The sequence below is a fragment of the Rhineura floridana genome, chromosome 1, assembly GCF_030035675.1.
Source record: "Rhineura floridana isolate rRhiFlo1 chromosome 1, rRhiFlo1.hap2, whole genome shotgun sequence".
NCBI classification, from domain to species: Eukaryota; Metazoa; Chordata; class Lepidosauria; order Squamata; family Rhineuridae; genus Rhineura; species Rhineura floridana.
The window spans coordinates 274,947,429-275,091,607 of record NC_084480.1 but is presented as its reverse complement, the minus strand read 5'-3'; the positions used below and the strand labels follow the sequence as shown (position 1 = coordinate 275,091,607).

At 42.5% G+C, this 144,179-nt stretch overlaps 1 long non-coding RNA gene across 1 annotated transcript; it reads right to left on the bottom strand.

The window, feature by feature from the left end:
• Positions 1-78,222: 78,222 nt before the first annotated feature.
• Positions 78,223-121,800, bottom strand: LOC133372855 (uncharacterized). Its single transcript, XR_009759565.1, has 3 exons — positions 121,634-121,800; positions 119,340-119,432; positions 78,223-78,346 (listed from the first exon to the last, which is right to left on the bottom strand). It is a non-coding gene; the product is annotated as an uncharacterized LOC133372855 (long non-coding RNA).
• Between the last annotated feature and the right edge of the window lie 22,379 nt (positions 121,801-144,179).

Below are 144,179 nucleotides of genomic sequence, written 5' to 3'. Positions count from 1 at the left end.
CTCTGTGAGGAGTAAACTACAGTCCCCAAGATTCTTGGGGAAAAGCCATGTGCTTACATGTATGGTGTCTACTGGGAGACTCTTACGGATTGATTCTATACTCCCAGAAGTAAACCCTATTTACTGCTATGGGAATTACTTCCAAGAAAGTATGCTTGGAATTGCAGCTTTTAGGTCATGCTTAATAGCCACCTTGTATCAAATTGAACAGTTTCCAATCAGATTTAAATACTAACCACTTAAACTGGTCAGAGTGTCATTCCCTCTATTTCTGAAGCTCAGGCTGGAAGTGTTGTTGCTTATGTAGCCATGGTATCACCATCCATACCACACATAATAAGGAGTATTAGTGGGCAAGAGGGAACCCCAAGTGTTGCAGAATACAAAAAAGTGAGAGAGAAAACAGAAAGGGGATGACTCCCAAAACAGCCCAAATGAGTACTGAGCATGCTCTGTTATGGAATGCTCAGTGGCTGTGTGAGTGAGTGAGTGAGTGAGTGAGTGAGTGAGTGAGTGAGTGAGTGAGAGAGAGAGAGAGAGAGAGAGAGAGAGAGAGATGTCTCAGCTAACAGAAAATTATAGAACAGTAAAGTTGGAAGGAACCTTTAAGGTCATCGAGTCCACACCCCTGCTCAATGCAGGAATCCAGGTTAAAGCACACCTGACAGGTGGCTGTCCAGCTGCCTCTTGAATGCTTCCAATGTTGGAGAGCCCACCACTTCCCTAGGTAATTGGTTCCATTGTCATACTGCTCTAATGACTGACAGTCCTGTTTTGAGTGTTGAAAGGTGTTTCAAATAAAATTCTAACTTTTATAATAGTCCAGATTTTTTTTAATGTCCATATGATTGATGGGCAGGCTGGAAAGAAAAATGACTCATTAAGGCTACATCCACACCAGACATTTATTCCACTTTAAACAGTCATGATCTCAGAATCCTGGGAAGTGTAATTTGTGAAGGGTCCTGAGAGTTGTTAGGAGACCCCAATTCCCCCCACAGAACTCCAGTCACAAAATTGTCTGAGAAGAGGGGCTGACTGTTAAACCACTCTGGACATTGGAGCTCTGTCGGGAGAATAGGAGTCTCCTAATAACACTCAGCACCCGTCACAAACTACACTTGCCAGGATTCTTTGGGGGAAGTCATGACTGTTTAAAGTGGCATAAATGTCTGGCGTGGGTGTGGCCAGAAGGTCATCCAGCAAGTTCATGGCTGTGGTAAGATATGAACTCAGAACGTCCCAGCTGCACCCAGCATAGAACTACACTTTCAGCAGCAAATACCAGAAAACCAACTAAATGTGTGCTGTTAATGTGCAAAGCATTTGCTGGGGTGCATTTGGGTAGGTGAAGCAGGAGATAGATGGAAGGGGCTGTTTTCCATGTCTGCCACTTTACCAGTGCAATGCCCCATATTTTTCCTTATTGACCTCCATCAGCTAGGGGAAAGTGGCCAGGGAAGGGGTTGCAGATAAAACGTTTCAGCAGCAAATTACCCCCTCTCATCACTTCTCCCTAACAAAATGCCCCCCACATCAGTAGCAGACACCAGCAGGGAAGTTCTTTTTTGAGTTGTAATTCAGCTCTCATTCTGTTAATTCCCAAACTATACCAGTTGTCATTTTGACCTACATGCATAGGGAGAAAGACAGTGTAAAGGGTTTGCACAAGGGGGAGGGGATGACAAAGGATTTAGGACTTAAAGATTTAATATTCCATGAGTAGAAAAAAATACCCTATGCAAATGTCTATATTATTGCAAAAAAGTTCAGTTCTACATATGTTTGCCATCTTTTCCTCAAGCACAACTGTTTTTGAGATAACAGTCTTATTCTCCCTTGCCCTTCACCAAAAAGCCATGTTAGTTGTCCAGTATGTGAAATGACTGCAAGCAGGTGCAGCCCAAGACATTTTGCTACTTGAAGCAGAAGAGCAAATGGTGCCCTGCCCCCAAGTCAAGGTCATAGTACCATAGCTTGAAAAGTTATGTTGGCATTTGAGGCAGAAAATCTCACAAGTACCTCTTCCTGACAGTAAATATACAACAACCAAAAATTAAAATAGCTAATAATTTGTTGCGTGCCCCAAATTAATTGCTTGGGGTAGTCATCTCTTGCTGCCTAGTGAGAGTTGCTCTATGAGAGTCACATAACTGAAGCAAAACACACAAACAGAAGTATGAGACTGAACCTACCTCCTAGTCTCTTGGCAGTTCCCAATTTTCACCCTCTCTGGAGGGGTGCAAGGACAAGCGAAGGGGATGCAAAGAGGGTGCAAGGACAAGCGGAAGGGATGCAAAGAGGGTGCAAGGACAAGCTGAGGGGATGCAGAGAGGGTGCAAGGACAAGCAGAGGGGATGCAAAGATGGTGCAAGGACAAGCGGAGGAGATGCAAAGAGGGTGCAAGGACAAGCGGAGGGGATGCAAAGAGGGTGCAAGGACAAGTGGAGGGGATGCAAAGAGGGTGCAAGGACAAGCGGAAGGGATGCAAAGAGGGTGCAAGGACAAGCTGAGGGGATGCAGAGAGGGTGCAAGGACAAGCAGAGTGGATGCAAAGAGGGTGCAAGGGCAAGCGGAGGAGATGCAAAGAGAGTGCAAGGGCAAGTGGAGGAGATGCAAAGAGGGTGCAAGGACAAGCGGAGGGGATGCAAAGAGGGTGCAAGGACAAGCGGAGGGGATGCAAAGAGGGTGCAAGGACAAGCAGAGGGGATGCAGAGAGGGTGCAAGGACAAGCGGAGGGGATGCAGAGAGGGTGCAAGGACAAGCGGAGGGGATGCAAAGAGGGTGCAAGGACAAGCGGAGGGGATGCAAAGAGGGTGCAAGGACAAGCGGAGGGGATGCAAAGAGGGTGCAAGGACAAGCGGATGGGGTGCAAAGAGGGTGCAAGGAGAAGCGGACGGGGTGCAAAGAGGGTGCAAGGACAAGCGGAGGGGGTGCAAGGACAAGCAGAGGAGATGTGAGGACAAGCAGGGGGTGCCAGGAAGAGCAGAGGGGACGGGCGAGCAGGCTGAGGGAGGCAGGACGAGCGGGGGGGCAGGGAGAGTAGGCTGGAAAGGGTAACACATACACTCACCTCCACAGCTCTTCACTTCCATTCTGCTGCTTCTGCCTTCTACTCCTCCTTGCCCTCCAGCGCTGTCTGACTCTCCACTTCCTCCCTCGTGCCTCCATAGAGCACGTGGGAAGAGCTAAACAGTGCAGAAGCCCAGTTTGAGGCACATATCTTTCCTCCACCATTCCACCAATCACAGCAGCAGATGATTTCCCCTGCTTCCCCCCCAGTAACGTCCAAATGTAACGCAAAAAAGTTACATTTGCAGCTCAAAAGTAATGAAATTACCTCTCGTTCTGTTACATACAAAATGTAACGAAGTTACCCACTCGTTATGCAAAATAGTAACAAATTACAAGTAACTCGTTATTTCTAACGAGTTACTTCCAAGCTCTGTTCAGAACTTTGACAAGAGCAATCTTGTCCCTCTCCCAGCATCCTGCTGGCCTGGGGAGGGGGGGAGAGGAAAAGGACAAAGAAAAATAAGGGTGGCAGAAAGAGAGTAAACGCATGAACCCACCCACTTTTTGTTCTGTCCCTGTTCACCAATGGCTTTGGCCCTGCCTATAGTTAGCCTGACAGATTACCCATGTAGGATGGGGCCCTTGAAATAGAAAAAGACTGTCCAGCCTTGTCCTACATCTAGATAATGCATGGAGGAGGGGAAAGGACTGTAGTATTAGCCTCACCCCAATATCAAAGTGACTACTAGCAATGCCCCTGCGACCATGTGTTCAGCATTAGTGTGAAGGGTGTATATGGCCAATCATAGTAAAATACAACAACAATGTAAAAGAATAAGAAAACTAAAAGCAATTACAACACATATTAAAACTAAATTAAGTTAGATTAAAATGCCTTAGAAAAGAGGAAGGTTTTGACTTGGCGCCGGAAAGACAGTAACGTCGGCGCCAAGCAGACCTCATCAGGGAGACTGTTCCAGAGTTCGGGGGCCACCACTGAGAAGGCCCTAGTTCTAGTTATCACCCTCCGAGCTTCTCTATGAGTTGGAACTCGGAGGAGGACCTTCGATGTAGAACATAGTGTACGGGCAGGTTCATATCGGGAGAGGCGTTCCAGCAGGTATTGTGGTCCCGCGCCGTATAAGGCTTTATAGGTTAAAACCAGCACTTTGAATCTGGCCCGGAAGCATATTGGAAGCCAGTGCAAGCGGGCCAGAACAGGTGTTATGTGTTCGGACCGCTTGGTCCACGTTATCAGTCTGGCCGCCGCGTTTTGCACAAGCTGTAGCTTCCGGACTGTCTTCAGAGGCAGCCCTACGTAGAGCGCATTGCCGTAATCCAATCGCGAGGTTACAAGAGCATGTACCACTGATGTGAGGTCCTCCCTGCTCAGGTAGGGACGTAGTTGGGCTACCAACCGAAGTTGGTAGAATGCATTCCGTGCCACCGAGGCTACTTGAGCCTCAAGTGACAGGGAAGGATCTAAAAAGACTCCCAGACTACGAACCCGCTCCTTTAGGGGGAGTGTAACCCTGTCCAGGACAGGGTGTATATCCACCACCTGATCAGAGAAACCACGCACCAACAGCATCTCAGTCTTGTCTGGACTGAGCCTCAGTTTGTTAGCTCTCATCCAGTCCATTATCGTGGCTACGCAACGGTTCAGCACATTGACAGCCTCACCTGAAGAAGATGAAAAGGAGAAGTAGAGTTGCGTGTCATCAGCGTACTGATGACAACGCACTCCAAAACTCCTGATGACGGCACCCAACGGCTTCATGTAGATGTTGAAAAGCATGGGAGACAGAACTGACCCCTGTGGGACTCCACATTGGAGAACCCACGGTGTCGAGCAGTGTTCCCCAAGCACTACCTTCTGGAGACGACCCGCCAAGTAGGAGCGGAACCACTGCCAAGCAGTACCACCAACTCCCAACTCCGCGAGCCTCTCCAGAAGGATACCATGGTCGATGGTATCAAAAGCCGCTGAGAGATCAAGGAGAATCAACAGAGTTACACTCCCTCCGTCCCTCTCCCGACATAGGTCATCATACAGGGCGACCAAGGCTGGCTTGGTGCCAAAACCGGGCCTAAAACCCGATTGAAATGGGTCTAGATAATCAGTTTCATCCAACAGCGCCTGGAGCTGGCCAGCAACCACTCGTTCCAAGATCTTGTCCAGGAATGGAACGTTCGCTACTGGTCTGTAGCTGTTGAAATTTTCAGGGTCCAAGGAAGGTTTTTTCAGAAGTGGTCTCACTGCCGCCTCTTTCAGACGGCCAGGGACCGCTCCCTCTCGTAAAGAGGCATTTATCACTTCCCTGGCCCAACCTGCTGTTCCATCTCTGCTAGTTTTTATAAGCCAAGAGGGGCAAGGATCTAGTACCGAAGTGGTTGCACGCACCTGTCCAAGCACCTTGTCCACGTCCTCGAGCTGAACCAACTGAAACTCATCCAATAAAACATGACAAGACTGTGCTCCGGACACCTCACTAGGATCAGCTGATATAAACTGGGAGTCTAAGTCCCGGCGGATGCATAAGATCTTATTCTGGAAGTGTCCAGCAAACTCATCACAACGGGTCACCGATGACTCTACTATGTCCTGAGGGCCAGAGTGCAGTAGCCCTCGGACAACTCTAAAAAGCTCCGCTGGGCGGCAAAGAAATGACTTGATGGTGGCAGCAAAATGTTGTTTTTTTGCCACCCTCACCGCTCTTGAGTACAGCTTAGTGAAAGCACTTACCAGCTCATAACTGCATCCATTGGGAGTTCGCCTCCACTTCTGATCAAGCTGCCTCCTATCTTGTTTCATCGCTCTCAGGTCTGGAGTATACCAAGGAGCTGTATGAGCTCTACAGAGGAGAGGGCGCGCAGGAGCGATCGTGTCAACAGCCCGGGTCATCTCCGCATTCCACAGTTCAACCAGGGCTTCGACAGGAGCGCCAGTCTTATCAGCCGGAAAATCCCCCAGAACCCTTTGAAAACCTTCAGGATCCATTAGTCCATTATGGATTTGGCCTCTATTGTCATAGCCATATTTGTATGGTTCTAATTTTCTACTGTTCATAGGGTTTTCGTGGTAAGAGATATTCAGAGGTATTTACTATTGCCTTCCTCTGAGTTTGGATGCATCTTAGCCTGGTGTTTCAGCTTTTACCATTCCATACCTCTTGGTCTAGACTCCTGATGGCATTGCTCTTAGCTTCTTCAACACTCTCAAACCCCCTCACCACGTTAAGGTGTGCATCCTAGAGAGGGATGATGATGATGATGATTGGGTTGTCTTCAATGCTAGCCTTACTCAGAGTAGGCCCATTGGAATTAATGGAAATGGCTAACTTTGTTCCATTAATTTCCATGGGTCTGTTCTGAGTAGGACTTAGTTGAATACAACCCATTCTTATTTATATTTTTAAGCCACCCTTTCGCTATTCAGATCTATTCAGAGGAAGGCCAAACAAGAAATGGATTGATTCCATAAAGGAAGCCACAGACCTGAACTTACAAGATCTGAACAGGGTGGTTCACGACAGATGCTCTTGGAGGTCTCTGATTCATAGGGTCGCCATAAGTCGTAGTCAACTTGGAGCCACATAACAACAACAACAAATTTTCTGCTGATTAGCCTAGCATTAGATTCCATGCATGTAACTAGGAAATAATGAAGCCGTGTTCTTCTGAATAGCAAAAGATTCCCCAGAAGCAAAAGTGATGTGAAAATGTTAATTCTCCAGGTGAGAAATGGTCTCTTTCATACACCAACGGACAAGAAAATAAAAAATCAGAGAAAACACACAAGCATAAAATGCAGAGCATAGCTCAGGTCAGATGTTCTAGATATGCTTACCAGGCTGTTCAGTGAGGAGGGGATGTTTCCAGTACAACCATTATGTTGGTTTAGGATAGAGGTGGAAAACCGCAGGCCCAGAGGCCAAACATAGCTCTCCAGGCCTCTGTGTCTAGTCCTTGAGATGCTCCACAGACCACACCACCTTGTCAGCAACATCTTTCACTGGCCTTGCTTCATAGTTGAGTGTTTTTGCCTGACTGAAGTACATCTTTGAACTCTGATGATAACTCATGCTTACCTGGGTGAAGGACAGAGAGGAATGTGTGTGTGCGTGTAGCAACTAGCCTACTGTACAAAGGTAACATTTCCATTAATTGCTCTGCCCACTTTTGCCTCTGGCCTCACTCACCACTGGCATATGGCCTCTGGAAGGTTGTCTAGAAAGGAATGCAGTCGTAAGGCTAAGAGAAGTTCTGCACTCTTGTGTCATAGTGAGAAATTAAAATGTAGCAAGACTCAGACACATAGTGCTATTTGCAATGTTGGCTAGAACCATGCTGCCACCAGTTAAGCCTAAAGAGATCCCCTAAAAGATGAGAAGCCCACCACAGGTTTACCTTGCCTAGAGATTCCCTCCATCTCTAAACTGGCCTTTCCCATATATATGCTCATGAACATTTAACATGGATTAGTTATGCTTTATACAATCATCCTTTGCCCCTATAATTCTCCTTTGCACTTTGGATTAATTACTGCCAACAAAATAGCCAACCTTTTGTGGACATTGTAGGCTAAATGTTTGCCAAAAGAGAATGCCATGTAAACCTCTCAATGAAAATTCATGTGCACAGTGGTGATTCTTGACCTCAGAGGCAGACTGCTAGAGGAAGGATAGGGGAGCTTAGTTTAGGATCTGGGTTTTTCCCCTTTCACTGAAATATCACAGGTGGCTGCATGTAGAATGTTACAACATTTTGTGTTCTGAATATTCAGAAGAAATTTTACAGGCAATCATCTCCCACTTCTACACTCATTTTGCAAAGCCTTAAATATTAATCAATCAGGTCCACCTCTGACATCACTTTAACTTATTTGTGGTGATCAACGATAGCTCATTTTACTGGTGCCAATTAAGATTTCAATAAAGCTCAAATAATTCCAAACCAATGACAATCACTTTGCAAGGATTCTAACGTATATTTTGCTGTTTTCTATCAAAGCGATTAAAGTTTCACTATGATTTTTATTGTGTAATGTGAACTAATAGTAATGCAGTGTTTTATGTTTTCAACTGGCAATTAATGATAATCCTTAAACGCGTACCATGGCCTTTATGAGCACACTACTCAGAAACTTTTACTGTTGTGGACACATCTTGCACATGCTGAAAATCAAATTTGGAAACACTCTACCAAGAGAGTAATAGAATCTATTCTTCCCAAGGCTGACCTAAAAGTCTAAACCAGCCCATCAAAATTTTGTTCACAGAGCAATCTGTTTCCATAAGCATGATTGCCATTCTAATAAAACATCTGGTGAACCATATGCTGTACGGAGGCAAAAGGATCTATCAGCATCTCTCTCTCTCTCTCTCTCTCTCTCTCTCTCTCTCTCTCCCCATTTCTGACACACACGTGTATACACACACACAGAGCAACAAATTTCAACTCCTGTGCAGAAAAATATAGATCCCACAAAAGGGCAGAGCTGATCAATCAGTCAGTCAATCAATCAGTCATATATAGCTAGTAATGGATAAAGCCTGTAGGAAGATTTCTGTTTTCTAAGCACCAAGTGGTGAATTGCTACTGATAATCTATCTTCCTATCAGAATTTTGATGTTCCATTTATACTGCCATTCTTTCAATATTGCCAATTGCTTGATTAAATTACAGGCCAAATATTTTTTTTTGCTCATGTGGATTTTCTTTTTAAGAGTAATGAGATGTTAACATCACAGGTGGCTGCATCTAGAATGCTACAAAATGTGTGTTTTCAGTTTATTCAGAAGAAATTTCAGGGTCAATCATCTCCTCTTTCTACCCTCATTATATAATGCCTTAAAGATTAATCAATCAGGCTTTGTAAAATTCTCTGAACACATTTTGTAGTATTCTAGATGCAGCCACCTGTGATATTAATGACAAAAAGCTCCTGAGTAATTATCATAATGCTGAATAAACTTAGTGGTTCTGATCCAATTCCAGGTACATGTGGGAGCTTGGTTGGCATGTATATAGCTCAGGTCAGATGTTCTAGATATGCTTACCAGGCTGTTCAGTGAGGAGGGGAAAACAAGGACAACTAAATCCAATCCCAAACTGCCTCAGACAGCTGTTCAGTATTATTCAGAGTGCTGAATGGGGCCACATATATACAATCTTGGCTGGTGGGTTGGACTGGGGAACCTATCCAGCTAGAGATGCCCCCACAGGTACCTGCATCCATGGCCTCTAGCTAGATCAGGGCATTACGTTTGTGTATACAAAATTCACTTGAAGACAGGGGAGGATGTGGGGAACCTGGCTGTTGATTGTCTATAGCCCCTTTCACATGGGTTGCAAGATGGGGAAAATGAGTAGAAAGGGGATGGTAGAGAGAGAGGGAGGGAGAAAGAGACAGAGAGGGTGCCCTGACCACTTTTCATAATTATTCATAATGCCAAAATTAACCATCATACAAATCACAGGTAAAGTGTAAAAAATCCACTACAGGATTCATACATACATTCAAAGAGTTTCATCAAATGGCAGTATTCAAGTAAATCACTGTGCTAGTGCAAGGGTTAGCACTATCACAACATTCCCCCCCCTCTCCTTCCCTTGCATATGCCTTGCACATCAACATATCTGTTCCAGGAGTTGGTGGAATCCCCAGAATAGATTTAGGGGGTGTGCAGGGGGAAGAGAGCGGGAGAATGTTCCATTGCCCAAGGAGAAACTTTGTGCTGACAGATCCGGTGACTAAGCAGTATGTTGAATATAACCCACTGTGTCCAATTTTTCTTCAACTATCTGAACAACAGTCTTCTTCAAAACAAGGCATTTTATAAAAAGTGCATTGGACCCCAAAACCCTTAGTTTAGAGACTTAAGATAAGTTACAAGGTACTAATTAGAAACTTCACAGATCACTCTCAGTTGCAACTTAACTATCCATACTATCCATCTTTCTGGGTCGTATTCAACATTCCTGTTCTGCTAGTGCAAGAGACTTCCATTTGTGGAATGAAACTTTCCCACCTTTCCTCTCCCCTGCATCCCCCTCCCAGTGGCCCTCAAAATCAGCTCTGGGGGGTTGAGGGATCTTCCAGAGCAGATCTGTGGGTGGGCAGGAGAAGGAGAGGAAAGGGAAGTTGCCTTTGAGGGGAGAACCACTCATAGATCACTGGATACAAGCCTCTGTTTCAATATTACTCTCTTTTAACCAATGTAGCAGCTTCTGTGCAACAGACTCATCATGTTTGCTGTGCTAATATTGTTTTCTGTGCTTCTGCTAGCCATTTTTGCCTCCCACAATAGATGAAACACACCTGAAACCCTGGAGAACTGCTGCTAGTCAGTGTTAACAGAATACTGAATTAGGTGAACCAATGGTCAAACTCAGTATCAGGCAGGTTTCTATGTTCCTATGTGTGATTCTACTGCTGCTATCCTATACACACTTGCTTGGGAGTAAGCTCCACTGAACTCAATGGAATTTCTGAGCAGATGTGCATAGGATTGCACTGTATGCTCAATGTTAAGTGGCTACCGAAAGTGGTTACCTGCATTTCAGATTTTTTTCCCTAAAGAAAAGAACATTTTGTTAAGTCTGAGTATGTTGCAACCTATATAACTTTCTACTAGCCAAATTCGGTTCCCCATGTTTCTGCAGCTGTTTGCAATTCTTTTTTTAGAAATCCTCATGAAAATTCTTCAGCATTTTTGTGAGAATTTCTCCTACTAAACACATTTTGTATGCAGTTTTGAGTAATGTACACATTTTTGCAAGCAATTCCTCCTACTGTAATGCATTTTTGTATGTTATTTTCACTAATATATTCACTTTTATGCACACTTTCCCCTAAAATATGCATTTTTGTAAATGTTGCTTATTTGGAGAACTGCATCACAAAATTCAGATCAGAATTTCAAAGGGTGGCTGTGTTTTGATTCTCATGTCGTTTTGGAAAGTGCAGATTTGACCAGCAGTACAAAGATAAGGGAAAAGGTGAAGCGATTCATAAATATTTTACTTTCTGATAGTATAATGTAAAATGCTTCAGTAAAGGTTGATGTAACTTTGTTTGATTACATGAGGGTTTGTGGCCTCATGTAAAATGCTTCAGGTTCACAGGAAATTACAGCAGTACAAAGTCGGTGGAAACATTACTCCCTTGATCATGAGACTGAGCCAATTAAAAGCAAAGCTCATTTGTGCCACCTGTGCTGAACGTATTGAAAGGGTGGTTACACAATTAATGCCTGCTTAGATAATAGAAAACAGACCACTAAACAAATGGAACAATGGACATTAAGAACATGAGAAAAGCCCTGCTGGATCAAACCAAAGGCCTGTCTAGTCCAGCATCCTATCTCCCACACTGACCAACCAGAGGCCTCTTCGGATTCGGAAGCCCACAAGTAGTCATGGGCTTAATAGCCCTTCCCTGATGTTGCTTCCCATCGACTATTATTCAGAGGTGTGCTGCTTCTGCTCCTGGAGGTAGCCCGCTATACACCATCCCGATATTTTGTGAGAAGGTGGTATATAAATACTTTTATATATAAATAATCTATAGCCATCATGCCTAGTAACCACCAATACCCTTTCTCTCCATGAAGTTTTGGAGACGGTATGCCTCTGAATACCAGTTGCTGGGAATTGCAGATAGGGAGAGTGCTCTTGTGCTCATGTCCTGCTTGTGGATTTCCCAAAGGCATCTGGCTGGCCACTGAGAACAGGGCGCTGGACTAAATGAGCCTTTGGCCTGATCCAGCAGGGCTCTTTTTATGTTCTCGTACTCTTAGTTTGTGTATTCCAGATTTTAAAGCTATGTAAATTGGTGGCCATCAAACGTCTTGTGGTAGCAAATTCCACAGCAGAACCATGTGCTGACAAAATAAATCTTTTGTTTGTCTTGAATCTCATACCATTAGCTTCATTTGTATTATGAGAGGAAAATCATCTCTTTATTGACTCTGTATTGACTTCACGCTATATCATGTCCCTTCTCTAACTCATTGTTTTTCTAACATAAAAATCCACACACATTTTTCACTTTTCCTTTTGGGGGAAATTTCTCCATTCCCTCTAGAGTACTTTTCGGCACCTTTTCCAGGACCACAGCGTCCCTTTTTGTATATTATTTATTTTATTTATTATTAAACTTCTGTCCCGCCCTTCCTCCAGAAGGAGCCCAGGGTGGTAAACAAAGGACAAAATGCCAAAAACATCTTAAAACATCTCAAAAACAAAACATCTTAAAAACATTTCCAAAAAAATCTTTAAAAACATCTTTTTAAAAACCTTTAAAAATGTATTTTAAAGCATATATGCAGCAACCATAAATATGCACAGGAGTTCAAATGTAGATTTGCATAACTGTATTATGATATTGGCAGCTTTTTATCCCTTTCCTAATGATCCCTAGTATGGAATTTGCCTTTTTCACATCTGCCACACACTTCATTCAGCTGTCTACTACAACTCCAAGGACTCTTTCCTGGTTTTGATCCTACTTAATTCGATTGGAGCTGTTTATCTAACCTCTGAAAATCAAGTCAAGATTAAAAATCAATCAATCAATCAGACTACCTGAGTACAGGACTGCAAACTGAAGTCTTTTTAATTTATTTCTAAAGCCATGAGTCTTATTAAGCTAGAGACCTTATTGATCAAATAAAAAAGGTACATTATTTTGTGGGCAGGAACATAAAGAATCATTGGCATTTGTATGCATTATTTATATGTGTAGGATAAAAGAAATGTCCGGAAAATCGCAGTAAACACAAGGTTGCCTATTTGTTTTGAGTTTATGGTGCACATGGGTAGCTTTTTCATTTTGGCTTTATATACATTCAGGTTCTCGGGGGGGTGACATGGCACACATGGATGTCCAGCTCACTTCCAGGATGAAAATGTAAACTCTTTATCTTTTCCTTGGCATTTGACTGCTCAAAGAAGCACAGAATATGTGGGGGTGACTTTTTTGGTATTTGCTCCCCCAACTTCTGCAACTATGTTCTTCCTCTTCCATAAGCTATTCTTAGACTATCCAGAGACTAACATTTTTCTTTATCCATGCCAATTGTTTCCGCATGTGGGAGTTAGTAGCAAGCTTTTCATTATGTCCTACTCACCACAAAATAATTTTGATGCCTTTCACCCTAACTTGTTTATGCACTGATTTTCTAACTACAGATTTTCTACTGTGAAATTGTGTATCAGCACTGCTAGCGTTGCATTTATGGGTCTTTTCTTCCTTGTGCCATATCAACCTGATCCACAAGCTTGTTATGCAGAAACATGTCCATTTAAACCAATTAATATCCATGCCCTTCCATGGGATTAATGATGTCACCCTGGGGAATGGAGTTGTTGCACCCAGTCTTAAAGCCAGCTGGTATTATTGCTTTTACCATTAGATGTTGAAGAGCTGGTGTAGAATAGTAGCTAAAAATATGAATTGAATAGTCCCTGGTTCACGTCTTACTCTGACATTCATCTTACTAGTTAGACTTAGGTAAGCCATTGTTCTCTCAGCCTCCCCTAAACCTGCAAAATGGGTCTAATAACGGTGCCTGCTTAGGAGTGGTCAGACTTTAGGCTTGTGGAATTTATTTACTTGAACCCCAAGATCCACCAGCTGGAGCAAAGTGCAAAAGACATTGGCTGCATTCAGACATGGGGTTTATCGCATAAATTTTACTGATTATAAAGGTAGTGCTTCTGTCCCAATTTCTAAAATTCCTTTCACATTCCTTTCACCTGTTGCATTTATGGAACCGTGGCTTTTTGACCAATATACCACCATGTTGTGCTAAATTTTATTCACACCAGTGCGTATGGTGTAACACAACAATGAATGTCATTGGATGTGTTGCTACTCCCCTATGCTTTATGCATATGTGCACTTCTGTTAACCCATAGAAACAGCAGGAAAGAACTGTATGCTAATACACTGTCCCAAATGTTGTCACTTCACTCCCCCAATTTCCTGGGCTAATGTGGTTGCAAAAGGATTTTTTCAAGAAGCACACAGAAAAAGTGCTAAACTTCCACTATATTCTGCTAGATTTCCCGAAGTGGCTGTTACATTGTGTGAAACATCAAATAAAATGTGGAAATTATCAGGTAATTTCATAAAGTCAGGAAAACAGAATAAACTGTTGTCTAAATGCAGCCATGGATTATTTGCTAGCAGCAGGTCATGGGACTGGGTCATTGCAGGGCTGGCCCAAGACATTTTGCTGCCTAAGATCAAGGACAACATGGCACCCATCATTCCATATGCAGAATCTGACTGGGCTGGATGTTGAATATTATTTTGACAGCGATGATGGGACAATATCATCACTGGGGACTCAAAAGTAACGGTTGAAGATTGTTGCTGCCCCCTCCAACATTTGCCACGTGATGTAGCTTCCTCACTTTGCCTAATGATAGGGCTGGCTCTGGTCACAGGGCTCATTTGTGACAGCATTTATGTATGGCCTTCAGTATATTTTTCTATAAGACAGTCCTCATTTTCTGACGCATATTTTACAAGTCCCTTTGTACTGCTCATAGATGCTTCCAGAATGGGGTCAGTCTAGAGCAGCCTTTCCCAACCAATGTGCTTCCAGATGTTGTTGGACCACACTCCCATCAGCCTCAGCCAGCATTGCCAATGGCTGAGGCTGATGGGAGTTGTGGTCCAACAACATCTGGAGGCACACTGGTTGGAAAAGGCTGGTCTAGAGTGCCAAATGCTGATATTTTGTTCAGAGTATCTGAATGCTTTGGAATTCATTGGGGTTTTATTGGAGCAGTACCAAATACTTTTTTCTCCCCAACATTCATCAGCATGTCATAAGAATCACCATGGGAATTATTACACATTTATTTGCATTAATAAGGAGGTGATGTGTATGAAATGTGGCTTAGTAATGTGCTCTGTATTAGAAGTCAGAGTTACATTAATAACCGAGTTACTATGCAGGCTCCTCTATCATTTATTTTATTCATAACCATGGATAACCCATATTCGTTCTTTCACAGTTGTAGTTCTAATGTAAATGCAAAGGCACAGCATGCTCAAACCCAGCATGCTCATATCAAAAAGTGACATTTTGTCTTTCATTCTTTAATTTGTTTTTGGACTTGTTTATTTTTTTGCTTGCTGGTGAAATTCTAGCCCAAACTAGAATCAAGCATATCTTGCAATGTTGAACTATACAGGTGCCAATAATGGTAATAATAATATGGTAATAATAGTATTTATTTATTTTTGATTAATTTATGAATCACTTTTTCCATATATCTCAAGGCAATGTACAAACATACCATAAAAACAACTAAAATAGTTTTTAAAAGAGTACAAGAAACAAATGAAGATAGGTTTAGAAATAATACAAAATAAAACCTAAGTCAGAGACTTTTTCATCCAGCTGGAAAGGCTTGTTGAAACAAAAATGTTTTCAGTTGTTTCCAGAAAGTGGGCATGCCATATCTCATCAGGAACGCTGTTCCACAGAACAGGGGCAGCTGCACTGACAGCTCTACTGCAAGTTACTGTGGGGTGGGCTTCTGATATTTTGGGGACTTCAAGGAGAAACTCTTCTGCAGAATACTGTGGCCTTCTGGGTATATAAGGGATAAGGCAGTCTCTCAACTAACCTGGTCCTGAACTGTAAAGGGCCTTATATGTTAGTACCAAAACCTTGAACATGACAGATTGGTGGCCAGTGCAAATCCTGCAAACAAAGTATAATATGCTGGTAGTAGTTTGCTCCCACAAGCAACGTAGTTGCTGCATTCTACACTAGCTGCAGCCTACCTCAAGGATAGCCCCAATCAGAACACATTACAGTGTTCCAAACATGAGATTGCCAATGCATAGACAGCTGTAGTCAAGCTGTTCCAATCCAGAAATGGCTAGAACTCTCTTACTAGCCGGAACTGATAGAAGGCACTCCTAGCCACCAAGGACACCTGAGGCTCCAGTGACAGAGTGGATCTGGGAGCATGCCTAGACTATGTACCTGCTTCTTCATGTACAACACAACCCTATCGAAGGAGGCAACATATTGACTTCATGGACCCAGGAATCATTCAGCAGTTCACCCCCAGAGCCTCTGTCTTGCCAGGATTCAGACTCAGTTTATTAGTCCTCATCCAGCCAGCACTGCATCTAGACACTGGTCCAGGGGCTGCTCAGCCATTCCTAGTTCAGATGCTACAGAGAAATATAATTGGGGATCATCAGTGTATTGTTGACACCTTACTACAATTTTCCTAATGACAGCTCCCAATGACTTCATACAGATGTTGAACAGCACTGGTGACAATAAAGTGCTCCACAGCACCCTTTATCTCAAGAGCCAGGGTACCAAGAAGTATTCATCCTGTGCTATCTATCAATAGTCCTAGGTTTATTCAGGACCATACCAGAGATAGTTGTGCTTCTGCACAGCATTTCAGCATCTGCATCACACAAACCAGCCTCTGCCACTTTGATTGTCACTTCATACAGTCCCTCTCCAACACAGGTTACTATAGTATAATCACACAGAACCTGATCCAAAGTCTGGGCTGGCTTGACATTTTGCTGCCTGAGACAAAGGACGAGATGGCATCTCCCCTTTCCCATTTCACATATAGAAGCTGGCCATGTAGGCAGTTAGGAACATAGAAAGCTGCCTTATAGAAACTCCTTTGATCCATCTAGCTCAGTTTTGTACAATGACTGGCACAACACTCCAGGATTTCATACAAGGGTCTCTCCCAGCCCTACCTAGAGATGCCAGGGACTGAAACCTTCTGCAGCACAAACATCAAGGCCTATGCACACTTCTGACCTTCTTCAGTTGAACCTTACTTCAACACTTGTGGCAGGTCAGCATCTTCCACTACACCCGAGGGCTGAGGCACCCCCTAAGCATACATAGCTCCCTCCTCTAGCCCCTCATTGCCTCCCCCATCATCTGTTGCCTGAGATAACCCACCTCACTTGGTCTAATGATAGAGATGGCCCTGTCCAATATCCATGAATGCTTTTGGAAATAGTTCCATTTCATAGTCCAGAGCTGTTTCCTCTCTGAAGACATCTATCCACACCATGTAGAAATGGATGACAAATGTTTTGTGTGACTGAAATGGCAGTATGCATTTATAGTACCATTGTAATGAGAGACTGTGATGCTGTTAATGCATTTGACTCTGTTTTAGCATGGCTGGTGGATGTAATTTATTTCCAGCTGACTTAATGGTGTGGGGTATAAAATTATCATGTCATCACTGTGCAATTGTGATAATGCTGGTCTGAGTGCTGGAAGCAATTTAGCAGGAGCAGCTCCTACAAAGATAATTAATATTGGGTGAAACAGAAATAAAAAGGATTATGACACCATTGCTATTCATAATGGGGAAAAGAAAAATCACATATTCTTCGTAAAGTTATGAATAAGAAGAATAAAAAGTTCAGGTAGGTCTTTTGTGATTGGGTCCCAAGTGCTAAATTTTAAATGTTAAAAAGGAGGGTCCCCTGATATGTTATTAAAGATAAAGTTGAAAATTAACTGTAATGAATAGAAAAGATGAAATTGAGAAAATCTATATTATATTGGTTGAAATGTAATAAGTGAATTAGGGGCTTTGTTTCTAGGGTACCAATACCGCATGGATACAATCTTTAGAAAGAATGAGCATGAAGTTCTTGGAGAAAGAAAAACCAAACCAAACCAAACCAAAAATCCTGCTTGAAGTCTAAGGCTGTGAGCACACTAGTCTCTTCAAAAGCAGCGAGAATGACTTTTTTGGCTGCGTTTTGAAGCGACTCTGCCCTCTGCTGGCCACACCTCCCTTCCATTATGTTGACTTCAAGCCTTTCAGGACTGCCCACAGTAAAGTGTTGGGCCTGAGCCCACAGCAAAGCATTTCCATTGGCCACACCTAGAAGGGCAATGGATCAATCTGCCAATCTGTTGTGGAATCTGTCTGAAGCTGAATTTTTTTTAAAATTATTTATTATTTATTAATTATATTTCTATACCGCCCCATAGCCGAAGCTCTCTGGGTGGTTCACAACATATAACATCCAATATACAATTTAAAAACATATATTAAACTTAAAAATTATACCAAAAATACCTAAACATAATTAAACATATAAACAACTACAAAACTCAGTACTAAAATATTAAATGTAAAATGCATTAAATCGATTGAATATTAAGATGTTAAGATGTAAATATTAAATTGCTAAAATATTTAAAATTATATATATTAAAATGCCTGGGAGAACAGGAAGGTTTTTACCTGGCGCCGAAAAGATAACAATGTTGGCGCCAGGCGTACCTCATCAGAGAGAGAATTCCATAATTCGGGGGCCACCACAGAGAAAGCCCGTTTTCTGGTTGTCACCTTCCGGACTTCTCTCTGGGTAGGCCCCCGAAGGAGGGCCTTTGATGTTGAACGCAGTGTATGGGTAGGTTCATATCGGGAGAGGCGTTCCATCAGGTATTGTGGTCCCAAGCCATGTAAGGCTTTATAAGTCAAAACCAGCACCTTGAATTGAGCTCGGAAGCATATAGGCAGCCAGTGCAAGCGGGCCAGAATCGGTGTTATATGCTCGAATCTCCGAGTCCCTGTTAACAGTCTGGCCGCTGCATTTTGCACAAGCTGCAGCTTCTGAACCGTCTTCAAAGGCAGCCCCATGTAGAGTGCATTGCAGTAGTCCAATTTAGAGGTTACCAGTGCATGGACAACCGAAGCAAGGTTTTCCCTGTCCAGATAGGAACGTAGTTGGGCCACCAACCGAAGTTGATAGAATGCATTCAGTGCCACCGAGGCTACCTGTGCCTATAGTGACAGGGATGGTTCTAAAAGAACTCCCAAACTACAAACCTGCTCCTTCAGGGGGAGTGCAACCCCGTCCAGGACAGGATGAACATCTACCATCTGGTCAGGAGAACCACCCACTAACAGCATCTCAGTCTTATCTGGATTGAGCCTCAATTTATTCGCTCTCATCCAGTCCATTACCGCAGCCAGGCATCGGTTCAGCACCTTGACAGCCTCACCTGAAAAAGATGAACAGGAGAAGTAGAGCTGCGTGTCATCAGCATACTGGTGGCAACGCACTCCAAAACTCCTGATGACCGCACCCAGTGGCTTCATGTAGATGTTAAAAAGCATGGGGGATAGTACTGACCCCTGTGGAACTCCATATTGGATGGCCCAGGGCGCCGAGCAAAACTCCCCAAGCACTACCTTCTGGAGGCGACCCGCCAAGTAGGAGTAGAACCACTGCCACGCAGTACCTCCAACTCCCAGATCAGTGAGTCTCCCCAGAAAGATACCATGGTCGATGGTATCAAAAGCCGCTGAGAGATCAAGGAGAATCAACAGAGTTACACTCCTCCTGTCTTTCTCCCGACAAAGGTCATCATACAGGGCGACCAAGGCCGTCTCCATGCCAAAACCGGGCCTGAAACCCGACTGAAATTGATCTAGATAATCGGTCTCATCCAAGAGTGCCTGGAGCTGGTCCGCAACTACTCTTTCTAGGACCTTGCCCAAGAATGGAACATTCACTACCGGCCTATAATTGTTAAGAGTTTCTGGGTCCAAGGAAGATTTCTTCAGGAGTGGTCTCACCACCGCCACCTTCAGGCAGCTGGGGACCACTCCCTCTCGCAATGAGGCATTAATCACTTCCCTGGCCCAGCCGGCAGTTCCAACCCTGCTAGCTTTTATCAGCCAAGAGGGGCAAGGGTCCAGTACAGAAGTGGTTGCACGGACCTGTCCAAGCACCTTGTCCACGTCCTCAAGCTGTACCAATTGAAACTCATCCAACAAACCATGACCAGGCTGTGCTCCGGATACCTCACTTAAATCCACTGCTATAACATTGGAGTCCAAGTCCTGACAGATGCAAGAGATTTTATCTTGGAAGTGCCTAGCAAAGTCATTGCAGCGTGCTTCCGATGGATCTATCATGTCCTTAGAGCCAGAATGTAACAGCCCTCGGACAATCTTAAAAAGCTCTGCCAGCCGGCAGATAGAAGATTGAATAGTAGCAGCAAAATACTGTTTTTTTGCTGCCCGCACTGCCCCTAAATACAACTTAGTATAGGCACTTACCAATGCGAAATTGCATCCATCAGGAGTTCGTCTCCATCTGCACTCAAGCCGTCTCCTATGCTGTTTCATCACTCTCAGCTCTGGAGTATACCATGCAGCTGTATGAGCTCTACCCAGGAGAGGGCGCTCAGGAGCGATCATGTCAACTGCCCGGGTCATTTCAGTATGCCACAATTCGACCAGGGTTTCGACAGGAGTGCCAGCCTTATCAGCCGGAAAACTCCCCAGAGCCTTCTGAAAACCATCCAGATTCATTAGTCTCCGGGGGCGGACCATCTTAACAGGCCCCCACCCCTGCAGAGGGGGAAAGTCGCTGTAAGTCTAAACTTCAACAAGCGGTGGTCTGTCCATGACAAAGGGGCTGATGTAAGACCCCCTACCTTCAGATCACCTTCGTCCTGTCCAGATGCAAAAATCAGGTCTAGAGTATGCCCTGCCACATGCGTTGGACCAATAGCGTATTGGGACAGCCCCATGGTTGTCATGGAGACCATGAAGTCCTGAGCCGCCCCAGATAAAGCGGCGTCAGCATGGATGTTGACATCCCCCAGCACCAAAAGTCTAGGGGATCTCAACAACACATCCGAGACCAATTCCGTCAGCTCAGTTAAATGTACTCGAGCTGATCGGATCAGGCTTAGAGTAAAAATTCATGTGCCTCTGTTTTCAGAAAAGAGAGGTGGAGATGCACTGGAACTGGCAAAACAGTAACTGTGTCTCTGCCCTAAGTACGTGTCATGCTAACAACATAATTAGCAATAGCATCATTGATTTTTTAAAATTAAATACCAGGTGTGGTGTGAGGTGATGGTCATAGGCAGTGCAATACATGGGGGAGTGAGGTTTAAGCTCCCCTCCCCATCCACATTCTCAATAAAAAACCCCATTCCTGAGGGGCAATAAGCATTAGGAAAACAATCTATTGACACTAGTGGACTTTTTCTGATGCTAATTGCCACACTGGATGGGGAAGAATTTTTACTGATATTTTACTGAGATTATGTTGTGGTGCCAATGACTATTGGCACTCCCACACCTGATATTTAATTTTTAGAAACCAATGACATGATTGCCAATCATGCCATTAACATCTTCTGTACTACTAGTTAGGCTGTGGGTCTTGGATTTCAGCAGTAAGCTGATTTCATGCCAGTGGAGATGCTTCTCAGGAACAGCAAACTCACCACCTCACTAGTTGAATATTTCCTCTCTACTGAAAAAAAAAATCCATCTGGACTTCAGGAATGCTCCCTGTAGGAGGCTGAGACAGTCCCACAATGCCCATCTAACATTGCAAAAGCTCAGCCTTTCACCAGCACAGCTTTCAAGTCCCTGGTGATGATCTCATGGATGAATCAGCAGTCCAAGGAAAACAATACTTTGGGAGATAGTCCAGTAGCCAAGCCCTGAGTGAATCTTTTGGAAAAAAAACCACAATGGTTCCTGAAACTCACAAGGTGCCCATTCCTACTTAAAGGCATACTGAACTGTTCAAACTGTTTAACTACATCCTATGTAAAAGAGATTTCATACAGCCAATGGAATTTGACTTAACAATATAAGACCTTCACCAATTACCTTGTGACTAACAGGGGCTGTCCACAGCCACAGTCAGGGGGCACCTTCCCATCCTCTTCTGTTGCCCACCCATCCCCACCAGCCTCCACTCTCCCAAATCTGTTCTAGATTTCTGCTTCAACCCTCCAAGGCAGATTTGGAGGGCATACAGGGGCTTGCAGCAGTGATGGGAAATCACTTCTGTCAATGGTGTTCATTGGTGGACAGACACTGTTGGATTTCATTCTATATGAGTAAATATATTAATGAGATGGAGCCACTGTCCACATTGAAATTGATATGAACAGTGAGCCATGGCTAACTTATACTGCAATCCTATACCTACTTACTTGGAATAAAATTCCATTGAACTCAGCAAGACTTACTTCTGAGTAGATGTGTAGAACTGTGAGGTCAGTTCCACTGATTTCAATGGGAATTAAGGGTGATGGTAATTTCATCTAGATTGAACCAAACAGTTATATGTGAAGTCATGTAGGTACTCTCTTCTGCCCAGAATGAGCAAGACGACATTTCACTTATCCTTACTGGCTCCCTTTTGTGTGCAGAGGAATATGCATTAAAAATTCATTGCATTGCCATCAAGTATTTTTTGTCATAATGGTATATGTCTTGAAGCTATTGAAACACATATAGATTTTTGAAATCTTTCCTGTATCAGCAAATGGAGCTACCTTTAATTATAATTTCCCATTTAATGAAGCAATTAATGCTTTTTAAAAAATGTAATACAAGAGGAAAAATAAGCATAGGTCAGAAACAGAAACATAATGAATACTGAAACATCGTGGGTGGTAGATAACTTTCCTTTTCTTTTTTTTTCTTGTTGCAGTAAAATGAATAGAATCCCAGGAGCCTGCTAAGCAGTAAGTGTCCCCCTGCTTTCTATGTTGTTTCAGAACAAAGGAAAGGGGCAGTATTTGTACAGATTCAGTACTAGTCTTTATTCTGGATTCATTAATCCAGAACACTTTTGTCTCTGGCTCTGCCAATAATCAGCTCTGGCTCTGCCCATTGCCAGCCTGCTGCCCCTGACATATTGCCCCCAAGGGAATTTAGCCTCTACTAGAAAAATGCTGCCCATCTCTGCCATAAGGGTAGCACATAGGATAAGCATGTGATACAAAGCACTGTGGACAACTTAACAGTTAAGTGCTTTGCCTCTGGTGGTTTATCATTTAAATTAGGGGTGTGCACCGACCACAAGATTTGGTTTAGACCCCATTTTGATGCTTTGTAAAATAGCCCAAATCAGCTTAGAACAATTTGGACCCCCTAATTTGGTTTGGGGGTCTGATTCCTCTTCATAGAGAAAGGAAGGGATAAAAATACTGAACGGGGGAGGCCACACCCACACAGTTACAACAGCAACATCCAACCTACTCTGGCTTTTATACTGTGTTTATGTATATGGATATTGTTCATGTGGTTTGCTTTGTAAATTAATTTGATATGTTTTTTTAATTGTACCTTGTGTATTCTATTGTAAACCACTTTGAGATCTTTCAGATAGTAAGCGGTCTATAAATGGAAATATAAATAAATAAAATAATTTCCCCCACCTTCATTCACTATTGTAAATATTAAGAAATGGTTGTAATCTTTTCCTTATTTGAGAAGAGTGGATGAAATTTGCAGGTATAGTAGCCCCTCCAGAGTGGATAAATCTGCTAAATTACAGGCAAAGTGAAGGCTTTTATGCTAGACACCTCTAAAATGTGATTTCCTCTTCCCCCCCAAAGGAGCCATTTATGTATTATTAAACATTTTGGCCAGAATCAGATGAAATTTTCAGGCAAGGCAGCCCCTTTTGAGGGAAGGAATTCTATAAAATTTCAGAAGCATACCTGGCGGCAGTGGTTTTTCCAAGAGCAGTCTTGAAAAACGGGTTGTTAAAAAATAAAGGATGGATTTGTCTCCCCTAGTGTTTTACAGGCAATTTGTATAAAAATAGCTTAAATCAGGGAGGTGCCTCCAAGTAAGAAATCTGCCAAATTATAGTTTTGTGGGCATTGATTTTATTGTGAAGCTAACATACATCATAGAGGCGACACTAGGGAAGTATCCTACTAAATTTCTGAAGAATGGGAGCAGGGTCCAGGACATTGTGATGAATGGGGGTGGGACCACTCCAGACTCAGTCGGCACCAAATGTCACAGAAGCTAAGTGCAAAGCAGATTTGACAGTAGTAAATGTGGGGACATGTGGCATAGAGGTGGAAGGATTTTCCATGCAAGCACCGCTAGCAGAACTCACAAAGAACACAGAACAGACAAGAAGAGGTTGATACATTACTTTAACATCTTTTGTCAACACACTGTGTTTAGAGAGCCCTAGTAAAATTATTTCCTCTGATTATAAGCTAGATCTATCAATCATAAACGAGCTCTCTGTTATTCCTTTTCCTATGCTGATGTTTTTTCTTACAGCAAGCTTGGTGTGAAATGTTTCAGTTTTTGCAGGCACATTGTCTGCAGCTTTTTAAAAAAAGTCTGAATCTCTGAAGTGTCCTGAAGCGCATTGGAGGTCCCCACTTTGGTTCAGGGCACTTTGAAGAGATCTTGTTTCAGCTTGGATAAGCCCTGAAATTGCCCAAAGTGGCCCTGCTTTGGGTCTTGATTAGGATTCATCCAAAGAAATAAAAGAGTGAAGCATTTTGCCTATTACTGCCTCCAGTTTCAGGTAATGGTAACCAATTTGGCACCCCTGCACCAAATATGGCCCATTGAGGGATGTCATTCTACCCTCACCCCCACACCCAGTTATCAATGACAATGGGGAAAGGGTGTGTGAATTGGCACCAGCTCATTCTCACAGAATGAGGTTTTGACCTACCACCCCCAGTCTCTTCTGGCTGGTCAGTGGCTCTGAGAAATATATCCTACCAGCTGGCAGTAGGAACCTAACAAGGAAGCTTACCAAGATAGGTTACTATTGTAAAAATTAATGAAAGAAAATATCAGATAATATTCTACGTTAACCTCAAATGGTTAAACATTTACTTCATAAATATTAAAGCCAAGTATCTAACTACTGCCTTGCTGTGAATGATGGCGTTCAAGAGCAGATGAGATTGTTTGAGAAGATGCTGGAGAGGATCAATATGGTTGCCTAGCAACAGACCTGCATGCCTGTGGTTCTTGTGTCCACAGGGACCATCCATTCTCCGATCTGACCCACTAATCAAGGCAGAATCTTCTCTATTTCCATACTGTTTGGGCAGACATTTCCATGGATAGCATCTCTCTCTGTCTTACAGATTTGATTGATAACCAAATAAGGGAAAGAGATGGTGCTAATTAAATTATTCCCTTTAAAGATGATTATTGCTGAAAGGATATTACTGAAGTGAAAATGGAGGTTCATAAGGAATACATTTTACAAGATGAATTTTAAGGTTAGGCAGAATATAGAATTAACCTTTTTTAAAACCACCAAATCAAACCAATTTGAGCAGAGGTTAAATTAGCAAGACTTCTCTAGGTGCACCATTATAAAATGCTGATGTAAAAGATAACCTTTTAAAAATGTATGTGCTTATCATCCTTCTTGATCTCATCTTTCTAATGCGGAGTTGAACTTTATAATTTAATTCTCAAGGACTCAAGAACCTATTTTTGTATGTAACTAGGATCAACAAAAGGGTACATTTTGCTTCATGGCTTTATTCTTCACCGGGTCTATTTATCTCCTTTTTGTTTTCACTAGTAATTAGTTTCAAGTAATGTTTAAATTGGTCTGAACCCCAGTTTTTAATTCTACTAACTTAGCTGACCTGGAAAATTATTTGAATTTAATTGGCGCTGTGCAGCATTGTCATGGCTCAGGACTCAGAAAAAGGATGTTCCAGTTTGGAGGAAGTCATGAGGGGGCCCACATGCCCCAATGTTTTTGAGGATATGATCTCTGGGCCATGAAGGAAGGAGTCACCTGAGAACCCATATCCATGGATTTTTGCACTTGAAGAGGAAGTAGATTCACCCCAAAGTCTCTGCTCCTTTCAACACATCACCATCTATCAGTATTGCCTGCCAGCATCTTCAAATATGAACGACTTCTTTCCAAAACTCCCCAGTGGACCCACATCTGGCCTTTGCTAAAGTGCAATAACAAGAGACAGTACTGAATTTCACAACTCAGGGTCGTAAGAACAGAAGAAGAGTCCTGCTGGATCAGGCTAGTGCCCCATCTTGTCCAGCATCCTGTTCCCACAGTGGCCAGCCAGATGCCTATGGGAAACCTAACAAGCAGGCCCTGAGTGCAAGAGCACTCTCCCCCTTGTGATTTCCAGCAACGGGTATTCAGATATATATCTCCAACAGTGGACGTATGACACTCATTGACTATATAGTGATATGTGCTCAGAACATCCACCTTGCTTTGGGTGTGTGGTGGCAGATCTCTGGAGGTTTATCATTTTATAGCTTTTCATTTTTTAATTTAGTGTTTTTGTATTATATTGTTTAATTTTTACTGATTTCTTAATTATACAGCCACAAGAGTGGCTGTATAGTGTAGTCAGCATGGATTTTTCACATTCTGCAATGTTACATTGAAAATACCCCCCATGCCATTCTGACCAGTCCCATAAGCTCATTTCAAAACAAAACCTTACAAAACTTATAGTCCTGAACTCAGAAACGCTTGCTTAACAACCCTCTAAATTTTCATGACGAAACACAAAGCAGTCAGAGAGAATCGAGAGTTCAAAGTCTAAAAAGAGAGAAAAAAACCCCAGAGCCCTTTTGGACTTTTTTCTGTCAGAGTTCTCATAGTCTGTTGAAATTAATTAAAAATCAGCCATGTTCACAGAGTACCTGTAATCCTATTACTGACCTTGCCCCATACTCTGACTTCTGCAGTTTAAAGGTTTAAAAAATGCCTGGCTGATTTTTAATTAATTTAAGAAATTTAGCATTGAACTCAATGAAAGTGTCGGGCATGATCAATAAGAACCAACTTTCAGTGTTCTAAAAGCCAGACTCACAGCTGCTGGGCTTGGCTAATCGGGGGGGGGCACATCCACACCAGACCTTTATTTCACGTGAGACAGTCAGGGCTTTCCCCAGAGAATCCTCGGAAGTGTAGTTTGTGAAGGGTGCTGAGAGGAGACTCCTATTCCACTGAGAGTGCTCCAGTGGCCAGACTGATTTAACAGTCAGCCACTCTGATTGAAGGTCTGTGAGGGGAACAGGGTGTCTCCTAGCAACTCTCAGCATCCTTCACTAACTACACTTCCCAGGATTCTTTCAGATAAGCCATGACTGTCCAAAGTGAAATAAAGTCCTGGCGTGGATGTGGCCAGGGACAGCTTTGGTTTAAATTTGGGTGGGTGGCTACATGTGCCTGCTGTAGAATAAAAAGGTGGGGAAACACTGAAAACCAATGATACTGTTCACAATGTTTTCCTTTTGGAAAGGAAAGGGGCTTCCTCTCTGTGCAGTGCCCACCAACCCACCCAATCTCCTCCCCTCCCCTTCCTCCTCCCCACACCTCCCCCGGGTCAGTGTTGTACTACAGCCTGGGAGACCAGGGTTTGAATCCCCACATAGCCATGACATTCACTGAGTGATCTTGGGCCAGTCACTGCCTCTCAGCCTCAGAGGGAGGCAATGGTAAAACCACCTCTGAATACCGCTTACCATGAAAACCCTATTCATAGGGTTGCTATAAGTCAGGATCGACTTGAAGACAGTCCATTTCCATTTCCAAACATGATTGCACAGAACTCAAGAAGTATACAAATGATCAAACCCACCCTTCGTTCTCTTCCCTCCTATCCCCTCCCTCTTGCCCCTTCCTTGCCCCTTCCTTTGCCCGTCCCTTCCCATCCCCTTCCCATCCCCTCCTTCCCCTTCCCCCTCCTCCCCTTCCTCCTCCCCATGGTCAGTTTTACCTAAAGCATGATTGCATGGGAGTAAATACCATTGAACTCTATAAGCATACAAATGATCAAACCTGTCCTCCACTCCCCCTTCATTTGCCCCCTGTCAGCTCTGCACTGCATCAGCAGTGTCAGGGGGGGCTGGAAATTCCTGGGTCTTTGGCAGGGAAGGAAAGTCCTTAGCCAGCAGTCGGGTTGTAAATCTGCCAGGCCTATCCAAAGCGTACTTGCCGAGTCAGAAGTCCAGAAGCGAGGTCAGTGGAGGTCCGGGATCAATTGCCAAGGAGGTCAGTCAAAGAGATGCTGTAGGGAAACTAGGTCTATACAAAGCCACACCTGACGTTGCAGTCAGCAACAAGCTGCAGCCAAGGTGTGCCTTATAAAAAGCAGGATGGACAGCAGGTGTGAGCCCTCAGCGTTTGGGCCTTAAGGAGACAGGCCTGCCTCTCTTCTGCCTGACCTTCTGCTGTCTACGTTCTGCAGGTGAGGGGGGAGTATCCTGTTCACTGTCTGTGTCTGGCTGCAGGGCCTCTACTGTCCCTGGGGTGCTCTGCAGCTGAGGGGCAGAAGGAGCTGGATTCTCAGGAGGCTCCTCCGTGTCTCCTGCTGCTCCTGGGTCTACTGATGTTACTCCCGAGTCATCCTCATCTGAGGAGTCCTCTGACGGGGCCATGACACCCCCTTCCAATCCACTCCTTCCCCTTCCCCTTCCCCCCCCTCCTCCTCCTCCTCCTTCTCCATGGCCAGTTTTACCTATCCTAACCATGATTGTATAGGAGTAAATCCCATTGAACTCAATAAGCATGCAGATGATCAGACCTGCCTTTTTTCCTACTTCCCCTCCCCTCTCCCTTCCTCCTCCCCTGCCCTCTTCCTTCTTCCTCCTCCCCTGCCCACTCCAGCCGTCCTTACCTCCCCCTAGTCAGTTTTACCTATCCTAAGCATGATTGCACAGGAGTAAATCCCACTGAACTCAATAAACATGCAAATGATCAAACCTGTCCTTCTCCTCCCCTCCCGCCTGCTCCCATCCTTCCCCTCCCCTCTGCCTTTCCTCCCCTCCCTCCTCCTCTTCCTCCCCTCCAGATTCCCTGTGGTCAGTTTTACCTATCCTAAGCATGATTGCAGGGAAGTAAATCCCACTGAACTCAATAAGCATGCAAATAATCAATCCATTCTCAGCAAATTTGCACAGGATCCCATTTCTTGCCTCCCAGATTAAAAACCAGAGAAATTCACTAATAGGCAAAAAACCTTGTGGTTTAAGTACATATCTATAGCCCACAGACCTTTCTATCAAACTTTAAAAATCAGGGAAATTGGGCAACTATAGTGAATGCACCAGGAGAGCAGGAGGCCTGACCTTCTCTCTGAGATATTGTACTGCCCTACAAATTTGTCAAAATGCAAACACCATTTGGGTTGGTCTTTCACAGTCCAATCCACTTCCTGTGTAGCTTACAAGAATTTGGTAACATGCCTCTGAGCATATGGTGAATGGTGGCAACACCTGCAATCAGCCGAAATAGTAGAAAAAAGATATGTGCTGTGCTGATCTTGTTTTGTAAGGTTTTGTTTTGAAATGAGCTTATGGGAATGGTCAGAATGGCATGGGGGTATTTTCAATTTAACATTGCGGAATGTGAAAAATCCATGCTGACTACACTATACAGCCACTCTTGTGGCTATATAATTATTGTGTTTGAAAACTGGTGTAGCCTCATTCAGAATGTAGAGTATTCAAGTCATCTTCTCAGTCCAACTCCCTTAATTTTTTTAAAAAATATCTAAAAGTGTAAAGAAGCTATTAATGAACTGCTTCAAAAATAAATTAAGGGACTGATGTGTCAAGGGATCTAGTAGATCTAACAGATCTTCTGATATAGAATCATTCCTTTAACCTGCTCAGTTTTAGGACCTATAACTGGAAACAGGAAATGCAAGCTAGCACAAAAGACACAAAGGACCTTTAGTTTTATTCAATGTGTTAATTTTTAGTGATTTTAAGGCTGCACTGAATAAAGTTAGCTAAGTATTCAGCAGAATCCCCCAACCTCTTCAAGTAAGACAAATAAATATATTTCAACCCTTTTATTTTATTTATTTATTTATTTATTGGATTTCTTAGTTACCCATCTGGCTGGCTAACCAGTCACAACATCAGGTCCCCTGCTTCTCACAGCATCCTCAAAATGTTAAATGTGTAATTCTAAAAAGAACCGTGCTGCTCTCTTTAAAAAGAGAGAAAATCACTGAGGGGCAGTGGAGAATAAAATATGCTTTCTTTCCATATCAATTGTTTATTAAAGCCCATTGTGATTCCTGGTGCTTCTTTGCATGAAGCTCTGCTATTAATTATTACTTTCCTTATGAAGGAGAGGGGTTACCTCTGAAAGCATCCTTGCACTCCCCATTGGCAGTGAAATGAAAGATAATGCCAGTAAATGACACTTTCTGCCTTTAAAAGCCACTAAGCATCAGCAAGCAATTAGGCACACTTGAGGACTGGTTAGCACTTGCCATTGCTGTCATTTTCCTACTGAGCACATACATACCTGAATCTGTTTTTACAGGAATTGAGCAGAGGGAAGAAACAGTGACATACTTTTAACGCATTATGTTTAAAAAAACAAAAAGTACTACTGTTATTCAGTGATGTGTCATCACTTAATTTCTAGCAAGATAGCGCATGCTGCAAAATGTGGTCCAACCAAAGAAAAATGCAAATGTTAAAAAAATGTGAGGCTTTCAGATTGCTGTTCATGAGCTCTTCATATCATCACATCATTTGGAGTCTGGAGACCTCAGTTTTGGATGTACTTAAATCTGTGACTTTGACCCAGAGCCAAGTTAAACATCACACTTAGCACTTTTAAAATTCAAATAGGAATCTGACAACCAGCTTGATTGTGCTTTTGACCTTTTTCATTAGATCAGGGTTTTTTTAATTTACTAGTGTCGTTTACATTTGTAACAGCAATAAATAATTATTTTTAATTCTTTCACTGATGGTGAGACACACATAGTGCTTCTGACATGGTTTTAATACATTAGAGAGGATATTTAAACATTGAATTCAGTTAATGGGGCAGGATGGTGAAATAGTGTGGAACTACACATTTCACAAGCCTTTCAAAAATAAAATCATGGTTTGCTTTTATTTAAGAATTTCACTCAATTGATTTTGTAATTCTAATGGATTTTAATATTTCCCACTTATTTAGCCAGCTGACAGAAGCTGATCCAATGCAATTTGTACAAAAAAAGAAAGAATACAAATAATCTCTACTTTCATATGTAATTTCTGTACAGATTCTGTTTCTCCCCCCAGGAAGCAGTGGCTTATTTCTGGTTTTTAAAACCAGTTGATTGTAAGCTCCTTTCTAAAATCATTGCTGATCTGGTTCTAATTTGTTATTAAGACTAAGGTTTTTAGCTCCACAAGTGAGAACATTTAAGACAATGTTTTTTAGCTCCACAAGTGAGAAATCTGGATGACTGTGAAACTTGAAAAATTGTCATGGGATTTGGTCAGACGACTGATGCCTTTGAACAAACTATATTCCAGTCACCCAACACAGAGAATCACAAATGCTGTCAGTTGTATTCTGTAATATCTTGTTGATATCTTAGCATTTTGTACATTGATTATACCATTTCTTGTCATTTTATATTTGCATATGAGATTTCAAATACACATAAAGCATCGCCCTGCAAAAAGCCGAGTAATTAAAATTGATCAGTACCTTTTATATACTTAAGATTAGCATGGATCAATCTTCAGTTATTCTAAAATTTGCTTTATCCTCATTAATGTAGTTAGTATATTACATGCCTCAACAGATCTATGCTTGTGCAGATTTACTCTGTTTCTTAATGGCTCTGTCCCAAATATAATGCTTCTTCTTTAGCATATACACCAAGCCAGTGAACAAAACAGCTGAAGTGAAGTACCTGGATTTAAGCACACAAACACCCAGTCTACAGAATTATGAAGTATTATATCAGTATTAGAGGCGAGGCAAAACTAGATGTGATATGGGAGATCCATAGTCAGACCTTCCAACATAATTTTGTTGTTGTTAAAGCAGCCATGGGAGAGAGGAAACAAACCAAGACCCATTGATAAGGGGATTTAATCCTTTGCCCTGTGCTGTTTCCTCTGTTTAAATCTCTTCCCTTCCACCCCAACGGTATGTAGCTGCACAGGAAAAAAAAAGAGACTAGTACAGATATCCACTCCCACTCACCCATTCCCACCATGGCTAATAGCACCTTTGAGGGCGCAATGTAAATCTGGAAATGGTGCAGGGGGACAGGGTTAGGCCCCCTTCCCCTAGCATCACAGCACTGATTCAAATTGCCCCCCTTCAATCAATGATTTTAAACCAAAGAAAAGATGTTAGAATATCTGGTCATGGTTCTATGATGTCATGTTTAATTTGGCTGATGGGTTGGTTAGCCCACACTTCTACAGATGTTACAAGTATAAGTGCAGCCACTGAATGTGTCTAGGAAGACATAAGGCACATTGATACAGCCAGTTTGGCTTTGGCTGTGTATGCTCAGGGTGATTTCTGAGCACACTTGCTACCTGGAGTAGTTATTCTCAGTGTTGCCAAGCCATTCCTCTGTCTTGCCAGACTTCTCATTGAGGGCCAAATTCCACATTATATTGAATGTATCTTTTCATCTAATAGGCAGGTTATAATTGCATCAGCTGGAGGGGTCTGATAATTAACAAAATCAGTTGACATCATCAGGTTTGACCTCCAGACTAGGTTAAAGAAAGAAAAAGGCAAGAATGCAAGGGTACTCTGTAGGGTTGCCAGGTTCAGGGCCTGAGACTGATCCTGTATCTTTAGGAGAAGAGAAAGTCAGCCAAGTGCAGGTGTTCTTGCAACCTTGTAATGGGAAAAACCACAATGTGGAATTCTCCCTTCCCCCTGCACAACTTTTAAAGATACAGAAGACCTCTTGGAGGCCAGCAACCTTTTGGTTTTTCCCATTACAGTGTTGCAAGAACACCTGCACTTGGCTGACTTTCTCTTCTCCTAACTATACAGGATCAGTCTCAGGCCCTGAGCCTGGCAACCCTAGTATGCTGGGAGGAGAAAGAGTCAAAACTGGCAGAAAATCTCAAATGTGTCCCAAATATTTCCATTGGCAAAAGATTTATCTAGGTATATTCTAGATTGCATCTTCCTGTGAAACATCCTTCATTAGCACATCTGTATTTTATGCAATAGTCAAACAAGTCACCCAGTTACTTGTAATTAGCAAGCTAATGAGCACAAAGGAAGGGACAACAGGTGAGATAAATAAAACCTGGAGGTTATCTATGAGGCTAGGAGTGAATAATGGGCAAACATAGCCTGTAATCCTTGTAATTATTTGTAAATTTCCTGCTAGTTATTACTGTTTACATCACTATTGATGTAAATCTTTCCAGGGGCAGAATATTGTTTCCATTAGATTTTGGGCTCATTTTGCCACAGTCCTGTCTCCATAAATATATGTAAGATGAAGAACTGGTTGTTAATTTGCTTCTTGGTCAAGAACAGGGAGAAGCAAGAACCACAAAAATAAATGTGCTTTGGCCAGTTTGGCCATGCCAGTATTTCATATTTGATTGCAACATGAGATTAAAGAAGTTGCAGACAGTTAAGAACAAAACTGTGACCAAACACAGTTAGAGCACATTATCATGCCTAGGTACTCAGGACCTGCTTATGGGCTTCCCACAGGCATCTAGCTGGCCACTGTGAAAACAGGATGCTACTGGACTAGATTGGCCTTGGGCCTGATCCATCAGGACTCTTCTTTCATTCTTTATATAGCAATGAGGGAATCAGAAAATGAGTCCTCCATTGTCTCTTCCAGGAGTCATCCAGCTGTGCTTTTATGTGTGGTGACTGCCCTGCCCTGCCTTGCTAAAACAGCATTTGAACCCTCAGTGGCCTGCTGTGACAAATTTACAAGACACTTTGAAGATAAAATTGCATGGCAAATAGCCAGCAACATCTGGAAGACCACAGGTTCCCCACCCTTGGCTTAAACTGAAGGGCTTTAGCAATGATCCAAGACTCCATGGCATAACCACTTTGAATTATGTTCGCAGCCCACCAGGAGCACAATCCAGGAGGAACTCCTGCTCAAACCCTTTGAAATAAATGGGAACTGCACAGGACTGCAACCCTGTCTTTTGTCTCCTTCTCCTATGCCTTCTTGCTTTCTGTGCACCAAAGTCGCTCACTCCTAGAAAAAAATAACATTTTGTTTGCATTTACACTATTCAAACCAATTTGTGTACTGAGCCACAATTATCCTTCAAAATTCACACTTCTCCAAATTTTGAAATGCAGTTCTCCAACTAAACAATGTGCGCAAAAGTTATATATATTAAGTGAAGGGGTTATAAAAATGCATACATTAGTGAAAATAACATACAAAATGCATTCTTTACTGGGGAAATTGCAGAAAATGTCTATATGAGTCAAAACTGCGTACAAAAATGTGCTTATTATGACAAATTTGCATGAAAATATTGATCAATATTCTTGAGGTGTTTTTTTTTTTAAAAACCACATTGCTGTAGAAATGTGGAGAACTGAATTTAAGACTGGAAAAAAGAGAAACTGAGAAAAACCAAAATTAATGGAGCCAACCATTCCTGCTCACACCAAAATCTTCAAATACCCCTTATGATCTGATTCCCCCCCCAACCTTTCCTGAGTCACTCTAACCTCTCTTTACTTTCTCCTTTAGCACTCACTGACTATCCTTATCCTTCTTCACGATGGCCATATAAAAACACATTTATTGCAGTTTGTGGTGTTTGGATCTCCATATCCAAAAATCATGTACCCTTGTCTATGTATACAAAAACCTATGACTGTATATACAAAGAGGTAAAGAGAAATGTATAACAGAGAGGAGGTTTGCAAAACTATATTATCAATCAATAGTAATGCATAGAAGACTAATCTTGCATCAGGATTTAATGTATTAAAATAGTTTTATCAAAGGAGTGTGCAGCCTTAAGATTATTCAAGGGGGAAAAAACTAATTTGAAGGGGAGGGAACTCCCAGTCATTGAATTATACTAAAATTAAATGTGCATTACTAGAGAATATCCTGTTTTATAGAGGGTTCACTTGATATATATTATGATATATCATGGTGCTGAATGATTGGTTCCCATGGTAATCATCATTACTTTGCCCTCAGGGTCACAGTTTCAGATTCTCCCAGCCAATGCAGTTTGACATGTGACCCTCCTTCCTTTCTTAGTATATCCATTATCACAGGTTTCTTTTATCCTTCAGTGCTGCAGTCATATAATTACAACTGAAAAGTTGCATAGCTACCTCTAAGGTTGTATCAAACAATTCCTCGCAGATAAGGAGTAGTATCTCAGGTACCACAGAAGCAAGATGAAAATGGCACTGGAAAGTTCAGAGGAAGCTTAACTTTATTTGCATAAAAGGCTAAGTTATGGCCTTTAAATCAGTCTCCTGCTCTGTAAAAACATTTGACAGTTATGTAAAGCAATTTACATAATGGTACATGCATGGAACTGTGGGAAAGCAGCAGAGTAGCCAGTGAAAGGATTAATTCATTATTTTAGCAAAACTGAACTTTGAGCATGGCAGCATCTACACTCTGGAACTCCCTGCCCATTGGCATTAGGCAGGCATCAATTGGTGTACTGTTTTGGGCTAAAACCTTTTTTGTATTTTATTTAGGCAAGCCTAGCCAGATATGTAAAGCTGGCATGCTGTGTAATATTTTAAATATAATCATATTTTTAACTGCTGATTTTATGTATATTTTAAATTATTTTTAGGTCTATTTGTTTTTAACTTCTTTTTATTGATAATTTTAATGTATATTTTATGTAAACCGCTTAGAGGGTTGCTTTTTAAAAAAGGTTTATAGAATTGGAAGGGTTTGGAAGGAATGGGTTGTATTCAGTGGTTCCATGAACAGAAGATGGTTCACACAACCAATCTTTGACTTTTACTTCTTTCCTTCTGGATCCCATGCACCTCCACATAAATCTCTCCAGAGGGCTGAGCTCTTCTAAATGATGTGTGCTCTGTTGTAGAGGCCTCCAATGTGAGGCAGGAAGCAATCCGAAAAAGCTATAAAATCCTTGCTCAGATGAAGGTCCAGTGTTGCAAGATTCCTCCACCTGATTGCAGATTGATTTTGACTCTAGGTACAGGCTTTTCCTCCAGGCTTTTGATAGACTGGGGTGACGCTCTTTATTAGCCATGATTCTGCGTTAAGAATTATTGTTATTGTTATTATTTCCAATTACTAACCACAGTGAATATTATTAACATTAAATAGTATTTTTATTCTTCCCTCACTCACTACTTCAATTGGCAATCTGCCCCCTATACAACAGAGTCTTTTTTAAAAAAACAAACCTTTCTTGGAAAAAGAGAACTTTAAAGGTGGCTAGCATGAAATCCCTTGGAGCTACCCACCTGAAATTTGGCAGAGTTGATTCCCTCTGTAGGGGCTACTATGTCACTAAATTCCATGTACCTGTATGAAAAAATCAAACCATTATGTTCGTTTTAATTTCAAAACATTTTAAAATTTAAAGGTGGCTCGCATGAAAATTCCTGGAGCTATCCATGTGCAACTTGGCAGGTTTAATCCCCTGTATTGTAGTTACCATGTGTCTATATTCCATGTCTCTGGGTCATAAAACAAGAAAATTATGGCTGTTTTGGTCTTGCAATGTAAGTCAATGGGATTTTCAGATAATTGTAATATACATGTTGTTGTTGTTGTTGTTGTTGTTTATTTCCCACCCTTCCTTCCAGTAGAAGCCCAGGGAGGGTTGTGACTGTGATCCAGATTTCGATGCGGATCCAGATTGGGTCTGAATCCATCCAGACCAGACTGGTCCTGATCTGTATTTACAAATTGGAGCTGCAAATCAGATTGGGAGGGGGCTGTGAACAGCCTTAGTAATGCCCATTTTAATGATATCATCACAGCTAGACGTAAACTTTTCTGGAGTTTCTCCTGGCTAATTTTCAAAGTAAAATACATATAAAACTATAATCTGCAATATAGCACAGTAGGGAGGAGAGCCGGGCTAAGAGTCCGGAGTCTGTGAGTTCAAATCCCTGCTCGTGTCTCCTGGGTGTCCAGGGCCAGCTAAAGATCCCCCCCACAGTGAGTGGCTCAGGGATTACGTGCCTTGCCACCTGTGCAGCCGTGGGCAAGCTGCAGTGTCCCAAGGAGCCCAGTTGCTCCCCAGCTGGTAGTTGCGGACAAGGAAGGGGCTGGCTTGTGCAGCTGTGGCAAGCTGAGCAGGCCCTAGCCAGCTGGGGAGGACTAGCTTCAGAGGGAGGCAATGGTAAACCCCCTCTGAATACCACTTACCATGAAAACCCTATTCATAGGGTTGCCATAAGTCGGGATCAACTTGAAGGCAGTCCATTTCCATTTCCAGCCAGAAATGATTTTTTTAATCACTATTTGCTGCTAAGACTATGTGCTATTTATATTTAGTGTGCTGGCAAAGCTTCCTGTGGCTGTTGGTGGGGGACAGTGTATTTAATTGAGTGTATACATTTTAATGAATGGTAGGTGTTTTATGTGATTGTTTTTAATGGTATAATATATCTACATTTTTAAATGTGTTGTACATGGCATGGAGACCTTTGGGTAACAAGTGACTAACAAGTCTAATAAATAACAACTACAATTACAACATATTGAGGGCATCATGTTGGCTATCCCTGATCTAAGTAGTAAAATAGCCCATCTTGGTTACTGTTGGTTGTGGTCTGTACAATATGCTGAATTAAGAGCTACATTCCCCCAACAGCTGTTATTTTACACAATAGATGCTGGTGGTTCTGAAGTCAGTGGTGCAGTGGAATCAACTCTGGGTTTTAGTCTGAACTTTCAAGGAGCTGTCCAAGATGCTTTCAGTGGATTCTCTGTCCCACTGACATGGGAGCCGCTGGCCTCCACTAGTTTTACAGGCTGTTTCCCATTAGCATTACATCTTCAAACGAAATGTCCTATCTGCAGAGGCCAACTCTGTTTCTGTTCATTAGGCACTGTAAATATACTGGGTTAAAAAAAAAGACCAAAAACCCACAATTAACCCAGTCCTGTGAGGAAAATATTAGCACCTACCAATGACACTTAAAGTCAAGGGTGATATCATAAAATTGTAACTGGCTTAAATAGCGTAATGATTCTTGTCTTGTTATTTTGCAATATTCACCACATATGTGGAACTGAGTTTGCACTTGTTTCAATAATTCAGTTCGTGATTTACAGCTACCCATTCTTTCCTGATCATTAATTTTTATGGGCCTTCATTTTCTGAATTACTAACACATGGCATATCTCACTTGCATTCTATTAACATCGTACCATTTAAACATATAAATGGGGCACAGCCCTGAATTATCCCCATGGACACTTTAAAACACCATCTAATGGAAAAGTTTACTGTGGAAGGCTTTTCTGTTTGGGAGAAGTTATATACAATATAATGATCTGCCTGTCCCCTAGTGGCTCCTGTCATGGAACTGAATCTGACCTCTTTGTAGTTCAATTTGTTCTTCATTTTTCATTTCTCTTCATTTTGTTTCATTGGTCTCCAGGGAGTACGGATGCAACCCTCCTAGAAACTTCACGTTAGCTTGTATTAATTATATATTATTATTGCTTCTTATCCCTTTATGCGGACAGGTTGATTTGAAGAAGGCAGGTTCCTTTGAAGAAGAGAGCATTGTATATTCATTAAAAGCACTGGTAGTCTTGTTGGTTCATAAGGTGGGGGGAGGACTCAAAACAACTGTTGGCAATTCTTTTATTTGCAGTTGTGGCAGGTGCCCATTGGGACTGACTGCTTTTAAGTATGGCAGACTGCCTCATTCACCTTAATGGACCAGCCTCCACTGCTGTATTGGGACCAACAAAAAGTATCAGAAAAATGTGGCAAGCGTTCAGATTCTCCAGGGGTGGTATTCAGTGCTACTGCTACTCAGAGTAAACCCAGTGAGGTTAATAGACACAATTAATTTAGGTTCATTAATTTCAGTGGATCTAAGCTGAGTAGAACTTAGCTGAATATTACCCCAGAGCTCTTCATCAGGTAAGATGTTACACAAAGTGGAGGCGAGAGGGACAAGGAAAAATGAAACAAACGAACAAACCAGCAGAAAAGGTCCAAAGATTAGGCTGATGTATTAGCTATGGGGTCAGCATGTCTCTCCAGACTGAAAAAGTCCTTTGCAGATGCTACAGATATCAGGTTACACATCTAGGATTCTGGGATAAAGAAGCAATGACTGCTCCTCACCTTCAATAAAATATTGTGGCTTGTCTTTTTAACAATTTCTTTATATAAACGTGCAGGTTGAGCTAGTATTGCAGGGATACCAACACAAAGGCCCAGTCACATGTCATCTGAATGGCACAGTTAGTACATCTGTGGTACTTTGTTTCTCCCACCCTGCTCTGGTAAGATCAGCCCATGTGCACATAATACAGTCCTGCTCTCCCATGAGTTCTAACCATGCTGCAGCTGCATTCTTGAAAGCAGGGATGGAAAATCTGTGGCACTCCAGAGGTTGTTGGGCTATAGCTCTCATCATCCCTGACTATTGCCCATGCTGGCTGAGGTTGATGGGAGTTGAGATCCCACAACATCTGAAGGGCCACATGTTCCCTATATCTGGTTGTAAGGCAGGGCTGATGCAGCACTCTTTGTCATGGGGGAGCATGGAATTCCATGTAAAGCTACACTCAGGCAGGACCATCCACATTTTTGCTGGCTTTTTAATGTTACAGCCATGCTGTATGATGAACTATGCAAAAGCGGTTTCCATAGCAGGGTTGTAATGTCTCAAGGGCAGGGGTTGGTGTAGGTTGAGTAGTTATGTACTACGCATTCCACCCTAACCATATGGGAGGGAAGTTTACACATGATCAGGAACATGAGAGTAACCTCAGGAGTGACAGAAATCAGGCTTTTTATTGAATATGTAAAGCAGTCAAAGAGACAGCCAAGACCAAATTCATGGCAATATTAATACTTTCTATTCGTATCTATCTGAGACTCAAACCCTATTCATGTGTTAGCCATGTATCCATATTATGCCCATTTACAACAGCTGCACAGGTTACCAACACTTTCCAGGTGCAAATCAAAATGCCAGAAATGGCTTATGTCCAGGATACCTGATGGAGTACTTCCTCCCATGCCATGCCATCCTGCCTGCATCCAGCATCTGATGGAGAGGCCCTTCTGTGCATCTTATTTGATTTAAAATGAAATAGAAACAGTTCAGCAGTTCTATTTCTTAGCAGAATATATATTTTGCAAAGCGGAATGAGAATTAACCAGCCCACCTTCCCCTCATACAGATTAGGTGAATAAAAACAACAGACAGGCTTCTTTGATAAAAAGTATTAAGAATGTTTACTCACAACCTTTCATATGTTCAGGAAACGTAGGCTCTAGCTTGCAGAGAAAAGATAGAAGTAGGTAGTAGATTTAGTCCATGATTGGGATAATCTGGCAGAGAAGCCTGTAGAGAAGTGTTTCTCAATGGGTGTGCCTCCCGATGTTGTTGGACCACAATTCCCATCTTTCCTGACCATTGGCAATGCTGGCTGAGGCTGATGGGAGTTGTGGTCCAACAACATCGGGAGGCACACCGGTTGAGAAACACTGCTGTAGAGGCTTCTCTCCCTTGTGGCTTAATGGAGAATTATGCTAATAAGAGAACAACATCTCTTAACAAAGAAGAGGAAGAGAAGAAGGGAAATAACACCTATCAATAGGAAGTTACATTACAGTAAACAAGCAAAGAGGTGTCTCCAAATTCTGGCTAGAGGGACATTTCCCTATTAAAAGCATGCAAGCTTGCTTATCCCAACACATCTCAACATGAGCTGAAGCAAGGCAGGTTCTTGTGAAAGCCTTTTCTGTGGAACTGTTTTCAATACATTTGGTCCCTGCATTTTTAAGCTTACATCAGTTAGTAGTTAAGACCAGTGGCAGCTGGTGGCTGGATTTTAGTCCAAACTTTGAAGCACCTTACACAGCTCCTTGAAAGTTTGGACTAAACCCCAGAGCAGATGCCACTGCCCCACTGACATGGAGCCACCAGCTGCCACTGATTAAGGCAGTTTCATTAAGTGAATTTTGTTGAAGCCTGTGTAGTTTTAGGCTGACTCTGATATTTTTAATTTGCTGCTGACTTGCCCCTTTGTTTTTGTTTTCCTTATTGGTTTTATTGTCATTCATGTATTATATTTTGATTTTTTAAAAAAACAAACATTATTTTCAAAGTAAGCTGCCCTGGACAAATAACTGGAAGTCAAGGTGTTACGTATAAAATAAAATAATAAATACAAGTGGGATCTGTACCAAAATGTTGCATTGTGATGTTTTGCTGTTCAGGATTTCATAAAATCATAGAATCATAGAATAGTAGAGTTGGAAGGGGCCTATAAGGCCATCAAGTCCAACCCCCTGCTCAATGCAGGAATCCAAATCAAAGCATTCCCAACAGATGGCTGTCCAGCTGCCTCTTGAATGCCTCCAGTGTCAGAGAGCCCACTACCTCTCTAGGTAATTGGTTCCATTGTCGTATGGCTCTAACAGTTAGGAAGTTTTTCTTGATGTCCAGTCGAAATCTGGCTTCCTGCAACTTGAGCCCATTATTCCATGTCCTGCACTCTGGGACGATCGAGAAGAGATCCTGGCCCGCCTCTGTGTGGCAACCTTTCATGTACTTAAAGAGTGCTATCATATCTCCCCTTAGTTTTCTCTTCTCCAGGCTAAACATGCCCAGTTCTTTCAGTCTCTCCTCATAGGGCTTTGTTTCCAGTCCCCTGATCATCCTTGTTGCCCTCCTCTGAACCTGTTCCAGTTTGTCTGCATCCTTCTTGAAGTGCAGAGACCAGAACTGCTTTCAGCTACTGCTTTCCACCCCTCCCATGTTTTCCATTTTTCCATCAGCATTCTGTGGCCACTGAACATGCTAAGTCTTCATTGGGCTATTTGGGGGGGGGGTTGCCTTTTCTTTTTTGTATTTCTGCAAATCTTAGGGTTCTTCCAAGCCTGATATCTCTCTCTTGCAGATGGGTGGTGCCTTTTTGGCTACATAAACAAAGGCACTCATAGCCTGACCATCAGAAATAGAATTAAAATGAAATAATAAATAAGAATCTACCCAGCTCCACTTAACCCTTACCATGCAGTGCAAAATTCTTCCTCAAATATTTGTCCCATGACAGTGACCTACTTTTCCATGTCTGCCCTTCACAGATTGGAATAATATGTGTGGTGAGAGCCTCTGCTAAATGGTTTAACCCAAGGACTGGCCCTTTCCTTTTACAAACAAAGACCCAGTTGGCAAATAGAATTGCTTTTGAAATTAAGGATTATGCAGCAGGTCAGACTATTTAACTCCAGAAATGCTCAACATGCTGATCATAGAGCTAAAGACGAAGAGAAAACAGGACAGAAGATTAAGTTTTGCTATGTGGAAGGATCTCTCTCTCTCTCTCTCTCTCTCTCTCTCTCTCTCTCTCTCTCTCACACACACACACACACACACACACACACACACACACACACCCCTCCATCTGGAAGGAAGGGCAGGATATCATAGAATCATAGAATCATAGAATAGTAGAGTTGGAAGGGGCCTATAAGGCCATCGAGTCCAACCCCCTGCTCAATGCAGGAATCCAAATCAAAGCATTCCTGACAGATGGCTGTCCAGCTGCCTCTTGAATGCCTCCAGTGTCGGAGAGCCCACTACCTCTCTATAAATTTAATAAATAAAATAAAATAATGATATGCATACATACATACTATTTAAACATAATGTTATTCTAGAAATTGCAGAACATACATTATAATGAATGTTAAGAAACCAGAAGGAAATGTTGGCATTATAGGTATGTGGAGTGTGTCCAGCTAAACTTATACATGGCTAGGAACACTCTGCTGCATTTAGTGAGTAATCCATCATGTTCTCAGTGTTTAACTTAAGCAGAGCCACACTTACAGACCAATTCTGTCCCCCCCCCACTTTCATAGGAATGTAGAAGCTGCCTTAGAATGAGTCTGACCATTGGTCCATTTAGCTCAGTATTGTCTGCTTTGACTAGTGATTCTCCAGAGTTTCAAGCAGGAGAGTCTCTCTTCCCTAACTGGAGATGTCGGGGAGTGAACCTGAGACCTTCTGCATGCAAAGCCAAAGCTCTACCACTGAGCTATTGCCCTTTGTTGAGAGATGGTGGCCCAGGATTATCCAGTGGTCATTATGGCTGAGAAGAGGAGACTTGAACTCCCTGATTTTCTGTTCCAAGACCAACACATCACATTGTCTCTATTTCAACATTGCCCTTTGATCATCCACATTCTGCAACTTTAATTATTATATTTAGTCCTTTCTAAATTGAATCCTCTTTGTTAGCAACAGCAGTGGCTCTTTAAAAAGTGTAGAAACAAGACTGAAATTAGCAAAGTTAAAATGAAGATGCGCACTGCCAAGCTTACTGCTCAAATCAGCCTTTCCCAACTGGTGTGCCTCCAGATGTTGTTGGACCATCTTTCGTGACCATTGGCAATGCTGGCTGAGGCTGATGAGAGTTGTGGTCCAACAACATCTGGAGGCACACTGGTTGGGAAAGGCTGGCTCAAATGCTTATCTCAGTAGTAATAGGAACATTATAATACAGCCTGTAATCCCTTAAAATTTGTGGAGAAAGGTAGCTGTGACCACACTTTTGGGTTAGTGAGAAGGGTCTCCAGTTTAGAAGATATTAATTTCTGGCAGGATTGAGAGCCAGCACCTTTAATTTTAGTAGTCAAATGCTGATCTTTTTTCTTTTTCTTTTTCAAAGGGCCAATGTAATGTAGTGGATAGCGTGGCTGCATTCAGACATGGGGTTTATTGTGTTAGTTTTACTGACTATAATGGTAGAACTTCTCTCCCAATTTCTAATGTTCCTTTCAGACTGTTGCATTATGGAACTGTGGCTTTTTGACCGATACACCGCCATGTCACACTAAATTTCATTCACATCAGTGGACGTGGTATGACACAACAAAGAATGACATTGGACATGTTGCTACTTCTCTGCCCTTTCTGCACATGCACACTTCTGTTCCCCCATGGAAATGGTGGGAAAGAACTGCAAGCTGGTATACCACCCCAGATTTTGTCTCTGTACTCCTTTAAATTTCTGGGTTAATGGGGTTGTAAATGGATTTATCTGGAAGCAATTAACATGGAAATGAATGCTAAACTTCCACTATATTCTGCTAGATTTCCAGAAATGGCTTTTGCATAATGTGAAAGAACAAATAAAATATGGAAATTATTAGGTAAGGAAATATCAGGAAAATGGAATAAGGAATTAAGGTTGATGTAGCAGTGCAAATTTTCAATACAAATTTAATATAATGAAATATGAATAATATGAATGATAAAAATATATAAAAATATAATATCAAAGGTAAAACTTAAGAGGTATAACAGATATGATGCTGTAATCTACAAAGATATATAGCAGGAACAGTAGAGAACATAGAAGTTGTTTCTGATGTAGAACAGATTTGGTTCAAATGATCAATTTCTTATGTAGAGAAAACATTTTCAAAGGAATCCAGCCAGACGCATTTCAACAATGAATGTCTTTTTCAATGGCCTTAAAAGTAAAACAAATATATAATGCAAAATATTTTATGTCCATATACAAAAATATAAAATATTTTTCTCCCCCCCAATTTTTTTTTTTTTTTTTAAAAATAAGATATACATACTACAAATCTGGCTCTCAACATAAGTTGAATATAATACAATATCCAATGAAATCTGTAAAGTATATACACACAAAGTTAAGCACAAGTAATAATACAAGGAAATCAAACAAAATTACTTATACATGAAGAGAAAAAAGAAATAAATTTTCTTATATCTTATTTTTTTAAAAAAATATATTTTATATTTTTGTATATGGACATAAAATATTTTGCATTATATATTTGTTTTACTTCCAGGGGCTTGGACTAACTCAGCCTTTAACAGCCTGGTGCCCTCCAGTGGCTAATGGGAGTCTGAATGCAGCCGGTGTTGGTTCTCTATCCAGCTGGGGACCTCATTGGGGGACCATGGCACAACCACCATCTCTCAGCCTAACCTAAACACAGTTGCTTTGAAAATGGGAGGATCATGTACACCACTCTGAGCTCCTCACTGAAAGAATGAGTCAAACATGTCACATATAATTCTTGCAGTGTATGCAGCTGTTGATATTATGTCTTATTACACAGCCACAAGAGTGGCTGTATACTATAGTCAACATGGATTTTTCGCATTCCACAAAGTTAAATTGAAAATACTCCCCATGCCATTGTGATCCTTCCCATAAGCTCATCTCAAAACAAAATCTTACAAAACTTTTAGACCTGAACTCAGAAACTCTTGCTTAACAACACTCTAAATTTTCATGGTGATACACAAAACAGTCAGAGAGAATCAAGAATTCAAAGTGTAAAAAGAGAGAGAAAAACATCAAACCCCTTTTGGACTTTTTTCTGCCAGAGTTCTCCTAATTTGTTGAAATTAATTTAAAATCAGCCATGTTCACAGAGTACCTGTAATCCTATTACTGACCTTGTCCCATACTCTGACCTTCATCTTCTGCAGTTTAAAAGTTTAAAAAATGCCTAACTGGTTTTTAATTAATTTAAGAAATTTAGCATTGAACTCAATGATAAGGCCGGGCATGCTCAGTAAGAACCAACTGTCAGTGTTCTAAAAGCCAGACTTACAGCTGCTTGGCTTGCCTAATCAGGGGCCACACCCACACCAGACCTTTATTTCACTTTAGACAATCATGGCTTCCCCCAAAGAATCCTGGGAAGTGTAGCTTATGAAGGGTGCTGAGGAGACTCCTATTCCCCAGACAGAGCTCCAGAAGCCAGAGTGGTTTAACAGTCAGCCATTCTGATTGAAGGACTATGAGGGGAACAGGGTATCTCTCAGCACCCTACACTAACTACACTTCCCAGGATTCTTTGGGGGAAGCCATGACTGTTTAAACTAAAAGAAAGGTCTGGTGTGGATGTGGCCAGGGACAGCTTTGGCTTAAATTTGGGTGGAAGGTTACATGTGCTTGCTGTAGACTAAAAAGGTGGGGGAAACCCTGAAAAAGAATGATACTGTTCACAGTCTTTTCCTTTTGGAAAGGAAAAGGGCTTCCCCTCTTCCCAGTGCCCACCTATCCAATCTCCTCCCTTTCCCCTCCCCTCCCCTCCCCCTTCCTCCCTCCCCATCCCCTTTCTGCCCTTCTCCTCCCCTCCCTGCCCCTCCCCCATGGTCAATTTTACCTATCCTAAGCATGATTGCATGGGAGTAAAACCCACTGAACTCAATAAGCATGCAAATGATCAAACCTGCACTCCCCTCCTTCTCCCTTTGCCTCTTCCCTTCCTTAACCCCTCACCCTCCCCTTTCAATCCCCTCCTTCCTGCTTCCGCTCCTTCTGCTTCCCTTGCCCCTCTTCCTCCTTCCCTCTGCTTTCCTCTCCCCTTCCACAGTACAATATCTCAGAGCGGAGGTCAGGACTCCTGCTCCACTGGTGCATTCACTAGAGCTGCCCAATTTCCCTGCTTTTTAAAGTTTGATAGAAATACCTGTTGGCTATAGGTACATTCTTAAATCTCAAGGTTTTTTGCCTATTAGCAAATTTTATGTTTAAATTGTTTTCATGTTTATTTATTGAAAGCACCCTGAGAACTTTATGTTATGGGATGACATACAAATGCCAATAGCAGCAGCAGCAGTAGCAGCAGCAGCAGTAGCAGCAGCAGCCGCAGCAGCCGCAGCAGCCGCAGCAGCCGCAGCAGCCGCAGCAACTATTTCCTTGGGGAAGTGCTGTAGGTCAGTGGTAGAGCATCTGCTTTACATGCCAAAGGTCCCAGGGTCAATCCCTGGCATCTCCAAGTAGGGCTGAGAGAGACATCTGTCTGAATCCTGGAGAGCCGCTACCAGTCAGTGGAGACCATACTGAGTGAGATGGACCATTGGTCTGACTCAGTATATGGCAGCTTCCTGTGTTCCCTACAGCAATTTAGAGTTCCTAAAGAGGTTGAAAACCACTGTAAGAAGGTGTTGCAATGTACTTTCAAAACATTATTAACAGGCACAGCTGGACATACACATCTAGGTGCACTTGAGAAGTATAAAAAGTAGGGTACTTGGTCCAAAACTGAGGGCTGTTTCCTGTTAAGTCCTAATCAGAGTAAGCTCATCTTTACTGAACACTGTCAGGTTTTTCACTCATCAGCTACCCTTGTCTGAATCTGATCAAGTCCTTTTTTTTAAGTCTGTCTAAAACAAACTTTTCCACCTGTAATAACAAATGTGGGATGACATGTCAGTGTTGGAATGTAATTATGTGAGAGGAGATTTAGTCTGCCACGGCCAGTGCAATATCACACGATGACATATATTCGATCCTTCACTGCCGCTGAGGAACATTCATACTGGACGTTTAGATTTTAACTGAGATAGCATGCTGAGTGAATAGTGGAGATAGCTGCGTAAACTGGCTCTGTATATTGTATGGTGGCTGTATATATCAGGTGGCTGTATGGTGATCTGCTATATCAAGGACTTGCTAGTTTTGCTCTTTTTGAAAACTATTGTCTGGGTAGCAGAGGACAGCTATTTCTCAGGGTCAGACTTAATTTACTTCCTCTGCCCTTTTTTCTCTCTCAAAACCCCCTGTCAGCTGCAGGCAGTGATGTTGGATAGTATCTGATAGTTTCATGATGTAGTATATCCCTCAAGACAGATCTGAAAACTACCTCATGAATGTACTGGATAAAAGACAAGATTTCTTTATTTGAGATTCCACCTGTTTTAAAGATTATAAGCCCTTGGCTACAATTCAAAGAAAGTTAGGTGTACCTTGAGAGCAATGGGTTCTAACAGATCATGAATGGCCTTCAGCCTATTCAGACATAGAACATAGGGAGATGCCTTATAACAAGCAGAACATCATCTATCTACTTCAGTATTGTTAACACTGACTAGCAGTGGCACTCCAGAGTTTCAGACAGGAATCTCTCCTAGTCCTACCTGGAGATGCCAGGGATTGAAAACAGGACCTTCTGCATGCAAAGCAGATGTTCTGTGACTGAACTACAGCCCTTCCTCCAAATCCCTCATAGGATGAGGGAGAGTGAGGACAAGTGTTCCCCCGCTCACCATCACCACTGAAGGGATAACTTCTACAGAGGGGAGCCTTTTTTACTCATGTAGACTCCCCATGTGATTTAGTTACTTGAACTCCCAAGGTTCTAAAATGTGCAGGGAGCCTACATTGCAAATGGTTGAATCTGTCAATTTTGGTTTCTCTCATTTTCTCATGTTTACAAATGAGAAGTGAGTTCACCACATTTCCCCATCAGTTTGCAATTTCTTTTAAGGTGATCCTGAAAATGTGTCAGCATTTCTCCTAAAGCACACCTTTGTATGCCATTTTGGCTAATATAAGTAGTTCTGCAGCAATTTCCCCTAACAGAATGCATTAGTGTGTGTTATTTCTCAGAGCTTGGAAAAGTTACTTTTTTGAACTACAACTCCCATCAGCCCCAGCCAGCGCATGCTGGGTGGGGCTGATGGGAGTTGTAGTTCAAAAAAGTAACTTTTCCAAGCTCTGTTTTCCACTGATGTATGCAATTTATGCACACTTCCCCCTCCTCCCCATATATGTACTTCTGTACCCATATTATTTTAGTGGGGGAACTGCATCTGCTTTGCACAAAATTAAAAAAGTGCAAATTTCAAAGGATAGGTGCGCTTTGGTTCACATATTGTTTTGTGAAGTGTGATTTAGGTAGGTTTAAAATGTGAACCAAACTGATTTTTTTACCCATTTTACCTACCATGTTGAGCAGGTTCCATGCTTCTGAAGTTACCCCTTCAACCCAAGGTAAGCAGTGAGGATGGCAATGGTAGGAACAGAGCTACCAAACACACACACCCAAAATCTCGTGAATAACAATGAAAACTGGGATCCATACAGGAAAGTTAAGAAGACAAAAGGCCCCATCTGCACAATACATTTAAATTTATTCATTTATCTAATAAATAAATTTATTCATTAAGTCATTTTTCTTCACAAAAGTGAACCTGAAGTGACTTACAATCAATAAAAAACTTAAAAGTTAAAAACACATAAATATAACAGTGGTGGAACAACCCACCCCTTAAAGAAGCTACAACATCAAGAGCCTTCCAAAAGTCCTCCAAAATTAGGAACCAAATGTCTGGGAGAAGAGAAATGTTTTGGCCTGTTGCCAAAAAGTAGATAATGATGGCACCAGGCGTGCCTTCCTGGGGAAAACATTCCATCAGTAGGGAGTCACCACTGAGAAGGCCCAATTTTGTAGTGGGTAGGATCTTAGACATGAGGCTGAAAAATCTAAATTTTCAGTCTCAGCTCATCTATGGACTTACTCTGATGAGTTGTTGGGCAAATATTTATTTTTTATCCTCAGTTTTCCACTTGAAATATGGGGCTAATGACCTAACTATGTTGGGATGGTGATAGGAAATTGTAAGACACATTGGTATATTAAAATGCCTTTGTAATAATGTCTGAGGAACTGTTGTTGTTTTTCACAGATAAAATATTTTCCTCCCCAAGAATATACAACAGCTGTGTAGGAACCTTGCAGGGAATATCAACTGAAAGCAGACAAGCTATACAAAATGAATGTAGCCTAGGGAGAAATTAAAGTTTAAAGGAGCAGAAAATGCAAAGAGTATGAGACAAAGGTTTTATTTATCTGTTTGTTTATTTAAAAATATTTACAACCCACCCAAGATCAATACAGATTCCAGGGCAAAGTACAGAACATAAAACAAAAACTGCCAACCAAATAATAAAATAAACAACAGTACATATTAAAACACACCATCAAACAATTAAAGCAGCTAAAAACAACAGAGCAGGCTGAACGTTAATCAGCTTGCAAAACTGGAAATGTCTGGGCAAAGCAGTAAGTCTTACCCTGGCACCACAATAGTGACAACACTGGCAGCAATTGTACCTGTAAGGAGAGATGGGTCATCTCCATGAAGAAGGCTCTATTCCACATCACCACTTAATGAGATTCTTCCAATGGCAGACTCTGAAGAAGCGCCTCTAGTGAAGATCTGAAGACGTGGGCAGGGGTGCTCCTTCAGCTATTTGAATCCCAATCCATTCAATACCAGCTACTTGAATTGGACTTAGAAGTGACTAAGGAGACAATAGTGCTGTTGTGCTTGGATTCTGCTTGCGGGCTTTCCATGGGTTGACTAGTTTGAGAACAGAGTGGTGGATTAGGTGGACCATTGGCCTGATCCAGCAGGACTCTGCTTCTGTTCTTCTGTTCATCTGGCTGTGCTGGTTATAATTTGGGCAGCCACATTCTGCACTAATTGAAGCTTCTGAGGTGTCTAAGGATAGTCCCATGTACAATGCATTACAGTAATCCAGCTGGGGAGTTACCTGAGCATAGGTCACTGTCACCTGACTATCCCTGTTCAGGAATGGCCATTCTTCAGAGAATGAGGTTTATATAGGTGAAAAAGTGAAATAAAAAAAAATAGGGGGAAGTCAAACTAATCTAGTCTAGGGATTCTACATATGCTATGGGTAATGATTTAGCAGTGTATTTGGTTACCTCTGTTTCTTCCCAACCAAAAAGGCACTGTGATGTATTCTTTCAGATTAATTATTGAAACTATGTACCCCATGTTGCATTGTGATTTAGGCAGAAGGTAATTAGGTTTGTATTTTAACTTCCTTCTATTAACTTGAGGTACTTTTTTTTGCTGTTAAAAGAATTCATCTTGGTAAAATATGATGTATTTGGCTTCCCACACTTCCACTTGAGAAGCCAATAGTATAGTGTGCACTTCATTTAGCTAGTAAACCCCTTCGTTTTATATTAAATCAGCAGGATAGCTGCTGGTGGTCCCTCAGCACATGTTTCCTGTCAGCAAATCCAACAGAAGATAGATAGGAAAAGTATGTGAAATGTTTAGAGAGACAATATTTACAGTCTCGATGGCTTAAATCTATTCCAATCCATTGAGATGTATGACTTGACCTACACGTAGTTCGATTATAAGATCTGCATTTCCAAAGCCTGTCTAACCACTTCAGGGTTGGTTCTGTTATGTTCATTCACGTTTCTCATCTTTCCCCTTTCTGATAGTTAATGAGCTAATACATTCCAAAATGTAGCAGGCTGGTTTAAGCAGTATGTTAGGAAAACTGTAGAGTGGGACCCTTACGAAACAGGAGGCTATGGCAAAACTAGTGCTTCCCAACATGCTGTGAATACCTGTCTTTTCCCTTTTACTGAACTACATTAATTCCCTTCATCTCAAAAATGGTGCAGATATATTTACAAATGGAGTCAGGCTTCTTGCCAGTGTCTAAATCAGGGTTGGGGGGCCTTGTTCAGCAGGAGGACTGCATTCCTTATTTATTTATTATTTATTTATTAGATTTATATCCCACCCTTCCTTCCAGTAGGAGCTCAGGGTGGCAAACAAAAGCACTAAAAACATTCTAAAACATAATAAAAACAGACTTTAAAGTATATTACAACAAAACATCCTTAAAAACATCTTTAAAAAAAAGCTTTAAAAACATATTCTTTAAAAATGCATTAAAAAGCAATTCCAACACAGACACGGACTTGGATAAGGTCTTTGCTTAAAAAGCTTGTTGAAAGAGGAAGGTCGGAAGGTCTTCAGTAGGCACTGAAAATATAAGAGAGATAGTGCCTGTCAAGGGGAGGGAATTCCACTGGGTAGGTGCCGCTACACTAAAGGTCTGCTTCCCATGTTTTATGGAATGGACCTCCTGACAATATGGTATCTGCAGGAGGCCCTCACCTGCAGAGTGCAGTGATTGACTGGGTATATAAGGAATAAGACAGTCTTTCAGCTATCCTGGTCCCAAGCTGTATAGCGCATTGTACACCAAAAACAGCACCTTGAACTTAGCCCAATAGCTAAAAAGTAGCCAGTGCAATTCTTTCTGCAGTGGGATGACATGTTGGCGATACCCTGTCCCAGTGAGCAGTCATGCAGCCACATTTTGCACCAGCTGCAGCTTCTGGACTAACTTCAAGGGCAGCCCCACATACAGCGCATTACAGTAATCCAGCCTGGAGGTTACTAGTGCATGGACAAGAGTGGTCAGGCTATCCTGGTCCAGAAACGGCCGCAGCTCTCTTACCAGCTGAAGCTGGTAAAAGGCACTCCTAGCTGCTGAGGTCACCTGGGCTTCTAGCGACAAAGATGGATCCAGGAGCACTACTAGACTACAGACCTGCTCTTTCAGAGGAAGTACGACCCCATCCAAAGTAGGCAACTGACCAATTATTTGAACTTGGGAACCACCAACCCCGCAGCACCACCGTCTTGCTAGGATTCAGAGTCAGTGTACTGGCCCTCATCCAGCTGACCATCAAGTCCAGGCAGTGGTCCAGGGCTTGCACAGCCTTTCCTGATTCAGAAGTTACAGAGAAACAGATCTGGGTATCATCAGCATAGTGTTGACACCTCACCCCAAATCTCCTGATGACCACTCCCAAGGGCTTCATATAGATGTTAAACAGCATGGGGGACAAGATGCAGAGCTTGGAAAAGTTACTTTTTTGAACTACAACTCCCATCAGCCCAATTCAGTGGCCATGCTGTCTGGGGCTGATGGGAGTTGTAGTTCAAACAAGTAACTTTTCCAAGCTCTGACAAGATGGTACCCTCCGGCACCCCACAACACAACTGCCAGGGGGCCAAAAGACAGTCACCCAATGCTATTCTCTGAAAATGACCCTGGAGATAAGATTGGAACCACTGTAAAACAGTGCCTCTGATACCCATCTCACCAAGTTGGCTCAGAAGGATACCATGGTCAGTGGTATCAAAAGTCACCAAGAGATCAAGCAAGAATAGCAAGGTCGAACTCCCCCTGTACTTCTCCCAATAGAGGTCATCCATCAGGGTGACCAAGGTCGATTCAGTCCCATAACCAGGTCTGAACCCAGACTGGAATGGGCCGAGATAATCCGTTCCATCCAAGAGTACTTGCAGTTGCTGCACCACAGCTCTCTCGATCACCTTCCCTAAAAAGGGGATATTTGTGACTGGTGGTAGTTGTCACATTCCTTAATGGGCAACCTTGCAGGGACCACATGCCAATAGTGGATGTGGCAGCAGATGTGACTCTTGGCCTTTGTACAACAAGCTATGGTCCAGCCACACAAAAGCCAGAGGTTTCTACATGTATATCTTTCTGTCCAGGCAAGCAAGAGACATTTGCACAGTTCAAGGATGTATTCTAGCCATGCAAGAGGATGGTGTAGGGCAGGACCTGTGAGGGATATAGCTGTGGAGAGGTGTTGCATGGGGAGGTTACCAAGGACCAGACAGAGAGGATTGAAGAGTTGCATTTGACTTGAACTTCCCCATATGTGGTCTATAATTCCTGGTCAAATTGGAAGTGCTAAGCAGCTTGGGATCAAGGACGCTGAAAGACAGCCTTCTCCCAGATGTACCCACCTGAACCTTAAGGTCCTCTTCAAAGGCTCTGCTCTGAGTGTGCCCTTCAAATGAAGTGAGGCCAGGAATCACTAGGAATATGGTCTTTTTGTTAGTGGAATCCCAGTTATGGAATAGTCAGACTAATTTTATGGTCTTTTTGGCACCACGTGAAGAAGACCTGTCTTCTTTTGAGTAGGTTCTGTACAGGGCTGGCCCCAGGCATGCCGGGGCCCTTGGGCATCAGCCTGCCCTGGGCCCCTCTGCTCCCCTTCTGCGATCAGCGGAAGCAGCTGTGGCTTGCCACACAGGAGCTTCTGAGCCGCCTGCCATCCCCCTCTTCACCTACCTTTCTCTCCGCTGTTTTTTGTGGCTGTGCGCACTGTGTGCACAGGTTTGCCATGAATCAAGATGGCGGCCGAGGTTTCCCTAAGGGGCTGAAGCCTCTGCCACCATCTTGGTTGATGGCAGCAATGCGCGCATGTAGCGCGCATGCATGCCATCAACCAAGATGGCGGCAGAGGCTTCAGCCCCTTAGGGAAACCTTGGCCGCCATCTTGATTCATGGCAAACTGCAAAAAACAGAGAGAAAGGTAGGTGAACCAGGGGGATGGCAGGCGGCTCGGAAGCTCCTGTCCGGCGAGCCGCAGCCGCTTCCGTGGATCACTGAAGGGGAGCGAAGGGCCCCCTGTAGCTCCAGGGGCCATTGGGCCAGTGCCCCACCTGGCCGCCCTTTAGAACTGGCCCTGGTTCTGTGTATTGTCTAAAGAAACCCTGTTATATAAATGCAGTTGATAAATTAAGAAAATTAAGTGGCCTTCACCCCACCTGGTTAGGTCCTGGCTAGGGACAGACTGGGGATATTAGTGTTTCGACTAGTCCAGTAGCTATGTCCAGTGATGAGAGTTGTACATTGTTCATACCTGAAGCAAGTGTAGCTAAACTGCTGTTTATCTTGGTCTCTAACTCTTAATTTTTAATTTTTGTTTTGTTTTGTTTTATACACTGCTCAGTTTTATTTGTGATACACAGTTACATTTGTTTGTAACTCATTTTTTATTGAATGTCATTGTATTTTCATTGCTTTTATGTAAACCACTTGAGATATTTTATTATTATTATTATTATAAGTGGTATAATTTTTCAACAAATATTCTCACATTCATTTGTTGCCTAGTGAAGGGATAACCACAGCACACCCAAGCTCTCTATTGCTCTCTGGAGAGCTCTGAGAACCCAGTCTCTTCTGCAGATATTGCTTCTATAACCTGTTAGGGTTGTCTATCAAAATAAGAATCCTGTCTGTAAACATCTGTTAATGTGTGCCTTTGCTAAGAGCCAATTCTGGCTCAAATCCTGCTTTCCCCCTCAAGATGGGTTTATTCTCTGTGTCGATTTCACAGTATCCTCAATTTAAAAGGTTCCTGGTTTTTATTTATTGCACAGAAGCTTTTGGGAGCACCTTTCAGTTTTAAAATTAATTTTATATATGGCACACAGGAAGACTTAATACACATTTTAATGCTACAGCACACCTGTCAATTGCCTGAGATGTAAGCTAGCGCTCATAATCAGTTATACTGTAGCTGCTTTGATAGTCTGTATGCTCTAAAGCAGTGGTTCCTAAACTCTGCCTCCAACCAGCAGACCACTTGAAAATTGCTGAGGGTCTTGGTGGACCACTTATTGATTTTTCTGCCAGTTGTAGCAATTGCAGTTCCACAGAATTCAAATTGCAGTACAATAAAGCACAATATAAAAAAATAAAAGAAGCAATAAAAATGCAATTAAAAATCAATATTCAGTGCAATGGAGGTGCCTTCTCCTGTCTTCAACCACAAATCCACAGACACGCAGTGGGCCACCTGGATGAAGCTTGTGTACCACTGTTGGTCTATGGACCACAGTTCGGGAGCCCCTACTCTAAACTGAGGGAACAATAAGCACAGGCTCAGAAAAGTCCAAGAGCCAGAGATTGCAAATGCATGGAACTGATTGCATTTCAGTTCAGGAGCAGCTAGCATAGCAGGGTGCTGCTGCAAAGCCTCCATCCCAACAGTAGCACCACTACTGCCTACCTGGATGATGTAGCATCAGGGCAGGGTGGTGGTGGTGAGTGCATTGGTGGGAGCATCAGATTGGCATTGCTGGTGTGCTCACACAGACCCGACCTCACCTCTGCCGTGCCCCAACACTGCACTGGCCAGGCATGCTGGCTGCTCCTGAGCTGACATGGAACCTTTAGGTTTAATGACAAATGCAAGCAGCCATACAAAGAACTGCTACCATTCAAACTGCTAGTATGAACTAAGAACTGCATGAAAGAAAACAAGAGTATCCAGCCTTTGCTTGAGTATTTTTCTCGTCTCTGACTTCTTCTATGCTAATCTGTCACAAACAAGCCTGCAGGCCTCATTATCATCTCATCCACTTTTCAGAGCAAGGGAGGTCCCTCAGTCAGTAGTAGGGATTGGGGAGCAGTGAAATTCAGTTTGCATTTAAAGGCAAATTATCTAATTTGCACTTTCCAAAACAATATGAAAACTGAAACTCAGCCATCATTTGACATTTCCACTTATTCAAATTTTGTGATGCAGTTCTCCAACCAAGCAATGTTTAAAATTCATGTAATAGGTAACAGTGTGTATAAAAATGAATATATTAGTGAATATAACATACAAATGCATTATATTAGGAGAAATTGTTTGCAAAACCATGTAAGTCAAAACGATACAAAAATGTGTATATTAGGAGAAATTCGCACTAAAACGCTGAAGAATTTTCATGACGTAGTTGTTTGAAAATATTGCAAATTGTTGGAGAAATGCGGACAACTGATTTTAAGTCTGGAAAAATGAGAAATGGAGAGAACTGAATCTGATAGATCTTTCCATCCCTAATCAGTAGCAGCTGGTGGGGTGTGTGTGTGCAGCCAGCCTCTCTACACCAGCCTCCCTGAAGCTTACCTGGATGACAAGAGAATGTAAGAGGGTGGCAGTGAGGTTGGGACTCTGCAGAGGCACCAGTGGAACCAATCCAGTGCTTCTACTGATGTGTCCACACAGCCCCGATGTTGCTGCACCCTGTGCCAGTGCCATCCAGGAAGCTGCAGTGATACTGGTGTTGGGAGGCTGGCTCCATAGCTCTGCCCCACTGTATCAGCTGCTACTGCCCTCAATTACCTTGGTGCTCCAGCAGATCCAGACTGAAACATCCCTGGAGGTGCCCTCCTCTCCATTCCTCCTCCACAACACCACTGCAAACAAGGGAAGCCATTCAGAGTAGAGAGCCACATCAGAAAAACATAATGCATGCAGAAACTCATGCAGAGTCAATGTACAGAGAAAGTGTTTTCAGCATTTTTACAAGATTTTTTATATTCATATGTGAGCATCTGCACACAAAATACACAAGCAGAAAAACTGAAATGCTATATGCATGTATTGTAGCTCTGCTCTTCCTTAAATATACACATATGGTAGTGATAAAACCTTTGTATGCATACATTGTTTAGGAGTAATGGAGCACGCACACACACACATCTTACTTGATGTGCTGCCAATATATTTTGTATTTGGGTATTCCTACTCCCCCACAAAAAAATCTTGTAAGAGCCTGCCTTAAAGTACCTTGGACAGAAGCCATTTAAGTGTTAAAGGCAAATAATAGCAGCATCTGGAATTTAGCCCAGAAATTTATTGCCAAACAATGAAAACCTCCTAATGCTCTTGTTCATGAAGCTAGCAAATTGAAGTACCATATAAAAACAAAATAATCCACTAATAGGCAAAAAACTGCCCTACAAATTTGTCAAAATACAAACACAATTTGGGTTGGTCTTTCACAGTCCAATCCACTTGCTTTGTAGCTTAGAAGAATTTGGTAACATGTGCCTCTGAGCATCTGGTGAGTGGTCCTGCCATCTCCAAAGATAAATATATTTTTGTATATTTCTCTCATTCATCCTAGAAATCTGTGTCAAATTTATTTTTATTAATTTCAAAGCCTTTTTATTGGTCAGTGTCATATGATGGTGAAGACAGCCTTTTGTGTTTCAAACTGGAGGTTATATTTTATTTCTATTTTGGGTGCATTAACAGTTGAATCTGAAACTGCAGTTTGATGTAAATTCAAACTGAATAAAATATGTTCCTACTTAAGCAAGATGCCCAAGATGCATGTTTTCAGCCTGCTATGCTTAAACTGCTCCACTTAAGGAAAGGTGGGCCTGGGCAATTAAAACATTATTTATTATTTACCCTGTCCCTGTGAGCAATCTCGCCGCCGCATTTTGCACCAGTTGCAGCTTCTGGACCAACCTCAAGGGCAGCCCCACATAGAGGGCATTACAGTAATCCAGCCTAGAGGTTACCAGTGTGTGGATAGAGCACCCTAGAATTTTGCTAGAATATATTTCACCTCTCAATGTTTTATATTGTGCAAACTGAGACACTCCTCATGTCCAATGGAAACTATTCTGCAGAATAGTCAGTACCATTATTCCACAATTGTTTTTGGAGCTTTTTTAGTGTTGCAGTGTTGCTGTACTTCAAATATTCACAGAAACAGAAGCAAAAGAAAATGGTTTACTATAGGAAACCTCACTAAAATTGCAAAGGAAATCAAACATATTTAAAGTGACTATCTGAACTATATCAACTATCTCAACTGTCTTAATATTGTTGCTTCCTCCCTGCTCAAACAAGATCATCGCAGCACATGTCTTATTTCTGTTATTTGGGCTGATTGCAGGTGTTGCCATCACCATATGCTCAGAAACACAAATTACCAAATTCTTCCAAACTACACAGGAAGTGGATTGGACTGTGAAAGACCAACCCGAATTGTGTTTGCATTTTGACAAATTTGTAGGGCAGTACAATATCTCAGAGAGGAGTTCAGGTCTCCTGCTCTCCTGGTGCATTCACTATAGCTGCCCAATTTCCCTGCTTTTTAAAGTTTGATAGAAATATCTGTGAGCTATAGGTACATTCTTAAACGGCAAGATTTTTTTGCCTATTAGTGAATTATTTTGTTTTTATATGGTACTACTGCTTTTTAAAGATAGATAGATATATTTAGATAGAAATATCTGTTGGCTATAAGTATGTTCTTAAACTGCAAAGTTTTTTGCCTATTAGTGAATATAAATTAGTGCATTTTTCGCCATTTATGTCTCAGCATCTGGCCTGGCAGGGAGTATGTTTTTTACACAGAATTGCATTTTCATGTCAGAAACATAATTAATATTTCTGATTAATGTAACATAAGAGGAAGAGGAAGAACAATATTTTCCCACATTCTAAGGAGTATGTCCACCGTCAAGCAATCCAGAGTGGCCCTCTGCTCCACACTTTACATGGCAATTGTGTTTGCTACCAATAGTTGCACTGATGTTTCTGCAGATAATACATAAAATATGAAAGAATGTGTCCTTAAATAGAGTGTTAGTGGTCCTGGGTCCCTGATTCGGTTGCATCTCCATGACTTGTGTTTAGGGATGTGCATTCTATCATACTGCACTGGCCACATTCACACCATACATTTATTTCACTATTATTCCACTTTAAATAGTCATGGCTTCCCCCAAAGAATCCTGGGAAGGGTAGTTTGTGAAGGGTGCTGAGAGTTGTTATGAGACTCCTATTGTCCTCAAAGAGCTACAATTGTATGAATGGTTTGAAAGTGAACCCCTCTTCCCAGAGAATTCTGAGAATTGTAGCTCTGTAAGGGGAATAGGGGTTTCCTAACAACTCACACCACCGTTAACAAACTACAGTTCCCAGGATTCTTTGGGGAAAGACATGAATGTTTAAAATGGAATAATAGTGGAATAAATGCATTTTTACAGATTTGTAGTGCAGTACAATATCTCAGACAGGAGGTCAGGTCTTCAGCTCCTCTGGTGCATTCACTATAGGTGCCCAATCTCCCTGCTTTTTAAAGTTTGATAGAAATATCTGTTGGCTATAGGTACATTCTTAAACCGGAATATTTTTTGGCCTATTAGTGAATTTCTTTGCTTTTTAATCTGGGAGGCAAGAAATGGAATGCTGTGCAAGTTTGCTGAGAATGGATCAATCATTTGCATGCTTATTGAGTTCAATGGGATTTACTCCCCTGCAATCATGCTTAGGAAAACATTGTGAACGGTATCATTGCTTTACGGCGTTTTCCCCGCCTTTTTATTCTACAGCAGGCCCATGTGGTCTCCCACCCAAATTTAAACCAAAGCTGTCCCTGGCCACATTGACACCAGGCCTTTATTTCACTTTAGACAGTCATGGTTTCTGCCAAAGAATCCTGGAAAGTGTAGCTAGTGAAGGTGCTGAGAGCTGCTTGTTCTTGTCTTGTTCCCTTCACAGAGTTTCAATCAGAGCAGCTGACTGTTCAACCACTCTGGCCATTGGAGCTCTGTCAGGGGAATAGGTGTCTCCTCTCGGCACTCTTTACAACCTACACTTCCCAGGATTCTTTGGGGGAAGCCATGATGGTATAAAGTAAAATAAAGGTCTGGTGTGTGTGTGGCCCCCTGATTAGCATAGCGAAGCAGCTGTGAGTCTGGCTTTTAGAACACTAACAGTTGGTTCTTACTGAGCACACCCGGCCTAGTCATTGACTATTAATGCTAAATTACTTTAATTAATTAAAAACCAGTTAGGCATTTTTTAAACTTTTAAACTGCAGAAGATGAAGGTCAGAGTATGAGACAAGGTCAGTAATAGGATTACAGGTACTCTGTGAACATGGCTGATTTTAAATTAATTTCAACAAATTAGGAGAACTCTGACAGAAAAAAGTCCAAAAGGGGTTTGATGTTTTTCTCTCTCTTTTTACACGTTGAACTCTTGATTCTCTCTGACTGTTTTGTGTATCACCATGAAAATTTAGAGTGTTGTTAAGCAAGCGTTTCTGAGTTCAGGACTAAAAGTTTTGTAAGATTTTGTTTTGGGATGAGCATATGGGAAGGATCAGAATGGCATGGGGAGTATTTTCAATTTAACTTTGTGGAATGCGAAAAATCCATGTTGACTATAGTATACAGCCACTCTTGTGGCTGTGTAATAAGACATAATATCAACAGCTGCATACACTGCAAGAATTATATGTGACATGTTTGACTCATTCTTTCAGTGAGGAGCTCAGAGTGGTGTACATGATCCTCCCATTTTCAAAGCAACTGTGTTTAGGTTAGGCTGAGAGATGGTGGTTGTGCCATGGTCCCCCAATGAGGTCCGCAGCTGGATAGAGAACCAACACCGGCTGCATTCAGACTCCCATTAGCCACTGGAGGGCACCAGGCTGTTAAAGGCTGAGTTAGTCCAAGCCCCTGGAATTGGGACCATAGTTTGCAGTCCTATACCTAAATCAACATGCTTAAGTCTCTTGATTCATTTCCACCATTGCTGTAATCAAGAATATCTTTGCTTTTACAAGCACTGACGTTTGATGAAAGAGCTGTGGGTCTTTGCTATTTAATTTGTATTCATTCACCTTTTCACTGCACGAAAGTAATTTTTAAATTACTTTACACAACAGGATATCAAATGTAAGAACTTAAAAATCACCATCACCCACAGTGTAGGCTGTGCTGCTGTCCTAAGTATTCTGAATGCCAGACCTTCCCTGCATTGTAAATAACCTATTCTAATTGAGAAGATAATATTAGTGAGAGGCGCCAGATTCAATTTTGGTGTATTTTAACAAGAGCTAGCTCGTAATTGAGAAGGAATGCCTGGCAGGTTTTAGTTCCAACTTTTCATTCTCCAGCTGCTCCACAAATCATAACCTTGACGTGCTTGAAAAGGTTCTGATTCTTTTCTACTGCTGAAAGCCTCAATGTTCCTCATCATTTTTGGTGCATATTATTTTAAATACTGCAACAGAAATAGGCAAGGATTCAGCCAATGGATAATGTGCTGAACTACACAATGACCAGCACAATGACCCTCCAGAGCCTCCTGAACATCAGTAGACCAGAACATCATTAGGCCAGGTTGTGTGAAAGGGCGAGACATCTATTAAAATTTCAGGACAGGTCTGCTATTTGATATGAAAAACAAAAGGAGTTGATGTGCAGATGCTCTCTGCCCAGGCTTGGCTCACCTCTTCTTCATTTCATAAGTACATGCTGGATTAGACCAAAGGCCTACTGAGTCCAATCTTCTGCTCTCACTGCGGCCACCCAAATGTCTATGGGGAGCCCACAAGCAGGACATGAAGGCAGTAGCTCTCTCATGTCCAGAATATAAAAAAACTGGTATTTAGAGGCATGGATATATTACCTGGTGGTAATATATAGTAATTGTGCCTAGTAGCCATTCAAAGAGCCACCCTCCATGAATTTGTCTACACCTCCTTTAAAGCCATCTAAGCTGGTGGCCATCACAACTTCTTGTGGTAGTGAATTCTATACTTTTATGTGCAGCTAAGCACTAAGTCTTTCATTTTATTAGCACAAAGATTTATGCTTGCACAATGGGACTTTCCTCCCTCTCTACACACTCCAGATCTGTTATAGAACAGATTTGGGGAGAAAATGGGAGCATGCACAAGGGAGGAGAGAGGGAAAGTTCCATTGTGCAAGCATAAATACTTGCACTTACGGAATGAGGGCATTGGATACTGCCCTTCCTTTTGCCTGCTCTATAGTCAGCTTCATTGGATAACCTTGGGTTCTCATATTATGAGAGAAGGAATGTCTTTCTATTCACTTTCTCCACACTATACATAGTATTATACACCTCTATCATGCCTCTCCTTACTTTTCTAAACTCAAAAGCCCAAAACATTGTAATATTTCCTCATAGGGGAGTTGCTCCAGCCCCTGGATCAAACATCTGCCCACAGGACTGCTAGTACATTGGGGAGCTTTTGCCATGGCTATGGAGCCCCCACAGCTGCCACTGAATGCCTCCTCTTCCTCCATGACCTAGCCCAGCTCAGCAGAGCCAAGACCACTTCTCTTTCCTTCTCCTCTCCTGGCTTCCCCTCCTGCTCCTGCTTTTAATGTTGGAGTGGGGGTACAGCATTTAAGGATTACAATACTAGCGATTAAAAGGAAAGACTAAAGAGGCTCTTTAAGCTCCCCTGTTAATCTCTGTAGTATTAAACCCTGTAAATGTCCTTCCATCTTGTTCCCAATTCCTACTTTGGCTTCACTGTATTGATTCAAAGCCGATGAAGCCAAAGAGAGGAAAAAACAAAGATGGGTTGGGACTACATTCTAGTTCAAGGGAATGCTAGCAGACTGGGACCAGCAAATGGATCCTAACCCTGTGCCACATTATGGAGCCTGCCTTAATAATATTCTCAGTATTGCTTAAATCCCTGTGGAACAATAGGCATGGAGGCACCCTTTCCCCTTAACTTCTTATGATTCTTCTGAAGCAGGGCTAAGATCTTTGAAATGTGCTTAATATTTAAAACTTACTTTGATCAATAACCCTAGTGGATTTAATTCTCCAAAGGCAGGAAATCCTTTGATCATAATTCTCAAATTGTGTTAGTTTCCCAAATTAAACTCCACCTTTGGCCAGATGCGTCTGACCCCCTTGAGCACTATTTGTCACAATGAATATTAAACAAGTAAGCTATGTGCAGTGGGAAAGGGCCAACTAATTGAACTGACTATTGGATGCTTTATGCCTTGTTGCTTATGCTTGGCCACAGTTTTAACTTTAATTACTTAATGCATCATTTGGAAAAGTAGGACTATTGCTGTGATCGTAAGTATATTTCCAATGACAGAGCCCCCTGAAGTCAATGGGGTTTCACTGATCCATTAACATTTATAATCATGACCTACCTCTACACAGGGCTGATTACATTTTCATTATGTTTAAACATCATACCTGAGGTAGACATAAATGTGAGCAACAGGATGAGTCGAACTGAGAAAATGTATATAAAAAAAGAATATTGGAGACTGGTCTACCATTTTCCTAGGCCTTTGGGGCAGCACCAGTGATATAAATCTGTTTTTAATATTGTTTATGTGATTTTTAATTGTGTTTATTTATTTATTTACTTAGGTTAGACACTGCTTCAGGACTTTTTAGTGGGAAGCAATGTATACATTTAATAAGCCTAACCGAAAACATATCATACTGGAGTCTACTTTAGTAATGGCACTTATTTAAAAAAAGAAATTGATAGATGTTCAGACTAGATCAGGGCTGTGAGCAGACTCATCGGGACTGAAGGTGGACTGTAGCTCAGTAGAGAAGGTCTCAGGATCAATTCCAGGCATCTCCAATTCAAACAGGGTGGTTCATGACAGATGCTTTTGGAGGTCACTGATTCATAGGGTCGTCATAAATTGTAATCGACTTGAAGGCACATAACAACAACCAATTAAAAAGGATCAGGATGCCGCAGGTGATGGGGAAGACCATTCTCTGCTTGAGATCTTGCAGATTAGCTGTTGCCAGTCAGTGAAGGTAACACTGGGCTAGAAGGTCTGATCTGGTATAAGGCAGTTTCCTATAGCCCTTAGCAGTGACGGGGGGGGAAGTGTAGTTCAGGCAGCACACTTGGCTTTCCAATGCTGAGCACCACTGCCGCTTACCAGGAGGCAGTGGGCTGAGGTGCGTGGAGCTCTGCATGGTATGGGCATGGCAGAACCAATCTGATGCTCCTGCTCTGGCAGCATGCTGAGCTCTCGGCGCCTTGCCTGTCCATCTCGGTAAATGGCAGTGACACTCAGCATTGGGAAGCCAGACTCACAACAGCACCCTGCCTGAGCCACTCTGCTGGCCGCTGTTGGCCCTAAACCTGGAAGCTCAGTGTCTCTGGGGCACCTGTAATCTGGATCCTGAGAAGCAACTCACGGAAGCGACCTCCGCCCCCCAGCTCAATTCAGAATTAACTTGGTCTTTATATGCTTTCTTTGTGAACTTTAAACTGGTAAGATCATCACTCAAGAGCTCTAACTACACTATCAGATAGTCTCTAAAGGGAAGGGAGTCTGACTAAGCTTAACATTTGGCTTGGGAGACTTTCATGAGCTTTGTTAGACAAGGATTGCATGGAGGCCTGCTCATCAGCTGTCTTGAACTGGTCCTTGTGCAGTAAACCAGAGACTATCCAGTTTCCTGGAGCAGGGCCAGCATCATTGGGCACTACCAAAATCTTCACCTCAGCAGGGGACCCAGTGCTTACTACCAGAGCACCTTGGCCTTGTTGCTCTTCTTCCCATTGCCACCTGCTCATCCTTGCTGTCTGTCTGGTTTAGAGGGAGAGCACCACTATCTATTTATCTAACTATCTATCTCTGAGAGCCAATGTGGTATAGTGGTTAAGGTGTTAGACTATGACCTGGGAGACCAGGGTTCGAATCCCCACACAGCCATGAAGCGCACTGGGTGACCTTGGGCCAGTCACTGCCTCTAGCTACAGAGGGAGGCAATGGTAACCCCCTTCTGAATACCGCTTACCATGAAAACCCTATTCATAGGGTCGCCATAAGCTGGGATTGACTTGAAGGCATTTTCATAAAATCTCTCTCTCTCTCTCTCTCTCTCTCTCTCTCTCTGTCTGTCTCTCATCTTTTCACCTAGAAGGAGCCCAGGGCGGCAAATAAAACACAAAAAGCACTCTTAAACATCTCAAAAACAAAATACTTTAAAACATATTAAAACAAAACATCTTTAAGACTTTTTTTTAAAAAGGAATTCCAACACAGATGCAGACCAGGATAAAGCTTGTTGAAAGAGGAAGGTCTTCAATAGGTGCCAAAAAAGATAACAAAGATGGCTCCTGTCTAATATTTAAGGGGAGGAAATTCCAAAGGGTTAGTGTTACTACATTAAAGGTCTGGTTTTAAAGGTGGAAGCTGTCTTGAGAGGGTTTGATTCAGAAAGCCTGCCTTTACATCTTTTAAATATATAAATAAAAATAGAATGCCAGGCTCATTGTATGCTTATTAGGGATGGCCAATCTAGAGACTTGAAGAAGGCTTTCAGGTTTGAACAGGATCAAATCTCTCCCCTCAGTCCAATTGCAGCTTACTAGGCTACATCCAGCATCAGATGGTCAAGCCTCTTGCCAGTAAAGGGGAGGGCCGAATAGATCCACTGAAACAATTGAACATGACTAATTTAGGCCCATTAATATCAGTGGGTTGACTCTGAGTAAAACTTAGTTGGATTCAACCTCATGTATTTAACACTACCCTAAACTATTTTTTTTCTTATGCTGCTCCTATAAGCTGCTTCCAAATGCTGTTGTCCAATCTAACAGGAAGGACCTGGTGTGGAAGGAAGTCCTTAGGCTTGCCCTTCTGGCCAGGTAGAAGGATGTTGCACCCTTCAGTACTGAAACAGGACTAACATTATCCAAAGCAACCGTTGAGATATGTAGGGTATAGGATTCCATTCAGACATCTTTTTTTTCTTTTAAGATTTGAGATACCCTGAATGAAGATTCATTTGTGTTAAACCTAGTTTTATGTCCTAATGCAAATGCTGCAAGACAGATGTATTCTTCTCAAACTTGAGACATTTAACATCATTCCCAGCAGAAGATCTGACTTTGTCCTTGCAAGGTCAGGCACTGGACTTTACATTTGTCTTTTTTCCCCTAGCCTTTCTTATTGTTTAAGCACAGCTTATTAGGCTTTCTGGGAAAAGAAATGTATTCATACACAATTACATGTGAAATAGAGTGTGCACACAGTAAAATAGAACACTAACCTGGAAGCGAGGAAAAACAAGTTTGTTAATGAGAGGTTTGCATCAGAAGGAACAATCTACTGTAAATATTTACATTTTATATAATGGGTTTATACTACAGCAAGCCCTAAATGGAAATTTCATGATATTAATTTTTGCCTTGAAATATACTTCAATGGGTGAGAGTTGTTCTGTAAATGGTAAATCATTCTAAACCTTTATTTTAAAACAGTTTTGTGTCTTTATTCCAGTGCCCTTTCTTCAGCACTGACTTCCTCAGGTAAGATCACATAAGTAGATACCCAGGCATCCAGAAATTGTGCCTACAGTGTAGAATGTCTCTGAGTACTCTTTTTATTTATTACTAAAATTTCCTGAGCACTGTACAGAGAGGAACAGAAAAAACTGCGTCTGCCAACAGACTCACAATCTAAAAGATACATTATAAGAGGAAAAAGGGATGAGGAGGCAAGAGGAAAACCTGACCTCAACGAGGAGGGAATTCTAGAGCTGGGTTATCGCCAGTGAGAAGGCCCTGTTGTCAGTTGTCCCCCTCCCCATGTCATAGACATTGAGGGAACCATGAGGAGGCCCTCCCTCACCGATTGTGTCCAAGCAGATTGTTCCATCGGTGCAAGGATTTCCCCCTAAATATTTTCTGGGAGGTTCCCTCAGCAGTCTAGAGCATATTTGGGAATGGCACGGGACCTGCAGGAGGAGGAGAAGAAGGAGGGAAATCCTATTGCATGAGCACAACTTTTTAATTGAATACCACCCTTAATACCTAGGATGGCTGACAACAAGCCCTAGGATCCTGAGCCATACACATACACACTTCCCAGAAGTCCTCTGGCTAATAGCTAGGGAGTATTAGAATCACTTCCACACTCTTTGCGCACTCCCAAGGATGTAAGTAAGTTATTGGTTTCCCCCAGAAAGACATAAAAGCTTGCATTAGTGGCACTATGGTGAGCAGCAGCACAAGCAATACCCACAGCATAAGATCACCAGTGAAGCAGCAACATTGCTTCTGAGAAAGGCATCACACTGCACTCTTGGACACCATTGTTTTCTGACTGGGTGTGAAGATTCATGAGGTCAAAGACAACTGCTCCCGTAATTTGGATACTACAGGAAGCAACTTCTGTGCAAAAAAAAAAAAATCACAAAAAATGACAAACAGATCAATCCAATGCTACTGTGCCACTCATGCAGCAGACTTCCACTTGGGTAACAAAGCCTCCTCCTTCTCTCTTCTCTCTTGCAGCCTCCTGCAGACCCTCAAAATCTACTCCAAATCTAGTACACAGCCCTAATATTAAAGATAGTGCTAAGTTGCTGGTTCCATCAGTGCAAGGATTTCTCCTTGTGCAACAGAATGTTGTCTCCCTCTCCTCCCCCCGTGTGGCCCCTAAAACTGTCCTGGATTTCCCCCCAACCCTCTGGAGCAGATTTGAGGATGGCATGTGCGGAGAGAGGAAAGGGGGGAAGTCTTGTTGTACCAGTACTCATTCTTGCACTAGCACAATTTTTTAATTGAATAATGGCCATAGGTTTTTCTAAGTGAAAAGGAATCTGTGGAAAAGTGAGTTTGGTTCAGGCCTAGCTATAATGTAATTGCATAAAGCAGAGCTGGATAACCTGTGGACCTTCAGATATTTGTTGGACTCGAATTCTCATCATGCCCAGCCAGCATGACCGAGGATCTGGGATGATGGCAGTTGGAGTCCAACAACATCTGGAGGCCCACAGGTCACCCACCTCTCTGATTTACAAACAGGGCCCAGAATAATTTTTGAGACTGTACAGTAAGATTTGAATAAACACATTTACATCATTAATGCGATATGATATGAGAATATGCATGAAAAAATCACTTTACATTTTAAATCATTGTTATTAGTGGCTTCTAGATTCTCCTGACAATAATGATGGATGTTGCATTGGATCAGTCTTTGCTTCATGTTTTATGCCAATCCCTCTCGACGCCTAGTTTCAAATACAATGAGGAAGCTGACATTATTAGTTGTTCAGCTCTATCAAACTGGAAATTTCACATTATTACATTACAGTTACTATGGAAACCATGTTGTTCTGTGGTTTTGGTTTGGTTTGGTAGCAGTATGTGAGAAACTCAGCACCAGTTCATATACAAGAACATAGCATTTGACCACACTTCAGGTGAGGTGATCTCTCTCTCTCTCTCTCTCTCTGGATATTTATATATCATAATGAGGTTTCAAAAAACAAAGAACAACATATTTATGGTAGATTTTTATCCAGTATCTCCTAACTATCACCTACCAATCAGGAAGATCTACCCATTGATAGCAAAGCCTCCTGTTGGAAGCCTCCTGTTGTAGCATTTCACCAGCCTCCTGATTTATGCAAACTGTTAGTGAGAGCTATGCTCAAGCCACCTTTCAGTAATCCTGGGTCTCATCCTTGTCACTCCAAACTCTGTATCACCTATATGTTCATCATGGAGACAACTACTAGGACAGGCAGAACATATTACATGAAACAGAACATCACCTGAAGGTCCTGCAATATAATTTATGTCATCAAATGCCAACAGATCCATCAGCATTGACTAAGAGAGAGAACTTCTAGATATACACCCTGAACACATTGGCACCACATGGCCTTAACCTGGACGACAGTACAAACATCACTTAGCGTCTGCAAATGAAGCCCCTCTGAGCATTTCATCCTCAGAGCATTTGTATGTTATCAGCTGATGAAGCCAAAACGTTTGGAGAGTATAATAAAAACCTCTGTTTTGTTAATCACAATTATGTGTATATATTTTTAGGTGATTAACAGAATCCCTATAGGGATCCAGAGCAAGCTTGGGTGAAGTTCTGTTTGTTGCTTTCAAGACTGTATATATATATGTATGTGTGTATATATATGCATGTGTGAGTCAGTGAGTGAGTGAAAAGGAAGAGTAACCTATAGCTGAACGTATAATAACCTTGTTTTCAACTGTTGTTGTTGTTGTTGTGTGCCTTCAAGTCAATTACAACTTACAGCGACCTTATGAATCAGTGACCTCCAATAGCATCAGTTTCATCATTTTAGCTTCTAATGATAGTTCTAGTTTAATTTGTTCTAACACCTAATTATTTGTCTTTTTTGCAGTCCATGGTATGCGCAAAGCTCTCCTCTAACACCACATTTCAAATGAGTTGAATTTTCTCTTATCTGCTTTTTTCACTGTCCACCTTTCACATCCATACATAGAGATTGGAAATACCATGGTCTGAATGATCCTGACTTTATGATCCTGGCACCTCACACTCAGGTCTCCTTTTAATGTTACACTTGTGGGGTGGGATCTGCTACAACATGACTCCTTTTCCAATGGAAAGGTAATGCTAGATTCCCTGATCTTTGTAGGAGAAGCCCTAAATACAGCTCTAAGAAATGCCAGATGCAATGCTAAAAGTTTGATTTCCTGTGTTTGAAAGCACTGGAGATTCTCTCCAGAAGCGTGGATGAATCTTCCTTGGGCTTTATGTTACAGATTTTAGAGCAGGGTTGGGCAATACATGTCCATCCAGATATTGGTAGATTACAGCTCCTATTATCTCTGACCATTGTCCATGCTGGCTGGGGTTGATGGGAGTTGGAGTCCAACAACCAGTAGCGGCCAGTGGAGCTGTATTGCTCTCCTGGCTTCCCAACATGGCGGGTTGTCGTCACTGACTGAGGGTGAGGGGTGAGGGATGGGGGGCTTGTGCACTGCCTAGAAACAGGAGCATTGTATTGGCTGTGTCACTGAGTGCCACCATGTGCCATGTAGCCCCCATACTGGTCAGTGGTAGCGACTTGTGGCTGCTCCACTGGCTGCTACTGCCAACAACACTTGGAAGGAACCAGGTTCCCCACGCTTGCCACAGACTCAGTGCTGTGGGGAAAAGCACATGTTCCCTCCCCTTTCCTGATTTCCCATGAGACACTTGGAAATAAAAAAATTGGGACATTGGAGGACTCCAAATGCCTCGTTTCCACCTTGTAAACAAGATGAGATAATCTGTAATTACAAAATATAGGGGGAATGTCAGAAAGGTGGCAATTTTGGCAACATCCCAATATCCATGATGATATCTAGGATGACTAGAAAGTCAATTCTTCACTGGGGAAAAAAGTTGTTGGAATTCACTTTCCCCACCACTAATTTGACATGTTTTTGTAGTGTATGTGATTTGAAACCTGCACTTTAATGTAGTATTTTGCCTTCCAGTCATTTAGTAACATACTGTGCTATAAAGATGGCATCTCATTTATGTTGCAGATTTATGAACCTGGAACAGTTTGAGTTTTACTGTGTAAGAATGTCACTAGATCAAGTTTAAAAGTTGCCAGAAGCATTTGATACGCCCAAGGCAACCAGCAAAACAACAGAAACAGCTGCAAGCTCAGTAGGGGAACAAGACAAGCTGGTACTCAAATAGTATCAGATGCCTTGGGGGTTTCCATGGGAAGGAGTCACCTCACAGCAAGAGAAATGAGTTGTGCAAAGAGATGCTCACGGAAGCCAGCACGCAGCTATGGTAGTTGTGGTAGGCAGACTTGACAACTGAAGTTAAGAACACACCTAACAAATTTGAAGTTCTCCAACTTACATTTTGCACACACAAAAAAGCTTATATTAGTGAAAATAGTGTACAAAAAGCATTATTTTATACTATATTATATTGTATTATACTATACTGCATTATATGATATTATTTATTAACTTTCTGTCCCGTCCTTTCTCCCAAAGTAGCCCAGGGCAGCAAACTACAAAGTAGCAATAATATAATTAAAAAAAATTAAAACTTTTAACAACGTTATAAAAATATAAAAATAGTCAGTCATACACTGTTACAGCTAATCATTACAAGATTGCCAGGAACAGCATCTTTCAGCTATCAAATGCCTGGGTGAACAGAACTGTTTTTAAATTCCTACTGAATGTTAATTATGGGGGAGACAGACACATCTCACCAGGGATGATATTCTGACACCAAGAAGGCCCTGTCATGGGTCAAATGACTGATATTGGGGGAGGTGCTTTTTAAGGTATTTGAAGACCAAGCTGTTTAGAGCTTTGTAAGCAAGCACTAATGCACCTTGAATTGGGCCCATTAGCTCATTAGGAAAAATTGCTTACAAATTCATAATAGGCACAATTGACTATAAAAATGATTTTTAAAAGGTGAAAACTACACAAAAGTGTATATGAATTTTCATGCAGACTTCTTTTAAAAAATTGCAGATTGATGTAGAAATATGAGAAAGTGAACTTAAGATTGGGAAATGAGAAATGGAGAGAAACAGATTTATCCCTCCCTATTTCCTAGTGAGGTTGTAAGGCAGGAGCAGTCAGAAAGCCACCTTTAGTGTGGCAGCTTTTCTCCTACACATGGGTGGGAAGCTAATTAGCATGGTCTGTTGGTCAGTGAAGCAGGCTGTGAGACTCACAGACAGGGTTTTTTAGCAAAGAGAGTGAAACCTGAAGCAGAAGGGTTAAGCTGTGAGAACAGAGCGCCAGTTTGCCAAGGTCAGCAGCTGGCTGGGAAGCCTGATAAGGTGAGATGCTTGGAAAATCTCAGAGTGGGGGAAAAAGCTGTCTGTGAAGAGAACTGTGTCTAATGTCTTTGCCTAGTAAAGACTCTTACAAGAAACTTGCCTGGCCTGGCTTATTCCTGTTCTATGTGACTCTTGGATTCCATCCTTGTATGATCTATACACGCACATGCAACAGGGGTTATGGGCCCAGCTTATCATACAAGGTAGCGGGTTCGAGAGCGTTGACGTGACGTTGTTGCTGAGAAGAACCAAAGTGCAAGTAAGAGGCAAGTAAGAGTGGGCAACATGGCTGTAAACCTGTTATCCGGGATGCCGATGGAGAGGCTGAATGCTGTAAACTACTCCAGCTGGAAATGGAGAATGAGAGCAGTTCTGATTAAAGAAGATTTGAATGATGTAGTAGAAAACCCCCCTCCAGCAGCTCCTTCAGCAGCGTGGTTGAAGAAAGACGAGAAAGCGAAGGCTTTTATTACTCTGGGGCTGTCTGATTCTCAACTGTTGCTGGTGAGTAATGAGCCGACAGCTAATCAGATGTGGGAGAAGCTAAGAGCCGCTCATGTGCAGCAAACTGCTGGGAGCAGGCTGTGTTTAGCACGGAAACTTTATCAGATGCGTTTTACAGATGAAGTGACTATGACAGAGCATCTGGCTGAATTTCGTAGATTAAATGCTGAGCTGCAAGATAGAGGAGTGCATCATAGTGACATTCAGATGGTCTATATGCTGTTATCTTCATTTGATCAAAAATGGGACGTCCTGGTATCGAGTCTGGAAACTTTACCCGACGGACATCTGAATTTGGACTTTGTAGAACAGAAACTTCAACAAGAGTGGAATAGAAGACAAGAGAATAAGAAAACAGAGTTAAAAGAGACTGTGGCTGTACAACAACAAAATCAAAGAAGCAGGCAAGAGAATAAAATATGTTACTTTTGTGGGTCCCGTGGACATATACAGAGACATTGTTTAAAGAAGAGGAATAACAGGGACTTTGGAAGTCAGAGAACAAGCATGAACTTTGTTACTAAGGAGGACAATAAACTCATTAACTCTAAGTGGCTTCTCGACAGTGGAGCGTCTAATTGCCTAATCACAGACTCTAGTTTATTTTACACTTCAAAGCCGGCGCAGGAGAAGATTTATCTGGCTGACGGATCGACTCAGGATGCGATTGCAAAAGGCACGCTCAGGTTGAGTACTTTGGGAACTATATTGACAGATGTATTATTAGTTTCTGGTTTAAAATATAACATTCTATCAGTAAGAAAATTGGCTCAAATAGGTTGTAAAGTTACATTTGAAGGGGATAGATGTTTTGTGAGAAAAGATGGTGAAATATGCATGCAAGGGAAATTACAGAACCAAATGTTTATGGTTGAGTGCAATCTTGATAAACCCACGTGTGCTTGGATAGGAGTTAATAAAAATAAACATGATAATTGTTTACATGAATGGCACAGAAAATTAGCACACACACATTTTGAAATGGTACAAAACACCCCAAAGCATAGTCAAGATTTGAAATTAACACATTGTGAGCATGTGGATGAATGTGAGGTATGCTATAAAACAAAAATGACTGTGACTCCGGTAAATAAGAGCTGTGAAAGCATGACCACTGAACCCTATCAGCTCATACATGTGGATTTGGCTGGACCTTTCCAGTGCTCAAAAGGTGGAGCAAGGTTTTATTTAGTGATTGTGGATGATTTCTCCAGATTTACACATGTGTTCTTATTGAAAAAGAAAAGTGAAGCAGAAGAGAAATTGAAGGCATTTATACAGAGGACAGAGACACAATATGGGGTTGTTATCAAGAATATCAAATCAGATCAAGGTGGGGAATTTACCAGTAATTCATTTAAAACATATTTGGAAAAGAAGGGAATAATACAGAGTCTCACTGCTCCCTTCAGCCCATCCTCCAACGGAACTGCAGAGAGGAGGAACCGGTCATTGCAGGATTCAATGAGAGCCATGCTAGCAGATGCAGATATGAATAACACTTATTGGGGTGAATGTATTCTGTACACTGTTTATATTCAGAACTGCATTATGCACAGAACAATAGGCATGTCTCCCTATGAGAAACTGACTGGAAGAAAGCCCAGGGTGAAACACATAGAACGTTTTGGGGCAAAATGCTGGGTACATGTTGCAAAACAGAAAAAGCATGGTAAATTAGGCTCAAGAGCTCAGGCAGGACGCATTTTGGGATTTCAGAATTCATATTATAGAGTTTGGTTGCCTGAGAAACAACAAGTAGTGTTAAGCAGAAGCATAAAGGTGATAGATAAACCTTGGAGAGACAGTCAAACAGTTATCCTAGATAGTGCAAGCAAGCAGGAAGCAGCAGATGTTCCTTTTGGGCAGCAAATTCCATTAAGAACTGCATTGACTGATCTAATACACGGTGGCAAACGTACTGTAAAAAGGCTGAGAAGTGAAGACATGGCAATGCAAGATACAGAAATGCCAAGTACAAGTGCAGACACAGGTGCAGGTCCAAGTAAAATAGAGAGTGAGGAAGAAATGGAAATAGATAATGTTAGGAGATCAGAAAGAAAAATGAAAGGTCAACCACCTCAGAGATTCACATTTAATGTTACACAACAGAATAATGAAACAGATAAATATCCAGTAGAATGGGAAAAAGAAGGACCAATAGATAAAGAAACAATGGATCTCATGTGGAAGTTTTGTGTTGAGGAATGAAATATAAATGTATTATCAAATAAAAGTGAACAAAAATGACTCTGTAAAACCTGTGTGAATAAAGAAATAAAGAGACAAGAACTGAACTGAAAATGTAAATAGAAACTGTAAGAAAACAAACTATGTACTGATATGTATTGTAATGAAAAGTTAATATTGTAGAAATGTAATAATGAACAATGAAGTTTTGTAATCTGTGAGTCTCAGGTGGGGGCTGTTGGTCAGTGAAGCAGGCTGTGAGACTCACAGACAGGGTTTTTTAGCAAAGAGAGTGAAACCTGAAGCAGAAGGGTTAAGCTGTGAGAACAGAGCGCCAGTTTGCCAAGGTCAGCAGCTGGCTGGGAAGCCTGATAAGGTGAGATGCTTGGAAAATCTCAGAGTGGGGGAAAAAGCTGTCTGTGAAGAGAACTGTGTCTAATGTCTTTGCCTAGTAAAGACTCTTACAAGAAACTTGCCTGGCCTGGCTTATTCCTGTTCTATGCGACTCTTGGATTCCATCCTTGTATGATCTATACACGCACACGCAACATGGTCTACCCCAGAAGTTGATGGATTTGGATGAATTCCTGAGAGTTTGCTTGGGAGTTCTGGTTGGCGTGGCTAGCAGTCCTTCTATGCCAGGTAGGGTTGCCAGATCAGAAGCATACCAAACCCTGAGATTTCAGGGGGATGCCCTAGTGATGTCATGGGGTGGTCCCTAGTGATACATTAAGCATCAACCACAGGTGCTTCAAGTATACCACCAAACAAAAAAGTTTCTATGACTGGAAATTAAGATAGAAATCTTAGCTAAATGAGGGTCTTTCCAGGTCCAGCAGAAATGATCATTCCTTGTCAACTGCTTAGAGAGCCTGGGTAAGGAACATTTAACCTAGCCTACTTGCTTCTGGAAAAAAGGGTTTAAGTACCTTCAGGCCAGGCCAGTCACCAGAAGGCTATTGTAGGAAGAAAGCCTAGCATTGCAGAGATGTTAGATGGGAGCACCTAGGAGTAAAGATGGATGCCCCTGAAGGCTGCAATTTTAAACACACTTACTAAGGGACTAAGCCCCATAGAACTCAACAGGACTTCTGAGTAGATATTTTTAGGATTATGCTGTTGGTAAGGCTTGACTAGGGATCCTCTGCAATAATATCTACACCAAAACAGGATTGGCAAACCTCTGCCTGTCATGCCCTGCCTGCCTTTTAATGTGGCGGCTCCAAACTTTTTTACAGGCTTGATTTGACCCTTCACTGCAGAGACAAGTTTGAAAAATGAGCACGTTACCAAATTATTCCAAGCTACACAGCAAGTGGATTGGACTGTGAAAGACCAACCCAAATGGTGTTTGCATTTTGACCAATTTGTAGGGCAGTCCAATATCTCAGAGAGGAGGTCAGGTCTCCTGCTCCCCTGGTGCATTCACTTTAGCTGCCCAATTTCCCTGCTTTTTAAAGTTTGATAGAAATATCTGTTGGCTATAGGTACATTCTTAAACCGCAAGGTTTTTTTTGCCTATTAGTGAATTTCCCTGCTTTTTAATCCGGGAGGTAAGGAATGGGATCCTGTGCAAGCTTGCTGAGAAAAGATTGATCATTTGCATGTTTATTGAGTTCAGTAGGATTTACTCAGAGCTTGGAAAAGTTACTTTTTTTGAACTACAACTCCCATCAGCCCAATCCAGTGGCCATGCTGGCTGGGGCTGATGGGACTTGTAGTTTTAAAAAGTTACTTTTCCAAGCTCTGGATTTACTCCCCTGCAATCATGCTTAGGATAGGTGAAACTGACCACAGGGGATGGGGAGGGGGGAGGGGGAAGAGGAGGAGGGAGGGGAGGAAAGGCAGAGGGGAGGACTGGGATGGGAGCAGGCAGGAGGGGGAGGGGAGGAGAAGGACATGTTTGATAATTTGCATGTTTATTGAGTTCAGTGTGATTTACTCCCATGCAATCATGCTTAGGATAGGTAAAACTGACCATGGGGAGGAGGAAGGGGAGCAAGAGGAGGAGGAAGGGGAAGGAGGGGATTGGAAGGGGATGGGAATGGAGGGGCAAACGAAGGGCGAGGGAAGGGGCAAGAGGGAGGGGATGGGAGGGAGAAGGGAGGGTGTGTTTGATCTAGGGTTGCCAGGCTCAGGGCCTGAGAATGATTCTATATCTTTAAGAGAAGAGAAAATTCAGCCAAGTACAGGTTTTCTTGCAACACTGTAATGGGAAAAACCACAAGGTGAAATTCTTCCTTCCCCCTGCACAACTTTTAAAGATACAGAAGACCTCTTGGAGGCTGGGCTGGCAACCCTAGTTTGATCATTTGCATACTTTTTGAGTTCAATGGGACTTATTTCTGTGCAATCATGTTTGAAAATGGAAATGGACTGCCTTCAAGTAGACCGAACTTATGGCAACCCTTTGAATAGGGTTTTCATGGTAAATGGTATTCAGAGGTGGTTTTACCATTGCCCTCCTCTGAGGCTGAGAGGCAGTGACTGGCCCAAGGTCACCCAGTGAGCTTCATGGCTGTGTGGGGATTCGAACCCTGACCTCCTAGGTCCTAGTCCAACAATGACCCTGGAGAGGGGCAGGGAGGGGAGGAGGAGGGGGAGGGGGAGGGGAGGAGATTGGATGGGTGGGAACTGGGCAGAGGGGAAGCCCTTTCCCTTTCCAAAAGGAAGACACTGTGAACAGTATCATTATTTTTCAGGGTTTCCCCCACATTTTTATTCTAAGACAGCCTTCCACCCAAATTTAAACCAAAGCTGTTCCTGGCCACATCCACACCAGGCCTTTATTTCACTTTGGAGAGTCATGGCTTCTCTCAAAGAATCCTGGGAAGTGTAGTTAGTGAAGGGTGCTGAGAGTTGCTAGGAGACACCCTGTTCCCCTCACCAGAGCTTGGAAAACTTACTTTTTTTGAACTACAGCTCCCATCAGCCCAATCCAGTGGCCATGCTGGCTGGGGCTGATGGGAGTTGTAGTTCAAAAAAGTAACTTTTCCAAGCTCTGCCCCTCACAGACCTTCAATCAGAGTGGCTGACTGTTAAACCAGTCTGGCCCCTGGAGCTCTGTCAGGGGAATAGGAGCCTCCTCTCAGCACCCTTCACAAGCTACACTTCCCAAGATTCTCTGAGGGAAGCCATGACTGTCTCACATGAAATCAAAGTCTGGTGTGGGTGTGGCCCCTGATTAGCCAAGCCCAGCAGCTGTGAGGCTTTTAGAACACTGACAGTTGGTTCTTACTGAGCATGCCCCGCGTTATCATAGAGTTCCAGCCAAAATTTATTAAATTAATTAAAAATCAGCCAGGCATGTTTTAACTTTTAAACTGCAGAAGATGAAGGTCAGAGTATGGGGCAAGGTCAGTAGTAGGATTACAGGTACTCTGTGAACATGGCTGATTTTTAATGAATTTCAACAGATTACGAGAACTCAGAGAAAAAAGTGCAAAAGGGCTCTTTGGTTTTTTCTCTCTTTTTACACTTTGAACTCTCTATTCTCTCTGACTGTTTTGTGTATGGCCATGAAAATTGAGAGGGTTGTTAAACAAGCGTTTCTGAGTTCAGGACTATAAGTTTTGTAAGGTTTTGTTTTGAAATGAGTTTATGGGAAGCATCAGAATGGCATGAGGGATATTTTCAATTTAACATTGTGGAATGTCAAATATCCACGCTGGCTATAGTATACAGCCACTCTTGTGGCTGTATAAACTCTGGGAACACATTTGGATGAAAATGTAGTAGAAAAAAAAAGAAGCAAAAGCCATCAGGCACAATCCTGATCTCTCCTCTCCCACTCACTTTCCACATGTTCTTTCCCTCTGAGCCTGACAAGGGCCAACATGTTTATTTTTAGCAGCAACTTGCATATGCTATCTCTGGGCTATATACATATAGTAAAATATAATGCATGGGGCATTCCCTTAGAAGAAAAGTTTATTTCCTTGTTGACATTGTTCTGTTATTTATTCATGCCACATGAGGCCACAATGAAACCTATGGCTCAGTTATTGTTCAGTGAGCCCAGGGTTTTTGCTCGCCATAGCTTTCTTTAAACAAATATTTAGCTAATAAATCAAGAGTGATACATGTAATTATAGCAAATAGAGGCTCATCTATTTAGGCACGCAAGGTTAAATACTGGGAATGAGATCAGCAGGGAGACCTGGAAAGAGAAAACAACATAAGCAGAAGACAATTATATGCCATGAACCAAGAAAGGACCAGCAGAACAAGTAATAGAGCACATTCAACAACATAAATACATCACCCCCCATAAATCACCATCACTAAGAATATTTCACAGACTCAAGTATAGTTACAGTGGACTGAAAGAGAATGAGGAAGCAACATTTACAAGTCATTGCTATAAATTCCTGACACATAAACCCAAAGGCATTGAGTGTGCATCCACACAGCAATTTTCTTATTACCTTTAGTTTGACTTTGCCCAGATCTCCTAAGAATGAATAAGCATGCCTTCTATCTATTAAAATAATTACAGCAAGAGACTTCTGGCAAGAATCTCTCCATTATATTGAATCTGCAAGAGAAATTGGAGCGATATGTCTGACTTCACAAATCTAGATTTCAGTGAAAGTATTCTAGTTTTTTTTTGCAGGTGTAAGTGAGATCAAAATGCGATCAGAGTATTTCTTGTAGCCACACAAAAGTCAAGAAAAAAACATGTTATTCTTTGCATACTGAAATCTGTGTGACCCTTCTAAGCTGGTCATTGCAATTGACTTGTCTGAAGTCTAGGAAGAATTCTGGTTTAAGAGTTCCAGAGCCTTTAAGAGTAGTGTGGCAGGCAGAAATCCAACAGATCTAGCCTTTTCTTCTCAGACTGGCCTTTGCCCTCCCCCAGCCCTGCATCTGTGCATCTTTCCCTGTCTTATGAATCGATTCTTAGGGACAGTGAACAACACAGGCTGTGCATCTATCCTAAGCATTTCTTTCTTGGCCCAGTCTCATGAAAAGGAACAGCTAAACGTGGGCAAACATATTAGTATCCCAGTGTAGATGTGTGTGTCTGTTCCAGGCCAATGTTGAAGAGGACCAATTTTCTTTGTATTCAAAAGCCAGTGTACTGAAGGATCTTAATGATGGTTTCATATTTTATTTTATATGCAGCATATCCTCAGTGTTGCTTTTGGCAGATGATCGTTTTATTTGCACTCCTCAAACCTCTTCCTGGAGTTGTTTTCTTTTGCAATGGTCACACTTTATTTCTCCTGTATATATTTTATTATTTATTTACTTATTGTTTGATTTATATCCCGCCCTTCCTCCTAGCAGGAGCCCAGGGTGGCAAACAGAAGCGCTAAAAACACTTTAAAACATCATAAAAACAGACTTTAAAATACATTAAAAAAAACTCCAGACACTCTTGGATGAGACCGATTATCTGGATCCATTTCAGTCGGGTTTCAGGCCTGGTTTTGGCACAGAAACAGCCTTGGTCGCCCTGTATGATGACCTCTGTTAGGAAAGAGACGGGGGAGTGTGACTGTTGATTCTTCTTGATCTCTCAGAGGCTTTCGATACCATCGAACATGGTATCCTTCTGGGAAGACTGGCTGAGTTGGGAGTGGGAGGGACTGCATGGCGGTGGTTCTGCTTCTACTTGGCGGGTTGGCTCCAGAAGGTGGTGCTTGGGGAACATTGCTCAGCACCCTGGACTCTCCAGTATAGGGTTCCACAGGGGTCAGTTCTGTCCCTCATGCTGTTCAACATCACATGAAACCATTGGGTTCAGTCATCTGGAGCTTTGGAATGCGTTGCCATCAGTACGCTGATGACACGCAGCTCTATTTCTCCTTTTCATCTTCTTCAGGTGAGGCTGTCAATGTGCTGAACCAGTGCCTGGCTGTGACAATGGACTGGATGAGGGCTAATAAACTGAGGCTCAATCCAGACAAGACTGAGATGCTGCTAGTGGGTGGTAATTCTGACTGGATAGTGGATGTCCAACCTGTCCTGGATGGGGTTGCACTCCTCCTGAAGGAGCAGGTTCGTAGCTTGGGAGTTCTCCTAGAACCATCTCTGTCACTTGAGGCTCAGGTAGCCTCAGTGGCACGGAGTGCCTTCTATCAACTTCGGTTGGTGGCCCAGCTATGCCCCTATCTGGACAGGGATAACCTGGCTTCAACTGTCCATGCTCTGGTGACCTCCAAGCTAGATTACTGCAATGCGCTCTACGTGGGGCTGCCTTTGAAGATGGTTCAGGAGCTGCAGCTTGTGCAAAATGCAGTGGCCAGATTGGTAACAGGGACCAGACGGTTTGAACATATAAAATCGATTCTGGCCCACGTGCATTGGCTGCCTGTATGTTTCCGAGCTTGATTCAAGGTGCTGGTTTTAACCTATAAAGCCTTACACGGCTTAGGACCACAATGCCTAATGGACCACCTCTCCTGACATGAACCCACCCGTACACTACGCTCAACATCTAAGGCCCTCCTGTGGGTGCCTAGTCGGAGGGGAGCTGGGAGTCTGGCAACAAGGGAGAGGGCCTTCTCAGTGGTGGCCCCCAAATTATGGAATGATCTTCCTGACGAGGTCTGCCTGGCACCAACACTGTTATCTTTTCAGCGCCAGGACAAGACTTTCCTCTTCTCTCAGGCATTTTAGCATGTGTTTTTAAATTGTTTTAATTTTTTTTTAAATTGTGTTTTTAAATTGTTTTTTGTATTTTAAAAATTTATATATTTGTTTTTATTGTTTTTAATTTCTGTAAACCGCCCAGAGAGCTTCGGCTATGGGGTGGTATATAAATGTAATAAATAAATAAATAAATAAAACAACGTTAAAACATTTTTTTTAAAAAAGCACACACAAGGGAAACAGGCACTTGAAAAGGCTCCCACTCATCATGAATCCACAGTATGAGTACAGGCAGCAAAAAGGATCAAATAGCACACCAAGAAACTCTGTTTTTTTGTGTACCTGCTTTCACTTTAATGCAGCGTGGGGTGGGGGGAACCTGTGGCCTTTCAGAAGCTGCTGAACTCACATCAGCAACAATCATAAAAGGCCCTATGCAGCTCAGGACCATGTTACTTGAAACAGTGTCTTATCCCTTGTGGACTACCCAGGAGGTCACGGCAGTCTCTGGGACAGCTTCTCCTGCAAGTTCCAAAGATTGCAGAAGATTTGGAGGGAGCTCTTAGCGTGGCTGTCCATTTTGTTTCTGTCAAGATATGACCGATGCCCACTATCTGCACTTGCAGGAAAAAAATTGGCAACACTTTGTTCCAAAAAGCCTTCCCAGCTAGATGAATAGGTTTCTGCCATAGGTGTCTACTTGGTTTTCTTTTTATCTGTTCCTACTTTCTCTATTGTTTTTGACTGTTTTTAGTTGTTTTATTGCATTTTGGATATTGCCTTAAGACATGCATGTAAGGTGGTGATAAATAACAACAACCAGCCTGGCTGATAGCAAGGGATTATGGGAGTTGTAGTGCAGCAAAATATGGAGGGCCACAGGTTTTCTCACCCCTGCTTTAATGTATACCTTGAGTTGATCTTACCAAAATATGCCTCTACCTATGTAGATTTACAATGTAATTTAAAATCTAGATACAATTCCCAGAGTTCTATGAGAAGAGAGATTGATTATTAAACTTCTCTGGAAATTCTAGCTCTAGGAGGAGAATAGGGGCCTTCTAACAACTCTCAGCACCCTTAACAAACTACATTTCCCAGGATTCCTCCAGGGAAAACCATGCCTTCTTAAAATGTATGGTGCTGATGGGGCCTAAGGAGCAATTAAAACAATATACAGCCCAGGATAAAATAAACAAACAGTATAAAAACCGGAGATTAAAACTAATATTCAGAGCTTGGAAGTAACTAGTTACAAGTAATGAATTACTTGTAATTCATTACTTTTTCGAGTAACAAGTGGGTAATTCCTTTACATTTTGATTGTAATAGAACTAGGAGTAATTTTACTACTTTTGTGGAGTAATTGTAACGTTTCCAGAATTACTTTTGGGCATTACTTGAGGGGGGGCAGGGGAAGTCTTCTGCCCCTCTGATTTGTGGATGAAAATCATGTGTCTCAAATTGGGCTTCTGTGCAGTATTGCTCTTTCCTCATGCTCTGTGGATGAGTAGGAGGCGATGCAGGAGGTGGCGGAGAGTGAGACGGGGTGGAGTGGAGAAAACAATTATTTTACAAAATGGATAGTGGTGGTGAAGAATGGAGTGGAGGGAAAAAGGATCCGGAAGTCAAGAACATGGATAAAGGAGGAGGAGGAGGCAGCAGCAGAATGGAGATAAAGAACTGTGGAGGTGAAAGATGATAGTGTGTGTGTGTGTGTGTGTGTGTGTGTTGTGTGTGTGTGTGTGTGTGCGCGCGCGCGCGCGAGAGAGAGAGAGAGAGAGAGAGAGAGAGAGAGAGAGAATACTGTGCTTGCACTTGGCACACAAAGTGGCCTCCACCACCCTCTCTGGCTACTGTGCTGCATTTGCAGTATTTTAACTTTTTTGCATCTCAGGGGAAAATGTTTGCTTGAGTGAGTGTCCCTTAGTTGGTGGCAGGGCAGGGTCTGGGAGGTGGTTAAGTGAGAGGGATTATGCTGGCTGGCTGAGTGGGGGGGTTGCACTTGGTTTGACGGGAAAAGATCTGAGTAGTGGCCTCAGCCTCCCTCCCCACCACCCTTACCAGCGGAGAGACCACCATTTTATTTATTTATTTATTTATTAGACTTTTATACCGCCTGACTAGCAATAGTTATTCTACTACCTCTGTATGTGTGTGTTTATTTTTACTGTTGTTTTAGGCTACTTAGATGTGCAGCAGCCAAGGCCAGCACCTTGTAGGCTTTTTTTTTAAAGTAACTGAAATGTAATTATAGTGACTACTTTGGAGGAAAAGTAAAGTAATCAGTTACTTTCAGAGCAATTGTAATTGTAACGGTAATTACTACTTTTTTGGGCCATGTAACTGTAACTGTAATTTATTACTTTTTAAAAGTAATCTTCCAAGCTCTGCTAATATTCTAAAACAGCAGAAACCAAAACATGATTTCCATACTCACAAGTTCTTGGTTCATATCATTGCTATGCTTTTCACGCAAAAGCCATCAGGAACTAATTTACAGCGGATATGAGGTTGTGGCTCTCCTATGATACGGGTGTTTGCTTATTTTTTCAGCATATATTAGTCACCTTTCTGCAAACATTCATCATATAAAAATATATAAAAGTGATTACAAAAGAGTAACTAAATTATATTTATTTTATTATTATTTGTTTTGCAAAGCCAACAGAAGTAGTAAAAACAAATGAACAAAAACAATTTTTAACCCAGCAGATTCAATCAATAGTTCCAATCAATGAACCGCTGCTTGAATGACAAAAGCATTTTGCTTCCTCAATTTTCTTGAGGAACAAGGATTGTCCTGAGGTATATGGCTGTCCTGGCAATCTAGTGTATACAGAACCATAACATGCCAGCATTTTGAGAGGACAAATATGAAAGAAAAAAATGCACCCATTTGAAAATACTTCTGTTTTGTCGGGTGTAGAAAATGGATTTCTCAGTTCCTGAATAATATTTATATTTTCACATCTGCTGAGGCTCTGAATTTCTGTATATTTCATTTAGGACCCTTCCTTGATTCATTTTCCATCTAGATTCAAACATGCTTCCTGATGAACTGCCTCGCAGAAATTCATGCCATGGTTGTATCAATAAACCAGAGTTTATTCCTTGGTACATTGGTTTACCTGACCATTACGCTAGGCATTTCCAGTCATTTTGTTAGACATATGGTCAGAAAATGTGCCTGGTAAATCTTCAGAATGAGATATGTTTTATGTGACAGCTGAATTCCATTGGTGTTTTTTTGCAATAAACATGTCGGCCATAATTGAACACAGTGGCTTAAAATCAATGGCCTTATGCATGTTTAACCCTACACTGCTGTGTAGCAGACCTAATTTTCACAAGCAGCAAATTGATGTCCAGAGTGCACCACTTCATATGGACTGAATGTTCCACAACAAAATACAAATATTTTTGTACATAAAACTAGATGTCAGGGAGATAAGGCCTACTGAGCTTTCTCCCTGGATGAACATTCCACCGTGTCTGTCCCCACAATGGTTTCTGAAATTATATAGTCCAGATAGAGCATTGCCAACTCATCTGCTGTTTGTGAGAAACCGAGCAAAGTGTGAAGGGGAGATATGTATATCTACACATGCAGTTGACACTAGACTTCATCCAGTCTTATGGGGTCCATTTGGACCCAGGTGCACTCGTCATTTTAAATTTACACATGAGTAGACTACAGGGGTGTCCTTGTAGGACATTATCACAAATTTTAACCTGTCCCATATTTCAGCCAGGTACCATTTACTGTTTTCCTTCTGGAACCAAAAGAACCACTGGGGTCCAAAAATACCCCAGAAATCGTTGTTTACTCAATATGCATGGAGAAAGGGCAACGTATACTGCTCAGAATAAATCTACCTTCTCTGAATAAGTGTTCAGTTTATTTGGTTTTTTGCTTTGGCTTTGATGCTGTCAAGCACACTAGTGGTGACAACACAGAAAAAAATAGTCTCTGGGGTACAAAGTTACCCCGTCCTTCAATTAGAAATCTCATTGGGGTACAAATACACCCCAAAGATAGCTAGTGTGATTTTATTTGCCCGGGTTGGATGAAGGCTAGGGATGGGTAAATATGTGAAATTGGTTTGTCTCTGATTACTTATTTTTCCAATCTTAACTTTAGTTCTGCACATTTTCATATCAGTTTGCAATTTTTTAAAAAAATCCTCATGAAAATTCATCAGAATTTTTGTGTGAATTTCTTCTAATATTTATATGCAATTTTCCCTAATATACGCATTTTTGCAAAGCAATTTTCCCTAATGTAATGTATTTTGTATGTTATCTTCACTGATATATGCATTTATATGCACTCTTTAGCCTAGTATACTCATTTCGTACACATTACTTGGCCACAGAATAGCATTGCAAAATTCAGAGAAGTTTGAAGTGTGAATGTTGAAGGATGGCTGTGTTTCAGTTTGCGTATTGTTTCACAAAGCTCGGCTTTGGTATGTTGGTAATAATAGTTTGTTGTCCTGTGGTGGTCCTTCTAAAATGTTCTGCCTAAGATGGATCAGTTATCTGCTATATATTTTGTCTTTATCATTTGGACACTTCTTTTTTTTTTTTTTTTACAATAATTTTTATTCAAATTTTCATAAAACATACAAAACAAAATCATAAAACATTCAAAGACAAAAAACAAAACAAAACAAAAATGATTAAACAAAAAAATAAAATGTTGACTTCCCATTTGTCGCAGATCAAATCAGTTATAGGTCTACAATATATAACAATCCTGTCTCTTAAATTATATTATAAAATCACTTTCCTCCAGTAGTTATCTTAATTCATCATCAAATCTCATAAACATTACTTTATTCTTTCCACAAAAAGTCAAAGAGAGGTTTCAATTCTTTAAGAAATATATCTATCAATTTTTCTCCAAATAAACATATCGATTAATCCATCTCGTTAATAATAATAATAATCTTATTGTCATAACCATAGTCCAAATAAACATATCGATTAATCCATCTCATCAAAATCTGTTAGGTCCAATAATTTCAATAGCCATTATTCCATTATCCATATTAATTCCATCTTCCATCTTCAATAGTCCTGTTAAGTCCAGTAATTTCAGTGTCCAATCTTCCTTTATCAGTATTCCATAATAATCTTGCTGTCATAGCCATAGTCATATAATAAGAGTCTGATGGGAATTTCCTCTATCCCAAATATTTTCTTGCCATCAATTCTGAATAAGTTGCTGAAATATTGTTGTAAAGTCATATCTCTGTTCTTCTTATTTACAAAATGCACTGGCTCATCTCTTGAGAGTTTTTCCATTATCACATGGCTGCAGTTAATTCCATAGATTTTCTCTATATCAAGCTCCATCACGTCATTCCAGTCCAGAAGATTATCCAAGCCATTGATAACTTTATCTCTAATATCTTCATTAATTTCTTCAGAGATAACGTTAAATTCCAAACAGTAGATTTTATTGCTAATATCCATAAACTCCAGATCTTTTTCCAATTCCACATTTGTTCCAATCTCCAGGGCTTGTATCTTCCCTTTATTTTTTCTTTTCTCATCTCTGATCTCATTCTCCTCTCTCACAGGATCCCCTATTTCTTTAAGCTCCTGCGTCATTTTGCTCAGTTCAATTTTCAGCTCCTTACTGCCCTGTCGCAGGGTTTGTTTCGTTATCTCAATCTCATCCATTATTTTCTGAAACATAATTACTTCCAGATTCTCAGCCACTTTCTTGATTGCCATTTTTAAAACCACGAAAACAAAACAAAACAAAAATAAAGAAGAACCACTTCTTATTTCATCAACAATTGGGTTAATATTCCAGGCTTGATGACATCACAGTATAAACAGAGCAGCCTGCCTTATCTCTCTATGTTCAAGAATGCAAAACAAATTTAGTTCCCAGCATCAAAACAGTTAGTGGCGTCGTGAAGAAGCAGATTCGTCAAAATAAAATAGACCAAAAAGAGAATAGTCCCAGACAATATAATGTTCCTCGGAATAGAAATCCCTCTTCTGTTTATATCTTTAGAATGCACTTCCAGGACAGCTTTTTGCAATAAAAACAGAGATAAGCTGTTAATTTCGTGAATAACAGAGAAGAGTTATAGTTCACCCAGAAGTTCTTTAAAGCTGATTCATTTGACAAATCTCTTTTTGCTGCAACAATTTAAACCAAGTAAAAAAAATAATAGAAAGAAGGGTGCTTGCCTGTTAGTCCGTTTTCTCTTTGAAGAAAAGATAAACGTATCGCATTAATCAGATAGAGCTTGTTTGGAAGTCCGTCCGGCATTGCTGGCTGGACCTTTTCTCATAAATTAATGAAATCCAGTCCTCCCAACAAAAACAGGCTTTTGAGGTTGATCTCTACGTTTCTCCCTGCCCGGGAGAAATTTCATCAGTCAAAAAAAAAAATGTTCTGACTGATTTATATCTGAATAAGCTTCTTTTGAGGTGGGAGCCCGTCTCAAAAGCAGGCACAAGCGAAGTCACCCTTCCCGGAAGTCTCATCATTTGGACACTTCTTAAGATATTGTAACCAAATTTTGCATGATGGTTCCTGAAATCCAAAAGCTGGTTTTTGTCTGTTTGGATACTATTGGACCCCATTTTGAATCACAATGGTGGACTAAACCTTTCAAAACTGCACTAATTTTAAACACTTATTTCAAAGCTACATACTTTTTTTTGGTATCTTAAAATTCTCAAGCAATGCTGGGCACTGCCTGCTAGTATAACTGTTAGGACTAGCCCTAGGTGAAGATACTGTGCTGGCTGTGGCTGATTGAAATTATAGTCTAAAACGTCTGAAGGACACTAGGGTGAGGAAGAGTAGTGTAAAATGTGAAGCAGTAGGCTTGAAACTGGTTTTGATATGTTTTACTCCACTGTTGGAGGCAGTATGCCTCTGAATACTAGGTGATGTGAATCATAAGTGGGGAGAATGCTGCTGCACTCAGGTCCCCTTTGCAGACTTCCTACAGGTATCTGGTTGGCCACTGTGAGAACAGGATGCTGGACTAAATGTGTCTTTGGCCTAATCCCACAAGGCCCTTCTTATGTTCTTGCTTATGGAAAGTTGGTTAAAATCAACATAGTTTTGAAAGCTTCAGTCTGCCATCTTGATTCAAAATGTCACCCAATTGTATCCAAACATAAACAAAAACCTGCTCTTCAATCTCAGGAACCATCATGCAAAATTTGGTTGCAATATCGTAAAAGCTGTCCCAAGAATCAAGTGCCAAAGAGACAAACATTCCAAAGCATATTGTAGATGTGTATTTAAACTGAGTGAATTTCATTGCAATGATCCTGATGTCATGTGTCACAATTCCAGTCCATGAGGGAGCCGTAAGTGTAGCAAGGATTGCAGTTTCCTCTTGGCAGGAAATCAAGGAGAAGAATTTTCTGTTCAGATATGGGATAAAGGACAATTTATACCCAAGAGCGGCCCCTTGAATAGAGGGAAAATAAAAGTGGCAGAGAGACATGAGCAGAGGACTGTTTGTGTGTCCTTCAAAACAAGATGAAAAGTCTTTGGCTTGGCCATCAAGAAACATGTTAGAGACAATTTACAACCAAATAGCAGTCTGAGAACTAAGTCTGTCTTAGTTAATAACAAAATGTTCAGTTATTGCAACAATGATTTTATTCCTGGCCAGCCTGATCATGGGATCCATCCTGTGTTTCAGACAGAATCTCTGGCAAGTCTTCAGTCAGAGACTTTGGCAAGAGAACATCCACACAGAACATCACTTCCTAACTACTCAAAACCCATTCACTGCATTTCCAGTATGATGCAAGTTCTGATTATGTCTGGGAATGTAAGAGCTCTTGATGCCTTGTACAATAATTTGTAAATACATGAGACTGTAATTATCCCAAAAAGAAACAAACAAGGATGAGGAAGTTCATCACGTTAACACAAAAATCTAGCAGTGGAGAGGCATGTGGAGAGGGGGAGATCCAACAGAGATTACATACTTGACCTTCAAGAAGCTCTCAACAGAATACCCCACCAACAGTTCCTCAATATGGTTAACAGCCCTATGGGAGTTGGGACGATAGCTTGACTTATGGACTGCTTAAACACCAGGAAAAAGAGAGCCAGAGTAAGCAAACAATTGTCACAATGGAAGAAAGGAAGCAGTAGCGTCTCCAAGGATCAGTATTGAGAGTAGTGCTCTTAAATTCTTTCATAAGAGCCCTGCCAGATCAAAGCAAAGACCATCTAATCTACTAGCCTCGCAGATAGCTATCAGAAAGAGATGCCTATAGGAAGCCTACAAGCAGGATATGAAGCAAAGAGCTCTTTCCTACTGTTGTTCCCCAGTAGCTGGTATTCAGAGGCATACTGCTTCTAATCCTGGAAGGAGTATACAACTGATCATGCCTAGTAGTCATTGACAGCCTGTATGTTTCCAAGCTCGATTCAAAGTGCTGGTTTTAACCTATAAAGCCTTACACGGCTTGGGACCACAATACCTGATGGAACGCCTCTCCCAACACGAACCCACCTGTACACTACACTCAACATCAAAGGTCCTCCTCCAGGTGCCTCCTCCGAGGGAAGCTGGGAGTCTGGCAACAAGGGAGAGGGCCTTCTCAGTGGTGGCCCCCAAATAATGGAATGATTGTATTGACAAGGTGCGCCTGGCGCCAACACTGGTATCTTTTCGGCACCAGGTCAAGACTTTCCTCTTCTCCCAGGCATTTTAGCATGTGTTTTTGAATTGTTTTTAAAAATGTGTTTTTAAATTTGTATATCTGTATATTTGTTTTTAATGTTTTTAATTGTTGTAAACCGCTCAGAGAGCTTCGGCTATGGGGCGGTATACAAATGTAATTAATACTAATACTAATACTAATACTAATACTAATAATAATAATAATAATTTAATTTTTGTGTCGCCTATCTGGCCAAGGCCACTCTAGGTGACGTACACAATTAAATTCCAGTAAAATACAATTTAAAATACGATTTAAAATACATAGCAATACAATACAGTCGACAATAAAGGATTAAATTACAGCATAAAACAGTATGTAAACAACGGGCATTCAGTAATAGTGATAAAAGCTTAGCCCACCCCGGAGGTCCCGAAGGCCTGTCCAAAGAGCCAGGTTTTTAATGCTCGGCGGAATGCATCCAGGGAAGGGGCATGTCGAAGATCGAACGGGAGGGAGTTCCAGAGAGTGAGGGCCGCCACTGAAAATGCCCTCTCCCTAGTTTCCACCAACCTAGCTGTTTTCGTTGGTGGTACTGAGAGAAGGCCCTGCGTGGCTGATCTAGTCAGGCGGCTAAGTTGGTGGTACTGGAGGTGCTCCTTCAGGTAAACTGGGCCAAGACCGTATAGGGCTTTAAAGGTTAATACCAACACCTTGAATTGGGCCCGGAAAGCAACTGGAAGCCAGTGTAGATGAACTAACACCGGCGTAATGTGATCACGGCGGCGGCTATTTGTAAGTAAACGGGCCGCCGCATTTTGTACCAGCTGTAGTTTCCGGGTCATTTTCAAGGGTAGCCCCACGTAGAGCGCATTGCAGTAGTCCAGTCGAAAGGTGACCAGTGCATGCACTACCAGTGGGAGCTGATGAGCAGGGAGGTAGGGTTGCAGCCTCCGTATCAGGTGTAATACAATACTAATACTAATACTAATACTAATACTAGCCTTATCCTCCATGAATTTGTCAAATCCCCCTTAAAACCATCTGTGTTGGTGACCATCATTACATTTTGTAACAGCAAATTTCACAGTTTAACTACACACTGTGCTGCAGTTTCACTGGGCTGCCTTGAGTTCTAGTATTGTGATGAGAGAAGGAGAAAAACTTCTGTCTATCCACTTTCTCCACACTGTGCATAATCTTATAAACCTCTACTCTATCATGCCCTACCTAAAAAAGGATGTAGGAAGGCAGAGGAGCATTTCCACTGCAGGGGACTGAATAAGGTGATAGAACCAAAAGCAGATTGCTGGGTAGACCGGAGCTGCTATGCTAGTTTCCTAGCAGGTGGGGTGCCATTGCTTACCAGCACCACACTGACCTCCCCACCACCTCCCCACTCCTTCTCTTCCTCCCAGTAAGCAACAGCAACCCACCTGATGGGAATCTAGTGTAGTGGCTCTGGAGAAACATTTCTGCGAACTGCCCTCTTATTCCTCTCCCTTACCTAAGGATTGCAACATTAAGGTTTTTTTTAAAAAAAACACCAACCTGCTTTTTATCAATTATTATATCTTGATGAAATTTTACTGCTCATTTTAGGGATTGTAATATGGATTGTAACTTGATTTTTAATATTGTTATGCCTACTATGTAATTACTTTGTCCACTGCCTTGTGAAGGCAATTGCCTTGAAAGATGCTTTAGAAATATTTTAATTAATAAATGTAATCATAGCTTTAAATCTACACCTTAATTAAAGCTTAGATAATTTAACACCCCCCATATTTGGGATTGCTTAGAATCATAGAATTGTAGAGTTGGAAGGTGTTGACCATTGAACCGCACTGTCACTGAGTTTGTTTTCCATCAAGTCTGCAAAACTGTAACTAGGGGGGGAGTTATGTCTTTGCCCAGTCTGGGAACGGACTGCCAAGGCCGTTGTTATGGTAACCATCGCGATAGACTGGGAAAGTTCTAGCAGCTATCTGTGTTACTCCTTTGGAGTAAACTAGACAAAGCTGGCATAGATAAAAGACTTCTTTTTTTTTTTTTTACAATAATTTTTATTCAAATTTTCATAAAACATACAAAACAAAATCATAAAACATTCAAAAACAAAAAACAAAACAAAACAAAAATAATTAAACAAAAAAAATAAAATAAAATATTGACTTCCCATTTGTCACAGATCAAATCAGTTATAGGTCTACAATATATAACGATCCTGTCTCTTAAATCATATTATAAAATCACTTTCCTCCAATAGTTATCTTAATTAATCATCAAATCTCATAAACATTACTTTATTCTTTCCACAAAAAGTCAAAGAGAGGTTTCAATTCTTTAAGAAATATATCTATCAATTTTTCTCCAAATAAACATGTCGATTAATCCATCTCGTTAATAATTATAATAATCTTATTGTCATAACCATAGTCCAAATAAACATTTCGATTAATCCATCTCATCAAAATCTGTTAGGTTCAATAATTTCAATAGCCATTATTCCATTATCCCTATTAGTTCCATCTTCCATCTTCAATAGTCCTGTTAAGTCCAGTAATTTCAGTGTCCAATCTTCCATTATCAGTATTCCATAATAATCTTGCTGTCGTAGCCATAGTCATATAATAAGAGTCTGATGGGAATTTCCTCTATCCCAAATATTTTCTTGCCATCCATTCTGAATAAGTTGCTGAAATACTGTTGTAAAGTCATATCTCTGTTCTTCTTTTTTACAAAATGCACTGGCTCATCTCTTGAGAGTTTTTCCATTGTCACATGGCTGCAGTTAATTCCATAGATTTTCTCTATATCAAACTCCATCACGTCATTCCAGTCCAGAAGATTATCCAAGCCATTGATAACTTTATCTCTAATATCTTCATTAATTTCTTCAGAGATAATGTTAAATTCCAAACAGTAGATTTTATTTCTAAAATCCATAAACTCCAGATCTTTTTCCAATTCCACATTTGTTCCAATCTCCAGGGCTTGTATCTTCCCTTTATTTTTTCTTTTCTCATCTCTGATCTCATTCTCCTCTCTCACAGGATCCCCTATTTCTTTAAGCTCCTGCGTCATTTTGCTCAGTTCAATTTTCAGCTCCTTACTACCCTGTCGCAGGGTTTGTCTCGTTATCTCAATCTCATCCATTATTTTCTGAAACATAATTACTTCCAGATTCTCAGCCACTTTCTTGATTGCCATTTTTAAAACCACGAAAACAAAGCAAAACAAAAATAAAGAAGAACCACTTCTTATTTCATCAACAATTGGGTTAATATTCCAGGCTTGATGACATCACAGTATAAACAGAGCAGCCTGCCTTATCTCTCTATGTTCAAGAATGCAAAACAAATTTAGTTCCCAGCATCAAAACAGTTAGTGGCGTCGTGAAGAAGCAGATTCGTCAAAATAAAATAGACCAAAAAGAGAATAGTCCCAGACAATATAATATCCCTCGGAATAGAAATCAGGAATAGAAATCCCTCTTCTGTTTATATCTTTAGAATGCACTTCCAGGACAGCTTTTTGCGACAGAAACAGAGATAAGCTGTTAATTTCGTGAATAACAGAGAAGAGTTATAGCTCACCCAGAAGTTGTCCAAAGCCGATCAATCTGACAAATCTCCTTTTGCTGCAACAATTTAAACCAAGTAAAAAAAATAATAGAAAGAAGGGTGCTTGCCTGTTAGTCCGTTCTCTCTTTAAAGAAAAGATAAACGTATCGCTTAAACAGATAGAGCTTGTTCGGAAGTCCGTCCGGCATTGTTGGCTGGACCTTATCTCATAAATTAATGAAATCCAGTCCTCCCAACAAAAACAGGCTTTTGAGGTTGATCTCTACGTTTCTCCCTGCCCGGGAGAAATTTCATCAGTCAAAAAAAAAAAAATGTTCTGACTGATTTATATCTGAATAAGCTTCTTTTGAGGCGGGAGCCCGTCCCAAAAGCAGGCACAAGCGAAGTCACCCTTCCCGGAAGTCAATAAAAGACTTCTTTGGTTATTACAAACCTTACACCATGACAAGGTTATAAGAATTCACCTGGGTCTCAATGGTTTCCTATCCCAAGAAATTCCAATGAGAAATGTTGTCAAACAGGGATGTATATTGGCCCCTTTCCTGTTCAACTTTTTTATTAATGATATTGTTTTAGAAATGACTTCCTCTACGTTCTTTCCACCTTCAATCAAAGAGAGGAAAATCCCTGTATTGCTCTATGCCGATGATCTACTCTTGCTTTCACAAAACAAGATCGGTATAAAACGAATGCTATTGCATCTCCAAAATTATTGTGATTCCCAATTGTTACAAATTAATTATATAAAATCTAAAATAATGATTTGTGGAAAACACAGTAAAGCAAAATCCATCTGGCGTTTAAATGGCCACACTATAGAACAGGTTCATACTTTTAAATATTTGGGACTCCTTATCAATAATAAATTGTCGTGGTCACACCAATTGGCTCATATAAAATTCCAGGCGAGCAGGGCCCTCGGTATATTGAAGAAATTCTTTTATTCTAAGGGAGGCCAACTCATAAGACCCATGTCCAAGCTTTATTCAACAAAATTACTCTCGTTAATTATGTATGGGTGCGAGATTTGGGGTCCTTCGTTGCAGCTTGCCCTTGAACCAATTCAAAACACTTTCTTTAAACAAATTATGGGTCTACCCAAGGGCACCCCAGCTGCTCTCCTGAGAGCTGAACTCAGTCTTCCCTCTTTAACGGCTAGGATAGACCTAGTCTTTTTTCAACTATGGAAGAAACTCTCGGATACTGATTCATTCTCACTGGCCAAACTATGCTGGCAGGAGCAGTTGGATAAGGGGGGCTGGGCAGGGAATTTCCGTGTTCTTGGTATTCAATATTTGCTAACCCCTACCCACCTACTTAATCTTAATTCGAAGTCTCTCCGAAATCAGATCTTTGAGTTTGATGCACACCAAGATAGGGCAGTGATTGCCAACTCACAATTTTCCAAATGGTATTCCCACATTAACTCCACCCGAATGTGGCCTCACTATTTGGATATCTTGACAAGGGCTCCCCTTCAGAGAGCCTACACCGAGTTGCGATTCCAGGTGATGCCATCGATGTTCCTACAAGGTAGATACCTTGGCATCCCCTACGCTAAAAGGCTATGTATAGCCGGCTGTAATGTACCAGAAGATTTGACACATTACATACTTGATTGTCCTCTGTTTTCTCTACCAAGATCTAAATTCCTACTTCCAATAATTCATGCAAATCAAGACAATAACTGGTTTCAGATTGTGATTTTTTTATTGTCCTCCATCCAACCTCACATAATAATTGCCACTGCTAATTTTGCTTTGGCAGCAAAAAAGCTTAGAGCTATATATGTCATGAATAGTGGTTGTAAATGACATTTCACAGCTCGTGTTTTTATTTTGAATGTTTTAAACATAATTGTATCTTTGTGTTTGTAATCCTGTTGTAATAGCCAATAGCTGTATACAATTATTATTAATTAATAAAGGTATTAATAAAAGGTGTTAAGCTGTGTTCTTCTGTGTATTGCCTCTGAACTGAGAGGTTCTCTTCTGTGTTTACCTTTGGAGAGAGATGTACCAAAAGGGGGGTGACTGAAGAAACTCTACATGTATTTACTCTTAAGCCTCTGGCCGTAATGTCTTAATAAAGACTCTTAACATTATCCAATGCTCTGAAGAAGTTTCTTGCTCAACTTAACTCCAACATAATGTATGCTGTTTCACGCAACAATGCACACACGTCAACAGAAGGGGCCTATAAGGCCCGAGTCCAACCCCTTGCTCAATGAAGGAATCCAGTTTAAAGCATACCTAACAGGTGGCTGTCCAGCTGCCTCTTGAATGCCTCCAGTGTTGATTGACTTCAACATATTTTACAATTTGGTACATCATGTTGACCTTATGATGCAGATCTATATAACTTGTGATGCAGCCTTCCCCAACCTGGTGCCCTCCAGAAATTTTGGACTACAACTCTCATTAGCTCTTGCCAGAATGGCCAATGTTCAGGGATGATGGGAACTGTAGTCCAAAGCACCAGGACAGGTGAGGCTGGTGTGACCTGTGGAGCTGAATGCAATTCACTAGCAGTATTTGGCCACTCAACGGGGACTCAATAAGCCTCCTATATTTGATGTCTGTCTTGGGACTACAAAATTAAGCACTTGGCAGGCCACAATATATGGTTTATATACTGCATTTACCTTTGACTTCATAAATTGTGCAGGTGGCTCAGGGCTGTGGCTCAGTCATAGAACATCTGCTTTGCATGCTTAAGGCCCCAGGTTCAATCCATGGTATCTCCAGATATGACGGAGAGAGAATCCTGTCTAAAATCCTGGATAGCTGCTGCCAGCCAGTGTAGATAATATTGAGCTAAAGGGACCAATGGTCTGACTCAGTATAAGGCAGCTTCCTAGGTTCCTTCTTGATATACAAATAATGAAGTCCTGACCAACACATGTGCTCAAGATACAGGTGTCCAGAAGATTGCAGAATAGGCCTACCCCAAACAGCAGCAAGCAATAATTGCTGTAATGCAGGGAAGGGGAGTCTGTGGCCCTCCAAATTTGGTTGGACAGCAGCTCCCATCATCCCTAATTATTGGCCATGCTGGCTCGGGCTGATGGAATCCAACAACATCTGGCAAATCACCTCCTTTTTCCTTACTATGTTCATAGTCCTACAATCCCCTTTCCTATTCAATGATAAACACTAGCATAACAACTGTAGAAAACATGGATCATACTGAAGAGTGAGAATATATGTCATTTTCATCCCATTACATTCTTAGGTTCAGTGTTCTTCTCTTCCCACTGCTCAATTGGGAAAAAGTTATAGTTTGTTGACAGAGCTTTGCATATATAAGGTCTCTGATTCAGTCCTGGCTAAAGGGTTTCCTGTGGCAAGAAGACCATTGCTTGATATTTTGAAAAGTCACTCAAAGTACTGAGCCAAGTGAACTAGCCTGGCTAGACTGTTTCCTATCCTGGATGGGATCTGATGCCAAAACATTGCCAAATCCTGCACTGGTCAGACATGTGGAGTGGGCCTTCTCTGTAGAGGCTCTCACTCTTTGGAACCATCTCCCCCCTGCTGTAAGGGAGGCATCCACAGTAAGATGCTTCCCAAGACTAATAAAAAACACATTTGTTTGCTCAGGCTTCCCCTGAGTAGGTTATATTGACCCATTAATTGCATATATCCCTGACATTGCTTATTGCATGCTGTTGATTTTACTTAGATTTTATGTATATTTAATACTTATTTGATTTTATATGCTTTCAATATTTTAGTGTTGGAATTTTATTTTGGAAACCAATTTGGAAACTTTGGATGGGAAGTGATCTATAAATGATTTTAACTCATTAACAAAGAAATAATGGAGACACCGGGGCCCCATGTGATTATTTTATTTTATTTTGCAAAATGTGTGATATATCCATTTGTAAAATTGTGCATGCATAGCTCTGTGTCCTGTGTTAGGAATTCTTTGTGCATTTGTAGTAAGCATATGGGGGAAAATCAAGTTCTTTTAATGTCTGATATTTGATATGAATCTTACATTGGAAAATCCTCTGATGGTGCTATGAAGCATTATTAAAACTTTCACTCACTTATTATCACCCCCCTCTCATTTCCTTCATCACTTAAAATTTAAATCTTCTTAATCACAGAATTAATATAACCGGATTCCTCTTGGATAAAATGCAAAAGAGTCTGGTGATATTGGGACTTTGCATCCAGAAGGCTTAAAACACCTCTATATTAAATCCACTTTTGGTATCTCTGCCTATTACGCACAGCCTGTTCAAAGCTCTTTGAAGAATCATACTGAGCATACTGTGGTTGGTGAGAGAAATGGACACTCATGTGTGCAGTTAATTTTTTTTTTATCTTCCCAAGCTAACTCATTCTTCTGGTTATGGTCACATAATGAGGTACCGTGTGAACCTGAAGTACAGGTATATAACATATGAGTTTACTCCAGCATAGCTCTGGATTCAGAGAGAACAAAGTTTAAACCTCAGCAGGATCTCCTGCTGGAAGTATTCTTGGAAATATTCTCTGTCTTCCAAGTTAGGCAGGCAGTCCAATAGTGTAATCAAGAGTCAAGAGACCAAATGCTGAACAGTAGGGGAACTGTCTGGGAAGTTGCTAGGACTAGAAACCAGGCACTGGCTGATAGGGTTGTTGTCCCAGTCATTTGTAAGCATCAAGAGAAGGTTTTTGTAGTCATTCTGGTTTTCCCTCCTTAGTACATTTAGTAGCGCCCTGATACTGACTGTACTTAGGACGGGGATCCTTCTATCAGGGCCCAAAGTAGGGGTCCATAGGCCAGATTCAATTATGTCTGCTTAAAAAGAAGTGGGATGGTTATAGCTTTGCCTGAAAAGAAGTGAGACAATGTCATACCCCACTCCACTCCAGATGAACACTACATTCATTCCAGTAGAATTCTAAATTGGGATGTCTTGAGATTCTAGGTGATTGATATGCCTTCTGGCTTGGGGCTGGGTTGTTTTCTCTCTCTGCTATGGATATCCAAGAGGGGATCATGGTGCATTACCTTGGCCACAGGGCAAATCTAATTGGGATACATCAAGTGTCCCATTCCTATCAGCTCTGCCATGTCTGCCAGACCAGAGAAACCATGGAGCTGTCCAGTGGGTCAGAGATGAAGATGCTCAGGGTAGCAGGGGAGCTGTCCAGCAAGGAGAGACAAAGAACAAAGCAGGATGAGGTGCTGCTTCGGCATTGGTCAGGGCTCAACTTAGCAGCTTTATAGCTGGTGCAGTTGTCACATCCCTTACTGGCTTACCATGAGAACCCTGATCTGGTTCACATGAGGTATATGGCTACATCCTCATGAATATGGCTTAGGGATGGTCAACAAATACGGCTTCAACGTGGCCACTGCTTCTGCCTAGAGTGGAGCAGAGGATAGACCAGTCAGGGTATACTGTTTTTGCTGAATGTCTGACTTTAGCAATGAGGTATCTTGCAAGATGGTGGTCTGGGGGGCAGGGGTTATTATGGGTTATTGTCTCCCTTTGAACTCTGTAAGACAGGGCTGGGGAACCTAAGGCCTGGGGGCCAAATGGGGCTATCCAGGCACCTTCTTCCAGCCCAGGCCATACCCTCTCCCCAGGCTGTCCTCTCTGTACACATCGCTGGCCCTGCTCCATGCTTTTGCCTGGACAAAAGGTGTCCTTGAACTGTTATAATGCCTCTTGCTTGTCTGGTTGGAGGGTGGACAGGGGCCTGTGTGTCTGCATGTGCATAGAAACCTCAGACTTTTGCATGTCCAGAATGTAACTTCCTGTACAAAGGTAAGAGTCTCATCTGTTGCTCCGCCTATTTTTTCCCTCCAGTCTTGCCCACCACTGGCATGGGAGCCCCGCAAGGATGCCCACAAAGGAATGCAGCCCTCAGGCACAGCTTCCCACCGCTGCAGGATGCGGAGGGCCAGCAAAAGGCCCTCCTCTTCCTCTGAGGCCCTATCCAGTTCTGTCAGGTGATGGGGCATTTCACCAGAAGGTACCAGGTTCAATATCTGGCATTGCCAGTGAAAAGAGTCAGGTAGTAGGTGATGTGAAGGATGGATAGGTCTATGGGGGGTTGTGAGGATCCCACCTAAGACCTCCACCTGTCAGGTCCCTCCAGTCAGGATCCTGGGTTTTATTTGTTCTCTCACTGGCTCTAGCTCAGATCTCACAAGATCCCACTGCTAGGCAGCAGCACGAGCTACTCCCTGTTTCACAATATTGCCATAGGATTTTGCCTTAGTCCCCTTCTGGCTTATTGTTACTTTGTGTCTGGGTGCACCTGCAGGCCACAACCCCCCTGTATCTTTGTGCCTATCAAGCATACAGCCCTGGGTTGCCCTGGATACTCGATGATACACTATCTCTTCACCGCTGCCACCATTTGATACTGTTTCTGCACCTTGGTAATTACCCTGCCCTCCCTTCTGGTCTGTGTAAACCCCAGCCAAGGATCAGGCTTTTGGTAAACCAATAAAATATTTATTTATAAACACCAGGAAATAACAAGATTACTTATGGGATATTTAACAAACATATGGTTTCATATAGAGTCACTCTTTATGTTTCCAGTCATATATAATCTGCCTTAATACCAGCCAAATATAATGCAACCCACAACCAACTCCAACCCACAACAACCCACCAACCAACTCAAACAACAGAACTCTTTCTCAACTGTCATCCTCTCATTTATACCTTCAGCCACTCAAACGCTCAGCCAATCACAATACAGCATTCTCCAGCATTCTAGTCCATGTACTCCCCCCTCTCACTCACTCACCACATTTATCCTACAAAACCTGCACTTACCATATTTACAGTAATCAAAATACAGGGGCATCACAGTAACATCAAAGTAACCTACCATACAAAGGTGAAGAAGTGAAGTGAAGAAGTGAAGAAATCATTATTGTTCAAAGCCACAGGCCACCACAATTAAACAAATATAAGAAAATACAAAATACATATTACAATAAAACAGAATTCTTCAGCATAAAATAGAAGAGCAGCAGTACAATTCAAATAAAATTTCCATTTCTTTTACCATACAAAGGTAAAAGTCACATCAAGCACTCCACCCACTTTAGGCTGTGGTCCTCCCCATCACTGGCATGTGCAAGCCTCCCCCCACTGAAGATTGCTCATGATGGAATGCAGCCCTTGGAATGCTGAAAAAGGGTCCCTAACCCATGTCTTAAGGAGACCACTGGAATTTCAGTAATAACATGTGAGCTTGGAAAAGTTACTTTTTTGAACTACAACTCCCATCAGCCCAATCCAGTGGCCATGCTGGCTGGGGCTGATGGGAGTTGTAGTTTAAAAAAGTAACTTTTCCAAGCTCCGCATGATGTACCACTCTACATTTCTGTTATTTTAGGCTGCATTAACAGAAGTATAGTTTCCAAACTATGTGAAGTACTAGTTCCCCTCTATTTGGCATTGGTTAGGTTATCCTGAGTACTGCATCCAGTTCTGGACACTGCACTTTAAGAAGGATGCAGACAAACTGGAATGGGTTCAGAGCAAGGCAACAAGGATGATCAGGGGACTGGAAACAAAGCCCTGTAAGGAATGACTGAAAGAAATGGGCACAAATAGCCTTGAGAAGAGAAAACTGAGGAAATATATGATAGCACTCTTCAAGTACTTGAAAGGTTGTCACACAGATGAGGGCCAGGATCTCTTCTTGATCATCCCAGAGTGCAGGACACAGAATAATGGACTCAAGTTACAGGAAACCAGATTTTGGCTGAACATCAGGAAAAACTTCCTGTTAGAGCAGTACAACAACAGAACCAATTACTTAGGGAGATGGTGGGCTTGCCAACACTGGAGGCATTCAGGCGGCAGCTGGACAGGTACCTGTTGGGTATGCTTTAATTTGGATTCCTGCATTGAGCAGGGGGCTGGACTAGATGGCCTTATAGGCCCTTTCCAACTCTATGATTCTCTTATTCTAATTGTATTTATGTTTAACTTTTTATATATGTTATTATATTGCAAATCACTTAAGGATGCCTTATGGAAAGCGATTCATCATAAATTTGACGATGATGATGATGATGCTACCACCATTCTGTGAGTTATCTCAGTTATCAGAACAGTGATCTGCACCCTGTATGAGTGACCAATGCTCTGATTTAATGAATTAACATCCAGAAAAAAGTGCACCTGAAAGCCTCCTGGGTTAGTTTATGATTGGTTTTTTCCCTTCAAATTATTCCAGGATATCTGGAATGAATAATAAAACATATTTATTTTAAAATATATAATATAATAAAATATAATATATTTTAAAAGACAGAAGAAATATTGAATTATTTGTGCTGATCAGGGAATGCAATGTTAATCTCTTTCTGACATGTTTTCACACTTTTAATTAAGCTGACTTTGTTCTTAAGCTACTAATTCATCTTTCTGTTCTATTGTTGAATTAATGTTGTTATGTTTCTGACAACAGTAAAGGCAAACCAGTTTAAAAATGCAATTTTGATCGGCATATTAATAAAACCATTCATCTTAAGACTGGAAATGTCTCATTTACATAAAAATTATTGATATAATTGCACGATTAAGATAAGTAGAATTTTTTTCTATTTTCTTTAGTTCAAGAGGTTTTGTCCTTATATTTCGCCCCTAGCCACATCTAAAACATTTATGTATGTATGTGCATTATGCATTTTATGTATTTTAATTGTATTTTATGCATTTTAATTTACTGTAATGTTTTGTGTTTTTATTGTGTATTTTATTATATATGTGTGTGATTTTATTGTAGCCGCCCTGAGTGCCCTATTGTAGGGTAGAAGGGCGGGATAGAAATATTTTAAATAAATAAATAAATAAAAGCTTTCTAGGTTCCTAGTTCACAGAAAAGGTATGGGGATAGCACATATGTTTTCTAAGTGTATGTGCTCATAGCATCACCTTTAAAAATCATGTTATGTATTAGTTTGGAATTGACTCTGAAGGTACACAACATACATACACACATGAATGTACAAACACATTGGAGCCACTTCTGCATGGTGGTATCTGATTTAGCTGTTATGTACTATGAATATAGCAATACACAGGGTGGACCAATTGGATAAATGCTTCCCACCCAGCAACATGTGACATTCATATAGCTGCATGCAGTCCTTTGTCTAATTTTATGTGGGCCCCAGTCTAATTTCACATGGGTGGCAAGGAAGCAAAAATGGGGAAAGGAGTGGGGTGGGGGGGAGAGAGAAGGGGATGCCCCACCCACTTCTGCATTTGACCCCAGTCACTAAGGACTCCCATCCTTACCCACTGCCAGTATGCATCCCCTGACAGATTACCCCCAAAGGAATGTGGCTCTCACAAACAACAAAAAATGATCCCTGCTTCTGCTGTAAGAGCATAAGAAGAGCCTGCTGGATCAGGCCAATAGTCCCTTTAGTTAAGCATTCTCTTCTCACAGTGGCAAGCCAAATGCCTATGGGAAACTAGCAACTGGTATACAGAAGCATACTGCCTCCAATTATGGAGGAAGAACATAGGCATCGTGGCTAGTAGACATTGATAGCCTTACCCTCCCTGAATCCATGCAAGTTGGTGGCCATCACTGCCTCTTGTGGGAGCAAATTCCGTAGTTTAACTACGTGTTGTATGATGTACTTTCTTTTGCCTGTCCTGAAACTTTTAGAATTAAGCTTCATTAGTTGTCCCCAAGTTCCATGGTTGTGAATGAGGAAAAAAAAAAGTTTTTCTATCCTAATGGCTCAGTGTGTGCGTGTGCGTGTGTGCGCAACGCGGAGCAGGATGCCTTGATCAGGTGGACCTTGTTAGTGGGCCCAATGGGGTTGCCTGTTTTGGTGGCAGGCAAGGCAAGAGGAGAGCAGACATCAGAGAGGTCATTGTGGGACATCATGGGATCTGTCTTTGCATCCCTTCAGCCAGCAGCAGCGGGCAGAGCAGCAGTGGCGGTGTTGCGGGCAGGCTCTTAAGGGCCCGCACAGTTTGGAGTTGGGGGCTGAGGGCAGTTTTACCGGCCTGACAGGCCTGTGTGGAGGGCTGCAGGGCCCTGTGGGGGATCGTAGGGCCTCGTGTTTAGTGCCATTTTACACTGGTGTCAGCCATCTTGCAGTGGCCATTTTAGGTGGGCCTAGGTAGGCCCTTGTGTTTGGCACTATTTTACACTGGTGCCAGCCATCTTGTGGTGGCCATTTTAAGTGGGCCTAGGGTGGTGGTGGCCATTTTGCCTGGGCAGCAACTTTGTTTGCAGCCCATCAGGTGGCCATTTTGGGAAAGTCATTTGGGCCCGGCCTGCTCCTCACCTGGTTCCTGAGCAGTTCCAGGCCTGCTATGGTGGGCTGAAGTGTTGTTGTTGTTGTTGTTGTTGTACAGTTATTGCTAGTACTGTTGTGGCTATGCCTCCCAAGAAGGGCAGGGGAAGCCCTAAAGGGAAGAACAAGACCCCGAAGCAGACAACTCAAGAACTGTCATCATCTGAGGATGAGGGGCCTGATATTGCTTCAGTGTTGGCCTGTTTAGAGTCTCTAGAAAGGTTGAATAAGCAGCCTCAGGGGAGTACCCCAAAGAGGGCTAAAGTGGTTAGAGGTAAGCGGGATAGAAAGGGCTTGTCTCATAATGACAAATTCTGTCTTGGACTGTTTAGCTGCATTGGAGGGGTCATCGGGCCAGTTTGCACCAGTGTGTTCGGCACCTGAGGAGGCCTCTGTGGCTACAGGGATCCCTGAGGTGGAGGCTGCTGCAGTTCATCATGGTTTGGGTGAGTCTATTCCTCAAGGTAATGTGTTGGTTTTTCCTGGGTGGCCTGGGATGGGCTCCTGGGTGATGCCATGGGGCACTGCACATGGGTAGCCCTACTCTGCATATTCAAGAGGTATACCCCTATGTATGGAGGGGGTGTTGCACCTTCACCCCAGCAGCCTATGACTGGGGCTTGTAAGCAGGTTTGGAGCTCAGTGGGCCTCCAGCAGTGGCTTCAGCTACTGAGGTGGCTCAGTTAGCTGTGGAACCGTTGTTGTGTGTCTGGGCTGGAGCAGTGCCATTTGGGGAGACATCCACTCCTCTTGGGGCTCATTTTTTGTTGGCAACAAGGGAGCATATTTGGAAGTGAGAATACATAGATGTTTTCTCCTTACTGTACCATGAGCCTGAACAGAAATAAAAGGATAAGCAGGATGAGAGAGATAATAATTTTTTTTAAAGAAAAAGGTTGATAGAACCTGGGGTAATTGGAAGACAGGATTCCTAGTTTACATGAGTGTGGTGATTCAGCGCCAGCCTATGAGGGCTGCAGCTCTAGTGAAATACTTGGACATCATCTTTAGGGCCCATACTGAATTCATGGGGTCAGCATGGTTGGCCTATGATGAAGTTTTTAGGATGAGAGCAGCAGTTGATGTGAGTTTGCAATGGGACAGGAAGTACCCTGAGCTATGGTTGCAGTTCATGACTGCAGCCCAACCTGTGCAGGGTGATAGAGCAGACAGCGGGCATTTGCTGGGTAAGTCTTCCACTATGGTGCCTTCCCGTGGGTCTACGTGGAAGGGGGTTCAACCCACCTGCTCTGTTGGGAGTTCAGTGCTAGGGGCTTTTGTAACAGGAACCCATGTAAATTTAGACATCAGTGTTCCATCTGCTCTGGCTCCCATCCCTTCACCAGTTGCTATAGAGCTTGGGGCTTTAGGGGTTTACAGGAAGGAAAAAAGCCCGGATCTGGAGGACAGCCTTCAGGTAAGGGGTCCCACCTTAATATTCAGTGACTCTTGGCTTTGCTGTGTCAGTACCCTAAGCTGGCTTATGCAGTTTACTTGGGGGAAGGTTTTTGTTACAGTTTCAGGACTCCAGTTGTTGGGGAGATAGGCCCTACATGTCTGGGAATCTGAAGTCTGTAGCAGGAATGGAACTAGTGGTACAGGAGAAAATAGATAAGGAGGTAGTTGAAGGTAGGATACTGGGTCCATTTGACTACCCTCCTATGTCCACTTTGACATATCCCCTTTGGGCATCATTCCTAAGAAAGATCCTGGGCAATATCACCTCATTCATCACCTGTCTTACCCTAGGGGGCAGTCAGTGAATGATGCTATTCTCAAGCATTTATGTTCGGTACTTTATGCTTCCTTTTATAGCACAGTTGTTATGGTTCAGCATTTCAGCCCAGGTGCTCTCATGGGTGAGTGTGACATCAAGTCTTGCACTAGTGCATCTGGGACCCCACATGTTCAATGAATGGGCAGGGGATCAAGTCTGCCAGTGCAACACCACTCTACACACATTCATTGAATGCACGGAGCCCCAGCCCAACTTTTGAAAGGGGCTACAACATGAACAATACCTATAGTTTCATTGCATTGGTCCAGGAAGTATTGGCATAATACATTAGTATTGGTAGAGGGAAGAGGAACCTTTTTCAACTCAAGGGTCACCTTTCCTTGTGGGCAACCTTCCAGGGCCCACCCAGTGGTGGGCAGTATGAGTGGCAACAGTGGACAAGGCTAGTGTCAGAAATGGGCAGACCAAGAGATGTGACTTACTTTTGAACAGTAAGTTATATTTCAGCTATGGTAAAATCAGAGGGTTCTGCACACACCCTCCTGTATCCAGGCAAGCAGCTCACAGTGAGAGAAAAGCACCCGAGGAGACTGCAGAGCTGTATTAGGTGGTTGTCAAGACAATTATTAGAAGTATTTTTATAACACCCTTAAATCATATTCCCAGGGTAGTTTACAAAAAGAATGAAGCAAAATGTAACTACAAATCACAGTAACAACAGTAATAAAGCTTTTAAAAAACCATTAAAAAGCCACAAAAACATTAAAGCAGCATAAAGATGCCAGCAGGATTAAATCTGTTATCTACAAATCTCAGGAAACTTTGCATGGCACCCAAAGAACAATAAGAGCCTGTGTAGTGTAGTGGTTAGAGTTTTGAACTAGGATCTGGGAGACCAGGGTTCAAATCCAAGATTCAGCCATGAAACTCACATGGGTAGCCTTGGATTAGTCACAGTCTTTTAGCCTAATTTACCTCACAGAGTTCTTGTGAGGATAAAACGGGGAGCAGGAGAAGCATGTACACCCCCCCGAGCTCCTTGGAGGGAAGGAGTGGGCAATATACATAATTTAAGGCTGCAATTCAATACATGTCTACTCAGAAGTAAGCTCCATTGGGTTCAATGGGACTTACTCACAGGTAAGTGTGCATTAGATTGCAGCCTAAATAAATAAGGAAGGTCAGCAGATAAACCTGTTTGAGGAAAGCATACCACAACTGGGGCACTACCATCAAGAAGGCCTGTCTGGGGTAGCCACCTGCCTCACCTCAAACTGAAAGAGAGGGCACCCTCAGGAGGCATTCCACTATCCTCTACCAATAGAAATGTGCCTCCAGCTTTTAGAGTTGCTGTCTAGCTACCAACAGTTTTCTCACACAATGGGCTGAAAGGGAAAGAGTGCGGTGTGGGTGTTCCAGAAGAAATTCCTTCTGGTCTCTATCAATTATACATTGTGGTTGCTTGAGAATGTCTCACATGAATCCCAGTGTGAAGCATGTTGTCGTCTCTCAAGAGCAGCAGGCTCCAATCAAGCGCCTCAAAGCTAAAACTACTGCATCTGTTTATCAGTGTTTTCCAGCATAGTGTCTCAAGGCAGTCAGGATTATAATGGAATAATATACTGCAAGTTCATTAAGTATACATCTGCAACTGTAAACATCCTGTGCATTGTTATCTGTATTAAAAAGTTATATAAGTGGTTAGGTCAATTACTGTTAACTCTTTTATGTTCCACATAAAATTCATAAAGGTTACAAAGGAATGGTGTGGGCGGGCTGAAAGGAACGTAAGCAGAAAATAATAATAGATGATATTGCTCAAGAAAAGGGTGGTGGAGGCATTAGGGACACTTTTGGCAGCAATCTCCAGGAGCTACTGCACAGTTCTTCTGCAACAACTTGAACAGATGATTAAGATATATGGGGCCATTGGTATGAACCAGAAATACTATCCTCATGTGCTCTCAAGTGACAGTGTAATATCCTCATTATTGCATTCAATGAATTATTGCATTATATAGGTCCTCAGGTTAGTGCCAATAAAGTTAATAATCTTCCAACAAAATGGCTTTTGGCTCCAAGGGAGGATTTGATGAGAGATGGCTACAGTGGAGGTTTACACCTGTAAAATGAGCAATTAATGGCATGTCTGAGGCACTTTGGAGACAGGCTTCTTCTCTAGATCAGCACTGTTTTTATAAAGTTTGGTATTATGCAAAATGTTAAGGCCACAAAGAAATGCCTGAAGATTTTGAGGAAAACCAGCTCATATAAGATCCTCCAGATTCCATAGAAGGGGGAGAAGCTTATAAGGAATTGATCCAGGTCAGGAAGACTTGTCTATCATGGTCCAGTCTGGATATTAAAGATAAATACTCTAAGAGGCTTTGGAAGATTTTGGGTATTATGGAACTCCTCACTTTTTTTATGGCAAAATAAGTGTATGTCTAGAGCAGTGTTTCTCAACCGGTGTGCCTCCAGATGTTGTTGGACCACAAGTCCCATCAGCCTCAGCCAGCATTGCCTATGTGGTCCAACAACATCTGGAAGCACACCGGTTGAGAAACACTGGTCTAGAGAATAGGGATGAAAGATCTGTCAATTTCGTTTCTCTCCATTTCTCATTTTTCCAATCTTAAATTCAGTTCTCCACATTTCTGCAGCAATTTGAGAATTTTTTAGTAAAAATCCTCGTGAAAATTCTCCAGCATTTTCCCTAATAAACACATTTTTGTAGGCACTTTTGACTAACGTACACATTTTTGCAAGCCCTTTCTCGCCATATAATGCATATTTACGTTATTTTCACTCATATATTCATTTTTGTACACGCTTTCCCCTAATATATGCATTTTTGTAAACATTGGTTGACGAACTGCATTGCAAAACTCAAAAAAGTGTGAATTTTGATGGATTGCTGTGTTTCGGTTCTCATATTCAGAAAGTGCAAATTAGATAGATTTGGCTTGAAATGCAAACTGAATCAAAATTCTCACACATCCCTACTAGAGAATAGAGTTCCATAATCAGGACCTCACCAGAAAAAGGCCACTTGCCTTCTCTCAGCAGGTGGGGACATTTGAAAAAGGGCTTCAGGAAATGATCTCAATTAACAGGCAGGTTCAGATGGGAGAAGCTGGTCCTCCCTATACAGAGGTTCCAAGCCATCTAGAGATTTAAAAGATTGAAACTAGCACTTTGAATTGGGACCGAAAGCAAACCAGAAACTGGTGAAGCTCCTTTAACATTGGAGTACTCTGTTCATGGAGTCAGCTTCAGTTACAGCCTGGCCATGACATACTGCAAGTGCTAAACTTTTCTCAAAGGCAGCTATATATATAAGCACATCCCAGTAATCTGGTCTGGATCTAATTGTGGCCAAATCAGTTATTAAAAACTAACATACTGCAACAAGAACAAAAACTAGCATACTGCAACAAGAAATTTATACTACAACCTGGAAAATAAATGAGACCCTCTTGATAACTAGTCAAGTCATGTATTATTTATTTTTCTTAAAGGAAACAGAAGTGGCTAACAGCAGGCCATTCTGAAGACTGTTATCAGTTAAAATGGTCTATCTGACCATCTAAAAGCAAATCAAAGTGGTTCTTGGTAGGAGCCCTTTTCATTTACTGAAAGGATGACATAATCATATCAGAAAAGAAAAAGAAAAGCCAAATCAGGCTCCTTCCAGGTGACCTGTTTATTGAGCGTTCATTCTGACTTGCTTGCAGTGAGTTTACAGGATGTTGCATCAAAGCGAGTGTTATCTCATACTTTCCATTGCATTTTCCTATCACTTACTTTACCATAAAAATCTGATCTTTTGAGGAAATGGGTTTGTTGTGTAAGACCTCCTACTCAACTATAGTTACACAACCTAAATTTGCCATTGAATGTGATTGAATCCCTCCTGAAAATAGCAACAGACTGGACGCACCCTCAGTGTCAGCACCTTCAGTATTAACATTTGGGGGACGGAAAAAGAAGCTCCTTATGCACAATAATAGAGAATTTACAGGATGTGATGAGAAATCATCTGATTGCACAGACTAAGCAAGCATTGTATAGCAGTAGATACATCATTAAATGCTTTGAAAATGATGCTTAAATCATTTTAAGCTTGAAAATGATGGGTAGAGTAACAATAGCAATAATTCCATGTACAATTACAAGAAGGGCCAGCCACTTCCTAGCAAAGACTAGATCTGATTGTGGGAGCACTGGTATGGTTGACTCTACTACTTATTTAGTCTGTTTTAGAGGCATTGTACACTGGAGACAGAGCTTGTCAGCTTGATGCCTTTCTGTCAAAAACAATAGGGTGCAATACTAATTATCTTTTTAATTGATTTACTAATTCATTTCCCCATTACTACATTAAATTCTCAGTATTACTTCTCTCTGCTCATCACCTTTTTCAAGAGAATCACATAGACTGGTGTCCCCTGTAAGGAAAATTATGCAAATGTACACACTAGTAGGAATGGATCATAAACTCTTACTCCAGCAGAATCTTCTTATAATTTGGGACACAGTATATCCAGTATGCAGATGACACCCAGCTATATTTCTCTTTGTCAGGCTTTGCAGTTGCTGAACCATTTCCTGGAGGCAGTGATGGATTTGATCAGAGCAAATAAACTGAAACTGAATCCCAACAAGATGTAGATGCTCTAGCTGGGGGTTCTCAGGCCCAAGAATTGGGGAATGGCCTGATTTGGATGGGGTTGCACTCCCCTTGAAGGGCAAGGAGTCTTTTTTGAGCAACATATGGTTCACCAGATACTGCTATTCCTTGACCATAATAACCTAGTTATTAGTAACCACCTTATTATGCAGTTTACATGGGGCTACCCTTGACGATGACCCAGAAACCAGCTATTGCAAAATGCCACCACTAGAATCCTCAGTGGGGCCATGAGACAGAACCTTATAACAGCAGTTTTAAAGGCTTAGCATTTCCCACCTTTATGTCACCAAGCCCAGTTTAACATATAAAGCCCTAAACAACTTGGAACCTAGATACTTGAAGAGTACTCCTCCTTGGTATCAACTTGCCTTGGCATTAAGATTGTAGGAGAAGCAATCCCACCAATAGGCAAAGCTGATTGTGTGGTGACTTGGGATAGGACCTTCTCCATGGTGGCACCCTGGCTGTGGAACTCCCTCCCCCCTGAGGTTAATTCCAGTGCTGTTCTCCTGTTGGTGCTGACTAAAAATGTACCTATTCACATAGGCTTTTGTTGCAGACTAAACTGATGTTGGTTTGTAAATTGGCTACTGTCTTGTCTGCTGCATTAGTGCATTTTGATTCTTTTTAAAATTATTCCAGTTGTATTTTTTAAAAAAAGATGTTATTGTTTTAATCAAATTGTTCTTTTTTTGTACCTACCCTGGTATCATGAATGTGATGGCAGACAGGATATAAATTTAAATAAAAAGTAAAATAATGGACGAGGAGGAAACACGCAGACACTCAGTTACAACTAGTGATTAATTACTCTCTTCCCTCTGTTTCTGGCAGCTTAACAATCACAAAACAGGAGCTGAAAATGCCAAAGACATTTCAGGAACCACCAAAGGGGCAGATATGGATTGCCATATTGTTGTTTGCATTGAAAATAAATTGGTTGTTGGCTCTTCTTAATCACCAGTGTTGCCACTTGTGGAAATGGGGCTCTGCCACACTCTGTTTCATTAGGCATTATTCCCAAGCCCAAAATCTCCATATGTGTGGGAGGCATCCCATCAAGCAGGAATGGGGAACCTCAGACTCAGAACTTCAGACTCAGTTTATTGGCCTCATCCAGCCCACCACCGAGTCCAGGCACTGGTCCAGGGCTTGCATGGCCTCTCCTGATTCAGATGTTACAGAGAAATAATGCTGGGTATCATCAATATACTGCTGACACCTCACCCCAAATCTCCTGATGACTACTCCCAAAGGCCTCATATACATGTTAAACAGCATGGGGGACAAGATGGTACCCTGCAGCACCCCACAGCACAACTGCCAGGGGACCGAAAGACAAATGCCTAGTGCTATTCTCTGAAGTGACCCTGGAAATAGGATTGGAACCACTGTAAAACAGTGCCTCTCATGCCTATCTCACAAAGTCAGCCCAGAAGGATACCATGGTCAATGGTATTAAAAGCTGCAGAGAGATCAAGTAAGAATAACAGAGTCACACTCCCCCTGTCCTTCTCCTGATAAAGGTTATCCATCAGGGTGACCAAGGCCAATTCAGTCCCATAACCAGGCCTCAGTCTAAATTGGAATGGGTCAAGATAATATTGGATATATCCAAGAGCATGTATTTTTCTAATGTACATGCATTGTCTCTGGATTGATCTATGCTGTGATTTCTTAGCCTTAAGTATAACATGTGTTTCCATTTCCTAGAGGGCTAGAAATATTGTCTTTCTAAATATTAAAGCAAATTCCATGGTAGAGACAAGTTTCTATACTTGTTCAGTGAAAATGGCAGACATGTAGAATACCCGCAATCCTGGTTATAACCATAAAGCAATGTTGGACAACAACGTTCTTAAAGTAAACTAGGTGGGATTTTTTTAACATCAATAAATGGTTGTTGTTGATTAGTGTTTATTAAGCCGTACTGAAAAAGAGGTAAAAAACATTCTTTTTATAGTGGATTACAAAACACATTAAACCATTCATCCGTGTACTGATGCTGGTCCCAGTTTCCCAATAGCTAATATGCTTCACAAGGAAATGTCATTCCATTAGCTGTAACTTTTGTACTCAGTGATCTTCCATGTCTTGTATGCCACACAGCTTTTCTGACTTAACATGACTGATGGTGAACACTGCTGAATTAATATACTATATATGCTACATTAAAATGTGTTTCTGGGTGATTGTAGAATATATCCCCACACATTTAATCAAGTGTTACTTTTTCCACAATGTAAATAACAGGTGTTTTGAGGGGAAGAGGAACTGGATTGGCATCCCAGTAGGGGGCAAAAGGTTAAGGTTCTCAACCCATATGCCTGAGTCCTGACCTGATCCGGATTGTCTTCGCCATAGCTATTTACTTTTTAAAAAGCAATTCATGCTGTTACTAAGAATGTGAATGCCATGTCATTTGAGTTGGCCCTGTGTAAACATGCCCAGGATTGTACTATAAGATGACAATCCTAAATATACCAAAAAACAAGTTGGGCTTAATTCTCACTAAGCATTCTAAGGTTTGGACTGTAAACCATTTTATGAATGAAGTTAACTGAAAAAGTGAGGATTGAACACCTTAGTTCATTGATAATTAGGCACAGAATTTAGTGTACATTGGTGGGGGAAAGCCAGAAAGTGTTTTAAATTGGCTTATGGATTTATTAAAGCTTGCATGTTAGTCATTAACAAATTTGTTAAGGGTTCATTTACATAGCTTTCATTTAGAGTTCTGAACCAAATCAGTCTTCCCCCCCTCCCCGTAATATCCCTCTACCAATTTAGATTGAATCAGTTCCAAATTGACATCATTAAGAGGATGGGGGGGAGAACACAGATCAATCTGTATAAAGAAAAAGAGCAGTTGGTTAAACTACGCTGGTACTTAGCTGAAAGCAATTTTCCATAGAGTAATAGAAATGGATCAATATGTCTACACCTCCAATTACATGTTCTTATTTGCTGTGCATCCAAAAGGGAAGTGGCTTGTAGGTACTTAGCAGCATATTAACTATAATGAGATAACAAGGATGTTTTTAATATGCACGCCATCATTTTAGAATCTTGTGATTTTGGCAAACTGCAGTTGTCTCTGCTTAGTTAAAAATCTGACTGCCTATATGCTGCAGTGGTCCAGACACTATCTAATTCACCCAAATGACTTTTCAAGATGAATGTGTTTTGGCATTACATTAAAATCACAAGAAGAGAGACAGAATAATATACAGCTTTCACAGTGACACAGTTCAATGTAACTGCCACCACAAGTCTGTCCAGTTACCTGAAGGTACCTAGTAAACTCAAATACAAGTCTATCTGGAAGCTGTGTGATGTCTACCCATTCTTTTCTTAGTAGCTTCCCAAAATTACTATTCACTAATTTAGTGTAAAGTTGTAGAAGCAAGTGGGCATAGTTTTAAGGCCAGAGCCACTGAGTCTCAAAGGCAAAATCCAATAATATTTTAAAGAAATGTTTCAATTAGAAAAAAACAGAGCAAATCATCATCATCATCATCATCATCATCATTTAATTTTTTGTGTCGCCTATCTGGCCAAAGCCACTCTAGGCGACGTACACAATTAAATTCCAGTAAAATACAATTTAAAATACAATTTAAAATACATAGCAATACAATACAGTCGACAATAAAGGATTAAATTACAGCATAAAACAGTATGTAAACAACGGGCATTCAGTAATAGTGATAAAAGCTTAGCCCACCCCGGAGGTCCCGAAGGCCTGTCCAAAGAGCCAGGTTTTTAATGCTCGGCGAAATGCATCCAGGGAAGGGGCATGTCGAAGATCGAACGGGAGGGAGTTCCAGAGAGTGGGGGCCGCCACTGAAAATGCCCTCTCCCTAGTTCCCACCAACCTAGCTGTTTTCGTTGGTGGTACTGAGAGAAGGCCCTGCGTGGCTGATCTAGTCAGGCGGCTAGGTTGGTGGTACTGGAGGTGCTCCTTCAGGTAAACTGGGCCGAGACCGTATAGGGCTTTAAAGGTTATTACCAACACCTTGAATTGGGCCCGGAAAGCAACTGGAAGCCAGTGTAGATGAACTAACACCGGCGTAATGTGATCACGGTGGCGGCTATTTGTAAGCAAACGGGCCACCGCATTTTGTACCAGCTGTAGTTTCCGGGTCATTTTCAAGGGTAGCCCCACGTAGAGCGCATTGCAGTAGTCCAGTCGAGAGGTGACCAGTGCATGCACTACCAGTGGGAGCTGATGAGCAGGGAGGTAGGGTTGCAGCCTCCGTATCAGGTGTAACTGATACCAAGCTGCCCGGCTCACTGCCGAAATCTGAGCCTCCATGGACAGCTTGGAATCAAGAATAACCCCGAGGCTGCGGACCTGATCCTTCAGGGGCAATCTTACCCCATTGAGTTCCAGGTCAACAATACCCAACTTTCCCCTGTCACCCACAAGCAGTACCTCGGTTTTATCAGGATTGAGCTTCAGCCTGTTTCTTCCCATCCATCCACTCACGGATTCCAGGCACTTGGACAAGGTCTCTACAGCCAACTCCGGTGAAGATTTAAACGAGAGATAGAGCTGCGTGTCATCAGCATATTGGTGACACCGCAGCCCAAATCTCCTGATGATGCCACCCAGCAGTTTTAAATAGATGTTAAATAGCATGGGAGAGAGAATAGAACCCTGTGGTACTCCACAAGTGAGAGGCCAAGGGTCTGAAATCTCATCCCCCAATGCTACCTGTTGATGCCTGTCAGAGAGAAAGGAACAGAACCACTGTAAAACAGTGCCTCCTATTCCCAACCCTCCCAGGCGATCTAACAGGATACCGTGGTCAACGGTATCAAAAGCCGCTGAGAGATCCAGGAGGACAAGGAAGGTGAATTCTCCCCTATCCATAGCCCTCCTCATATCATCAACCAAAGCGACCAAGGCTGTTTCAGTACCATGTCCAGTCCTGAAACCCGATTGGTATGGATCCAAATAATCCGTTTCCTCATACAGTAAATAACTAGAAAACAACTAAACTAATTACTGTACTAGCTGACATGTTAAAGCTACAGACTGACACTAAAGCATAAGAGATGTTTTATAGTTACCACACATTTTCAGCCAGTTTTGGGTAGATATACAAGTGACAGTTTGAATTCTCTGGTTGCTTCCAGGTGACCTATTTGTTGAGCATATATCCCAATTTGTTTGAACAATGTTTGTGGGAGGTTTTATAATATTCACTATTTATTGAGCATTCATTCTGATTTATTTGCAGGAACGTTATATGACATCATATCAAGCAGCTGTTCTCTCTTTTCAATACATTTTCCTGTCAGCTTCCTTATTGCAGTCTGATTTTTTTTTTAGTGGGTTTGCTGCACAAGAGCACCAAGCCCACTTTAAAAACAATATGTCCTCTCGACCCTTGTACTTCTTGGCTTATTAAAGCTTGTTGAAGGGTTTGACCGAGTAGATGCAGGGTGTGGTCAATGCATTGTTGCAGGAGGGGGTGGTTCCAGCTGCCTTGAAAGAGGCGGTGATCCAACCACTCCTGAAAAAGCCCACCATGGACCCACTGGTTTGCGGCAATTAATGACTGGTTGCAGATACCCCTTTTTAGGGAAGATGATTGAGAAGGTTTTGGCGCAGCAATTAGAAGTACTCTTAGATGAAACAGATTATATTGGCCCATTCCAGTCTGGGTTCAGGCCTGGTTATGGGACTGAATCGGCCTTGGTCGCGCTGATGGATGATCTTTATTGGGAGAAGGACAGGGGGAGTGCAATCCAGTTACTCTTACTTGATCTCTCGGTGGCTTTTGATACCATTGACCATAGTATCCTTTTGGGCCAACTTGGTGAGATGGGTATTGGGGGCACAGTTTTACAGTGGTTCCGATCCTATCTCCAGGATCGCTCTCAGATAATAGCACTGGGTGATTATCTTTCAGCCCCCTAGCAGTTGTGCTGTCCCCCATCTTGTCCCCCATGCTGTTTAACATCTATATGAAGCCCTTGGGAGCGGTCATCAGGAGGTTTGGAGTGAGGTGTCAGCAGTATGGCGATGATACCCGGCTGCATTTCTCTGTAGCATCTGAATCTGGAGAGGCTGTGTGAGCCCTGGACCTCTGCTGGACTCAGTGGTGGGCTGAATGAGGGCCAATAAACTGAGTCTGAATCCTAGCAAGTTGGAGATGCTTTGGGTTGGTGGTTCCCAAGTTCGGATAATTGGTCAGTTGCCTGCTTTGGATGGGGTTGTACTCCCTCTGAAAGAGCAGGTCTGTAGTCTGGGGGTGCTACTGGATCTATCTTTGTTGCTAGACACCTAGGTGACCTCAGTGGCTAGGACTGCCTTTTACCAGCTTTGGCTGGTAAGACAGCTGCAGCTGTTTCTGAACCAGGATAGCCTGATCACTGTTGTCCATGCACTGGTAACCTCCAGGATGGATTACTGTAATATGCTCTAGGTGGGGCTACATTTGAGGTTGGTCCAGAAGCTGCAGCTGAGCAAAATGCGGCAGTATTGCCAACTTGTCACCCCGCTGCTGAAAGAATTGCACTGGCTACCTATTAGCTACCGGGCCAAGTTCAAGGTGTACAAAGCCCTATACAGCTCGGGACCAGGATACCTGAAAGACTGCCTTACCCCTTATATACCCAGTCTATCACTGCGCTCTGGAGGTGAGGGCCTCCTGCAGATACCATCTTATCAGGAGGTCCGTTCTGCACAACAAAGGAAATGGACCTTTCGTGTAGTGACACCTACCCTTTGGAATTCCCTCCCCTTAAATATTAGACAAATGCCATCTCTGTTATTTTACGGTGCCTACTGAAGAACTTCCTCTTTCAATAAGCCTTTTAAGTTGAGACCTTATCCCAGTCTGCATCTGCATTGGAATTGCTTTTCAATAGGTTTTTAAACCTTTTTTTAAAAATAGACGTTTTTAAAGCTTTTAAAAAAAATGTTTTTAAAGATGTTTTGTTTTAATATATTTTAAAGTCTGTTTTTATGAAGTTTTAAGGTGTTTTTAGTGCTTTTGTTTGCTGCCCTGGGTTCCTATTGGGAGGAAGGGCAGGCTATAAATCAAACAATAAATAAATGAATAAACTACACAATGTGAATCTGCTGGATGCGATTGAATCCTGCCTGCAAAACAGTATAGTCGGGACGCAGCCTATGGGTCTTTTAACACAAAGGAGACTCATCCTTTTATGTAAAAAGGATTCATGTGAATTTGGAGCCAATGTCATTTACCTTCCAAATTACACAATTATATGAGTCATTTAGGCAAACAGAGGTTAAATGGATTAACACATATTAAACTGAGTCTGCAGGTCATTGTTTAGTTTTCTACGAATAACATTCTGTGGTTTTCTAAAATATTGGGTTGGATGCTGACTAAGGCTATGTACACATCATACATTTAAAGCACATTTCCCCCCTACCCTAAAGAATCCTGGGAACTGTAGTTTACTCCTCAGAGAGCTACAGTTCCCATCTCCCTTAGAAACTAAAGTTCCCAGGATTCTTTTGGGGGAGGATATGCTTTGAATGTATGGTGTGTATGCAGCCAAAGTTAGTTGCACATTGAATCAATGGGACTTAAGTCATGACTTATGCTGCTTTAAATGTGGATCTTTATTGTATTTTGTCTTTGATTTTCCAGTGTAATGATTATTTTCATATTTTGTAATATTTTATTTAACATTTTAATAAAGTTTGTAAACCACTTGGGTTGGGAGGGGGGATGTTGGAAACATAAAGTGGCATATAAATTATATAAACAAATAAAAATAAATTACTAACTTCTCTTGTTGATTTCAATGGGAATGGCCAAGGATAGGATTGCTACCATTGCTTTATTACAGCAGCAAAAACAGTTTTTAAAAAGGAAAAAAAAGAAGTTTAAAGAGAAGGAGAAGCCCCTGCTGTTGACAGTTACAAAAATAAGTCCTCTGCCTCTAAATTGCATTAGAATTTTGCCAGCCCACAGGAGTTCATGGTTCCTCTTTTCACATATCCCCCATTAAGGAGAATGTAGTGTGTTGCTTCTAAAGATTATGTGATGTCAGAATTGATTAAACTCCTGTCAAGAGAGGTCCCTTTCATTATCACACAGGCCAGAATTTTAAGGTTAGGAGATGAGTTTTTTTCTGTCTATGAAGTGCTCCCCCCACCCCTGCAAGAGGTCCATTTGGAACTTTCAGCAAAGCTCATGTTAATTCACTGTACCAGAATACAACACAATTTGGATCCTCTAAATGAACTACGTAAGGACTGCATGTTCTCTGTGCAATAAACCAATCATGTAGAAATAGGGTTGCCAGGTCAGTAGCATCCCAAACCCTGAGATTTTGGGGGCGAGCCCGAGTGATGTCATGGGGCAGGTCCAAGTGACATCATGGGGTGGGTCCAAGTGATGTCACAGGGAGGGTCCAAGTGTCATTAAGCCTGATACATTAAGCATCAACCACAGTTGCTTGGCGCATACAATTCATACAAAAACATTTATCTGATTGGAAATTAAGATAGAAATCTTAGCTAAAAGGTGGAGCCTGGGTAGGGAACATTTAATCTAGCCAATCAGCTTCTGGCAAAAAGGGTTCAAGTACCCTCAGGCCAGGGCAGGCCAGTCACCTGAAGGCCACTGTAGGAAGAAAGGAGCCTAGTGTTGTGGAGATGTTAGATGGGAGCATTCGGGAGTAAAGATGGATGCCCCTCAAGAACTGCAATTCTAAACACACTTACTAAGGGACTAACCCCCATAGAACTCAATAGGACTTACTTCTCAGTAGATATGGTTTAGATTGACAAGGGATACTCTACAAAGATATCCATATCCAAGCAGGGTTGGCAACCCCCTGTCTGGAACGCCCTGCCCCTACCTTTGAACGTCCAAATTTCTTTACAGATTTGACCCTTCACTTCAGAATATGGTTGCCAGGTTCCTGGCCTGAGACTGATCCTGTATCTTTAGGAGAAGAGAAAGTCAGCCAAGTGCAGGTGTTCTTGCAACACTGTAATGAGAAAAACCACAAGATAGAATTCTCCCTTCCCCCTGCACAACTTTTAAAGATACAGAAGACCTCTTGGAGGCCGGGCCTGGCAACCAAGAGCTTTTAAATGAAAGCTGAAAGTCCAGAGATTAAGGTGAGTCAGGTGGAGAGCTGGAGGGGACCCCCAAAAACCGGAGTCACAGGCTGAAAAACGGAGATCTGGCAACCCTACGTGGAAAGGCCTCACACTTAGCATAACAAATGTCTGAATGAGGGAGACTGTTGGAGCAAATGATTTTGACACGATAGCCCCTCTGAACTTTGTCAAAGAAAGAATGATGGAACTATTTCAATCAAGCTTGAAATATGAAAAAGACAAGCCCAACAGAGAACACCAGTCCATTTCTGACAATATTTGGGGGAATTGAGATTTAGGTACTTCATTCCCATAACAAAGGCTATAATCAGAAGATGAAATGGCTCCATATTAATCTAATCCTCTGACAAGCATTGTAGCAAAAATGAGAAAAGGTCCTAATTTAAAACTGTGCTTGTTAGATCTTCAGATGTCAATCATACTACTCACCCCACAGATAAGATGGAATAGCCGGAGGAATTCTGCCTACATAGAGACCCACTTGCAGTTGTGCTGGTTTAAGTGCATCTTCAGCTCTGTTTTCTGAAGTCAAGACACAAAATGCTAGTCAAATGCCACTCATTTTTACCCCAAAACGTGGAGAAATGCAGCTCCAGTGCGTTTCTCCATGAAGTCAGCTTTACACAGAAATCAGAACTGTTTGGTAGATCAACATGTTGCCACTCTGTTGTGTGTGTCCAATGAAAATAGTTTGCTGTAGGTTGGGCAGATATAGTGACTGGCCCAACACTTTGCTGTGGGTGGTCCTAAAAAATCTGAGATCAGCAGCGGAGAAGGGAGATGTGTCCAGCCATGGGCAAACACATTTTAAACACAAGCCAGAGAAAACTTTTGAAGCAGCAAGTGTGTCTGCAGCCTACATTTGAAATGCATTGTGTCAAGAGAGTGTAGTAATATTTCAGTACTGATAAAAACTATGTGTACCATTTTACACGGGGAAAGATTGCTCTGGAGAAAGGATTGGCTTTACATGTGGTTTCTTCTTTCTTTTCTTTTTTCATTTAAAGAAGTCTGAATGATTCACATTTGTCTCTGTGTGACTCTGCTTTGATAGTTTTCTATCTATTCACTAATAGGCAAAAAAACCCTTACGGTTTAAGAACGTAGCTATAACCCACATATATTATCTAACTTTAAAAAGCAGGGAAATTGGGCAGCTATAGTGAATGCACCAGGTGAGCAGGAGATCTGACCTCCTCTCTGAGATATTGGACTGCCCTACAAAGTTGTCAAAATGCAAACACAATTTGGTTGGTCTTTCACAGTCCAATCCACTTCCTGTGTAGCTTGGAAGAATTGGGTAACATGTGCGTCTGAGCATGTTGGGGGGATAGCTTTCTTCTTTAGAAGCATTGTTTTCCACATTTGTAAATTTAGGTACATGTACTGTAGTTATCCAACTAAAACTACTTTTGTTAATTGACTAATATTTCTTTAACTGGATAACAGGTTTAGATTTGAGCCTACCTTTCTAAATGTTAGAAAGTCTGGTGGATCTCCGCAGCAATGGAATTCCATAACATGGATACCACCACTGAGAGAGCTTGCACCCAGTAGCCACCAGTAGCTTCTCTAAATGTTGGAATCTAGACCAGGACTTTGAAAATTTGAGCAAACTGTGGGAGAGGCTTGTACTGGAGGAGGTACTCTTCTCCAGACGTTAAAGTTTTCCAATTCAAAACTAGTACCATTAATTGTGTGCAGAGAACCCAAATGGTAACCACTACAAATTCTTTAATACTTCTAAGATGAGTTCTTGATCACCTGCTCTAGCCAACAATCACCAAGTGCATTTTGGATCTCTTATAGTTCTGAACATTCTTCAAGGCAGTCCCATGTGGAATGCATTCAGAAACAGAGCTGGGTTTTATCTTTATATTGATGACACTATACCTGAGACAGCGTCCCAGCAGTTATGCGTAAAAATGCAACTCAAACTTTGCAGTACTTTTATTTATAACTTGTTCTTCTTTAAAATCTATACCAGAGTGGGATGCAACATAAACATATAAAATAAATAAAGCATATAATAAAAATAAAACCACAATAATGCATTAACATATCATGGCACTGCAAGGATAATACCATGGAGCAGAGCAGTTGTAAGTCTGTACCACTTTTGGAGACCTGCCCTTTCCCAGTGTCTTATATGGAGCATGTTTTCTTACATAATATAATGGGTATGTGCACTACCAATCAGTTCATATGTGGCTGAATTGCAGTCAAATACTTATTGCATTTCAGGAAGTGTGAAAGTTGAACTCACCTGCCCATAGGAGCTGGTATATTCCCTTTAGTGTGTGAAAGGTTTTGTGCTTCACAATCATAAAGAGATGCACATGATGCAGGCGGGGGGAGAGAGTGGGGGTGGAGGGGGCAGGGCGATTGAGCAAGTGAGTGAGCGGGGAGGGCAGGTGGGGGAAGAGAGGGGTTGGGGGCAGGGCAATTGAGTGAATGGAGATGGCAGGCGGGGTGGCAGGGTGATTGAGTGAGTGAGCAAGCAGAAAGGGCTGGCAGGGGAAAGAGTGGGGGTGGCAGGGCAATTGAGCAAGCGGAGACGGCAGGCGGGGTGGCAGGGCGAGTGAGCAAGTGAGCAAGCGGAAAGGGCAGGTGGGGGGAGAGAGTAGGGGTGTGGGGCAGCACGGCGATTGAGCAAGTGAGGGGGCAGGTGGGGGTAGAGAGAGGGGGTGGGGGTAACACACACACACATCATAGTCACTCACCTCCACAGCTCTTCACCTCCATTCAGCTGCTGCCTTCTTCATCCTTGCCCTCCAGCTTTCTCCCTCCACCATCCATTTTTCTCTCTCTCTCCGCTCCACGACCATCTGGCACTTCACCTCCTCCCTTGTGCCTCTTAACCCAGAGCATGAGGGAAGAGCAATGCTGTGCAGAAGCCTAGCATAAGGCACATGTCGGAGGGAAAGGAAAGAACTCCTGGTTTTAACTGCGCTTGCATGACTTTATCATTCACTGTAATGCATTTTTTAAAGCATTAATTAAAAATAAACCATGGTGTTTTTTTACTTTAAACCTAAGCTGTGTGTTTGCAGCAAGCTCAAACATTTGATTAGAGATACTTTACAGTCATCTCTGATTTTTAATTATGGATGAGTTGGCAGCTGGTCTCAGGCAGAAAAGGAGGGATTACTCCTAAGGAGAGGTAAGGAGGCACCACATGCTCCCTGTGTGGACAACTCTGGAGCCTCCTTTCTATTGCCCAACAAATAACAAGGGCTGGGTACATACATGGGATACAGGAGCTGTTTTGCAAACTGCCATGTGGGTTCAGGGGAGAGGGGCGTGAGTTTGTTGGGGATGCACAGGATTCCGGAGGGGAGTATGATTGGGGTGCAGAAGAAGAGACACTAATTGCTCTCTCCTGTGACTCAAAAACACCAGTTTTTGCAAAAAGGGAGCTCATACCCAGCTTGCTGTGCCCAGCCCCGGAGAAACCTTTGCAGAGAGGGAGGGAGGGAGGGCCCGATTGGGCAATGCTGAGACCCGCCTAGGGTTGCCAGGCTCAGGGCCTGAGAATGCTTCTGTATCTTTAAGAGAAGAGAAAATTCAGCCAAGTGCAGGTTTTCTTGCAACACTGATATGGGAAAAACCACAAGGTGAAATTTTTCCTTCCCCCTGCACAACTTTTAAAGACACAAAAGACCTCTTGGTTGCCAGGCCCAGCCTCCAAGAGGTCTTCTGTATCTTTAAAAGTTCTGCAGGGAGAAGGGAGAATTTCAGCTTGTGGTGTTTCCCATTAGAGGGTTGCAAGAAAACCTGCACTTGGCTGAATTTTCTCTTCTCTTAAAGATATAGAAGCATTCTCAGGCCCTGAGCTTGGCAACTCTAGTGTGAACACAGTACTGAGGAAGGCCATTTGGAGTAAGATATCCTCTCCCCCTCCAAAAAAACTGGCTTCACTGCAAGGGAAGGGCTCTTAAAAGAAAAGATCTAGCCATCTTCAGCATCCTCAATTTAAATAGGGACAAGAATGAATAAATTGCTATTAATACCAATAAGCCCATGCTTTGTGGTCCAAGCTTGCACTTAAGCCATGGTTTTTGGCATTGTGATCTTTCCTTCCAGGTAGGCAGGTGTGGGGAACGTGCCAAGTCCTCCAGATGCGGCTGAACAACTCCCATCCTCCCTTTTGGCCATTTGCCATGCTGGCTAGGGTTGATTGAAGTTGTTGTTCAGCGACACCACAAGCCCAAGATAGTGGTTTGCATCTGTTGATGCTGTGATGAGGCAAGGGATGTTGCTGGATTCCCAGCTCCCGTCAACCCCATCCAGCATGGCCAACCATCAGGGATGATGGAGTTCAGAGATACCCATCATCAGGGATGATGGGGATGGATATATGGAAGGCCACATCTTCCCCAGCCCTGCTTAAAGCTGCATGCTCAGAGATACTTTTGTTTTGGTTTTTAAGTTGCATATTGCAAACGCAAAGCCCCTACCATTTTTTAAAGAAAAAGGTTCTGGGGTTTGAAACCCCTGCAGGAATCGTGTGTGTGTGTGTGTGTGCGTCTCTGTGTGTAAAGCAAAATGTAGGCATCTAGAGAACATAAGAACATAAGAAGAGCCTGCTGGATCAGGCCAGTGGCCCATCTAGTCCAGCATCCTGTTCTCACAGTGGCCAACCAGGTGCCTGGGGGAAGCCCGCAAGCAGGACCCGAGTGCAAGAACACTCTCCCCTCCTGAGGCTTCCGGCAACTGGTTTTCAGAAGCATGCTGCCTCTGACTAGGGTGGCAGAGCACAGCCATCACGGCTAGTAGCCATTGATAGCCCTGTCCTCCATGAATTTGTCTAATCTTTTAAAGCCGTCCAAGCTGGTGGCCATTACTGCATCTTGTGGGAGCAAATTCCATAGTTTAACTATGCGCTGAGTAAAGAAGTACTTCCTTTTGTCTGTCCTGAATCTTCCAACATTCAGCTTCTTTGAATGTCCATGAGTTCTAGTATTATGAGAGAGGAAGAACTTTTCTCTATCCACTTTCTCAATGCCATGCATAATTTTATACACTTCTATCATGTCTCCTCTGACCCGCCTTTTCTCTAAACTAAAAAGCCCCAAATGCTGCAACCTTTCCTCGTAAGGGAGTCGCTCCATCCCCTTGATCATTCTGGTTGCCCTCTTCTGAACCTTTTCCAACTCTATAATATCCTTTTTGAGATGAGGTGACCAGAACTGTACACAGTATTCCAAATGCGGCCGCACCATAGATTTATACAACGGCATTATGATATCGGCTGTTTTATTTTCAATACCTTTCCTAATTATTGCTAGCATGTAATTTGCCTTTTTCACAGCTGCCGCACACTGGGTCGACATTTTCATCGTGCTGTCCACTACAACCCCGAGGTCTCTCTCCTGGTCGGTCACCGCCAGTTCAGACCCCATGAGCGTATATGTGAAATTAAGATTTTTTGCTCCAATATGCATAATTTTACACTTGTTTATATTGAATTGCATTTGCCATTTTTCCGCCCATTCACTCAGTTTGGAGAGGTCTTTTTGGAGCTCTTCGCAATCCCTTTTTGTTTTAACAACCCTGAACAATTTAGTGTCGTCAGCAAACTTGGCCACTTCACTGCTCACTCCTAATTCTAGGTCATTAATGAACAAGTTGAAAAGTACAGGTCCCAATACTGATCCTTGAGGGACTCCACTTTCTACAGCCCTCCATTGGGAGAACTGTCCATTTATTCCTACTCTCTGCTTTCTGCTTCTTAACCAATTCCTTATCCACAAGAGGACCTCTCCTCTTATTCCATGACTGCTAAGCTTCCTCAGAAGCCTTTGGTGAGGTACCTTGTCAAACGCTTTTTGAAAGTCTAAGTACACTATGTCCACTGGATCACCTCTATCTATATGCTTGTTGAGGTAGTGAGTGGCCTAACCCTCCTTGCATGATGGGCTGGGGCAAACTTCTTAATTTGGGCAAAGATTAGGAATTGCCCAATCACACCCTCTGTACAGCTGTCTCACATCCTTATGCTACCTGCTGAGCACAAAGAGAAGGGAGACTGTTGCTTTCACACTTTGCTTGTGAGCTTCCCAGAAGCTTTTACTCGAGAGACAGAATGCCAGATTAGATAGACTTTGATCTGATCCAGCAAGGCCATTTGCACAGTGTTCGGGCATCCTGTCTTCATTTTTTCTTAAAAAAAAATAGCTTGATATAACAGGAAAGCAGAGAACCTGTCTGCTTGCAAGTTGTCTTCTCTTGTCTTACTTAGAATAGCTCATTGGTGATGGCAGGTGCACTCTGCACATGCTCAGAGTGACTGTTATTGTTCTTGCATATATTGTGATTGTAATTTCAATTTATATTTATTTATTTATTCCATTTATACCCCGCCTTTCTTTTCATGAGAGAAACCCAAGACGGCTTACATATGGTTCTCAGGCGGTCTCCCATTCAGGCACTGACCAGACCTGACCCTGCTTAGCTTCAGCAGGGTGCTGGCCTCATGTGCCTTTGGACCATAGCCTGGGACCACCCTTCCTCCCACCCTTTCTCCCAAAGGAGTCCAGGGCACTAGAGCCGTGTCCACTGGCATTAAAAAGCAGGTTCTTGAGAAGCGGGTGGGGCCAGGCAGAGATGCTTGAAAGATGCTGAAGAAATTTGGCTCTTTGATTTCTTTAGCAAGACAGTTTTGACCAAAACAAGACAAAAATGTAATCTACTATTGCTAAAAATCCTGCATTTAGGAGGAGAATTAGAATTAGAGAAGTGGGTAATAATAAACTCACATCCTCACCATGCATTTAAAACATGTTAAATGCACTTTTAAAGCACATGGCTTCCCCCAGAGTATTCTGGGAACTGTAGTTTCCCCCTCACACAGCTACACTTCCCAGCACTTTTAACAAATTACAGTTCCAGGATTCTTTGGGGAAGCAGCCTACATTTAATGTGCTTTAAATGTATGATTCAAAAAAGGGCAACCAAGATGATCAAGGGGATGGAGTGACTCCCCTATGAGGAAATTTGAGGCTTTTTAGTTTAGAGAAACAGCCGGTAACAGGTGACATGACACAAGTGTATTATACAGCCACAAGAGTGGCTGTATACTATAGCCAGCATGGATTCTTCACTTTCTGCAATGTTAAATTGAAAATACCCCCATGCCATTCTGATGCTTCCCATAAGCTCATTTCAAAACAAAACCTTACAAAACCTTTAGTTCTGAACTCAGAAACGCTTGCTTAACAACCCTGTCAATTTTCATGGCGATACTCAAAACAGTCAGAGAGAATAGAGAGTTCAAAGTCTAAAAAGAGAGAGAAAAACCTGAGAGCCCTTTTGGACTTTTTTCTGTCAGAGTTCTCATAATCTGTTGAAATTAATTAAAACTCAGCCATGTTCACAGAGTACCTGTAATCCTAATACCTTGTCCCATACTCTGACCATCATCTTCTGCAGTTTAAAAGTTAAAAAAAAATGCCTGACTGATTTTTAATTAATTTAAGGAATTTTGGCTTGAACCCAATGATAACGTTGGGCATGCTCAGTAAGAACCAACTATCAGCATTGTAAAAGTCAGACTCACAGCTGCTAGGGTTGCCTAATCAGGGGGCCACACCCATACCAGACTTTGATTTTACTTGAGACAGTCACGGCTTCCCTCAAAGAATCCTGGGAAGTGTAGTTTGTGAAGGGTGCTGAGAGGAGACTCCTATTCCACTGACAGAGCTTCAGTGGCCAGACTGGTTTAACAGTCAGCCACTCTGACTGACGGTCTGTGAGGGGAACAGGGCATCTCCTAGCAACTCTCAGCACCCTTCACTAACTACAATTCCCAGGATTCTTTGAGAGAAGCCATGACTGTCCAAAGCAAAATAAAGTCCTGGTGTGGATGTGGCCAGGGGCAGCTTTGGTTTAAATTTGGGTGTGAGGCTACATGTGCCTGCTGTAGAATAAAAAGGTGAGGGAAACCCTGAAAAGCAATGATACTGTTCACATTGTTTTCCTTTTGTAAAGAAAGGGGCTTTCCCTCTGCCCAGTGGCCACCCACCCAATCTCCTTCCCTGCCTCTCCCCTTCCTCCTCCCCTCCCTGCCCCTCTGCCGAGTCAGCGTTGGACTATGCCTGGGAGACACAGCCATGAAGTTCACTGGGCGACCTTGGGCCAGTCACTGCCTCTCTGCCTCAGAGGAAGACAATGGTAAAACCACCTCTGAATACCATTTACCATGAAAACCCTATTCAAAGATTCGCCATACGTCCGGTCGACTTGAATGCAGTCCATTTCCATTTTCAAACATGATTGCACAGAAATAAAACCCGTTGAACTGAAAAAGTATGCAAATGATCAAACCCACCCTCCCTTCTCCTCCCTCCTATCCCCTCCCTCTTGCCCCTTCCCTCCCCCTTCCTTTGCCCCTCCTCCTCCCCTTCCAATCCCCTCCTTCCCCTCCCTCCCCCTCCCCTCCCCTTCCTCCCTCCCATCGTCAGTTTTACCTGTCTTAAGCATGATTGCACGGAAGTAAATACCATTGAACTCTATAAGCATGCAAATGATCAAATCTGCCCTCCCCTCCCCCTTCCTTTGACCCCCTCCAACATGCTCCTTCCCCTTTCTCCTCCCCCTCCTCCTCCCCATGGTCAGTTTTTCCTATCCTAACCATGATTGCATAGGAGTAAATCCCATTGAACTCAATAAGCATGCAAATGATCAGACATGCTTTTCCCCTCCTTCCCCTCTCCTCTACCTTCCTCTTCCCCTCCCCTCCCCTCCCCTCCCCTCCACTATTCCTTCTTCCTCCTCCCCTGTCCACTCCAGCCCTCCCTCCCTCTTCCCCCTGGTCAGTTTTACCTATCCTAAGCACAATTGCATGGGAGTAAATCACACTGAATTCAATAAACATATGAACGATCAAACCTGTCCTTCTCCTCCCCTCCCCCTCCTGCCTGCTCCCATTCCAGTCCTCCCCTCTGCCTTTCCACCCCTCTCTCCTCCTCCTCCTCCTCTCCCCATCCCCTGTGGTCAGTTTCACCTATCCTAAGCATGATTGCAGGGGAGTAAATCCCACTGAACTCAATAAGCATGCAAATGATCAATCCATTCTCAGCAAACTTGCACAGGATTCCATTTCTTACCTCCCGGATTAAAAAGCAGGGAAATTCACTAATAGGCAAAAAACCTTGCGGTTTAAGAACATACCTATAGCCTACAGATATTTCTATCCAACTTTAAAAAGCGGGGAAATTGGGCAGCTATAGTGAATGCACCAGGGGACCTGATCTCCTCTCTGAGATATGGGACTGCCCTACAAATTTGTCAAAATGCAAACACCATTTGGGTTGGTCTTTCACAGTCCAATCCACTTGCTGTGTAGCTTGGAAGAATTTGGTAACATGCCTCTGAGCATATAGTGAGTGGTGGCAACACCTGTAATCAGCCCAAATAATAGAAAGAAGACATGTGCTGTGCTGATCTTGTTTTAGCAGGGAGGAAGCAACATTATTAAGACAGTTGATATAGTTCAGATAGTCACTTTAAATATGTCTGATTTCCGTTCCTATAGGAAATCACTTTCTTTTGTTTCTATTTCTGTGAATATGTGAAGTATAGCAACACTTTGCAAAATTTACACTAAAAAAACTCCAAACATAATTGTGGAATAATGGTACTGCCTTCTGCAGAATAGTCTCCAGTGGACCTCAGGAGCGTCTCAATTTGCACAAGATAAAACAGTGGGAGGTGAAATATATTCTAGCAAAATGCTAGGTGTACTCTATGTTTTTAATTGACCATGCCCACCTTGCCTTAAATGAAGTGGTTTAAACATAGCAGGCTGAAAACATGCATCCTCTTTTTTCCAACAGCTAGCGTCATTGCTGAAGTAGCAACATATTGTAATCAGTGTGATTTTACATGAAACTGCAGTTTCAGATTCAACTGTTAATGCACCCAAAATAGAAATAGAACATAATCTCCAGTTTGAAACACAAAAGGCTGTCTTCACCATCATATGACATTGACCAATGAAAAGGCGTTGAAATTAATAAAAATAAATTTGACACAGATTTCTAGGATGAATAATGAGAGAAATAAAATGTTCTAGTTTAGATTCTCTGTAGTAACACAGGAAAGAAGCAAAGTAAGAAGAACACCAAGCAACATACAAAAATACAATTTTTAGAGATGGCAGCTCACCATATGCTCAGAGGCACATGTTACCAAATTCTTCCAAGCTGTGTTCTTAAACCGCAAGGTTTTTTGCCTATTAGTGAATAGAATACATATATTTGATAACATTATACAGCTAGAACAGAGTGAAGACAATACTTTCTGTGTTCATTATGAATGGGTGTTTTTGCCCCATTTCACAGACCTCTTCCCAATAACTGAAAAAGAGGTTACAGGATGTAGCAATGGGGGAGAAATGCAATTCAGTTTACATTTAAAGCTGAATCTATCAAATTTCCACTTTCCAAAACAATATAGGAATTCAAACAAAGGCATCCTTTGAAATTCCAAATTTTGTGATGCCATTCTCCAACCAACCAATGTTTATAAAAATGCATATATAGGGGGAAATTGTGCATAAAATGAATATATTCATGAAAATAACATGCCAAAATGCATTATATTAGAAGAAATTGCTTGCAAAATGTGTACATTAGCCAAAACTGCATACAAAAGGATGATTTTTAGGAAAAATTCACACTAAAATGCTGAAATATTTTCATAAGGATTTTTTTTAAAAAAACAACCCACAAATTTCTGCAGAATTGTGGAGAACCAAAGGTTAATGAGGAACAGAGAGCACTAACATTAACAGATTCCTTCCAGTTAGTTAGAAATGATGTTGTTTGTGAAACATTCCCCCTGTTTCAGCACATCCCTACTTGGAACAAACATATGACAAACAGATGTGCGCTTCCTAATTTTCCAAACAGATGCAGGCTTCCAAACAGCAATGCTATAAGGCAAGTCCAAAATATGAGGTGACGCCATCCCAGTGCAAATTCTAGGGTTGTATTCAATGACAATCATTTAAGGCAATCATTCCGTCAGGGCAAGGATTTCTCCTTGCATGATGGAAAGATCTCACCCTCCTTTTCCCCATGGCCCCCTAAATCTGTTCTGGGTTTCACCCCAACTTTCAGAGCAGACTTGGGGATGGTGCAGGAAGCCACAGTGGGGAGGAAAGGGGGAAAGCCCCATTGCACTACAGTTAACTCTAGTGCTAGCACAAAAAGTTAGTTGAATACCACCCACAGTATATATGCAGTCCCCATCATGGCCTAGGTGTTTTTTCTGGTCTAACTGGGAAAGCTGGAAGCATGAAACAGCGTAGGTTGTCTCTCTGTCATAGTCTAGTCCAGCCTCTCCCAACTAGTGGGCCACCAGATGTTGTTGGACCACAACTCCCATCAGCCTCAGCCAGCATTGCCAATGGTCAGGAAAGATGGGAATTGTCCAACAACATCTGGTGGCCCACTAGTTGGGAAAGGCTGGTCTAGTCCATAAGCCATTATGCCCCATAAATCTCTGTGCAGCCTGGGAATTCTTGTGTTAGAACCTTCAGCTACATAGACTGTCTAGAGCAGCCTTTCCCAACCAGTGTGCCTCCAGATGCTGTTGGACTACAACTCCCATCAGCCTCAGCCAGCATTGCCAATGGCCAGGAAAGATGGGAACTGTGGTCCAACAACATCTGGAGGCACACTGGTTGGGAAAGGCTGGTCTAGAGTGACGCTTGCTCCTTATGCCACCCCTTCATTCTGATGGCACTAGGGGTCAGCAAGCCGGGACGGCATCCGGGTGAGGGATTGCCGGGTACCTCCCAAGACCCATACCCTTGCAAAGCCCCAGCTGGTGACCTCTACAGCCTCCTGGTCTTGGGTCTTGCTCTTTCTTTTTGTTTCCTGTTCACTTGTTCTTACCTGCCAGCAAGCCGTGATGGGAGTTATTAGATGGAGCAGCATCCTCACTCACTTTTTCTCCCTCTGGGTTGTTGTATGGATTGGACTCAGAGGTAAAAGGCAAGGAAGTGCACAGGAACATAGGTGGTTGCATAAAAATGAGCTGCCTTAATGGTCCATCGAGTTTAGTACTGGTTATGCTGACTAGCAACAGCTCCCCAGGGTTTCAAACGATCTCTCCCAGTTCTACCTGGAGTTGCTGAGGACTGAACCTGGAACCTTTTCCATGCAACAAATGCAATCTGCACTGAGCCACAGTTCTTTCCCAATCGGTCAGCAGTGCCAGTGGTGAGATGGGCACACACAGAGGAAGGCATTAAAAGTAACTTGCTGAGGGGTCTGCTAAAAGCTGGAGCCAGCACTGGCTCTTGCCTTTTATTTATTGCATTTATATCCCACTTTTTTTACCAAGGAGGTCAAGATAGCGTACATGGTTCTCCCCTTCCTCATTTAATCCCCACAACAACCCTGTGAGGTAGGTTAGGCTGAGAAGCAGTGACCTGCCCTAGGCCACTCAGTGAGCTTCATGGCTGGGTGGTGATATGAACCCTGGTCTCCCAGGTGTTAGTGCAATACGCTAAGCACTACACCACACTGGCTTGTACAATCCCGTTTCCATGGTTGGTTGCAACCCCTTCTGTTCCTATATAACTTCAATTTCATTCCTGTAACTTCTGTGAAACAAACAATGCAACAAGCATTGTTTCCAGAACATATACTCTCCACCCAAAGTTCTTGCATTATTCCCTGGCCCTGTTTCAATTCTCCCTGTTTCTCGTCCTTTCTAGGTTTGGTTCCTACTTCTCTCTCTCTCTCTCTCATGATCTACTCACATGGAATTTATCTTCATCTGTCTATTGCTCAGCTTTTAACCTCTCAAGCCCTCAGCAAGATGCTCTAGCCTACCCATCTTGCCTTCTGAATCTTGTGCAATATGGCTTATGTCCCACTGCATGTCCTCCAAGGGGCAAATCTGTAAGGGGTTGGATCAATTTTCAGGGGTACTGATCCTGCAGAAAGTTACTGGGAGCCGCTTGATGGAACATTTTGTTAGAATTTTGAAAATCCATCTTGGATTATTCTTTAAAAAAATAACAAGCTTGATTGCAAAGATAAATCTGAATAAAACTCTGTTTCTCCCAGTTGTTTTCCAGAGCCTGCTAATTCTTGGACACATTCGTTGTTTAAAACTGGGGCCCTGCTTTTAGCACATTTATCAAAATGGTTTAATCTCTTTTATTCAGCATGTGTGTGAGATGTCCTAGTGATTTATAGAGTTGGAAATTAAGCCCAGCAGAGTCAGTAAAAATTTGGTTGTTATTATCAAAGTAATTAATTGCATTTCTTACACTTGCAACTGATTGATTGTATTCGTACTACTGTGACTCTATAATTAGGCGGAATTTTGGGGGGTAAAGTTTAGCATAATAAATTCCCATATATTTTCCTTTCAAAATATGCAGAATTACACTGAGAAATTATTTGCTTCATTCAGGGTGCAATCCTACACTCAAGTTATGCTGTAAGTGGGGGTTTAGAGGGCAATGGAAGCTCTGCTATGCCAGCGAAACTTGAGACAGACATGGTAGACACACCAGCAGATTTCTCTGGATACGCCAGTGCGAAACTCTGCCATCAGAGCTGTGTTGCCAGCAGAACAATTAAAAGGGGATCCACATGTGGGTTGGATGTGGGCAGGCTGCTGAAAGAGTACACATCCAACAAAAGCTGTACTTACTCATATGAAATCCTATGCTCATTCAGACGGGAGTGTCTCACTGATGTTTCTTTCACGGCAGTGGTGTCCCTGGCTTTCTGCTAGAATACCAAAATAGCTTTTGCTGAATCTTATATCCTGGAGTTGGGGAACCTTTCTTAGCCCTAGCATGAAACACACATGCATGTGCGCACGCACGCACACACACTTCCATTTAGGCCAACGAGGAATTGTCACAGCCAAGCAAAAGCACTTCAGAACATAAGAGCCTGCTGGATCAGGCCACTGGCCCATCTAGTCCAGCATCCTGTTCCCACAGTGGCCAGCCAGATGCTCTTGGGAAGCCTGCAAGCAGTCCCTGAGTGCAAGAGCACTCTCCCTCCTGTGGTTTCCAGCAAGCACTATTCCGAAGCATAGAGCCTCCAACTGTGAAGGAAGAGCATAGCCATGATGGCTAGTAGCTTGAAGAAGGTACAGCGCAGGACTGGTGAAGGATGTGGCCTGGGAAGAATTTCAAGGGTCAGATAGAGAGAACTGGAAGGCCAAATCTGGCCTTTGGGCCTGAGGTTCCTCATCCCTGTTTTATCCCCTCATCTAGTGGAACTTCCATATAGAATTTTACCCTTCGTTACTATATGTAAGCTAAACTAAGCTTTGCTAGAAACTATTCACCCACTGAAATCAATAGACTAACTCAAGTATATCTCAAAGGGTGGAATTATGCAGGTTGTTAGTAGAAGCAGGTATTATTGTGGTGTGCTTTTAACAAAAATGTTACCTTCTAAAATATATCACCAAAATGTAGTTAGCAATTAGCTTTTGGTCTTTTTATTTTGTATTTTCTAAAATGTACGGAGGATGATATAATTCAATATTAACTCCCCACGCACACACCCACACATATTATTAAGAAATGGCTGAGCACTGAAAAATCACACACACACACAGAACACACACACACACAGAACACACACACACACACATGTTTGTGTATCTAAAAGTAGTGATCAGCATCTGGAGCAGCTCATTCATTCTGTAGAAGGAAGAGCATGTGAACTAATATTTCAATACATCCTTCTCCGCACAGGAAATAAAATGTGCTAAAGTGACTGGAGAACCAGAGATCCATAATGTTTTTCACAGATAGGTGAAATCAATGTATTAATACCTTGGAGGCTAAACAAGTGGATGCATTTTATGTAGGGTCTCCAGATGCAAGAAAGCAAAGAGATTCTGCCCTTCTAATAACTGTGTGGAAAGGGAAAATTCAGCATATGCATATATCCAGTGCCTTTTCCCATTTCCTACTTCCAATTGCCCAAGTCAAAATATAAAACAAAGATAAAAATAGATAAAAGATAAATCTGTACAAGAAAAACAAAACAGCAACTATACATACAATATAAATATCCCAGAATGATAGTCCTGGGTGATTTCAATGTCCATGCTGAGAGTGCCTCTAGTGTTCGAGCTTGGGGCTTCATGGCCTCCATGATGACTATGGGACTGTCTCAAGTTTGCCACCGGCCGAATGCATAGGGCAGGGCACACCCTCAACATGATTTTTGCTCCAGATGGAGGAAGGGTGGTCTGGAGATAGAGAGGTGGATGTCACCCCATTGTCATGGTCAGACCACTTCCTGATGAAGTTTAGACTTACGGCTCTGATCCTCCCCTGCAGGGGTGGTGGACAGATTAAGATGGTCTGTCCCGGAGACTAATGGAATCCACTGGATTCCTGAATGCCCTGGGGGGGGTTCCCAGTAGATAGAGCAAGTGACCCTGTTGAAGCCCTTGTCATGTTCACATCACAGTGGTCATCAATCTACACACCTATTGTTTAAGAAGATGGCGGCTTAGGAGGACGCTGTAGTCGGAGCTCCGTAAGCCAAGTTCTTTTACCATCTATTCTAACATCTATTTTAACATCAGTCAGTCAGTCAGTCTTTATTACGGTCACAGACCAAATATATATATATATAAAACATATACACAATTAAAACAATATCATTTCATTAAAATGTCTAAAAGGGGAATAAATTTTCGATGGAAATAGTACAAGATACATTATTTAGTTACATTTTGTTTAAAAGAAGGCTGGTTGTAAAACAGGGATGTTTAGCATTTATCATTTCATTTCCACCCTTACAGTTTTAATTGGGTGATGTCAGGCTTTTCCTGGTTGTGATAATTATGGCACAGAATTTTGCTACAGAGTCGGTTACATATGCGAGTTGGTCTGCAAGAAGATAGTTAATATAGAAAGCCTCGCTTCTACCTCGTAAACATGTAATTAAAGGTCTAATCTTTAATCCAGGCGCTATTGGATGAAACCGATTATCTAGATCCATTTCAATCGGGGTTGAGGCCTGGTTTTGGCACTGAGACTGCCTTGGTCGCCCTGTTTGATGACCTATGTTGGGAGAGAGACAGAGGGAGTGTAACTCTGTTGATTCTCCTTGACCTCTCAGCGGCTTTTGATACCATCAACCATGGTATCCTTCTGGAGAGGCTTGCGGAGTTGGGAGTTGGAGGCACTGCTTGGCAGTGGTTCCGCTCCTACTTAGCGGGTCATCTCCAGAAGATAGTGCTTGGGGAACATTGCTCGACACCGTGGGTTCTCCAATGTGGGGTCCCGCAGGGTTCGGTTCTGTCTCCCATGCTTTTTAACATTTATATGAAGCCGCTGGGGGCGGTCATCAGGAGTTTTGGAGTGCATTGTCATCAGTATGCTGATGACACGCAGCTCTACTTCTCCTTTACATCTTCTTCAGGTGAGGCAGTCGACGTGCTGAACCGTTGCCTGGCTGCGACAATGGACTGGATGAGAACTAACAAACTGAGACTCAATCCTGACAAGACTGAGATGCTGTTGGTGGATGGTTTCTCTGATCGGATGGTGGATATATACCCTGTCCTGGATGGGGTTACACTCCCCCTGAAGGAACAGGTGCGTAGTCTGGGAGTCATCTTAGACTCTTCCCTCACACTTGAGGCTCATGTAGCCTCGGTGGCCCGGAATGCGTTCTACCAACTTCGGTTGGTAGCCCAGCTACGTCCCTATCTGAGTAAGGAGGACCTCACATCAGTGGTACATGCTATGGTAACCTCGCGTCTGGACTACTGCAATGCGCTTTACGTAGGGCTACCTTTGAAGACGATTCGGAAGCTACAGCTAGTGCAAAATGCGGCGGCCAGACTGCTAACAAGAACTAAGCGGTCTGAGCATATAACACCTGTGCTAGCCCGTTTGCACTGGCTTCCCATATGCTTCCGGGCCAGATTCAAAGTGTTGGTACTTACCTATAAAGCCTTATACGGCGCAGGACCACGATATCTGTCGGAACGCCTCTCCCGATATGAACCGGCCCGTACACTACGGTCTACTACGAAGGCCCTCCTCCGGGTTCCGACTCATAGGGAAGCCCGGAGAGTGGTGACAAGATCTAGGGCCTTCTCAGTGGTGGCCCCCGAACTATGGAATGGTTTCCCCGAGGAGGTGCGCCTGGCGCCGACACTATCATCTTTTCGGCGCCAGGTTAAAACCTTTCTCTTCTCTGAGGCATTTTAATTCCTGTTAATTCTAAATTATTATATTTTGATTTTAGACTGTACAGTTTTTTGTACAGTTTTGTATTGTGATATACTGTATTGTGTTATTTTTATTGTATTTTTAATGTTCACCGCCCAGAGAGCTGTTGCTAGTCGGGCGGTATATAAGCTTAATAAAATAAAATAAAATAAATAATAAATAAAATAATCAATTGATTTCTAATCTTGCAGTAATATGAGCAATGTAAAAACACGTGAGTTAGTGATTCTACCTCCCCATTGCCACAAGATCATTTTCTGTCAATGTATGGAATTTTTTTATATCTACCCTCAAAAATCGCAGATGGTAAACAATTTAGCCTTCCCAGGGTAACTATTTTAACATCTATTTTCATCTATTCGCCTTTTTACATCTTTTTGGGGACCCACATGTGCGGGGAGTTGAGTAGTCCTCACCCCTTTTTAATTGATGAAGTCTGCCTTCCCTACCTTGGGGCGTCGGGGCGGCAGCAACAAGGCAACAGAGGAATATTGTGGAGGGAGTATTGTCGCGGCGCCCGACGGAGGCAAGAAGCGAGATGCGACCCGGCAGTGGCGGCGGAGGGCGCGGCAGCGAGCGAGCGCCATGAAGGAGTGGCCTGGCGGTAGTGAGAGTGCCGTGGAGGAGCGCCCGGCGGCGGCGGTGGCGGCGGCGAAAGAGCGCTGTGGAGGAGCGACCGTCGGCGGCGAGAGAGCGCCTGGAGGAGCGGCCCGGCAGCGGCGAGAGAACGCCGTGGAGGACGACCGGGCCTGTAGAGACCGTGGGGAGCGCCGGACCGGCGGTGGCTGGGGAGCGCCGTGGAGGGCAGCTGGAGGTTGGGTGTCTCCCTGCCTTGGTGCAGGAGAGTTGACCCGGCAGCGACGAAGGAACGCCGTGGAAAGCGGCTGAGGTGTGGACATGGCCCTATGTTGACAAGGGAGATCGTGTTGAGGCATTTTGGGCCTGGTGGGTGCCCGGGCCTGCGCCTCCAGGCGGCCGCGGGTGATCTCTGTCGCCGGGTTGCTGTTGCGTTGGCGTTTCTGGAGTGGATGAGGTGGTTGAGCAAGAACGTGGAGTGTCAGATCAGGGTGCTGCCTGCCTGCCCCCTTGTGGCTTGTACACAAGGGAAAGGAGAAAGAGTGCCATTAATACGCCAGCTCTGACTGCCTTGGAAGAACTGGACTGTGCAGGGAGATGGTCAATAACGGATTTAGATAACCTTGCGTGGATTGTTGGGGGGGTGAGGGATTCTGTTGAGGCCCAGGCGGGAGGGGGACATGTGCAGAGCAGAGAGGGTCCCTGTAGGGAGGGTGGGAAGCCACGACATTAAGAGGCTAGGCGGCAGATGCAGGAGAGGTGTGAGGGGCAGGCCAGGCCAGTATCGGGGAACAAGGGATAGATGCATAATATCCATCCCCTGTTCCGGGCCTGCCCACCACCAGAAGATAACTGGGGGATGTACAGCTCCAACCAATCTTCGACTGCTGTTGTGTAATGCCAGGTCTGTAGTACAGAAAACATCGCTCATCCATGACATGATCGTGGATGAGAACGCAGACCTGATGTGCATTACGGAGACCTGGCTGGATGAGGCCTCAGCTCCTGTGCTTGAGGCCATGTGTCCAGCCGGTTTCCAGTACACACAGCAGCCGAGGATTGGTAGGCGGGGAGGGGGAGTGGCAGTTATCTATCGGGGGTCCTTGATTTTTGCCAGACCCCCTCTCCACGAGACCAAGTTTGTTGATTGCATGTACTGGAGGTTGGGCCCTAAGGGCAGTTTAGGGATTCTTCTTGTGTACCGCCCACCCCGCTGCACAGCTGACTCCCTGACTGAGGTGCTGGAGGTTGTCTCAGATGTGTGGGTCCTTTCCCCTAACCTTTTTGGTTTTGGGGGACTTTAACCTGCATGCCGAGACGGATCTCATAGGAGCCCCTCGGGATTTCATGGAAACCATGACTTCCTGGGAACTGCACCTTAGTAATTTTGGGCCCACCCATGTAGCCGGTCATGCTGTTGACCTTGTATTTGTCTCAGGAGGGGGAGGCAGTGCTCTGAAAATGGGGGCTATTTCTTCGAACCCCGTGTCATGGTCAGATCACTATCTGGTGAACATGGACCTCTTATTGCCGCACACCCTCCGCAAGGGACAGGGACCTATTAGGATGGTCCGCCCCAGACGCCTGATGAAGCCAGAAGGATTCCTGACTGCGCTGGGAGACTTGGAGCTGTCTGAAGGTCGCCCGGTCGAAACCCTGGTGACAGAGTGGAATAGGGAGATCACCAGGGCGATATACCGGGTGGCTCCGAAACGTCCTCTCCCCCTGAATAGAACTCAAACTACACCTTGGTATACACCACGTTTGCAGGGTCTGAGGCAGGAGGTGAGACGACTAGAATGCCGGTGGCGGAAATCTCGCTCCGAAGAGGATCGGACACTGGTTAGAGCAGCAATAGCGGCCTACCAAGAGGCAACAAAGACAGCAAAGAGAGATTTCTTTGCTGCCTCTATTGCATCCACAGAATGTTGTCCCAGGAGGTTGTTCCAAGTGGTCCGTAGCCTGGTCGGTCCAGTTGCGCAGGAACCCATGGAGCACTCTAAAGCCTCCTGTGACATATTTGCAAAACATTTTGCTGATAAAATCGATTGCCTGAAGAGCTCGATTCCGTACGCCGTGGATACAGGAAGCAGGCCAGAGACGGCCAGTTGCTATCCGATCCGGTGGGATCGGTTTCAGCCTCTTCCCTCTGAGGAAGTGGACAAGGTGCTCTCTACTGTGAGACCGACCACCTGTTTGTTTGACCCTTGCCCCACGTGGCTCATTGTGGGCTGCAAAGAGAGACTGAGCGAAGGGATCAAGGTGGTGGTAAATGCTTCCTTGGAAGAGGGTGCATTGCCATCTGCCCTCAAGGAGGCGGTAATAAAGCCCATCTTGAAAAAGCCCTCCTTGGATCCCCAAGATCTGAACAACTTTTGCCCAGTCTCTAATCTACCATTTTTGGGCAAGGTGATCGAATGCGTGGTGGCCAAACAGTTACAAACACACTTGGAGGAAGCAGATTATTTAGATCCATTCCAGTCGGGCTTCAGGACTGGTCATGGAACTGAAACAGCCTTGGTCGCTCTGGTGGATGATTTGAGGAGGGCGTTGGATAGGGGAGAACACTCATTCCTCGTCCTCCTGGATCTCTCAGTGGCTTTCGATACCATTGACCACGGTATCCTCTTGGATCGCCTGGAGGGAATGGGAATTGGAGGCACTGTTCTATGGTGGTTCCGTTCCTATCTCTCTGACAGGCACCAACGGGTGGCATTGGGAGAGGAGGTTTCAGACCTTTGGCCTCTTAATTGTGGTGTGCCACAGGGTTCTATCCTCTCTCCCATGCTATTTAACATATATGTAAAGCCGCTGGGGGCTATCATCAGGAGATTTGGGTTGCAGTGCCACCAATATGCGGATGACACTCAGCTCTATCTCTCATTTAAGTCCTCACCAGAGTTGGCTGTGGATACTATTTCCAAGTGCCTGGAGTCCGTAAGTGAATGGATGGGAGGAAACAGGCTGAAACTGAACCCCGACAAGACCGAGGTACTGCTTGTGGGAGACAAGAGAAGATTAGGAGACATTGACCTGGTGTTGAATGGGGTAAGATTGCCCCTAAAGGACCAGGTTCGCAGCCTTGGGGTCATTCTTGACTCCCAGCTGTCCATGGAGGCTCAGGTGTCAGCAGTGAGCCGGGCAGCTTGGTATCAATTACATTTGATACAGAGGCTATGACCCTACCTTCCGGTCCATCTGCTCCCGCGGGTGGTGCATGCCCTGGCCTCCTCTCGCTTAGACTACTGTAATGCGCTCTACGCTGGGCTACCCTTGAAGACAGTTTGGAAATTACAACTGGTACAGAATGCGGCGGCACGGTTGATCAAGAACCGCCACCACCGGGATCATATCACTCCAGTGCTAGAAGATCTACACTGGCTACCAGTTGTCTTCCGAGCCCAATTCAAGGTGTTGGTGTTAACCTTTAAAGCCCTACACGGTTTCGGTCCAGTTTATCTAAAGGAGCGCCTCCAGCATCACCAAATATGCTGCCTGATGAGATCAGCCTCACAAGACCTTCTCTTGGTCCCACCAGTGAAAACAGCTAGGCTGGTGCAGACCAGAGAGAGGGAATTCTCGATTGTGGCTCCCACCCTCTGGAACTCTCTCCCATATGAACTTCGCCATGCCCCCTCCCTGGTAGGTTTTCGCCAAGGATTAAAAACGTGGCTGTTTCAGCTGGCATACAGGATTCCTAGGTAATTTTAGTTTTATAACGTACAGATGTGGGTGGGCTGATTAACTGAAGACTGATGTTATAATTGTATTTATATGTTGTTTCTTATTTTAATCTATGTACGCCACCTAGAGTGGCCGTTCATTCGGCCAGATAGGTGGCCTAAAAATAAAATTTTATTATTATTATTATTATGCTGTGGAACAGCGAGGTGAAGCAGGCTCTTGACATGGTTACTCCTGAGCGCCCACTCCAGCATTATGGAGACCGATTTGCATCTTGGTACACCAGTGAGCTAAGAACAATGAAACAGGCTGGATGACGGCTAGAACGCAAATGGTAAAAGACGTATTATGAGGCTGATTGGGCACACGTAAAACATCATAACTGTGCCTGTTTATTGAGCATTCATTCTGATTTCTTTGCAGGGAGATTAGAGGACGCTGTGTCAAAGGAAGTGTTATCTCACACTTTCTAGACATTTTCTAGAAAAGTCTGATCTTTTAGGGAATCTTTTGGAGAATCCAATTCATTATAGAGGACTGATAAGTTAATCTTTTAGGGAGACGAGTTTGTTGTGCAAGACCTTCCGATCAGCTATTAATTGCATAACCTGAATTTGCTGGTGAGTGAACCCCACATGAAAACAGTGACAGTTTGTAAGCGCCCTCTGCAGAAAAAAACCCCTCACAAATGATCTAGAAAAGACAGAAGGGCTTTTATCCAATGTTTCCAGACTTGAAGGATAACATCTGTAAGCCACAATCCTAATGTGGGGAGCAGGAGAGAATTGAAGGCAGTTGAACCACTGCATCCATGCCCTGCTGGACACATGCTGGCAAGTAAAGGTGGAGCTGGGCCATTGTGCTCCTCTACCCTTTTCTTTTGTTGTTATGTGTCTTCAAGCTGATTATGACTTATGGCAACCCTATAAGTCTTAATCGACTTCAAGGCACATAACAACAAAAGAAAAGGGCAGAGAACCACAATGGCCTGGCAGGATCCTTTTTAAATGAACAATTTCACTCCCATTGGAAAAAAGGGAAAGGAAACCCACCACACCAGATCCATGTGGAGCTCCCTTCCTGGAGTTTTGGGGGACTGGTGGAGAAGTAGGAAGGCCTCAGCTCTTTGTATTCAAGCCTTCCCCTGTTCTGCCCCATAGCAAGTTCCTAGTCTGTCCTGGCATGCCCTCTTTTTGGCCCTACTAACGTCAGAGCTCTGATATCAGGAGTGCAAGGGCCATGAAAGTTGCTGCAGTAATGGAGCATAAGCATCTCACAGCACATCTGTCCCTGCAAGGCTGGCCTTCTCTCTCCACGCACTGAGAAGGAGATCCAGGGCTTCAGGTGGTCCCTGGGATGCCCTCTCAGGGACCATAGAGTTGCAGGATAAGTGAATCAGTGACTGTGGCTAAGGTGCATAAGGCCAAGAGTAATAAAATAATAATAATAATAATTTAATTTATAAGCCGCCTATCTGGCCGATGGCCACTCTAGGCGACGTACAATTTAGTTGCAATAAATGCATCATAATAAAATACACATAAAATACATATAACAGTAAAACTATAAATAAAGAACAATAGCAGTTCAGAGTAATAGGCGATTAGTCCTAAAAAATTAACCCTCCCTGGAAGTCCCAAAAGCCTGTCTGAAGAGCCAGGTCTTCAAGGCTTTGCGGAATACATTCAGGGAAGGGGCATGCCGAAGATCATACGGGAGGGAGTTCCAGAGAGTGGGGGCCGCCACTGAAAATGCCCTCTCTCTTGTCCCCGCCAACCTAGCTGTTTTAGTTGGTGGGACTGAGAGAAGGCCCTGAGTGGCTGATCTTGTCGGGCAGCATAATTGGTGGCGCTGGAGGCACTCCATCAGGTAAACTGGGCTGAAACCGTGTAGGGATTTAAAGGTTAATACCAACACCTTGAATTGAGCCCGGAAAACAACAGGAAGCCAGTGAAGGTCGAACAACACTGGGGTGATATGTTCCCGGCGGCGACAATTTGTGAGTAGTCGAGCCGCAGCATTTTGTATCAGTTGTAATTTCCGGACCGTTTTCAAGGGTAACCCCACGTACAGCGCATTACAGTAGTCTAAACGAGAGGTGACCAGGGCATGTACTACCAGTGGGAGCTGATGAACAGGGAGGTAGGGTTGCAGCCTACGAATGAGGTGTAATTGATACCAAGCTGCCCGGCTCACTGCCGAAATCTGAGCCTCCATGGACAGCTTGGAATCAAGAACAACCCCAAGGCTGCGGACCTGGTCCTTTAGGGGCAGTCTCACCCCGTTGAACATCAGGTCAACATTTCCCAACCTTCCTCTGTCTCCCACAAGCAGCACCTCAGTCTTATCGGGATTTAACTTCAACCTGTTCCTTCCCATCCATCCACTCACGGATTCCAGACACTTGGACATGGTCTCCACAGCCAACTCTGGTGAAGATTTAAACGAGAGATAGAGCTGAGTGTCATCCGCATATTGGTGACACTGCAGCCCAAATCTCCTAATGATTGCCCCCAGCGGCTTCATATAGATATTAAATAGCATGGGAGAGAGGATAGAACCCTGTGGCACACCACAATCAAGAGGCCAAGGGTCTGAAACCTCCTCTCCCAATGCTACCTGTTGATGCCTATCGGAGAGAAAGGAATGGAACCACTGCAATACAGTGCCTCCTATTCCCAATCCCTCCAGGCGATGTAGAAGGATACTGAGTGTCTGCAGAAATATTTCTTGGTGAGCAGGAGGCAGACAAGGTCTATGTATTGGTACTACAGGTCATTGGCAACCCATTCTGCCCACCATAACTTTTAGAATTCCAGGCTGGGGTGGATGGAAGTTGTAGTCAAAAATTATATTTTTATCTCATTGTAGTGGCAGCAAATCTTATGTTTTCAGGCCACTATTGTGTTGCAAATTAACATGATCTACTTGTGGCATATGTCAAAACATATGACTTTTATGTTATTAATTTTAAGAACAGACATAGGTCCATAGGTCCTTGCACTCTGCCAAATCTTGCTAATCTTGCATTAATTTAAGGGATTAATTAAAATGCTTATGTGCCAGCTATACATGTGTGTCATAAATCAGTCCTTGGTTTAAAATAAAAGTTTTCCTCTTTGTTTTACATTATTGCCTGGATCTTGTGAATGCTGTGGGAATACAAGGTATATTATTCCTAGAACCAATCTGGTAGTGGTCATGTATTCAGAGAGACACTGAGACATACTTCACTCATTTATTCTACTGCTCCTGCATTAGGGCAGTCACCTCATGGGCTGTCAGTAACCTTAAAAAGGGTTACAAAAGGCAGGTGAGATGGGACAGCCAGCCAGCTCTGGTGAGAGGAGAATTAAACTAGGGGTGTGGACCTGGTTGTAATTACTTGGGACTTGGAAAAGGGCTGTCGCATTCAGTTCTCTCAGTTTCTCATTTTTCCAATCTTAAATTCAATTCTCCACATTTCTGCAGCAATTTGCTTTAAAAAAAATCCTCATGAAAATTCTCCAGTATTTTAGTGCAAATTTCTCCTAATAAATACATTTTTGTAGGCAGCTTTGACCAATGTACACATTGTTTTGCAAGCAATTTCTTTAACATAATGCATTTTGTATGTTATTTTCATGTATATATTCATTTTATGCACACTTTCCCCTAATATATGCATTTTTGTAAATATTGTTTGGTTGGTATTGCAAAAATTCAAATAAGTGTGAATTTTGAAGGATGGCTGTGTTTTGGTTCTCATATTGTTT